This window comes from Apteryx rowi, unplaced genomic scaffold, assembly GCF_003343035.1.
Source record: "Apteryx rowi isolate R43461 unplaced genomic scaffold, aptRow1 scaffold_203, whole genome shotgun sequence".
NCBI classification, from domain to species: domain Eukaryota; kingdom Metazoa; phylum Chordata; class Aves; order Apterygiformes; family Apterygidae; genus Apteryx; species Apteryx rowi.
The window spans coordinates 557,574-701,752 of record NW_020448342.1 but is presented as its reverse complement, the minus strand read 5'-3'; the positions used below and the strand labels follow the sequence as shown (position 1 = coordinate 701,752).

The following is a 144,179-nucleotide window of genomic DNA, read 5'->3' as shown; positions in this document are numbered from 1 at the left end:
ATATGTACACTTTATTATTGTTCGATTACCTTTCATTTATACAAAATAAGTTTGACTCCATTCTTCCATTTTTTTCACCTAGTCTATAACAATATATGAATTCTGTATGCACTTCTGAGTTGCTGTTAACAGCATAATTAACTGTAGGGAATTTTTTAATATTAAAATGGTGAAAGAAAGGATAATAAACATGTTTTCAGAAATGTTTGGAAAGCCTGAATTCTGTGATTAATATCTGTGAGTAGCTGCTTGCCAATTTGTTCCAATTAAAATGTGAAAAAGAAGGTTATTCCTTATAAACAGTACAATTATTATATACACTGCTCCTTTGCTTTTATTAGGTTAAATGAAGCTGGCTTCTTCATTATAGAAACAGTATGTAACAAGGTTGAAGTTGTTACCACATTTTATCTTAAGCAACATGATTCTGTTTTTAAGAAAAGAAAATTAGGATCATGTTTTGTCTTTATTCACATAAAGAAATAAAAAGGAGGACTGTACCAGGTCAAATCAAGGGTCTGTCCAGCCCAGTAGCAAGCAGCAGTCAGTAGATGATGCTTAGGAGTGGGATATTATAGCATAGTGTGGGTCATAGCTTCTGGCAGTCCAGGGGTTAGAGGCTTCCTGAGTTGAGAGTTGCATCAAGGCCCTCATTTTTGATAGCCACTGAGTAACTCAGTTCTGTGAATTTGTCAAATCCCTCTTTGCATCCATTTACACTTAAGGCCTTCACAGTCTCCTGTGCCAATTAGCACTATAATTTTAATTATGTGTTGATTAATGCTGTAAATGTTGATTACACATATGATATGATTAAAGTTCTTCTTTTTGTTTGTTTTTAAACTATTGCCTGATATTTCTAGTGCATGCGCCCTACTCCTGGTATTACGAGAAAGAGTGGGGGAATATTGCATATTCACCTTCAGTACCGCTTATGGTCTTTCTGATATCTATCACCTTTCTCCTGAATTGTTTCTTTTCCTACTGAACCATCTGAGCCAATTTAATTTCTTTGTATGAAAATTGTTCCATGCTTCTGAGCATCCCTGTTGTCCTTTTCTGTGTTTTCCTGCACAACCTCTTGAGATGAGGTGACCATAGCAGTATTTAGGAATCAAGACTTGTGTTACTAGGTGTAGCCAAGGATTTATGCAGTGGCATAATGATGTTCTGTATTTTGCTCTCGGTTCTTTATCAATGGTTCTTCACATGCTATTGTCCTATCTGCTGCAGCAAATGGTTTATCACCTTCATGTCTGATTTCTTTTGGAAGTCTTGAGTTAATTCTGTCTGGTGGTAGCAAGCAGGCCACAGCAAGAGGAGGCTGCATCAGCAGAGTGCCCACCTTCCCCTCCCTTCAGAGAGGTGCCTAATGGAGCCAGCATACCCAGGCTCCCTTGAGGGCCGGGAGCACTCCCCAAATTGAAGTGTCAGTAAAACCTTTTTTAGAACACATCCGTAAAGGGACTGTGCGTCCATATTCATCAGGAAAATGGAAACAGGTGGAAGGAGCCAGAAGAGGAGTAAAAATAGGAAGGTTGAAGGAACCATCATCCCAGGTCTCGAACATTTCAAGGTGATTCTGCTTAGTAATTTGTTCCTGTTTCTTCTGTTGATTTGTTTAGAAATAGGTTTTATGGACAATTTGGATTAGGCAGTTCCATAGATTTATCCGTCATAATTGAAGGGATCAGAGAACCTTCAGGATTTTCTCTGGAGTGAAATAAGGCAAACAATCTATTTTGCTGTTCTGCTGTGGTTTTTGTCTTCCTTTTACACCTCAGTCATGTATCAGTCGTGTATTAGCCCCACTAGCTCTCCATCTAGCTTCCTGCTTCTGAGGTGCTTAAAAATATTTTACTATGAACTTGTTTTTAAAAAGTTGCTCTTCAAAATCTTTTGTGGCTGGCCTTATTTCCGTTTTATATTTAACTTGTCAGAGCTAATATTATTTTCTATTTTTCTTTTTTGGACATGACTTCTGTATTCTGCAGGATATCTTTTTAACTCCTCACCATTTTTTAACCATGTAGGGTTCTTTGTGGGAAGAGGAGAGTGGGTTTTGGTATTTTTAATATTACTGTTGCTATTTTCATTTTTTTCCCCACAAATTTGGGGCCAGGAATCCTGCAGCCTTTCTCATCTCTCTAGCGCTAACCTCTCTTTATTCTTTTGGTTCAGTTAGTTCTAGGACTCTCTCATTCTCTTGTGATGCTTGACCTGAAGGCATACAGTTGACAGACTAAGATACAGTGTACAAAGCCAAAAAAAGAGAACCTAAAAAATCTGGTGAAAATGAAGTTGCACTGAGTTATGGTTCTCTGACAAATAGTCTAGGTAACAGAGGAGTGAAAAATAGTAGCTCATATGCGGATACTAGCCATTTTATGCTTAATTTTAGCACAGAAGGAATTTTTTAAGGTAAATTACTACCTCCTTTAAAAATAGAATACGCAAAGAAAGCTCATATAATAATGTAAAAATGTCATAGGATACCCATTAGCCAGTTCAGGCTAAGAAATACTTGCCATACCTAAATCTTCTGTTTTTCTCCAGTAAATTCTGATATACCTTTCTTTTAAATAATTTCATAGTATACACTGAAGAGTGGGTTATAACTAATTGCATGACATGGTTTATTTGGAATGTATCCTCAAATTTTTGCCATACATGTTTGCCAGCCCTATCAATCATTTCCAACATGAAAGAGACATTGTTTAATTCCTGCCCAGCTGCCTAGATCTCCGTGTTGCTAATTTGAACTATATACAGTGTATGAGCTTACCCTAAGAACTGTGCAATGCAGTATATTGTTTCCTTTTGGCAGTGTTTACAGCTATAAGAGAGGAACTAGTGTAATTTTTGCAAATTGACTTAATATCTGTTTATGATCTCTCATTAGTACCTGCTGCACCCATTTGTACTATAACTTGCTTTTAAACTATATACCATGAGCTGTGGAGAAATGTTAGCTACTGCAGCATGTCAAGATATAATACGGTGTCATGAATCCTCTCTCCTGGGACCATTGGGACAGAGAGAAATGCCTACGAAATTCCAGCCTGTTAAACAGATTTCAGATTTGCTTTGTGGAAATCCCTGTCATGCAATAAAACATGCATTGAATAAACTGTGAGTAAAAATAGCTTTTGTTATGCTTTTGAACTTCTGGCATATCTTACCAAAATATSTAAGGCAAAATGGCTCATTGATTTTAGGGAGATATCCTACTGCTGACCAAGTAGCAATGGCAGAAGTAGTGCTGTCTCACAGACTGCGTTTTTAGCACTGTATTATCCACCATTACTCAGAGCAGATGCTCCTTGATTTATGCCAAAATGCACTAAATTCAAAGCAGTGACATATGAAACAGCTTAACCCACAGCCAATGCAATATACCATGTGGTCTCTGGTTTCTTATTCTTTCAAGACTGTCATTGCACATGAGAATAAAATATTAGGTAATGCTGCTTTAACAACAACAACTGTAATTAAAACCCTATCAGAATGACAATCCATGGAAAATAAATTATGGAGGGGGGGAAGTACAGTTCTTATTCATGCTAAAAATTGCTGTAGGATTAATGCTAGTGTTACTAATAATGTTAATATAGAGAGTAGTCTTTACACAGTTAGTACACACTGGTCAATTTTAATGTAAATTAATTGGCAAGAATTTACTGCCTCTGGTGAAAACTGCACACAATCTAGAGAATATACCTCTGAATGATTTATTTTTCTTCATTCTTCACTTTATGGTTTCAGAAAATATCTGACTTCTTGTTATTTAGAAAAATAATTTCACTCAGCAAATAAAAAGCACTATGTAATACAAATGCTTAAAATAAGTCATTTGGGGGTTGATCCAAAGCCCTTTGAAGTCAATGAAAGGCTGCCATTGACATCAGTAGCTTTTGAATCGGATCCTCTAAGGGATAGATATAATAAAGCTGATGACAGAGAAGAAGGTTAAAGCTAAAAGGTAGATAAAAAGAGATGAAAGGAGGAAAAATTGCTACACTCACTCAGCTTCATACCACTTACAGTGAATCCATCGGGATCTTTAACCATTTAGACTAAATCAGAATTTCTCTTTATCATGATCTATTAAATGATAGGGAGAATATGCAAACTGTCCAAGATTTTCAATGAATTTTGGCTCCTAAATCAGTCTGTGTGACATTCAAAAGTGTTGCACCTCTAGAGGCTGCCATTAGTTTCAGAGACAGTAAGGGCTTCACAGCAACATATATGAGATGCTTAGTATCTTTTAAGGTTGAATCTTGATAATCTCTATTTAGCCAAGAAATTCAATGCTAAAGAACTATAACATGTCAGAACTGCAAAGAAGATTTAAACACCCTTTCAAATCCTATTCTCTTTTTATGGCTAGGTCTCCTCTTCTTCTTTGAAAAAAAAATCCTCCTTCCAAATACAATCATTTAAGCACATTTTGGGGTTCTTTTAGTAGCAACATTTTCTCATCCACTTTCTTTCCTTCYGTAACATCCATTCTTGAGCTCTGTATTTCAAATTTGTATTTTTCACCTGGAACAAGCAGTCTAAGCAAATAGAAGATAAATATTTTAATCACAGCTGGCATTTTTTAATATTAATATGCACTTAGGCAAATACACAGTGGTGGAAGCCATCTCATTAATACCAGGACAATTTTTGTCAAGATAATGTTGAGCCACTATTTTCTAAGTTAGTTGATTATGTGTGCACAGTATGCCCACTTCCTATAACACATGGATACATTTTCTTGAAATACTTGCATAGTCAGGCTAGAAAGTTATATGACCCCTTCCAGCTTTAGTCCAGATCAAATAGGAGGTCCGCCTGGTAGGCCTTTGAATTTATACTCAAAAATTCAGTGTGTGTAGTATTTGTATGGGCAAATACAAGCACCTAGCTTTGAAAATCCGATCCATTTAAACGTTCTTACTTGTGATAACTGTATCAGTTATGAAGCTTTCATTCAGTTCCTAAAGAACTCTTTTCTTTTTCTTAAGTGGTATGCTCTAAATCTCTTTCTATTCAGCCCACAAACAAACAACAGCTTACGTCTTTCCTCATACTTTTTAAAAGTTCTTTTGAAATTTTCAAATTTTCAATACACCCAGCCGTGTTATAAATTGAGTAATCTGAGGTCAAGCTTATATTGAAAGCTCACAATCCAGGCTTTACTTTCATGATTTACTACCTCAAAACTGCCAAAATTTGCTATTGTGTAGAACAAGGACTAGGATTATTTTATGCGATCTGTTGGGAATACATATACATGAAATAAATGAAACGGTCAATATTTTCCTCAAGCAAAGATAAATACCGGTGAAGATTTAGAAAGTAGAAGCATTGGTCTAATTAGAAGTGTACTAGACAACTGGGTAGACTTGTTATCTCTGCATCCTTAGATGCAAAGAAAGCATTTGACAGTGTGCGATTGAAGTATTTCATCTTTTGAAAATTTTATATTTTTATCCAGCCTTTATTAACAGCCAAGGCCCTCAAAGCCAACAGGAAGATTCTCCTTTATTTTCATGGGGCAAGTTCAAGATGAATTAGCTTACATTCACTAAAATTGTCAGTACAGGTCAGGTAATGCCCAGTGATAAATTTGACACAAGTCAAGACCACCACCTTTGCTTGCATAATCACCACAGAATCTCCATGTTTTGTAGGAAGATTTAATCCATCTACAGAGGGAGCTCACATAGGTAAGGAGGAACATAAAATAAAGAGACTAAACACTTCTCTTAATGACAAATCCTGGGCATTTCCTCAAAGGTTTAATGAACTCTCTGGAAGACATTGGTCTATACTAAAGATACAAAATGAAGTAGGCCAAAAAAACTTTTTTTCACTCTGAGATTTGCTCTTATTATAAAAAACTCTTCAACTTGAATGATAAAACTGGTAAAATGGCTATGAATTTTTTAATTTCTTGAATTTTTTTTTCATGGATTTAATTATTGAAGCCATGAATAGCAATGTATATCATATCTTCTGGATGATAAAAATTCTGACACACAAACTCACAAAAAAATGAATAAATAGGATTTTTCATTATATTTCTATAACAAATATACCTGTGTGCATAGAGGTGATCAGTTTCTGTTTGAAACTATACATTCTTAGCAGCTGATACAGGTACATACAAAGGGTGCAGTGAAATTAAGGGAGGAAATCAAATCATATCTGGACTTTTTTTTCTCCTGTGGCATTACCTGTAAGGGCTTCAACAGATTAAAACCTGTTACTATGCTTTTAAAAGACCATTTGGATCAAACATCATGAACTGAATAGTATGGATCTCAAWAAGAAAAAGAGTCTTTAAGGCGAATGTTTAAGGATTTTTGGAACCTTTAAAGTACTGTCATTGCATGATACTGGATATTTTTGTTTCTGTACATTAATAGCTTTGGTTTTCTAATACCAGTCAAATACATAATGCATGGTTAGCATGCTGGGGTTGTACAGTCTACTGTTTACTGCAGTTTTTTGTTGATGTGCATCACTTCCTTTACAGAAGAGACATAATTATATAGAGTTCTTATTATATGTTGGTAACTTTTAGACACCTAAAGACTGGAGATTTAGACAGAGTTAACCTGGACTTTTCAAAATAGCAGTAGCAGATAAACTAAAATTATTGCAGAGTGTCTTAATCATTCACATGACAACTGTTAAATTAGAAATGGTCCAAGTGACAGAAAACCTCTCCGCAAATGTTTAGCAACTTAACTGCCAAAGAATTAGAGAAATGCTTTTTAAAAGCTTTTCCTTGCTATTATATCCAAAACCATGATCTTAAGGTGAAAAATAGTGAGTAAAAGGCTGTTCTTTCAGGGAATCAAACTCTGTGTGCCCAGTCACTGTGGATTTGTAGTCTCAGGACAGCCTGATGTTTTCTGTGGTGGGGGAGAGAGGTGGCACGAGCTGGGAACCCACAGGCAGTGTGACTGTGGTGGGAAGGGGCCAGCAGCACACGCGGGCAGCAGGAGGCATTTGGCTCTGAGGCTTTGCTCACAGCCCAAAACTTGCTGCTGCTTCAGCCAACATGCGCAAAGGGAAGTAGGCTGGGAATGGCGGTGCCAGGGAATGGCTGTTAGGGGTCCTTGAATCAGAGACTCATGTAGCAGGGAAGGGAGCTGGAGAGGTCATCTGGGCCCACCTACTGCTCAGACCCAGCCCAACTAGATCAGGATGCTCGAGGCTGTGGCCAGTCAAGTTTTGACCACTTCCAAGGTTGGAGATCCCACAGCCTCTGTGGGCCCTGTTCCATATTTGACCACCCTCACTAAAAAAAAAAAAATTTTTTGCTTACATTGAGTCAGAATCTCCCATGCTGCCACTTGTGCCTGTTGTCTTTCATCCTGCCACTGGACACCTCTGAGGASAATCTGGTTCCATCTTCAATGCACCTTCCCATTAGGTAATTATAGACAGCARTAAGGTCTCCCCTTCACCTTCCCTACTCATGACTCAACAAATTCAGCTCCCTCGGCCTCTCCTTACACACCAAGTGCTCCAGCCCCCTGATCAGTTTGGTGACCCTCCTCTGGACTTGCTCCAGCGTGTCCATGCCTTTCCTGTGCTGGGGAGCCCCGTCACTGCACTCCAGGTGCAGTCTTACAAGTGAAACCCCACAGCTGAACAGTTATCCAGCATCTCCAGTCCCACTTCTTTCTCCTCCCACACAGATGCAGTAACTCATAAATCTAGGGGTTCAGTTCGGTTGCCTACATATTGGTGCCTTGTGCCACTACAGGTTAGCCAAGCTCAGACCTTAGTGTGTCTGAGATATCTACCAGCCCTGTGCCTATATGATACCAGCTCTCAGGAAACGTAGGCCTTTCTGGAGTGGCAGCTAGAAATCAGCTAGGGTACTCAGAGGCGCTTCAAATGACACTAAAGATCTACGTGTGGGCAGCTAAATCCCTCCTTCAGTGCTTGATTGTACAGAGCTGCTATAGGAGACATTCAGGTGCTGGATGTCTCTTTCAAGGCAAAGGTGATGGCCCAGATAAAGTCATACTGCGGCCACACAGTTTACATAGCGCTTTTAGTTTTGCTTTTTATCAGTCCGTCTATCTGCAATGCTCCTCACATCCGTGTGCTTCAGTATTCATCCATTCTTTATTTATCTGATCACTGTTCCATTCTCCCCTATCACTAACACCAAAATATTATGACTTGGAGCCCTGGGTTACAACTATGCGATATAGCTGTATTTAGGCTGGAATATGTGTGGGGGTATGTTGAGTTTCTCTTCATATCTTTCTGAGACATAAAACTGCCATGTGGGAGCTGAGAAAGGAAATTTGCAGTTAGAGTAATAAGGAGGAAAAGATATTTAATTAATGCTGTAATTCTGCCAATTCAACTGGATTTAAATGCAGACTAGAAATCTAAGATAATAAAGTTCCTAAACCTTGTGTGAAAACTGGCAGCTGGGTAGAGGACAGAAATATTCCCAGTGCCCCTGCAAAGGGGAAGACAGGCCGTACTCAGCCGTAATATGTGCTGTTTGACAACAGCTGGCTGGCCAGTCGCTATGTCAGTAGCTCCAGATCAGGCTGTCTCTGCCTGGAAATGGGGTCAGGAAGAGTGTAGAGAGATGCAACATTGATGAGATGGATGGAGCACTACAGGATAAAGCAGCCTGCTCTTAGAAAACCTGCTTTCATTAATTCTGTTCACTGATAACCATTTTTTTTAAAAACAGCAGTAGCAACCCACCACCAAAGTCATGGTACTAACAATAACATGGGACATCATAATTATTCGTTTTGTCTAAATGCCTTCACCTCTACCCCTTCCCTTTCTTGCCAATTTAGATTGATGTTTTTAAGGGCAGAGCTCGTCTCTGACCGAGTGTTCAGTAGCATCTTAATAGTTGTGAAGGTTCCACGGAATGACAAAAAATGATGTCTACTGTTCAGTGCAGTATGACTGATTTGGAGCCCAAAATAACCCAGATGAGTAGGAGAACTTGATTTGATAGTTGATCCTGAGCTATCAAAACTAGCTCAGCTCCATAGAAATACAGAAGATCAAACTGAATACCCAGTAATGAGACAAATCAGCATGGTATCAACACAGAAGCTGATGGTGGGTGTGAAAACCCACAATTAGTTATCTGCAGTTAAAATGCAAGTGAAACTGCTGCAATGAACTAAGAACGTTTAGCCAACTAAGAACGTTTAGCCACCAGGGAAGTGTTTTTTCATGACAAGGCTCATGCCATTGCTCTGGAAAGCCCTGTGGGCTGCAGTTTCAGGTTTGGTAGTAGGATCCGCCTGATTTTTTTCTGCAAGATTGGCTTGCCAGTCCAGGGTCACGCTGAAACCACGCAGTCTCCTGTGTTGGGGTGGAAATGAGTGACCGGAGAAAGGGGAAGACTTGGCTTTCTATGCCCGCATTGCTGATGAAGACATTTTTGTGAAACTGTGGCTTTAGTTTCTGATATTTGACCATTCTGGATGATTCCGAAGATCATCACCTCTCTAGATGGTTTTGTAATTAGCAGGAAAGTCTCTCAATACCCTAGGGCGGTTATGCAGACTACTGTCAAAGGACAAATAATCTCAAAAGTGTTTTTGCCCAGTCTTTCTAATGTTCAGGAGCAATCTCTTGAACCCAGTGCAACTTAGGGCCAAAGAGACTTTTCCCTTGCCATTTTTCTGTTCCCTCCCCTGGCTTGAGAAAAATCTCTCCGTGGCACACACAATGGAGATATCATACCATGCTTGCTTGGCTTTCTGACAACACCGAAAAAATCCTAGACAGGCACTTCTGTTTTCCTGATCAATGATACTGTACCTCAGAACAGGCTGTGCTGCACTATGAGATGATCTCTGCCATAAAAATGCATGCATAATATATAACACACACACACACACACACACACACACGCACATACATATATCTATATATTCATTTTTATTCTCAGCACAGAGGATGAAATAATTCTGCACCTTGCACATTTTTGTGCTGTTAAGGCACACTGTTGCTTTGCAAGCAAAACAGTAGATCTTTCATTTGCCAGTGACATTCCACAAAGTGCTTATAATTCAGTGTTAGCTTATCAGCTGTCCAATCTCCCACTCCAGGGAATGTGTCAACCATCAAAAGGAGTGGAGGAGGTGTGCTGAATCTTAATGGCTTCTATTTCATCAGACTCACTTTCTTAAGGGCATTTAATCAATGAGGACAAGCAGTAGGCAGATTTTTAAATAAATGTGTCACTTTAGGTTAATCCACAGTACAGTTGAATGTATTTGTTTATGCGATTCCCTGAATATGTTCCACTGCTGCTCAGCTGAATTGATAATCTGTAAATCAAAACATGTTACAAGTAGTTTTAAACTAGCCCTTGAGCAATAATTTCATTTGACCTACTGGTATCTAAACCAGCCAGAAGTTTCAGATCCAAGGGTGTTTAATGTCAATGATGTTTCACATTCAGCAGAGTTGCAAAAAAACATTTGCTTCGGTGAATCACATTGTTTTTCTGGTCATTGTAGGTATATGGAATGCTTTGGTGGATTATTTTTATTTGACTGTGTTTTCTTTTTTAAAAAACAATCTTTTGGGAGAAAGGAAAGCCTAAATGAGAAAGTGAACTGCCTCCCCCCCCCCAAAATCATTGAAATCTTTAAGCCTCCTAGTGTTATTTATTATTATTTAATGGCTAATGCAACTATGTGATAGGACAACATATATAACTAAAAATAATTATTTTTAAAACATGCAAACACAGCTAAAATTGACTGTATATGTACATACATATATATGTGTGTCCGTGTGTGTGTGATAAGCAGTTACTCAATAGTGCTGATTTACTGCATGTTAACTCCCTGCTAATTAAAATGTTCCATCTATTTATCCTTCCTGCTCATACATGAAAAAAAGGTTATCACATAATTTGTGGGGGAGAATGTGTCACGCGTTAGGATATGACAATCATGGTTAGTCTATAGTAAGATGAATTTAAATTAGCCATTGTTGCAATTACACCAACATATCTTGGTGTTCACAGAAAGGAAAACTGATGAACTAGTGGAAAAAAAAAACAGCTAGCCCATCTATACTGGAGATTTGCACCGATGCAGAATATTGGTAAAGTTGCTTTGATTTACACTGATATGAACAAGATGATAATCAAGCCCAGCAGCCAGAATGGATGCTACTTATGTTACTCATCTGCGAGAACATATAAGGCCTGACCGTGTAGTTAAAACCCCCTTGGAGACCTATGGCAGTTTTGCCTGCATAATGACCTCCGAGCCGTACTGTAATAGTGTAGAAATTATTCTGTGTTGTAATAGAAAACTTTACCTACAGCCATTTATGGAGGTGTTTGGTGGAAATACTTTTCAGATCGAAGTGTGTGACATTGCAAAGGACATCTGTGCTTATGAAAGGCTGCTTGTGTTATGTAATATAAATCATTCGAGCATGGGCATCCAACCAGAATATGACTTTCCAGTTCATGTGAGGAGTAATTAGATTGGTGAGAGTGCGTCACACACAGAATAGTGAAATAAAATAAAATAAAATAAAATGCATCAGCAGAGCTCGTATACAAAATCAAGACATAAAGGTTGAGGTTGTGTTACAGGTGCTCTCAGCAATGTTCTTATGATTTTAAGGGTGATTCTCGCATGACCTTAGCCTGCCACAACTGCTCCATTTTCGAGCTTCTCAGCACTAGCATCATAAGTGCACTTGTAAACATACATATAATGGGTACTTTCAAATGGATATTCATGTGCCAATTTGTATCACAATTTCACTCTTCTCCATTCAAGACAAATTAAATTCATTCTTGTGCATCCTACTGGTAATGTACAATTAGCTTCCTGAGACTGCAATCTATATTTTTCTCCTAACTTGCAGGAGGCTTTGAAAACACCAGGTAAAACCTACACCATCCCTTTAAAAAGGATCTTTAAAATGGATCTGAAAGTCACGTAAATCAAACCATTTTATAAACTGTGCCTCAGCCTCTTTAAACATATCTCCATGTTAGCTTTAACATCATTATGTCCCATTGTGATGAAAATGGACTTTCTGTATCCTGTGATAATGAAAATAGCCACTTTATGCAGTTTCTGCCTGCAATTACCCAGGCTTTTCTCAGGCTCTGGAGAAATGTAAGCTAATTGCTTTGGGACTTTTGCTATATTTCCATAAATTCTTTGTTAATTTTTCATGAGAAACTGTTATTGCAGTTGGCCTTAAAGTTCCCATTGTATTCAATAATGTAAAGAAGTCATTATGAAAACATAACCAATTCACTAGTGCCTCCATCAAAGCTACACTCTTTTATCTACATGTATTCTCAGGTGAGACTGAATGACTCATCCAAACCCTTCAATGGCTCTTTTTTATTTTGATACAAGCTTTTCTTCAACTGAGCTTACTCAGAGCAAATTTAAAAGTGGTTCTATGTGGTGCATGACCTTGTCATTATAGGACATGAATTGAGTTTGCTTTATCTGACAGTTGGCTGTGGAATTGCTTTTATACCTACTCATCAAGCCAAAGACAAAGAATTCTGTTTTAAGTGACATGGTAGCAATAAAAATGAGGCACATTTCCAAGGGAACGCTTCACAACTTGTGATGTTATATTTGATTTATTGATTATTTCGAGCTCAAAGTTACAGTTTCTGTAGACTAGAAACAACAATAAAATATTAATCTGAATCCATTTTAGTGCACCTTGTTCAGATATTCAGTAATACAAACCCAAGCTCTGTCCTGATGGGTGTCAGGCACTTCTTACTAGGGCCCTTTTTTCTTTCCTTACACAGCTGAACCTCAATACAATGATGCATGTTTTTCTCTGCAGCATTCGTATAAAATGCGGCAATTATGTACGTTAACTGTTATTAATTACGTAAAACCCCACCAAACAGTAAGAAAGAACTGATTTTGGTTGGGGTTCTGGAGTTACTGCAGATTCCTGAAACAATAGGAGCTCTGTGTCTCTGGCTGCAACTGGGCAAGTGCTTTGTTTAAAAAAATAATATATGAATTAGAAAGCAAGAAATGTCAAAAGCTTGGCTAAAGTTCTGTTATTGACTGTGAAAATATCTGTCACTGTCTTCCTCTGCAAGCTGCAGTGTAAAAGCTTTGCCTGCGTTACAAGGACAAGCTTCTCAATACATAAAGCAGAAGATTTGCATTGATTTTGGTGGCACTGTGCCAGTTTACACTAGCTACAAACCCAGCCCTGATTAGGTCTGTGCTTGAACAAAGGCATCAGAACTGTCCGCTGAAATGCTACTTAAAAAGTGCCTGGGCTATAGCAAACCTGCTTGGCTCTCCCACAGCCCTGAAACACATTAATACAACAGAAATATCTACCCCATTTTAGGAGCTTATTGCATTTTTACAAATTTTCACCATTTAGCCCTTTAGGTTACGATCATAAAACACTGATATTTTTGTAATCAATCAAGTATGTGCCACTGACAACTCGCAAGCAGTTAATAWAATTTGCAGTGCAAAATCTACTTCCACAAGGATTTTCCCTTGCATATTGCAATAGGAAAAAAACCACTTTTATTAAAAAAAGAAAAGAACAAGAAAGATCAGGGTCAAAAATCACCCTGAAAAATCAGGATGAGCCAGTATTTTTCCAGTCAGAGAAAACTGCTTAGTGGTATGATTTATGGAAAGCACAGGTTTTGTTGATATCAATAGTAACCATTATAGGTTAGAAGTGAATCATTTAATGACCTATCTCTCTCTAAGGTCCTCTAGCTTCTGATTGCTGAAAAAAGCAGGGTATCGTAAGCAAACCTCAAAAAGCTCTAAGGTTTGACTCAGAAACATGTCACAAATCCCATTGCTTATCCTAAGCTTTTCTAAAACTCTTTTGTGTGGTAATGAAGCAGAGGATCATTGCATGATTTGACCTCTTTTTCTCTTGTATCTATCATCTGGTCTAAAAATAAAACAAAACCAATACTGCTTGCAATATCTATAAATCATTGACAACTTTCTGACCAAAATTTGGAAACACCCCATGCAAAGATCTTAAATAAATACAATTTAAGCCCTACTTTTTTGATTTCCCACAAAAAAAAAAAAAGAGATAATGCTGGCTTTGGTTTTACACACAAACTGAGTTTTTTTCATATTTATCAGTGATTTCCCTATGCTGGGGACTATTGATTCAAGAACCGTGCCTTTCCCGTGCTTCTTAGGAGCTGCGGTGCTTTACTGTCTGGGGAGCTGACTGAAGTGAATGGGAATATTGGCAGCATATGGCTCTACTCTGGATGTTGGAGGTGGAAGGTTTGCTATACTGGAGGGAGATTTACTCTGTTCTCGTTCTTGCTGCCATGTGCATTGCCAAGCAGCGTACATTCACAGGCTCTCTGAGATGGCAATTTTAACACCACTGCTTTTCTATGATTTGCCACCACTGATGCTAACGGTAATAGGAGGGACAAAGCAGTACGGTAGCTAGTTGGCTACTTTAACTACTGAGACTTTTAACTGTTTGGKTTTTTTTACTGCAGTGATAGCAACAACAGTGAGTTGTGTCAGGGACCTAAAGCTTGTATGTATATGGCTTCAAAAGTGCTTGAACATACTTTATTAATACTTTATCCAGAGCACTGGATCTATATTTTCCCCAAGAGGTAAAAGCCCCCTCTCCACACTGTTTCTCTTCCATAGGAAATTTGGTTTGCTTTGATTAAAAGAGAGAAATGACTGAAAGGTCTGTGCTTCTCCCAGAAGTGTACACCTGTTGGAAGACTAATGGTCTTACAGCTGGTCTGCATTTATTTTCATTGTCTTCCCTCCAACATCTGTGCCAAACAGTACCTTCAGCCCTGTTTGCTGGGAAAAATGCAGGAAGAGAGGGAGGGAGAATAAATGGATCTACTGGCAGGGGATATGAAACATCTAGAGACCAGTCTGCATCATTGTACCCAGGGTCTCTGAATTCACAAGGAACGTGAAAAGTAGGAAAGGCATTTTTGCCTGCAGTTGCTGAGTGGATTTGAGGAGATGGGGTCTTATTTGGGATTGTGCTAAAGGAGGTATTAACTGAGAGGGGTGGAACAGAGATTAGTGGAAGAGGTGCGGGACATGAAATGCTGGACCCTGTGAGATCCAAATAGGAAAAGAGGTATAAACACATGTGCTTGTGCAAATATGTGTGCACAAAGGAGCCAAAAGAAAGGAAGGAAAGAGGAGCTGAAAGGCACAAATGCAGTGAGCACATCCAAGCCTTTTTGCTTTTTGAGTTAAGAGAACAGCAGTAGTCGATGTTTCTTATACAAACAGTGCTTCAGTAACACAGGAGAGCTGACTTTGAACTTCTTGGAACTAATTGAGTGGTTTGGCCGTGCTTGCCTAAGCAAGTCATTCTGCTTTGGCTGTACGTGATAATTGCAACAGGCTTTGCAGCTGGTAGCCCCCATGCTGTTATAGAAAATTTCACTTTGACCAGCTCAGGCCAGCAGGCCAGGTTTATTGTATTTTGAATATGTTCACAAGTTCATACGTATGTTAGGTAATTCCTTCTCCTTTTGTAGCTCTGTCCTAATGGTGTTGCTTTTACATGCCAGTTATTTTCTAGCTTTTAGGTATTTTGTTACTCTGATATTACTGGAACCATAGGGGCAAATGAAATGATTGCATGAGCTAGTGCATGTGGCTTGTTTTTTTTCCCTTTCCTTTGCTACAGTATCTGCTAGCTCAAATAAGTGCAAGGAACAAAGTTCCCCGAACTTTAGGGGAAAAAACATAAACAAGAGCAAACACATACAGTAAAGCTGCCTTGGATTCTTCCAGACCCCTAAGTGCTTAGTTTCAGTCCATCAGGCAATAAATCAAGATTATTTAGAGAACGCATATACAAGGCGTGTGTAAAATCTTCCCTGAATGGTTAGCTGGCTATAAGACTGATCACCAAAAGCAATGCAAAAAGACCTTTCATTCACACAACAGTCATTCTTTCTTGATTGGCTAAGTGTATGGAAAAATCCCTTGACACACGTATAGTACCAATTTCCATGTAAGTGTGTGCAGTCCAGCACTACACACATTCCAACTAGCAGTACAGTGAAGACAATTGGTCATTGAAAGCTATTGGGAAGAGAAGTTTATGTGCTTTAAAAAAAAAAAAAGCAAACTTTTGACTGTTAAAGTCCATTATGCATTATGCAGTTCTTTTTACTTCAATGAAGGATCTCATGGAAAAGCTGTTACAATAACAATGAATAACACATTGCTTTACATGATGCTTCATTTGCGAATTCCCTGTGGCTAGTGCATTTCTTTCCCAAACTGAAAGAAATGAAGTGTCATGTGTATCAGCTTGTTCTTCATTGCTCACATTCCTCTTTGTGTTGACTAGAATTTTTCAGTACAAGGACGCAAGAATGGTGCTTTACTTAAAGATACTGCATTATGTTAAGCAGACAGTATTGTCATTATTTAGCTGCTATGGTAGACTGTGGATGCAGTCCTGTTGATTTTATTAAAGAGGCTGTCAGGATCTATAATTCACACATCATTAACCGCTTCATTAAGACTACAGCAGCTCTGTGAGCCCTAAACTTGTAGCAGTTTCAAGACAATACAAGTAAATGCTCACTGGCTGAGACATGAAGGCATCTCCAGTGACTTGTTCACTGGATAGTTAAAAGGCAGCACTGTTTTTAAGGAAATGCTTTTTTCAAATTATAAGCATAAATGCATAAAACATGTTCACTTACAATTGATTTGATTTAAGTTAAAAGCATTACTTTGCAATGAGGTGTGCACTCTCACATCGTCAATCAGGAAAAAAAGGCAATAACATACCAAAATGTACAGTTATTTAAGTATTTTCATATGCTTTAAGTTTTCTTTACTGCAATATGAAGCAGCTTGCGTGCTGAAACACTGTGAAACAGAACTCTAACAGATATGAACAATGTGAATCATATTTATTTAAGAATTTAGAATTAATGGAGCATTAATTATATAGAAGTAATTTTTATTTTCATGTTATTTACTCAAAATCTTACTATATTTCCATTTTACTATGCTCAGTCCCTTGCACTTGGTTTCCCTTCCTCACTTTCACCAGCCACCTCCTTCCCTCTCTCTCCCTGCTTCTTTTGTTAGAGCTACCAGCTCAGCCATCAACATGTAACACTGGATTTTAARCTGTACTTTGGAACCTGATAGGTTTGAGTGGATTTGAAAAACAKCAAAAAGACTTGTGCTTCCACCCACTACATAGGGCCGACTGTGGAAGCCTTGTGTGTGCGATTGCTGTGCATCTCTTTGGCAGCATTGCCCAGCTCTTCCCCTGCTTTCATGGACCCTTCTTGCCTTCTTCCCTGGCCTTCCTGTTGCATTGATGCAGCCATTGGTGCACCCACAAGGGGAATGGGGCCGGGGAACGGGTTCAATGTCTTGGTGCCGCTGGTTTAGGCTGGCCCTGACATTTCCCCTGGAGGAGCTCCTGTGTCCTCACCTGCTGCCAGGGCACTGCTTGCATTCTGCAAACACACCACTGCCGGCAGGGAAGGACCTTTCCTTCTCTTGCCAGAAATCACAAATTTCCAGCTGTCTCCCCCTTGGGAGCTGCATGTTCAGCTTGCTTGAGCAAAGCCACTAGCTGTCCCTCCCCGTGTCATGGGGCTTGGGGCTCTTGGYTCTATGGGGGTCTCTGCGAAGCTCCTGCCCAGGCACCCTGGAGGCTACCAGTCTCTCCCCACAGCTTCTTCACCCYGTGCTGACCTGGCACCTCAACCACCACCACCCCCGGGGCCCATGCTGCCCGCAGCCTCCAGGAGAGGCACCCGACCCCAGGAGCTGCTGTGGCTCAGGGCCACAATGCCCTGGGGCAGACGCTGGGGATTACGCCTTGCAGGGGGTCACCGCCACCGCTGCACTGAGTCTAGGCATCCTGCAGGGTCTCGAGCAGCATTTCTGGGCCACATATGTGCTCCCCAGCGATGGGAGCCTGACATCCCCAAACCGGGACTGATCAGTTAGGCGGTCCCTAACAGGAAACCTCAGACAAAAAGAGCCAAAATCTAGCTTTCTTTGAAAAAAACAAGCAAATGCTGCACTGACTGCTGGGGAGGGCTGGCAGGCTTTGTGGGAGGCGCAGCCTGGTGCTAGGGTTAGGGTTAGGGTCAAGAGAAGAGAAAGCTGAAAGCTATAGTGAGAGTGGGGCTGCAAAGGGGCCGCCAAAAGAAACTGAGAGCCGCCTTGCAGTCACGCTCCCTGCAGTTTTTTTATGATGTACTTTTTGAACGATGCTGAATAAAATAAATGGCATTGTATTGTATTCGTTGATATTAGCCTAAGAGAACTATGCAAAGCATAATTGATTGATGTTACCCTAAAAGTCCATTTGAATTTTGCTAACTTAATTCATTGCAGCTTTACTGACAATTTGAATAGTGTATTTGTTGCCATAAAGTAAGTCTCAGGGTAAATGTACTGTCAGCAAACATATTGTACCTTTCTTGGAGCCAATATGTGAATATTTCTATTGACATTTTTGTAGGGAAATAAGTCAAATTTCTATTTATAAGAAGTTTTTTTTTTCTTCTTCTTCTCTGCATTTACTTAGAAAGATGTACATATGTACTGAACGATTTCTGCTCAGTCACAGTGGATTCTTTCAAGGTTAAATCCCAAGTCTCCATGGGAATGTCTTATTCTTTCTGTAAGATGTCAATCTTTCTTAGAACATTCTAATCAGGGAAAGAAAATCTTTTACCAACAGCACACTGCTGATATAACTAGTTTTGCTGGGGGAGAGTGATTGCATAATGGTCCCCAGTTATAACATGCTTACAATTTATTGGGATCTCGAGGCTGTAAGCCTGTTGGTAGGGCTGAGATTACTCTTTTTATGCTTTGGTGTGCTAGTGGTTACTGGGAAATAAAATCAGCTACGGTTTTCCAGCCTTTGTCTTCAGACCTGTGCAAATACATGTCAAATAGTATAGGACAAAGTTAGCTTTCGTAAAAGGGGAAGGAATGAGGAACTCTGTATTTTTTCCTGTAATTATCACTGGTGAGTATTTGTGTTCTTAACAGCAAAAGGGCTGGTTACGTTGGGAACTGGCAGATCTTGTACAAACCAGAAGGGTAGTCACTGTGTAAACAGTTAGAGGCCAAGATTTTTCACAGTGACCTTGCACTGACCTCAGCCTTGAGGTAGAAACTTCTTTACTAGAGATAAAACATTAATGCCTTCCTGTCTGTCCAGGACAGATGGCCTATGATATGGCAGTAAATTCAATGTGCCCAAGGCCATTCTCTGGCAATGAGGCCAACCGACACAAAATAGCACAGATCCCTTCCTTTAAACTACCTTTAAACTACCTTATTCTTCAAAACAAGTTGGCCAAATGCAAACTGATAATGGGGAAGGGTCCCAAGGGTCCCACTCCATGCCGGGAAGGGCCCACCCCATGAACTGGCACAGGCCAAAATTGGGCTGAGGCAGCCCTGGCGTGGTGTCAGTGTAGATGGATGGGTCTAGTGCCCAGTAGCAATCCCCAGCTCTCTTTAATTTAATAGTATAGAAATAGCAAGAGTTTTGTGGTTTTTTTCTGGTGCTCTCCGTTCTTTCTAGGAGGTAAATCTAACCATTCCATGTTCATTTCACTCAGAAAACTTGAAAGAAATACGAGTAGGTACCTCTTAAAGGAAGGTCAATAGTTACCACAAAAGTGTCTGAACAAGTCAGGTCATATTCATACATTTTCCCAGCACAACTAGCATATTCCTTTCACAGCTTCATCCTTTCCCTGCAACCTTTTTTTTATTCTCAAGTTAAAGATGAAAAACATACAATTCAGCTCAAATATTCTCAGCTGACCTGAATGGAGGGCTCTGTTGGGTCCTGAGCCAAGATGGCAAGAGAATTGCAGCTATGGTAAATCAATGAGCTGTAAATGCTACAGAAAGTTAGCAAGGCTTAATTAATTAGTCCTGCAAAATACCTTTGCTGACTAACTGAACAAGTGAACAGTAAAATATTTTTCCTAAAAGATCATTTGCAAGAGCTGAAAACATAACAACCCATACTTACCACAAACAAAAACACAAGGAAATGAACATGAGAAAATGTTTGCGACTGATAATTGTAAAAAAAAAAAWWGAAAAATAATCAAAAAACCAGAAAGATTTTTCCAATAAATGCAGATAAAAGCTAAGAGGGAACAGCCCTATCCATTCCATGTAATTCCAGAAACCTGCAAACATAACTGAAAGATATTGTGAAAGCAGCAAGTATATCTGTAACATTCATGTGAGCCCTTCTCCCAGTGACAGGGGATCATCATCATTAGTGCACTAGAGCAAACACAGTCCACACTTAATCCATGCAAAACTAAGAAGTTCCCTCAGGAACATGCAGACATCACCACAATCTTTTTAATCAAAAAAAAAAAAAAAAAAGCTAGATATGTTGGACAGGTCTCAAGAGGAAATGCTAGCTTCCAGAGCTCAAACCTTACCAGTGCTTGAATAATTAATACTAGATGATGGCCTAGATGGCCAGTATTTGGGCTACAAGGACTTGTGGTATGACCCAGCACAGCAGTCCTTAATAGCTTGCCTTTCTGGTATGCAACTTAAATCTCCCTTGCTGAGATTGCTTTCCTTTTCAGCCTATCCACAATAGCCAGGATGAATAAGTTACTTTCCCATTTGGTTGTTACTTTTATACCTTTGAAGACTTGTACCTTTGATCAGACTCTTCTCAAAAGTGACATCCCTCATTTCTGGATATTCTCATTCTCTTTTGGTCTCACTCTAATCGGTCACATCTTGAGGTGTAACGTCCAGAACCAGGCAGAGCACGGAGCCAAGTTCTTCCCATTGCTCAGGAGAGAAGAATCATTACTTCACATGTTGCAGACTATGCTATTTCATATCCCAGCATGCTGGTTGATGTTTTCACAAAAGCGTGACATTGCTGACATTGTTCAGTCTGATCCATGATAAACCCCTACGGAGCTGCTACATAACCAGTACTTGGGTGGTTTATTGTCCTTACCTGCATATCACATTTTGAATTTGTACTGTTTTTCCAGTGCACGTTGCCAATTTGTGAAGATTATTTAGCACTGCAGTACCATCTTTCAATGCACTTCCGGAACGTTGCAGTTTGGTAGAAGCTGTATATTTTTAAGGATATATACTCTATTTTGTTATTCATTAATATACTGAAAATAGTAGATGAGGAGCAGCTGAATGGGAATCCCCTTTCAGTACATACTTCGAGTTTGATAGTGAAGCGTTGATAGCTATTCTCCAAACACTGTCTTCCAATTAGGCTTGTTCCTACTTCACAGCCGTTTAATGGACAACGCATCTTCCTCACTTATATTTGAGAGCATTGTATAATACATAATCAAAGGCAAACTAAAGTCAAGACAGGTGGCATCCATAGCTACTCTCTTACTGTCCTATCATAGAAGGAATCCAGTTGTTTTGCCCCGAGTTGTTCATCTCTTTGTTCTAAGTCATTACAAACAATTTATCATTTTTTTGAGTATCATTCTGTGAGTTTGGAAATAAGCTAACCACCTATCCTGTGCTAACAAGCTGAGCTAACCTTGGATCTCCTATTTTCTCCCCTTTGTGCATATGGGAATATTTATGCAGTGCAACACACAAAATAAATCCAGCTGGTCTTGAAGTTTAGGCAAAGAACCACTTTTTGCACACTTGCATAGACACACCTTAAAACCCAAAGGTTTTTAAATTTTTTGTGATAGGCRGCTGTTTCAAGCTGATGATATCAGCCATAAGCAGTTGTGTCCTCTTTGTCCTTACAGCATGTTTTGCAGATGAATTCTGAACTGTTGTGTCCTAGAAGTCCTAAGTTTGGGAAGAAAACAAWTAAGGGCTGATCAAATCAGCCACTGAAGATGAAATAACTATATTAAAAACTATCAGTACTTAAATAGAAGTCTCCTGTCATTAACACTTTCTCCCATAAGGCCCTTAGCCTTCCCTTTTGGCATTATGTCCTTTTTCTAAGGTAAAACTCACCATTCAAACAGCTCCCCAGCAAAAAAAATTTTAAAAACCCTCTAAGTTCCATCATGAAGTTGAGCTTCAACTACATTATTATTTTAAACAGTGTCCATCAGATACTGACATAAGTTAAACTATTTATTACTAACTGGGCATTAAAATCTCTTACCAAAGTCCTACAACAACTGTACAAGTTATAAAATCCCGTCACTTATGGATTCCTTATGACTGTGTGGAAACTGAAGTCCCAAAGTAGTCTCATTTTCATATTTATCATGTATTTCACATTTATTTTTCATATTTATCATGTATTTATCAGGTATCTCACATTTGTGGTAGATATACTATCTTGGATATTGTTTCAGGTAAAATACTACTTGAGTTCTAGATCTAGGGTAGCCTGCACAAAGTCATAAAAACTGCAATAATCCCTCTGCTGCACATGCTTTATAAAATGCCTGTCTGACACCAGTGTGATAATAGGAGTCCAAAGTATTGCTCAACTGGTACTTCTCCAAAAAAAGCCTTTTTCTCATTTGAACTCTGTATTCACCATTATCTGTTATAACCAACAGCTTAACCATCAGACAACTGGTTATCGATAAAACTTGTCAGTTATTGTACTTGTGAAGCCTGGGATCATGGAAAAACACTATAAAGATATTTGTACACCCCCAACATCAGGTACCAGGCACTGTTGTTTTCTGGGATTTGGCCCAGAACGTCTGACCTGTTTCTGCTGTGTACACCAAATCTGTGTACATGGCCTGGATGCATGTAATACGCAGAACACGCATGCTAAGGAAGGCATCTCTCACATGTGGCATCATGCAAACATGGGCACTTACTTACATACAAGCGAGTCCGAACAGTGTAGTGATCGCTTTCTGTAAGTTGATAGCCTTCGTCTTAAGTTTGTGTCGTCTCTGGGCTTGTTTTTTTTTTTTTTTTTTTTGGGGGGGGGACTAAATATTACTCTGTTGTAGTAAAACCTTGTGTATAGGTAAGTAGATTTTAGAGAAATTAAATTGCCACTGGCTTTAAAAATGTCTTTTCTGTCATGGAAGTAATGTGAGGACAACTAATTCAAGATGATAACATTAATGGAAGTTGATAAAGTGTTTGAGTAGACAGCTGTATGGATTTATCAAGTGAAGCATGCATCTTAAATACATAAGAAAATGATAATCTCACACTGATTAAGGATGTAACATTTCTTTCTATTGAGATGTGTTCTACATCTGTGAGGCTGTAATGTGTCTTGCAAATGGCTTTCACGGTCAGTATTTCACAGACAAATTATATGTTTCTCACTTCTGCATGTTCTGTCACTGGGAGGAGATGCTAGAGAACTTAGGAAGCTCTAAAAAATTTTCACTAGTTTTCTGTCCAAAGCAGCTTCTTCACTGTGAACCAACCTTTTTCAAGGTGCTTCATATATTTTATTTCTCTTCTATTCCATTAGTACGTTCTGACACAGTTAGACAGAGGTGAAGAAACTTCAGCCCTGCGAACACTTGCCACTAGGGACATGCAATCCCTGGCAGGAGCGCTTAATCACATTCCTCAGTCAGGTGTCAAACAGAGCAAAGGCACAAACACACAAGCAAGTTTTGTTTAGAGGACCTCAAAAAAACAGCCAAGTGGCAAATTTGGACATCTGTGCTAGACTGTGGCTGTCCTGTTTTTTCAGTCTAATCTGTCAAGATAACCATTTCCCCATTCTCTTAAACAAACACAGACTTCCTTGTTTAAACACTATAACAGTTCTAACAGAGCGCACAGTTCTTAATCATTCTCTGCCTAAGTACACTAGCAAGAGCCTGAGAAAAGAAGCAAAACATCTTAAATGTAAGCTGCTGATTTTGCTGTGTGCAAAAGAATAGGGCATGCAACCCTCAAATTTTAGATGGACTGTAAAGGGTGCTTGTAAGAAAAAGTGCAGCTTAAAAAGAGATGAGCTCTTTTTTGGCCTCTTAATTAACAAAGCAACTGAATTCAATTTTACTCCAAGAGAATAATTAGGATAATGAATGTGGGGAGGTTCATTTTTCTTTTCCTATAGGGTGTCCCTTCCTACAGATTTCCTCTACTACTCAGATTATCCTAATGTAGCATTAGTAACAGATTTTCCCTGAGTAATAGAATCATAAAATATGGTAAGTGTTGAACAGTAATCTGTAGGTAGTCACTGCATTTAATACTAAAATTTAGAAAGATAGGCCTGCTGCAGAAAGACTATTAAATATAGACAAATAAATAAATCCAATTAAAATCACTGATCTATTTTTGCTGAATATTGACTTTTCTTTTTACTCTCTTCAGTCTTTTTCCCCTCATTTCTTTCCTATTATCTCCAATTCATTCTATTCACTTCTGTATTATTTATCTTTGATTTTTTTTCTTGCTTTACACATTATTCTCTCACCTTTCTCTTCTGTAACTACTTGTTCTTTTTATCTCCGAAAGGAGCATTTCCTTTCTGCTCATTCTTTATTGTTTTTATGCCCAGTACGCTATGTTGACCCCCTTGTTCTCCTTTTCCTATGACCTTCCTCTTTTTTACTTTTGTCTATTTCTTTTCATTGCATTCTATTGTCYCTTTCTTGCTCTCCACCACCACATTCTTCCTTATTTATCCTTTATCCCCAAAGTCTCCTTCTTCTTGCCCTGAATCCTTCCCTTTAGCTGTTTCTCGGTATGGAATTTTCCCATATCTTAGTCTTACRTCTTTTCCTGATCCACCATATGGTGTCTCCTATCCTCTCGTTTCTCATGGGGTCTTTCTTCCTGGCCTGCTCCAGAGGATATTTCTATTGATGCGAATGCTACTTTCCCATCTTGCTCTTTCACCTCTGTGCTTTATTTATATTACAGACCTGGCTAAGTCATACCATGTGCTTGGAAATCAGTCTACCCAAGGTTTGGATCTTGTGATTTCCCGCACAAATGAACCTGATTGTTTTCCACCTGCAGGTTGCCTGGGTGTCCTCCTGGGGTAGGGTTTCTGTGGCAGGAGCCTCCTTCCCCCTGTGGTTGGGGGACTCRGCAAGGTCAGCCCAAAAGCTCCCCTTCACAAAGTTTCCTAGATAGTTTATGCAGACTTCCCAGAGCTCTTCTTTCACGACACTCTGGTCTAAATTGTTTCTCATTGGAAACCACAGTTAAAGAACACACAAGGTCTGCAGAGCAATATTTAAAACACCTTATTCATGGCCAATACAGGAACTACACAGATTCATGCACAAATAAAAACATTTAGATACTGTATCACAACAAGAGTTTATTCTCACCTCTTCAGGGATTCTTCAGGTCCAATCTATGACTGAGGCAGCTATAGTCCTTTTCTCTTCTTTGTTGCTCTCCTAGTTTCCAAGGATGGTTCATTAGTGAAGGAGGGAAAGAGATCAGGTAGCTCTGGAGAACTACCATCTTCAGGAAAAACTTCATTCACCCTTGTCAGGTTACTCATCATTTTTAATATCCTGGTCAGATAGGTCGYACACAGCTCTCAGAGAAAGACTAAGACAACTGGCTCCTATTAGCTTAGTCTAATTGTTCTTAGCAAAAACAGTTAACAAAATATCTCCGTTCATCTTTTACATTCAGGACCAAAAAAACTAGGCATCTGGCTTTGTAACATGAGTGGAATGAAACAATCCCCCAAAAGTGCCATGTACAATGAGTCTGAAATATAGTGTGTTTCAAAAAATGAGATGCAGTCAAAATCTTCAGACCATCATGTTTTCTTTCACAGGACTCCAGTCATGTCTAGACACTGGAAATAGCAGGTCACATACCTGGAAAATGTTTTTTTCCTACTCAAAAGGTGTAGTGGTCTGCTCAGACCAACACTTCAGATTGAGCAAAATAGGCGCTCCAGTGATATAGCTACCCTACCAGTTCATTGCTATATTAATTCCCAAATTAGCATCCAGAAAGAAGTAATAGCTGAAGGTCATATGTAGCTCAGATCTGGAAAGTGCCAGAAGCTGTGTATGGAAGTAGAAGGCATGAAGCCTCGCACACCTAGAAACCAGAACCAAAAGACTGCAAATTCACCTAGAAAGTAACCCAGGACTATTGAGTTGCCAGTTGTAACAATGTGGGACAGGAGGGGAAAAAAGGCCCTGAACTGACTGATAAGAACAAGCAGGACAGAAGAAGCAAATTCTGGTGATGGGATCTGTGACCTAGGGCCTGATTGCCTCCTGAGTTTCCTTAGTCCCATGCACGTGGAGCACAAACTCCYGTTTGCTATAAGTGGGCTCCTTAAAGTGCCAAGTGCAGAACAGCTGGTTGTCCATAATCTGCACCTGAAAACAGTCATTTTAAAGTTTTTGCAGCACTTACACAGAAATTCTTTCTGTTGCTAAGAGTGTGAGTGTTAGTTTTGAATCTGGAACTCATGTAAAGATAGATTTTTAAAGTCTCTAAAATTATTTTGTACTTTGCTGTACTTACAAAGATAACTTTATCTTTAGATCTTCTATAGATGCCATCATCTCAGTATTGTGCAAAATAAGTTGCATCCTTCAAAATAATATGAGGTCTGTTTTGGAAGCTCTGTGGTGGATTTATTATATCTATTCTGTTGAGGTCATACATCAAACCACCACCTCCTTGCCATGCTGAGCCTTCCACTTAGTGTTAGAGAGCTCTGCTGAGGGCATTTATGTTTATACAACATTATGGTGCCTTTCATCAGTTCCAATAAGAAGGCTAACAAATTCATGGGAGGATCATGGATTAGAGACACAATGTTCAGATTTCCTTCTGTAGCTGAATCCTGGCCTACAAGGAGGTCAGCTAAACAATTTCATAATCCGTCAAAGACTCCAACAGTCTGCAATTATTAGTCACCTAGAGGAATTTACAATTTGGGGAAAAGGCTATAGTACCAATGTGACTCCAGATACTAGTGAAGGCTAAGGTTTTAGGGTCAAAGGATTTTCTCACAAAGGGAATATTGTGCTGAAGATTTAAATGTCAGAAGTCTATGTGGGAAAATACGAATGACTATCTCAGGCAATGAAAAACTAAGGTTGTCATAAAACTGGATGCAAAGAGTGTGAGAAAAGGAATTTAGAGGAAAAGGGAGTGGATTCTGCAACCAAGAACAAAAATTAAAATAGAAATATCAGAGGCATCAGAATAGAAGAAGTGGCTACAAAAGGAGAAATCTGAGAATGAATAAATAGGGCTGTAAAAGATCAGATCTGTCAGATATGGTATGTGACTGACTATTTCAAGTTGGTGTCCAGGCTAGAATAAAATTTGGCCTGTCTCACAACATGCAGGCAGGGTGAACCTTCTCAGAAAGGTCTGAATAATTAGAACAGGAGAGCAATTTGCAAGCAAGCAGAGCTAAGAAATATGTACAAGACTGTGGGGAGGTGTAAGCTGAAATATTCCACAAAATATTCAGAAAACGGAATGATTACTAAATCCTGAAAAAAGCAATGCACAGTTTAATGTGGGCTGGCTTGGGTGCATTTTATATATATGCTTATGCCTTGCATTAAATATAAGGTTATGAACAGAGTAAAGTGAAATGCAAGTATAATTAAATGCGAGACAATACCTATCTGTATCCATAACTAAGGTGAAAATAAACACAAATAATGGTAAGGCCAAATATCCAACTTAAAATATTAAAAATCAGAGAATGACAGAATCACAGAAAAGTCTAGGCTGGAAAGGACCACTGGAGATCAGCTGATCCAGTCTTCTGTTGAAATCAGGGCCTTAAATTAGGTTAACTAGGGCCCCATCAAGCCAAGTTTTGAATATTTCTAATGAGGAAGATTCCACCACTTCTCTGGGCAACCTGTTTAATTGTTCTGACAATGAAGAATTTTTTTATTTTATCCAGATGGAATTTCCCCTGAAGCAACTTGTGCCTGTTGCCTCTCATCCTGTCACCATGCAATCCTGTGAGGAAAGCACCTCCATTTTCTCTACAACTACCCTTTAGGTATGGAAAAACTGTGATTAGATCCCTGCAAGCCCTGTCTTCTCAAGGCTGAACAAACCCCTTTTCTTCAACCCTTCTACATATGTCAAGTTCTCCAACCCTCTAATCATTCTGGTGGTCCTCCTCTGCTGGATCCTCTCTTATTTTTCTGTCTCTCTTGAACTGGGGGGGACCAACACTAGATGCAGTATTCCAGGCATGGTCTGACAAGTGCTGGGTAGACTGGGATAACCGCATCCCTCAATCTGCATTGAAGGTGCAGGATTTAATATTTACCTTTCCTAAACCTCGTGCAATTCCTTATAGTTCAATCTTCCAGCCTGTCAATATMTTTCTATACAGTGACTCTTCCCTCCTGCGTATGTACTGCTCCTCCCTGTTTGGTGTCACACACAAATTTGCAGAGGGTGCATTCAGTCTTGTTGTCTGGATCATTTATAAGGATATTGAGCAGTATCACAACTAGTATCGAGCCTGAGGAACTCCACTTGTGACCAGCTGCCATTTCAACTTCGAGCCATTGACCACTACCCTTTTAGCTCAGCAGTTCAGCCAGTTTTCCACATATCCCCTGGTCCATCTATCCAGTCCATATCTACCAGTTTGTCAGCAAGCACATCGTGCRAAACCATGTCAAACACCTTACTAAAATCAATATAAGTGAAATCCACAGCTCTTCCCTCACCCACTGAGCAAGTTGTTTCATCATAGAAAGCAACTGTGTGAGTCAAGCACAATTTGCCATTGGTGAATCTGTGTTGGCTTCTCCCAGTCACCTTCTTGTCCTTCATGTGCCTGAAAACAGCTTATAGGAGGATCTGTACCACAATTTTCACAGTGATTGAAGTGATGCTGGCTGGTTTGTAATCTTCTGGATCTTCTTAATTTTCAGTTTAATGTGATATATATTAGAAAGATACAAAGGAGGTGCCTCCATAATTTGCATATAACACTCAAGGAGAGGTCATACAAAATGGTGTGGTAGAGGTAGATGCTCCTGTAACTTATTTAAACCTTAAAAAGCTCTTTATAGGCTTATTTGGGTCCTACAGCACCCTATAGTGTAGCTCATGAAACAATTACAATATATCCTGTGGAGAACTATGGAAGGGAAAAAAAAGAAAAATCCCATCTAGAAGCTGTAAAGAATGTCTTCAATACCAGGGCAAGGACCGATGATGGTACCTCTCCCCTTTTCCCCGTGACCCGATATGTGTCCATACTGTGTTACCCAGTCAYACACAAATACCGTATCTGAATGTCCTCTGGTGAGGCACTGAGCACCTGCAATATCAGCACCTTCCCTCACACGCCATCCAAGGAGAAAATATGCATATACTTTGGTTTTTTTGTCTGTGTATGTGTTAGGATGTGTGTGTGTTTATTTGTGAAGGCCAGGATGCCTTGACTTACACTTTAAGAGCTTTCTGTTGAGGAGCTGCATCTCTTGTCAGAACACCCTAAAAAAAAAAAATTCTGATGGACCAAAACCCAGAAAGTAAAATGAATATTTGTTTGATAAACTCAATAGATTTGAAACCTGAATGCATTTTTATGGGGTAACATAAAAGAGGTCTTATAAAACAACAAAACTTTACTTTGAATATTTGCTAAGAGAAGAAATAGGTTTTGTAGAGTAATACAACACTGAAGGAACAAAGTTATCGCTAATATATTTTAATGGTAGTATATCTCTGCTTTCACTTTTAGGCATGGTAATTTCATCTTTTACACTGTATAGATAATGGAGATAAAGTCACAGAAAGGCTGCAATTCTTTTTCAAAGGAATGTGAATTTTAGCTATTCAACAGTGAGGTACATTCAAAAGCCATGTTGGCACAATCAATACAGTTTTATGAATACTTAGTTTATTGGTGTCATAAATAATTAATTCAATCCAGGTAGACTCCTTTAAAAAGCAACTTACTAAGCTGTCAACCAATACAGCAACAACATACCAGGAATACTTTTTGCTAAGAGGCATGATTTAAAAAAAGGATTAAYTATAAGATTGAAGATATGATGAACACTTTCTTCTGAACGCTGCAGTTCAATTGCAGTATTGTCTTCACAAAAATTCATGACTAAAATGGGAGACAAACAGAAGATTTTATTTTAAATAATAAAGATTTTAAAAACTGACATACTGTAAGAGATATTTCCCATCTAAAAGAGGTGGTAAATGAATGTATTACTTACTTCACAATGATTTAAATATTGTTCAATAATTAATGCAGTGCTGTGCTAACGTGGCATTATAGAGAAGAACTAATTCAAAGGCAATTAGTAGTATTAGATGAAAGTTTTGCTTTGGGGACTTTTATTATTTAGAAGCTATATTTTATCATTAATTTAAACTAGATAGCTTACATTTAAGGTTACGTGGTGGTGGCTGCCTGCTACTTACTGAATTTGGAAAAGCTGCTTATTCTCAAGCCAGTTGGTCTTACAAGCCAGAGATAGCAAGGCCAGGACAGCCTTGCGCATTCAAGGTATCCCATGGGTGTGCAAACATTTTTAACCCTGCCACCTCCTCACTGTTGTAGCTAAGATATAAAGGAAGAATGCAGCGGCTCGGCTTTGTCTTGCACTTCAGTCCCCGGGAGAGGCAAAGGTTAAGAATGAGGAAAATTAGGCAGACAGCCCTGTGTGGCCCAGAGAAAGACATGCTATTCTGTGGGGGCCAACTCCCCTTACATAAATGGGCGAAAGCCCCATGAATGAGATCATTTTGACTTCCTTTGCTCACATGCTAATGCGGGCTTTCTCTCCTTTAGTTAAAGCAGGTCAGCCATGCACCAAGGTTCAGCGCTGCTTTGTGAAATGTTTCCGAACCCCTGGTGCCTGCGCAGTGACTCAGGTCTGAAGTACGTGACTCAACGGGGCTCTTCCTTGCTCTGCAACGAGTGCGTAAGGCCCAGTGCCCCCCAAGCCCACTTCGCGTTCCCAGTGAGGTCTGAACAGCGAAGACCTCAGCAATCAGCACGCTCGAGAGGAAACAGGGCCAGTGGGGTTTATTTCAGACCACTATTCAGGGGCTTATTAAAATGGCATTTGTGTATGCTCTCCCCTCACTGATAGCAAATTAAATTTTAATGGGGGGCAGTTCTGGCATTTAGGAGTGCCAGTAATCACACACTAGTCACAGTGATAAGATTTCAGACTGCCACTCTTTTTGCTGCTGTTTTGTTCGTTTTCTTTCTTTCTTTTCTTTCTTTCTTTCTTTCTTTTAATCCTTGGATTACTTTGCTCTCAAATTCTTTTACAGTTTGCTCACTGAATTATGTTCACTCCAAAGAAGTGAATCCAGTTTCTTCTGTTCCCACAGTAATCATCAATTCAAGCTAAAGTGAAAGGGTCAAATCCAGAGGCAAAGTAAATGGTGGTGTAAATTTCTCATTAGCAAATCAATGCAAATCAGTGAAATTCAGTGTCATTGAACCAAAGTCAGTCCTGCTTTAAGTGAGAACAACCTCCATCAATTTCTGTGAGAATAGCTTCTTTCTCCTCTGTGTTTGATCCATTGGGCCAAATTACACTTATACCCTTGACATCACTGTGAATTTGAATTAATCATGGGAGGGCACTGTCTCTGGCACTGTGAATGTAAATCTGTATAATTCTTCTGCTGAGAAAGGAAAGGAGCTGAAATAGCAAAAGAAAAGAGTGTGAACAACAAAATAAACTTGGCCTCTTTATCCTTTTTAGCATCCTCTTGAACCTTGCTATTGGTCACACCTTCTAGCTTCACAAAATGCATGCTGCATTAGCAGGTTCATATACACTCAATACAGGCTGGGAGGTGGGAGAAGAAGGGTCTGAAGGGAGGTTGTGGTGCACACGGTGCGAGCCGCATCCCTGCTCCCCAAAGCCCCCCCTCGGCTGGCACTGCCTCAGACTGAGGGATGCTGAAGAGAGGAGACAGAGGCAGGAGCTCTCTGGAGTACAGGCTAAGTATGTGCTGGCCAGCAGTAGGTTAACTTATACGTATTAAAATCCTTTTTAACAAATCAGAAATGGTAATGAAATGTGGACAATCCAGCGCGTCTCCTTGCCCGAAACCTTTAAGATTTCCTTCAACCAACTAAAAAGTTAAACCACAGCTCACGCTCCGCATATGCTGTCTGCTCGCCTTTCCAGAGGCTCACAGCTGCCTCGGCCATGAGGGAGCCTAGTCTGTAACTCACTGCACTGAGGAGACTGGTGCAATTTATTTCTTCTGGCATAAGAAAGGAAAACTGCCACAGCTGTTGGCTGGTACTGGGGTGCACTCAGGACCTATGGGCGACAGCACTTCGCCACTTCTACACCACAAGCTTTGCATATGTTAATGATGCTCCTTAAGCCCCACCAGTTTATTTCAAAAATATCTTTAAATCAGGCTTCTGCAGTTACAGACAAGTTTACAAATTATTTTACTTGTGCCTCTTGAAAATACAACGTGTTATTTAGCTGTTTGAAGCTCCAGAATGTAGTTGTGTGTGTGTGTGTGTGTATATACATACATATATATGTTTGTATGTATGTATACACACACACACACACACACACATATTAAGTATATATAAAACTTTAGAAGTAGACTTAAATACAAATTGTAACATATCAAAAATAAGAAGAATAGAAACGGAAAGAAATATCCTTCACTGTGAAATTAGGTCTAACCATAAGCTTTTTAATGAGCCTTCATTCATGCAAACTTTGCATTAGATCTGTTTTTTTCCTCATTTTCCAAAGACCTCTTTGCAGGTACTATATCATATTACAAAACCACTGTGAGAGACTTAAATCCTTATGAAATGGATGCATTAGTCAGGATAGGTCAGGTCTAGCAGTAATGTTGTCAAAGACAGCTTCTGTTGCTTTTTTATTTATTTTTCACATTGTCCAGATTTGCTTGATGTTGTTTTGCACTTTTAGCACTGTTCGCTCTAAAAACCAGGATGAAGTATTATACCAGAGTCTTATTTTGATCTCTGAAATACTTATGAACAAAGGCATATTCTGAAGTGTAAGCAGTTTGGATGAAATACCATATTCAACACTGGAAATATTTAATGGATCACATACTAGTTGGTACCTTTAGGCAGATCTGATTCTTCGCCACGCACACATACAAGGTTATTAATATATTTTTAAAGCAGATTGTTGGCTTAGCTCTATGTACTTACCCGTGTAAGAGCCTTTATAGAACTCCTATTAAGGCTAGAACAAATCTGTGAAAGAGTCAAAACAGGATGATAACACCTACAGGTGTAAAGACCATTTAACTATATGCCACAGACAGGAAGAGTCATCCACATTTCCAGCAATAGATGTCAAGCTAAATTGGGATGGACCATAATCTCTAGAATTAGCACTGGAGTCTGGGTTGCTGTCATGTATTAGTCTACAGTAAAAGAGAGAGCTTGAAGTCTGTAATAGTGCTTCTCATTTGACACCTACTAAACCTATGTTTTCATATTGGTAGAGAATTACAATAAATTTCAGGCTTATAGATCTGAGTAGACACAGCCTGTGTTCAAATTCTTGGCTCTGAACGTTTTAGATTTCAGATTTGGATCATAATCTAAGTAGACAGTGTCGGATTTGCTGTGGTCAGAGTCTCATGTGAGCTGCCAGTCATATTTCCTATCAAGATAGCAGGAATTTTATGAAAGCAGCTGTTTTGGAGAGATTTTTGCTATACGCCAGCCTGAGCTTCAGCTGATTTGTCTTTATCCACTTCACGGTCATACTCAAACTTTGGAAAGTGTTTTTCAGTGTACTCTTCACAGAATCACAGAATCACAGAATCACTGAGGTTGGAAGGGACCTCTGGAGATCATCTAGTCCAACCCCCCTGCTCAAGCAGGGTCACCTAGAGCACATTGCACAGGATTGCATCCAGGCGCATTTTGAATATCTCCAGAGAAGGAGACTCCACCACCTCTCTGGGCAACCTGTTCCAGTGCTCTGTCACCCTCACAGTGAAAAAGTTTYTCCTCATGTTAAGATGGAAGTGTCTGTGTTTCAGTTTGTGCCCATTGCCTCGCGTCCTGTCGCTGGGCACCACTGAAAAGAGTCTGGCCCCATCCTCTCGACACCCTCCCTTCAGATACTTGTACACGTTGATAAGATCTCCTCTCAGCCTTCTCTTCTCCAAGCTAAACAGGCCAGGTTCTCTCAGCCTTTCCTCATAAGAGAGATGCTCCAGTCCCCTAAGCATCTTTGTGGCCCTTCGCTGGACTTGCTCCAGTAGTGCCACATCCCTCTTGTACTGGGGAGCCCAGAACTGGAYGCAGTACTCCAGATGTGGCCTCACCAGGGCTGAGTAGAGGGGGAGAATCACCTCCCTCGACCTGCTGGCAACACTCTTCCTGATGCAGCCCAGGATACCATTGGTCTTCTTGGCCACAAGGGCACATTGCTGCCTCATGCTTAACTTGGTGTCCACCAGCACTCCCAGGTCCTTCTCAGCAGAGCTGCTTTCCAGCAGGTCAACCCCCAACCTGTACTGCTGCATGGGGTTATTCCTCCCCAGGTGCAGGACCCTGCACTTCCCTTTGTTGAATTTCATGAGGTTCCTCTCTGCCCACCTCTCCAGCCTGTCCAAGTCTCTTTGAATGGCAGCACAGCCCTCTGGTGTATCMRCCACTCCTCCCAGTTTTGTATCRTCAGCAAACTTGCTGAGGGTGCACTCTGTGCCTTCATCCAGGTCATTGATGAAGAAGTTGAACAAGACTGGACCCAGGACTGACCCCTGGGGGACACCGCTAGCTACAGGCCTCCAACTAGACTCTGTGCCACTGATCACAACTCTCTGAGCTCTGCCATTCAGCCAGTTCTCAATCCACCTCACTGTCCACTCATCTAACCCACACTTCCTGAGCTTGTCTATGAGGATGCTATGGGAGACAGTGTCAAAAGCCTTGCTGAAGTCTAGGTAGACAACATCCACTGCTCTCCCCTCATCTACCCAGCCAGTCATTCCATCATAGAAGGCTATCAGATTGGTTAGGCATGATTTCCCCTTGGTGAAGCCATGCTGACTACTCCTGATCACYTTCTTTTCCTCCACATGCGTGGAGATGGCTTCCAGGATGAGCTGCTCCATCACCTTTCCAGGGATGCAGGTGAGGCGGACTGGCCTGTAGTTCCCTGGGTCCTCCTTCTTGCCCTTTTTGAAGACTGGGGTGACATTGGCTTTCTTCCAGTCCTCGGGCACCTCTCCTGTTCTCCATGACCTTTYAAAGATGATGGAGAGTGGCTTAGCAATAATGTCCGCCAGCTCCCTCAGCACTCGTGGGTGCATCCCATCAGGGCCCATGGATTTGTGGGTGTCAAGTTTGCTTAAATGATCTCTAACCCACTCCTCCTCCACCAAGGGAAAGTCTTCCTCTCTCCAGACTTTCTCTCTTGCCTCCAGGGTCTGGGGTTCCTGAGGGCTGGCCTGAGCAGTAAAGACTGAAGCAAAGGCGGCATTCAGTAACTCTGCCTTCTCTGCATCCTTCGTCACCAGGGCACCCACTCCATTCAGCAAAGGGCCCACATTTTCCCTAGTCTTCCTCTTGCTGCTGATGTATTTGAAGAAGCCCTTCTTGTTGTCCTTGACATCTCTAGCCAGATTTAATTCCAAACGGGCCTTAGCCTTCCTCGTCGCATCCCTGCATACTCTGACAACATTCCTATATTCCTCCCAAGTGGCCTGTCCCCCTTTCCACTTTCTGTAGACTTCCTTCTTCTGGTTGAGTTTTGCTCCTTGCTCATCCATGCAGGTCTCCTACCTCCTTTGCTTGACTTCCTACTCATAGGGATGCACCGCTCTTGAGCCTGGAGGAAGTGATGTTTGAATATTAACCAACTCTCTTGAACACTCCTTCCTTCCAGGGCCCTCACCCATGGGATTCCTCCAAGTAGGTCCCTGAAGAGGACAAAGTTTGCTCTCTTCAGATTGACTGAGAGATATTTATCACCAGCAGACTGAAAAGTCTCAGCTCTCCTTCCTGCTTTACTCACTAGTGGACTCATATACATGAAAAAGGCAGAGGAAATTTGTGTGGTATATGCTATCTAACATACCCTCAGACAGGGGAGCGGTCACCCAGCACCATAGGCTGGGCTCTCTTGGCAAGGGAAGACAACTTTCCCGATGTGGAGCTCCATCACTTCTGCCAGGAACCACGCGGACGTCAAGAGCACAGTCTCTGGTGAGTGTAAGAGCCAATAGTTCGAACTACATCAGCATGCAAGCCAGCAGTTAAAACCTCAGCTGGTCTTTGCAGAGCTCATCATACACTCTGATGGATCATGGTATTGGAATTACTTCAGTGGAAGTTAGAGCATCCTGATTTGCTTTAATTTCTACCAGCTTTTGATGGCCCACTCAGGGGTCATTATTCTATTAGGATTGTTCTTCCTAGCCCACACACTCTCTACCCTGATATGTACTGTACATATTACATCATCCAGCTGGTTCTTAAGGAAGCATTAGTCATTGAATTCCAATGAAATTCTTTAGATGTAACCGCCTGTTCTTGAGCAGCCTAATTAAAAAACTTGTTAAGGATTTCTTCCAACTCCATGTGGATAACACTAGCCTTTCCCATTCATTATTAAGAACAAGATTTGAAACATGATGCTGTTGCTGTCAAACCAATGTATCACCTCTTTTTGGCTAGAAGAACTAGGTTTGTTCAGCCTTAAGAAGAGATGGCTGAAGGGAGATTTGATTGCTGTCTACAACCACCTAATTGGAGAATGCAGAAGAATGGAGCCAGGCCCTTCCCAAAGGTGGACATGGGTAGGACAAAAGACAATGGACACAAGTCAGAACACGAGAAATTCCAATTAGGTATAAGGAAAATAATTTTCACCATGCAGGTGGTGAAACTGGAACAGGGCTGGGAGAGGTGTGGGATCTCTGTCCCTGGGGTTATTTGAAACCCAACTGGACACAGTCCTGAGCAATGTCATGTAACCAGACCTGGTTGAGCCCAGGGTTGGACTAGAGACGTCCACAAGTCTCTTCCAGCAGAAATTATTCTGTGGTTCTAAGAACAAAACAAGAAGGTGGATTTAATAAAATGCTGCTGAAGGCACCTGTCTCTCATCTTCCTTACTTCTCTCCTGCAAAGTGTCTGTGTCTCACCTGCTCTATTCCTACCTAGTCTGTATAAAACCACAAAAGAATTCACAGAACTAGATTAAAATGTCAAAGTTCCCATGACTTTGAGCAACTTTACATCTCTTTCATTCTGGTTACTAATACAAAATCCACTTCCAGACCTGGTTTCTATATACAGTTTCTGGCAAGGGAAGTCCTGCCTTGGAAACCTCTTGATGGTCTCTCATGGGATGAACAAGCATGTGGAAAAGAGGGCATCAACCAGATCACCCAACTGATGTTGTCTTCTTCATTTTCCAAAAGGCTTTTGACAAGAGACCTTCAGCAAGTCTTTTAAAGAAACTCACCAGCCATGACATAAAAGAGCATATAGGAAAATAACTGGCTAAAACCTAGGAAGTCAAAGGTAAATGGGCAGTTTTCACAATGGAAAGATGGTTGTGTGTCCCTACAACTATAAAGGATATATTAGGAATAAAAGAGGTTCAGAGAAGGGTGACAAGGATGATTAATAGGTTCCATATAGAAAAAAAAAAAAAAGATTAGGCTGGGAGACTTCAGTGTGGGGAAAAAAAAAGGCTTGAGGTGTTGATGTTAAAGTCTACAGAATCATGAGCGGTATGGGGTAGATGACTAGGAAAGAAATTGTTTGCTGTTTCTTTCAACACAATAACCCAGGGTCACCAAAGAAAGACAACAGGAATTACACTCAGAACAAACAGAGGTTCTTTGTGTGATGGACAGCGGATGTGGGAAGCTCCTTGCCAAAGGACACTCTGAGTACAAGAAGTTTATATTGAATTCAAGGGGAGACTGAACAAGGACTTTGAAAAAGATTATAAATTATTGAATAGAAAAAACACAACAGGGTCAGAAAATCCCCTGGCTGAAAATTGTCAGGAGATGGGAGAGTATTAGCACAGATATGTACCCTATTCTTGCTCTTTTCTAGGCTTGTGGCCACTATTGATGACTGAGCTAGCCAGGATATGGCTGGGTTTGTATTCCTTGACCTCCAAAGAAATTGGCCACCTTGATGATGATTTTGACCTTTCCTTTACCCAGAGCTGAGTCAGTAAATCCCCATGCCGTGTCTCAGTGCAGTCTGGAAACATTCAATATTTACAAGACGCTGTGCTGAGCTCCTGCTGCCGCTGTGCTCCTGCAGCTGCACTGCCACTGGACCTGAGCTGGCTCACCTATGGCCATTAGGTTTTCTCCCTCTTGACTCCCCAGGACTTCTAATTCCCAGGATGGCCAGTGTATGTGTGTCCTCCTGAGCAATGTAAGCACATCCGATTTCAGAATTTTAAATCTTGGCCCTGAAGCTGAATCTTGGCAAACCTGTGATGGTGGGAGGGGGAAAGAGAAGCCACTGGTGACCTCTGCTATGTTGTCTGAACTTTTCTACTCCAAAAGCAACTGGATTTTCAAGAGCATTCAGGCATCTAGACAAGCTCCTTGTGGGCATCTCAAAATCTGCTTTACAAGATCTGCTTTACAACATCTTGCTTTACAACATCTTGCCAGATGCCTAACTACCCTTGACTTCAGCACAATAGTACTTCTGAAAATCCTTAAGACATCTGTCTACATCTTTAGGTGCTTAAATATCTCTAGTGTGCTGACCCTGTGCCCTCCAGAAGTTAAAAATAACTTTGTCTAATTGGAATTCTACTTGACCCAGTGTGGTTTGAGGCCTGCTCCATCTGTATAGGCTGACAGGGCAAATGAAAATATATTAATCTGAAGTGAAGAGCACTTATTGCAGATGGAGTAGGATCCCTTGAGGTATGTGTCTGATTCCAAAGTTATGGACAGGCACAGAAATTTTAATATTAATACTATGTTTTAAATAATAGAGAAGCTGTGAGATTATCAATTTATGGCCTAACAAAATAGGAAGCACACTATTATATGCTAGATTAAAGAAATGCAATCTGTAACTTTTCATGGTTCACTGTTACAGCAATACTATGGTGGTAAATAGTATTAAACAGGAAATTGCTATGTGTTCCCCCCACCCCCAGAATGCAGCAAAAGAGAAAGAAAAGAAGAAGGAAAATCACTGGGACAGGACCCTGTCCTTAAATGTGTTTGTATAGCTTTGAGTTGAGCAGATTGAAATCTTTGGAGGGCAGGATAAAATAAATTAACTAAGAATACTAAATCATGACTCCGAACAAAAGAGCTCAGAAATGCAAAAGACAGAGCAGGAGGGATGTCAGCCAACAGCATTATAATCATTGCGTGYGCGCATGTGCCAGAGATGTAGCTGATCACTAGGTGATCTCGTACATAGGCATATTTAGCTCAGGGTTCCAGTATTTTTTTTCTCTCAGAGAGCAATTTTGTTATTAAACAAACGCAGGCATTTTCATGTTTGGCACATTCAGGATTCATTCCCATCCCTTTGCTCTTTTTTGCTTTGTTTTCTCCATTGCAATGTCAGGAGCTGTAAGCACATTTTTTCAGCTCCTGATTAGGTGGAGAGGTCTTCTTGTCTAATTCAAGGACACATTCGCTCACGGTTTCAAAGCAGATGATTAGCTGTCCCCGGCTTTGCCAAGACAGTGGGAGCTGTATGACTAAATCCTTGTGCAGGTCTTTGAAAATATTCTCTCTTGATAATTAACTGGAGCCGCCGACCTTCCTGATTTCACGTCCTGCCACAGTTTCTGAGCAACGGTGCAATGTGCCACCTACAACACCAGTTAGCCAATGGCCATTATTTTCAGAACTGCACCAAATTATTTTTGTCGTCTGTACTTATTCCATTGCGTTACACTCAATAGCGGTTAACGTCGTAACCGGGCTCTGACCCCGCTGCGCCCCCTTGGCACTTGCTCACCGCGCTGCAGCAGCAGTACAGCTCGCACGATGCACTTTGCACACTGTATGAGGACATCTGCAGGATTGAAGCCTCCTTCACGCTTAAAAGCCCGAGGCATGGAGGGACAAACTTGAGCAGACTGAGATATGACGTTTGAGGGTGTTATTACCCCCAACTGCCCTCCTTGCTCCTTTTTCCAAAATCGGCATGCCTAGGCGAGAAGGGGCCGAGTGGTGCAGTCTCAGGTCTCCACTTGGTGACAGCAGACACAGCTGGTGGTCAGGCACAGGTGCCAGCCCAGCCCTGCACTGCCCCACATGGCCCTTCCTAGGGCACAGGCACATCCAGCCCCAGGGCACGAGTCGCAATGACATCCCAAACCCCCAGAGGTGCAGCCGCCATGGCTCGTCCCTCAGATCCCCAAGGTTGTGGCTCYGAAGAAGAGGGAAATAGGAAGGAAATTCTCCTGCCGTTAGCTCCGTCCTTGGCAGAAGCAGGCGATTTGCAGTATCCTTGAAGGGGCTTTGGATTACAATAACTATTAGCTGAGTGTTTAATGAATAAATTCAAGTGAAAACTGAATGTCTTCAGCAACACAGCAAAGGGCATTTGGTTAGCAGTGCAGATCAGCCTACACCAAAGCTTGGGTTCGGAAGTTTCGGTTCAGCCTTTGAGGCTGTAGCCCTGCTGCAGTCAGGATGCACTCTTGCCTCAGCTGTTTATTTAGCTGAAATGCGTAATACTCTTGTCAGTGCAGTTCGGGTAGGGTATTTCCTTTTTCTCTGTTCCAAGAGAAGTATCATTCTTGAAGAAGAAACAGCTCGTGACTAAGAGTAAATAAGTTATCAAAGCAGCTGTGTCATGGGCAACATGAGCACTCTCCCTTCCCTCACAAAGCAGCTCATTTATTTGGACGGTTAAGCAAGAAAATAGGTGCATGACTTTAGGTGCCCAAGTTTGCAAGTGTTGGCCTGCCTTCCTGAACTGGGTCTTCTTATGCCCTGATTCAATTCCTATCTACCTTTCACAGCAGAGCTGTGGATCCTAAAAATGGACGTTTGCTGTAAAAAAATCACTGCTGCAACTTCAATTATAGTTATCTAAGCTCAGCACTGTGATACAGGTACGGTCTTTGCTTGATATTTCCTAACACTAACTGGACATGTGCACGAAAGGGAAAGAAAGACCCCAGAAAAGAAAGACCTCGCCAACCTCACTTGAACATTAGATTATTCACTTTTCCAACTAATCAATAATCGTTATAATTAAAATTGATAGCTGCAAATAACATGACAGAGTGCTGCTGCCAGAATACTGATTGTGTATTTGGCTTGGAAAGATATGCAGTAGCGTGGAACACTTATTTTCCAATTTGCTTTTAGCTGTGTGCAAATTGCTTTAGCTGTATCCAGCTGATTTAGACCTTGCCTGGAGGTACACTAGATTAATTGGGAGCCACACATTCATTGCTTACAGAATGGACTCTGTAATTGGTGAAATTTGTTAGTGCCAGTTATAAAATAACTATATAGTTCTGCTTTTTTTTGTTGTCCTTTCATTACTCTTTCAGGATAGGGGAAAAAACAATTAGAACCTTTCAGATGATCAAGATTGCTTTTAAGTCTTTATGTAAAACCACCAATGTGACTACAGTCAATATTTTATGCAAGCAAACATTACTGTGAATATGGTATTGATTTTTTTTTCAAAACTGAAAAGCTCTTCAGCATACACAAGAGGGATTTTTTTTTTTTGTCCTTGTTGTGACTGAACTTTAGATAATGAAACCATTATGTTGTTACTACCAGTGGCTTTCAAAAATAACCCTTTGTTCTTTTTTGTATCTTAACTAGCTTATTATTAAACAGTGGGAAAATTCATTGTTGTTTGTTGGCACCTAAAAGCATTAAAAAAAAATCTATGGCCATAGCTTTTCTTAAATCCAGGCTCCTCTTCTGTTTATATATATGTAATAGGGATGTGTAAAGCCTACAGCTAAAAACATAAATATCTCTAGAGTGGACTAATTCAGAGTCATAAATTCTCCTGATTATTGAGGAATTTAGGAGTTAAGAGCCATGACCTAGGCTTATTTCAGTTTCCCTTGTTGTTCATGTCTTTACCTTGAAAACAAACAAACGATAAAACTGTTTTTATAACCTCTGCATCTTACGCATGGTGCAGAGCACGGGGCGAGAAACTGGAGCCTGGAGTAAGTTCACAGCCAGGGGCCGTACTGGGCCCTGAACATGCCCCATTTTTGCGAGGGGCAAAACCACGATGCTCACGGCCGCCCCTCGGTCATTCACAGCTCACAATACTCGCGCGACAAGGCCGTGCCGCCAAGACCCTCGTGCAACTCTCGTTTACAGCTCTTGTGCTCACACCACGTGCATGGCCTTTCCCTCGCACGTAACACTTGAGCCTGTTGACCAGCTGCAATCAAACTAAAGGTCGATACTCTGAAGACTTCTTCTTTAATTTAACAAGTATTGGTAAGCAGGCAGAGGACAGACAGTCTGTTAGTGGCCTCATTTAGGAAAAAATTCCCACTTTACTGAACATCTGAGAGTCCAAACAGGCAAGAAAGCCACTGGAAACTGGTCTTCATTAGCTCCACTGGTCCCAGAACTACTTGTTCTTCTTCAAGTCGATTTAGCTATTAGCCAGCAATTTGCTTTTGATGGTATCGGAAGAGAGGAGTATTTCTACTGCTCATTCAAACTGAGCATCTGACCTTGATGCTATCACTAGGGAATAATGGATAGTAAATATAATAAGAAGCGAGCCTGGGGCAGACACATGATCTAAAAAAGGATGTAAATGAAAGGGAGATGGGAAAGGGGCCTAGATCAGTCACCACCCTTAGCTGCCCTGATACGTGCATAGACTCAAGGAAGAATTAAAGAGCTATGCTGAGCTGTGATGATTGCTCTGTCTCAGGGGACCAAACTCTTACCTAGCTGCAGCAGCACAACTCACCTGAGATTAGTGAGAGGTGCCCTAGCATAAGAGAAAGTGGACTCTGTCCTGCTATTTTTGGTGCTTTCTTTCTATGGTAGTTTCCTCTGCACCTTCTTGGTTCTTTAGAGCAATAACCTGATGGAGACCAACCTTTGGCAGATGAAAAGGGAAAGCGGTCAATTGACCTCAACAGAATCACAGCCATCTCCACAGGCTGAGGATATAGCAAATTCTCTATTAAAGGAAGACAGGGAGCCAGCCAACTTATTTCAAAATAGGAAGATTGTGAATTAGCCCAGCAGATACTTGAGGCAAGGCTCGGTATTAAATTGTAACGTTCCAGGACATGGCATGGGGAGACATACTGTGCCACTGACATTTTAATGGCTTTTTCAGTATGGAGCTCTGCTTAAAAATCAGCACCTTGACGAGGCTCATCACTGCAAACACTGGAACTGATTTAGGACAGATTTGGAGAAAGGTGTGGACAAAAGGAGACTCTAAAAGTCTTGCTCTGGCATGTATATGAAATGCAATGCAATGCAAAAGCAGAACCTTCCCTGCAGTCCTTGTAGTCCTTGACCTGCTTCCTCCCATTGTCTCCAGGGAAACACAGAGCCCCAAAGGAAGGAAATTGGGTCACTTCTASAGCGGCCAACAGAGCTGAGCACTGCTGAACAGGGAGCAGATCAGGGAGAAGCCTCTTCCGCATGAGGAAGCTGCCCATACAGGTGAGCACACATAGTAGAGGCCAGCTCCTGTTAAAGCAAATTGCAAGTCTTGCCCTTTTCAGTGGCCCATATCAGAGGAGGAGAAGAAAAATCGTCCTCTCTCCCCTCCATTTATTTCTAGTGTCACTGAGATAATCCTCAGCCTCTTAAACACAGGTTTATATTATTGAGAAAATGGGGGGAAAAATAAAAAAAAAAGAACATTTTTTCATGGCAGCCTCTTAACCATGCGGGAGGTTCTTCAACCAGAAAACTCTAGGGCTTTTTGTACCACACCTCATTTCCACTATTCTGTACAAATTTGATCTGAACCATATAAAGACAAAACTCCTCTTCCACTTTTCATTCCGCTAGTTTTTTGTCTAGGTTTTTCTCTTTTTTTTTAAGCAAGCATTGTTATACTATTTGTTTTCATGAACATACATTACTCTCAAAGCAATAAATAAGCACTAGTGTAGCATCAGCAAGTCCAAATGGCCGAAATCATGCAATTAAGGTACACTACTATGCCATCCAAAACGCCTTCTGAATGCTGCTGAAATGACCAACTACGAAGCCATGGAAACAGAACTACAGGCACTAGCTTGGTCTACAGGAGTTCATTCATCTATATTAAAAACTGCTTTCAAACTCCTCAAAGCACTTTTGTATAATATTATGGTGAAGAACAACAAGCTTTCCACATGATTAACACTGCCAGGTTGCAAGCAATAATTACCTTTGCTAAATCCTAAAGTTTGCTAATTTGTCGGTCCAGATGAGAAGTTTCAGAGTTGCTACTGAGGTTGAAAGCAATATTTAGCATATGCACCATAAAAATTACTAACAACCACCATGAGGATTTTAATAGGGCCTAGCTTCCCATCACTGCACATGTGTAACTTCAGCTTACGGTAATGGTTTTCGACATGCATCACAGAGCCTTAAAGAAATGGTTAAGAAAGTAAAAAAACACACTGTCTTCAAAAGGCTTTTTCCCTCCCCCCATAATGAAACAGATTCAACTAGTAAACATCGGATAAACCAAAAAGGACATTCCTCGCTCTCAGGGTAAAGCTGAATGCTCACTGGGTCAGTAAAGACAAGGGTAAAATGAGCTGAAAAGCTCCTATATGTCATTAGACATTTTTGTTTTCAAATTTCTGTGAAAAATACAAAATTTTCTAAATCTCATGCTATAAAAAAGGGGTGAAGAAGATAAAGAAGACAGTACAAACCAAGACTTAGGGGTTTTCCACGTTAAATTAAAACGGAAAATTTACTCTGCTACCAACAGTCAAGTGTCTCTTCTGCCTTGTGCAATCCTCTTGTGTTGCTCAGTAAAAGTAACAGTAAGAAAGACCCCCCACAAAAATAAAAACCTTAAAGGAAAGAAAAGACTAAAGCTAAGTGAACCTAGGAAAAATTGACCTGAGCAAAATAACTGCATCAAGGGAAACCATAGCTCATGCTAACACTATAGAGAGAATAGTACTGAAAGCCAAGTAGAGGGCTAAAAYTTGAATAAATGAAGAAAATAGAGCTGCTGTTGTACAACAAAACAGAGCTGGTTCAGTAAGTAATGACTATGTCTGCAATTCACTCTGATACATGGCGATACAGTTTCAAAATGCCTATATGGGCTTAGTTTTGTTCCCAATTTTTGAGGAGCAAGGTGGTTTCAACAGACCTTTTAAAATTGTAATGGCTTTTGTCAATTATCTTCAGCTCCTTGTTAATAATGGCCCTGTTCTAGCTACTCATCAAACATCTTGTGCTATGTCCTGTGAGATGCTAAAAGCATCCATTGCTGTTATTCAGAAGGAACTATAAATATGAATTATGCTGTATAAATCTGAAGCAAGACATGTTCCCTGTCCCAAATACTTCAGGCTGAAGAGAGACAGGATACATTAACACAGCGTAAGATACGGGGGGGGAAAAAAAAAAAGCACAGGTCAAAGGAGGGAGCATGATAAAAGCAGAGAGAGGGAGGTAATCACAGGCTGAGAAAATGACTGCATGCAGAAGATTTGAGCTGTATGAATAAAAAGAAAAGAGTGAGTTTTGATGACACCAAATGGAAGTAAGTTAGGGGGCTTATTAAGTGGGCAAGAGGGGGAGTGAGAAAAGAGAAGGAGAGAGAAATGGGAAAAAGAGAGGGAAAAAGAAGTGAAAGAGCACAAGAGTGCGGCAAGCAAATGCTAGAGTGAGATGCTGGGGCAGAACGATGAGGACAGTAGCTCAGTCAGTAAAAGCAAGAGACCAGACCGTGACTCCGGAAGGAAGCAAGAGCGGGGTTCCCTGCTTGATGCTCTCCCTGGAGGAGAGCGGCTAAGGAGCTCTCTGGTGTCCCTGGTTTAGGGCAGTTTTTTTTTGTCTCTGGCATATGTTAGGATGGATTCAGAGGTTCCCTCACTTGTGTCCTCTAGTGGCTCTTACACAGCCGGGACTTGTCGGAGAAGTGCAACCCTATGCATACACCCAAGCAAGGCACCCGTCAGAAGAAGAGGAGGGCAGCATGGCCCAGAGTTAGCTATGTGAGTCCTTATGTGTTCCCTAACGTCACTGGGGAATCCAAAAATGATAAACTGGAACAATGTCACTCCCTGCCCCCACGTGAAAAACTCTAGTCCAGCTCTGCTAGCCATTCATTTTAGCCAGGTAGACCCCTGTCCTATTTCAGGCTCTGAAGCTACATAATTGCTCTAAAAAACCCTTTTCTCCGTACACATCCATTTTATCCCCACACAAACACCACGGGCAGTAACTCCCTGGCTGGGGTTTTTGGGCCTGTGTGGTGGGCTCCCACTGGCAGACCCTTCGTTCCTTCAGCTGCTTCCCACAGACAGGCTGGAAACATGGAGAAGTAAGTGCACAGGCGAGCCCCAGGTTACCTCTGCAAAAAAACAGCAACATTTGGGTGAAAGACAGGATCAGGGTGAGCGATTGCAGCTGCTGGAAGAGCAGAGCTGGAGAGGTGCCAGCTGGAGAAGACACGAGCCCAGGCCCTGTCTGTGGGCAAGAGCGTTCAGGTGCGGCTGTCCCACGGTACGTGAACTGCCCCCTTCCAGTGACCRGCTCCTGTGGCATTTAGACAGCTCCCAGGTTTGTAAAATTTCCTCCTCCTATTACCGCTCCGATTTGCTCATCCTTTGGAGTCTCACACAGCAGTGAGATGGTTACAGCCACCGCGTGTCAAGGCCCAGATGTGCGGACACCATTCGGCTTTGAGGAGCCAGGGAGTCACGCTCACCGCTGCACAGCCTTCAAGAGGTCAGCACGGCAAGCGTTAAACCAAGAGGAACGCTATAAAGACAGAGGGAAAATAATGCCCTTCAGCAGAGGAAGACAATAAATGGCAATGGCCGTTAGTCCCTCTTACAGACTTCAAGGATATAATAAAGCTATAACATTAATTATCATTTAAACTGCTGCTTACCCCATATCAATCAGAGTAATTCATTCCAGTTACTTAGGACACTCAATCTTAAACCACACTAAATCAAAATCACCAACAGTGTGAATTTATAAGATCTGTTTTGCTGCAGAAGCATTAATGGCCTAGGATGAAAAAAATCGATGGCGCATTTCAATACAAAAGCCATCAGCGCTTTTAATATATAAGTAATAGGGCACTTATTTAATTGTTCAGGAGCTCTGCATTCACAACATCCCCACCCCACAGAAAACACCCCTTCCTTCCCATTTCCGATGAGGCTAATTTGTCGTATGTCAGCGCTGGGAGATTTCTGAATGTGCTCAGAACAAAATGATAAGAGTAAGCCAGAGATGAATAATGTGTAGTAAAAATCAATAAACCTTATTACTAGTCACTAAGGGGACTGATTTTATGTCTATAAAAATAAAACAATTATAGCAATATTAATGGCAGATTCATCATAGTAATATAAAAAGTCCAAGTGTGCTTGTCTGTTGGGAATCTTTAATTCATCCTTCTATATTAAGTATTCACGAGGCAAGAGAAATGGAACCTGCTTCATAAACAACTTCTAACCTCCAGTAATTCATCTTGCCAAGAAAAAAAAGACAGTAAAACTTTAAAACCAATTTTGCTACCCAATGTATATGGAATGTGCAGGAGAGGATAAAAATTAAAGCCTTAAAAACCTGACCAGTAAATCTTTTTTTTTTTTTCATGTCATAATCAGTGCTCTTTCATGTTATTGTGTATTGTGTTTACAGCACTGGAACAAAATAGGTGGCAAGTCTATAAAATTATTTATTTTTTGGTAATACGGTAGGAATGGGACTTTTTCTATCTACACGTCCTCCATTTTTAGGTGCCTATTCATGTTATTGGGACAGTACAGATGAAACAAACAGCCCATAATTTACAGCGCACACAGCTACTCTACAAAAGGCATTAAAGTACTGCTAATACACCCCAAGCTTATTAGGGGCCTTCCTTGAGCCCTCTGAAGTCAAGGGAAGGAGATCGATGGCAGCCATACGGCTTGGTGCCGCGCTGCCACCTCCTGAGCCACAGAGAGCTCCGCCGCAGACACAGGGGGCTCTACTGCCTGCATCGATGGCACCACTCTCAAAGCGGGCCACAGGAAAGCAAGTTGAGACAGACACCAAGAAAGTACAAAAACAACTTTTTTTCTTTATTCTGATTGCCAAATTATTTAAGGCAGGTATAAAAATGAAAGCATTCAATATACATTTTACATAAAATAAACTAGATTACAGCATAAAACAAGTAACCAGGCAATGGCATTAAAGTCTCTCTTCTAAAACTGGATAATTGTAAACATTAAAAAAAAGACTGCAGGACTATTCAAGTAATAGAACAATCACAGATGTCTTCTGGTATGCAGGCTATTGGGTTATTTGCCATTCAAGATTATCAAAAAAGACATTTCATTATTCACAGATGCTCATTATTTCCCCATTTAAAATCTATACATTATGTACAACACAGTTTTTGTGGTACTGGCAACCCCATGCCTTCCAAATGTATATCTTTCACAATACACAATTACAATGAAACAGTGAATACAGTAACATTTTACACTGATGCATCTTAATAGGAGCCACCAAATAGACATCTACATTGTACCAAAGTGTCATCACAGTTAGCCTCTCTGAGGGCTTGTGGGAAATATCAGAAGGGTATGCAAGGTTCAGGCACACTGATACATAACATTATTTATTTACAATTAAAAAGCAAAAAAAAAAGGGGGGGAAGAAAAGAGAAAAGAAACAAACAGCCTTTTGCAGTTAACACTTTCTAAACATGACAAATACATTTCTCCTTTACTGTGTGGTTTGCAACTTAGCAGCAGACCCTGTGTGCGAGCCTGGTTACTGATACAAAAAAAGTAAAGAATATATATATATTTTTATATATATATGTATATATATATATGCATATATATATATATAAAAACAGAAGTCTAATTACAGCAACATTTGTTACTCTGTGATAAAATCTGCAATTTACAAAAATGAAATGACTGGTTTTTGCCTGCCATTAAGGCATTTCAAATTAACACCATGGAACTGATGTCTGTAATAAAGCGCTTCCTCATGTGATCCAGTCACATGACAATGTACATTTCCAAACTCATCATTCTCTGAAAATAGAAAGAAGAATGTTTAAGTATGGTGTTTTTCCTAGCATTTTCTGCATCTCAGAGACGCTGTGAAATGAGACCTGTGCAGTACGCAATCTCAAGCCACAAAGCAAGCAAGTCGCATCCTCTCCCCTCCCCTGCAAAGGTCAACATACGAACGAACGTGTCGGGATTTATCCTCCGACTTCTGAAACCCTGGACTGCATCGGGTCTTTCAGAGCCAGAAACCTCCTTTCCCATTCAAATAATTCAAGCTAGAAGTCTTATGCGGTCACTTGTTTCCAGAAAGACACCAATAACCACGGAACTTTATATCACTATGTAACACACCAAACTCTCTGAGACTTAACATGGAGGTGATGAAAGAGACCCTACTGTTACGGGTGCACTGGGTTTTTCACTTAAAATAGGATGATTATGATACAGAAGGGTGTCTCTCCTGTTGGAGATTGAAGAGTAAATCTTATTCACAACCTAGTAAATAACTAAGAGGCGAATGCGTAAAATTCCTGTGTAACTGAAAAATGATGTAACCTCTAACCAACTCCCTAGCAAACTCTCTGAAAATAAAATCAGCAAACCAGACGGATTTGCAGATTACATAAAAGCATAAGTTTACCTGATAGTAGATGGATCTAAACCAAATATGAAATTTTATCCACTTCTCAAAATCATTTGGATCTTAATTATATTTCATAATCACTTGTTTTTTCTTAATAATAGCTAAAGCTAAAACACATTCTTTGGAAAAACTCAGAAAACAGACTATCTGTTCCCCCTTAATGATCTACATTATAATTAAAGGACACAATTCAAAGACTAAATGTCATCTTAATGAGAATAAAATTACAATTAGCCTCAAAACCCAGCCAACCTTTTCCCCCTCCTTAAAAACTGTGCCTTATAGAACTGCAGCCCTCTAGGCTATAAAAACTGTGATTTGCTTTCTCATCTCTATATAAAGATGTATAATTCAAGATTTACTGAATATTTACCTTCTTTGTGCAGGAAACATACCAGACGCAGATGCCTGAGCAGCCACCTGCTGAGTGGCAACAAGGGCAGCCGAGGTCAATCCTGAAGGAAAGAAGAAACAAAAGAAATGTGGATGCATTTCTGGTTTTAATGGATTTTTGTGTTCAGAGAACGGTAGGAAGAATCCCTAACGCAAACAAATAAAAAAACCCCACCATCAGAAAATGGCTTTTAACACTACACAAAAGGCGAATGTTTCAGGCAGCAGCGCTGAGACAGTTTGCCCAGTATGACCAATATGCCTTCACAGAGTATACTGAATTCTCCTTGATAGGTATTTTACAAGAAAATAAGCATTCCGACTTATTGTATTACTTTCCAAGTACTGAACTGCATGGTGCTAAATGGTTTGTATGAATTCCTGAATAGGAAGCTCAGTAGAAATAATAGGTACTGGGAAACAACAAGAACAAAAAGTCACAGTGAATTACAGAAACGACATGCTAGCTGCTCAGAATACAATACTTTCATAATAACTTATCATTTTTACAGTTTTCCTACTGAACAAGCATAATGCTTCCCATAAGGCATATGGAATCACTGAATTAAACTGAGAAATTTCAAGACTTTTACACAGGAAAAATAGCTGCTGAGGCTCTGAGTGAACGTAATGAATTAATGTCATTTTAGCTACCAATTGTGATAGCATATACTTTGCTGCATGGGAGGAAATCTCCTTTTAATTCAGCTAGAATCCAGGGTTAGAGAAAACCCGTCAAAGACAGGTATAAAACCTAGGGAGAATGAATCATGCCTTACTGTGGTGCCTTTTCCCTGACTGCAACTCTGTGCACTGCATTTGCCGAAATAAAGAGAGCTCTCTTTCCGAAGCTCAAACTGTAACAAACTCAAACCCTTGTGAATGCAATGCCCTGTACATAAAATATGTTCCGTATAAAAAGYTTTTGTCTTTGCTAGACTTCTTCCACTGCTTACCCAACCCTATTTATATAAAAAAGGGTTTGTTTGGTTTGTTTTTTTTATCGCCTTTTACCCAGTTAATGTCAGTTTGCAGTAGGATTCAAAACGTTCAAGTGAACAACAGCCTAACTGGTAAATCTTTATAATGTGCTGACAACCAGTTCTGGAAACAAAACTTGGTATTTCTCAGGCATGAAGCTATTTACTTGAGGTTTTCTTTGCTGTTAGTCCTTGCTGGGAATTTTCAAGCCTTCTGCCTAAAAGTAAAGCCCTTCTGATTTAACAATGGGATCTCTATTCAAAACGATTCATGTACGTATGGCTTGCAATGTCAAGGAAACAACTCTACCAGGCAAGCTAATACCATTACTGCTCACCTTGAAATGGGTCGTATTGACCAGGTATAAGCGGATAACCCATTCCAACGTGTGTGTGATGGTGCGTATGGAGATGCCGCTGGCTGAAAGGAGAATGACGGTCTCGTTCCCTCTCTGCTTCCCGTTCACGCTCAGCTGCAGATTTTTCCACAGGCTGACAATAAAAAGGTGAAAGAAAACTGACGTGAAAATTTTAAAGGGGAGGAAATCGTAGCCAAAGTACACTTGCTAATATTACCTGACAATGACCTTTTAAATTCAGATGATGAATCTGATTCTCCAGTGTATTGGAGATTTGCACTTGTTCTAGTCCGAAGCTAGTGTATCTGGTTATTTCTGGTATTCTGGTTATATATAATCTGGAAGATTTTCAAAGCACAGATCTTCAGGTCACACCCTGTGGCATAAAGCCACCATGCTGACCTTTATTTCTGGGCTCTCTTAAGTCTGGCTGACCTGCCAGTGCCTGAACATCCTCTTTGGGCCGCTGAGAGCTGATGCAAATTAGTCCTCAGCCCTCTTTAATGCACACTAGGGAACAAACCTGCCTGAGCAGCAAGAAAGCCCTTTTTAAAATAGAATCAGAGTCAGTGACTTGCTCAAAATTAAAGCTAGCACCAACTTATCTGAAAGTAAATAAAAGTGTTTGTTCCAACGTGGAAATATTCAGAAGTAGATGCTGGGAATCTGCTGTTCAGAAGACATGGCTTCATGGCAAATCTACTAAGGGGATATTACCGAATCCCACAGCTGAACTTCTTACTTCATTATCTGCTTTCAAACAGGAGCTTCCCATTTAACCACAACAAACTGCCATGCACCAAGAGATATCTCTGAATCTAGGTTTCTATGAGAGTCCTCTTATTTAAGTTAGGAAGACTCTGTGCACAGAACTYCATTATACGTATCACTTCCAACTTATGCCAAGGAAGCATCCAGACTTTAAACTACTTTTACTTTAAGCAGCAGTATAAAGAAGCATCACGCATTCATAGCTTGATGCCAGACTGTGTGTGTGTATTAAAATGATATTCTCTAGCCCTCCCCAAAGGTACTCTTCGGTAACAACAGACGAAGCCTTACCACAGGGGACTTGCTGCGATACTGGTTGGCATGCTGCTGGAGCAAATCCAGTGCTTTGGACTCAGTGGTTGATTTCGCATTGATGCTTGGGCTGGTATTGACTTTCTCCGCCTCTTCTCTCCCTGACATCTTCCCATAAACAGGATAATGAAATCCTGGAGAGAGATAGGCCCCTGCAGGTAAACAATAAATGCCACATCAAGTTACTGTTTTTACATTTTGGTTATATCAAGGTGGGAGGAGGGGATGGTCAGGACAGAGAGTAACATCAGAAAGGGATCATGTGACTATCAAACTGGATCTTTGCTCTTCGATTTTTCGCCTAATTTGCCCTGATGAATGGAGGTTATAAAGAGGGCTGAGCTGATAGCCATTTCAGACATTTATGGGTCCTCTTTAAGTGAAAGGAATAGTAACTATAATGGTTCTGACAGTAAGTGCTTAGAATATTTTTATAGGCAATAAACTATCTGTCAGTCTAACAGCAATAGCAAACTGTCAAGGGTTGAGGAAACTGTAGCTGGGAACTCTGACAGTTCATAAAAGGAACACCTAATGTAAGCTCAAGCAAAACAAATGTCATCTATGAAGCTTCTAATTTACTCCAGCAATGGACAGAAATATTAAAATGCAGGGTTTGCTGCATTTTGAGTGTGTAAATCTTTACCAGTGCACGAGGCAAGTTTCAGAATACATACCAGGATAGCTGTGCATTAGGACAGGAGAGACTGCACGATAGGCTGGATGGTTGGGATCGTACATCTGTGGATAAGGATAAGCATGCAAGTACTGGATGTATGACTGATGCTGACTCATTGGTGAAGAAACTGCCACTCTAGCACCCCGAGAGTCCTTCCAATTTACAGGAGTCTTTCGATCATCGTTTTTTATCTTGCTCTCATCCACTGATTGAGAATCAGAACGCTTGACCTCTTTAGGCTCTTCTTTAATGCTTGCTAATGAGACAGGAAGGTTAGGCAGGGAACTTTCCTTGTTAGGTGTTTTTCTTGGGCTGTCTTCTTTTAGCTTTTTCTCACGATCAAGTTCTTCTGATTTTTGCTGATCAAGGTATTTGGGCTGATAGACATAATGATGCCATGTTCGTGAATCTGGGTCCTAATGCGGAGGAGAAAAAAATTTTGTTCTGAACTTAGATGGTTAAATACGATATTGATATTTCCCATATTTTGATTATATTTGGTTGTATTTTTAATAGCTGTTTTAATAACATATCTGTATTACATAGAGGAGAGGTGCACTTGCTACAGAGCGCCTTGAGCTCAAAGACAAACCAATATTACCATGAAAGAGTAAGAGACTATTATCAAAATGTAATTCAGTTCATCTTATATCCTCTCTCATGCCTTTAACTAGTTCASTCATGAAATACATATGCATTGTATCAAACTTCTGCGACCACACTATACATAAAACATTTTAATTAAAGCCCACTGAGAGATTTTCCCACCAGAGAGCAAAAAATATCTGTGAACCACAAAATTAAAGCTGCCTAATGATATGTCAGAGCACTTAGATTACCTGGAACACTGAACCTGAAAAACTGATCTAGGTGGAAAGATGCTTGTGCTGCCTCTGATATTGCAAACACTGAACAAATCAGTGGAATGCCAGACATTCAGGTGGACTCCTGCAGCTGACAGACGGTCTTATTTTAAGTTTGTAAAATGACACGTGTAAGTATTTACAGGACCAGGACCACAAGGTTTAAGGAACAGGTACAGGATATCATAAATATATTTTTGCATAATATGCTCTCTAGACCGGTTTATAAACATTGTATAGAAGTAGGTAGGTGTGTTCTTTACAAGACTACATAAAATCAGTACTGAACAACAATAGGAAGACTTTTTTTTTGTTTTTTTTTTTAAGTACAAGCTATGCAAGGGCTAATTGTAAACATCATCTCCAACAGATCCACATCATGGCAGATGCAACAGAAACATGAGCACAGAAGTAGACACTTGGACGATCTGGTTCAAATACTCATCTGAATCAGCAGAAATCTCCTCCTCAGGCCCGTACCATCCCACTTCCTTTATAGCTCCCAACTACCGCTCACCTGACCCCACCGCATCTTGAAAGACAGCCTGTTAGGGTGAAGTCTAGGATGCACTGTACACCACAACATGAAAGCGTTCGACATTGAGGCTGCATCTCAGAGCACAGAGAAAGTGACATTACCTCCAACGAAGAAAATCTGACATCTAGGAAGGTCAGTGTGAGCCACTGGATGAAATTCCGGTTCCACTGAAGTCAATGGCAAAACTAACACTGACTTCAATGGAGAGATTATTTCATCCATGGGTAGGCCTGTAGGGGCTTGGGGTGGGTTCAGGGGAGAAGGGGAACTTAACTTTTGAAAAGGTCACCTTGGGTTAAGATAAAGAGCTGAGCTTCAACCCAACTCTTCAAAGAATCAGCTCACCCATCTTTAGTAAATGCCAACTGTCATTTAACAAAAAAAAAAAAACCACTTCAAACTGTGTTTCAAATCTACTTTAAGTCCTCTCACAATGAAAGCTGCTTATTTTGCTTCAAATTTCTCATTTCTGAATGAAGCAAATTGCTTGGAATTTACATCTAAAAGAGAAATCTAATTCTATTTTATTCTTGCATGCAATTTTAAATAGTCTATTCATGTCTTAAGCCTGGATTCTGTCACCACCTTGCTAGATAGTTTTGTTTTTTTTCTTTTCAAACAGCTCAACTGAAAGGCCTGTTGGTTTATTCACTGACTACAGTACTATCCAGCAAGAAAAAAAGGATGGCGGCACTTGTTTAGCTGCGAAGGTAAAAGACCATAACAAAATCAGGGACAAAATCTCACACGATTTAAGAATAAATCAAGACACCTGTGTTCCATTTCCTGTGACCTCACCTGTTTAAATCTTGTGGTCGGATCTACTCCCGTCTGCTTCATGGAGTCCATAACAGATTTCATCTCCACAGCCTCTTTTATGAGCTGGTGGTTTTCCAGTTGTTTGGCTTTGAAACTGTCAGTTTGAAGCTGCTGCTGGTGATTGGAAAGGATCTGYGATTTGCTCGTCTCCTCACCTTTGTTAGGGACTGATGACCCTATTTTAGTGTTATTTTTGCTTGACTCTGGAGTTGAAGGGGCCTTTGAAATAGTAGCAGATGGGATATTCTTCTGCTTATTATCATCCTTTCCTATTTCCTTCAAGGGGGGTTCGTTCTTCCTTTCACAGTCTCTTCCAGTTTGTGCCATTTTCTGTTCTGCTAGTCTCTGGTCCTCGTAGTATTTTTCATACTGCTGTCTGTAAGCAGGGTTGGAGGCCATTAAGGACTTTTGGTCCATATAGAGGCCATAAGCATACTGTCCGTAATAAAGTGACTGGGCAAGTGCAGGGTGTCTCTGTGTTATTACTGACTGATGCTGTGGCTGCAAATTAGAAGAACTGGTTTCACTTTTCTTGGAATCCAATGGTTCGGTCTTCTCTTTCTTTTCAGCCTCTTCCTCGGCCTCTTTTTTGATCTTCAGTCCCTGCGGGGTACTACTGTTCCCAGCTGCTGGGGCACTGACCTGTCCAGAGTGCATGTAACTTGGAGAATAATAAGGATCGTAGCCATGGTAATAGGGAGAATGGGACTCTTTTGCTTGAGCCGATTGTGCCGTGGTTGAGGAATGTCCTTTTACAACACTGTCCTTATTAGAAATAATATCCGAAGGAGAGCTGGCCTTTGACCTCATGCCCTCTGACCGGCTGTCAGAGCCGCCGTCATCAGCCGCATCAGAAATATCGGAGTAAGCAGGGCTGTTGGTTTTAGCAGCYGCGCTGTCCGCACCGTTTTGCGTCAACACGTGCAGCGGCACCATCGAGGACTGTCCATTCACCAGAGCGCTGCACTCCATCCGGGAGGCGCTCCCTATTGACGGGCTGGGTGCGTTGTCCGTGAACGTGTAAACCTTATCGGCTTCAGCCTTAATACTCGCCATCCTGCTCTCTTGCGACTCTGGCAGCCCGTTAGCTAACACTTCATTCTTGTTGAGATGGTCCTTTAAAAAATGGCCAGATAAATCTTTCCCAGACCCTTTTGAATCCTCCAGCTTTCCCAGCTTAGAATCCATCTTCGGGCTTCCAGTCTCTTTGCTTTCTTTGTCCTTTAACTTTCTCTTCTCCTTTTTCTTTTTGTCTTTGAGCGATGTGAGAGCTGGGTTTACAGTGCTTGGCTCTCCCATAATTGTGGGCTTTGGTTGAATAGGTTTTAGCGGAGGGCTCTTTGGTGTAGCCTGAACAACAGTAGTTGTTAGAGAGGGCAGTCCCGGTATTGTCCCTGTTGTGGTGGTTGTAAAGGCCGTAGTAGGTATCGCTATTAATTGGGGAGGAGTCGGTGCTGGCGCTGGGGCAATGGGCCTGGCTGTTTTCAGTTTGGAAAGGTTTTTATCCATTTTGCAATTATTAGCTTTTTTGCCTTTATCTTTATCACCCAAACCTTTCTTGTCTATTAACCCTTCAGCCTCCAGCTTGGGCATTTCAGTCTGCAAATTGCCATCTGCTACCGAGCAATTGTCCAGGGTAGCTGCCATATTAGAAATTACCGGAAGGCTGTTCAATTCACTGTTCAGACCCTTCTTTTTGCCCGAATTCTTGCCAGTTTTGGAACTGATAACTGAACTGGGGCCATTGCTGGTCAGCTCCCTTTTTCCCTTGGGGGTCCCTGGGGTAGTGAYGGAGGAAGGAGATGTCGGTGCTTTTAGCGGATCAAAGCCGGACAAATTTGTGCTTGGCTCACTGCATTCAAGTGCCACATTACTCAGTGCTTCCTCGCAGTCAGAAATTTTGTCTTCGCTGTCAGGCTCAAACTCCAGTTTGTTTTCTGGGTCTAAATGTGCATGAGCCTGGTGGTATCGCAGTCCATTAATGTGCTTGTACTTTTTGTTGCAGTTGGGGTGAGGACAGTCAATCAGCACTGGAGAAGAGCAGCCTTGGTCCAAAAAAGTGGTCTCGGGCTTCCCCTGTGGGGTGGTGGGAGTGCTTCTAGAGTTAGTACGAACACGTTTTCCAGATTTATTGTCCTCTGAACTGGAGTTCAAATCTAGCTCCATTGGAGGCTTATTTTTCCTCTTGTTGGTGGATGAGGGGCTGGCTTTGACGTCATCTACAGTGCAGTTTGGGGGAGTCCTGCGCCCGCTCGAGTTAAGGCTGCCCCTCCTTCCCTTCCCGTTGGCACCACCTCGATTCTTGTTCTGAAGCCCTCTAGACTCTGTAAAACTCGCATCATTTCCAGGTACAGCTGCAGCAGACCTTGCCCGCTTCCCTCTGCCCCGACCTCCTCTCATTTCCAGGTCGCTCGTTGGCGATTCACAAAACCTATATAAACAAGAGCAGATGTCATCAGCAGGAGCTGTGAACTAAACAAATACTGAAACAACACCGCTTTCCGTAACAGAGCCTTCAGCCATGTTAAAGGAAGGATGTGCTTCTTCCAAATGAGAACGTTACAGTCTCAAAGGGAATGTCAGTTAAAAAAAAAAAACACACACAAAAATGGAAAAAAAATCTAATTAGAACAACAGAGAGAAAATGTTTCCTAACTTATAAAAATGTATTTTTAAATTAATTCCCCTTTGATTTAATCCCACACACTTCCCCTCCCCTCTCAAAAACACAAAACAAAAGGAAATAAAAACATTCACCCTAACATCCCCACTTTCCAATGTGGAACAGAGAATTATTCATTTCACTGATGCATGTTTTCAATTACACCCAGTTGTTTTTTTATTAATCTCTGTATAGTTTCTCGACATGGACTAGGGGGGGGAGGGGGGAAGGTGCTGAAAACACAGCAGAGCAAAACCAGACCCAGAATGCTCGCCTACCTGGGAGGGGCCCAGTCATGCTTTGTGCAGTCCAGCAGTGTTCCCACGTAGGTCTTGTTCCTCCATGTAACATTTACCACTAGAACACCTGCCGGTGGGAGAAAAACAAAATATTATCACAGTCAGAACAATAACTAGGGTAGGTTTTTTGTTTTGTTCTTTTTTTTTCCTTCCCCACAAAGCGAGAGCTTTATTCTCATTTGCTTTCAAAAGCTGTGGTCTATACTCTTCCTCTTTTTTGGTTTCAGTGACCTCAAGCTAAAACCCACAGGAAGGAGAGGGAGCAAGAAAGAACATGAGTGTGTGTGTAAATGTGTGTGTATGTGTGGGTGTGTGTGGGTGTAAGAGAGRGTATGTGCCTGTGTGACTGCGAGTGTGGTAATCAAGATACAGCTGACAGAAGGAAATGGTTTTTGCCATGTCTTGCTGTAAAACGGCAACACTCACCTCTTAATTTTGCTATTATTGCACATAATTGCTTTCGTTTGGCAGCCAGCCAGCATAAACTGAGCACCAGTTACAGTGTTTAAATCAGTAGGTGACTGAGAAGAATCTGCTTTGCTTTAAACAATATGATAATGATGCTTCTATTTATTTGAAATTGCATATATCCAAACACACAAAAACACACACATATATGCATTGTAAGTTTTGCTCAGCAGAGAGAGATATGAACATGTATTATCTGCCTTGTCTTTTCCTCCATAGAAAGAGAAGGATTAAATGAGAAACTGCAACTTTACAGTAAAGCTAAGAGGAAACAAAATATAAATATTTAGAAAGAGGGCTACTTCTAAAAAAAAGTATTGTGTCATTTAATTGCTTTTCCATTTAAGACTTCTGTTAAAACGTAAATACATCTGCCCACCTAAGGCAGACTTAGAGTTTTGCTTTATTCAAAACATCTGTCTAAAATGTATACCCGGTAAGGATGTCTTAAATAAAATTAAAAAGGGGGGGAGAGGGTCAGTCAAATTTTTCAGGCTCCCCTCAAATTTGCCTTCACAGAGATAATTTATCACCATGTTTATGGACTAGTCAACATAATTACCCCWTCAATTCATTAACCACTGCAGATAAACACAAGGTAATATCCTTGAGCCAGCTGGAGCTCACACCAAAATAAGAGGTTATCCCACCGAGCCCAAGGAAGGCACGGGGTGCAAAATGGTTCCAGTTATAAGAGGCATTAGACTCTCAACTGCAGCCGCCAGCCTTGTGACTCGCTTTCTTCTCCACTTTCCTTGTTCCAGCTCTAGCTTTTCCACAATGGATATAATAATGGCACGGTGCCAAAATGTTTCCAGCCTGTCACTGGCTCTCTGTTGCCAGTGTGATTTCTAATTTTGCACTAAAACTCTCCCTCTCTGCTGCACCAAGGTAAAGTAAACATGCAACCAGCAGCTTATTTCCTCGGGGGCCTTTTAACAGCAGGGAAGTATTTGAAGTGTTGTTAGCGGAGGTACATGGGAAGAAGGGATTTCCTTGAAAATTCTCAATAGCAGATTTGAAAATTATTCCCCATATGGTTTTAAGTTGCCATTACGATGAGACGTCTGTATGATTTCAGACACTGGGGGTAACACCGTCTAAGGGATAAAACATAAAATAGCCTTCCAGTCAGGGCCAAACCCAGACTTTCGATACGGAAAAGGATTAAGCTAAAATTGATACGTGGGCAATCAAAATTAAGTTTATTTTTATGATCTAGGCCACCTTCGTAGCCTGGAAGAACGCATTTTATTCCTACCCCCTTCAAATGGCAACAGACACCTGAAAAAGCTGGGGGGGGGGGGTGCAGTGTTTTCCCGGTCGCCCGCTCTCCAGCGCTTCGTGTGCGGTGGCAGGGACCCTCCCAGCCGCTGCAACCCGCCACCGCGCAGGGCCCGCCGCGCTCCGTGGGCCGCCCGCGGGTGGGGGTGGGGGCGGGGTGGGCGAGGCGCGCGCAGCGGCGGTTGCCTCGGGCAGGAGCCTCGCGAACAATGCGGGCGCCGCCCGCCCCCCTCCCCTGCCCGGATCCGGGGCCGCTCGGCGCGACGAAGGGCTACACCGCCCGCCCGCCCCGCCGCTCCGCGCCTGCCGCGGAGCCGGCGGAGGCAGCGCTCAGCCCCGCGGGGAGCGGGGCCGCGGCGGCAGCCGTTAGTCACCGCGCCTCTGCGCTGTGGCGGCGGGGGGAGGGGCGACGCCTGACCAGCGGCGCGCGCTCCGCCGCCCCAACGGGCGCAACCGCCCGCGGCCATCCCGTGAGCCGCCGCCGCCCCGGCGTGGCGCGGCACCGAGCGCCCCCGCCGCTAAAGCCAAAGCAGCAGGCAACGTTTGGGGGCTCCGGTACAGTAAGCGATGTATCATTTTTTTCTCGAGTGCTCAGATCATGTCATGTTTTGTAACCCCTAAGCCTACTTACACGTATGGGCAAACACTTAAAAGGATGAAAAGCAAACGCCAGGAGAATCATAGAGGAAACAGCTGTCAGTGGAAATCTGGTTTCCCCAAGCAGCTCCCAGCTAAATGCCCACCTGCCTCTTGTGTGCCAGAGAGACACATTAAAATGGTGTTTCTCTGGTAACCTCGATGCTTTCCTCCCACTTTAATAGCTTGTCAGGCGCGATGCCGTAGTGCTCGCGGTGAAAATGATGGGTATTTTCCACCTCTGAACTCTGCTATGTCACACGGCCCACCTCCCTGCAGCACCGCCGCTGCGCCCTCCTGCTCCGGCACCAGTGCCCGGCCCAGCTCCTCCGAAACCTGCAAGGCACAGAGGGCTTTCCCTCCGCCCGCAAAAGGTTACAGGAGAATTAAGCATGCTTGCCCTTTCCCGCTAACTAGGCCACCTTTATTTTTTTAATCTAATTGTTACATTCTTAAAAATCGTGGTATATTCCTAAATAATTGTCCGTCTTCAACATTTCTTGTCTCTTTCTATGTCCTGTATTTATTTATTAATTTATATAACAGAACCATGGGTAGTCTGTTATCTATTAATAGAACAGAAGGCAAAAGAGAAGGCATAAAGAGTAGGTATAATAAAAAATAACTGAAATCAATAAATATTTCAGTAATTCTTAGAAGACATTCAAATGACCTTCCAGTGTGAGAAAGTCAATACCTCAAAGCAAACATGAATAAGCTCCTCCTTTAAAGTCAGTTACATTTAGCATCTTATTAATTTTGTTGGTCTTAGCTAAGGCCCCGGTATGTAAGTAGGAGGGAAGATTAATCCCCACGCTATGTTAGAATAACTGTGGTAAGGAATAAATTTCCTTTCCCTAATGAACAGCATATTACTCAGCCACAGGTACGATTTCACAGAACAAGCAGTGAAGGGAGCTCATTTAGTCTATTAAAATTATCATAGAAATGGGTCAAAAGAATAGAAGTAACATGGGAGCTAGGACCAACCCCTAAGGAAACATGCAACTGGGAGGCTAATTAGACCAAAGCACTGGAAAGCAAAAAGGGATAGCAGAAAGATGCTATATGCTAGATGCATCTAGGGAAGAGGAAGGACTTGATGCACCCAGTCAGGGTGTACTGTACAGATTTCTCTGATCCAAAATATTTGTCCTTGGCACAAAGCTCAAGTGAGTCTGCTTCGAAACAAGAATCTCTCCAGGGACTTCTTTCCAGGAAGCAGTACACAGGTAATACTGCAGCGGTCTTCAATACATCCCTCAGTAATGCATCCGAATACACAGGGCAGTTAGTCACAGACCCACTAGCCCTTCGCTAATTTGTTCGCAGCCCTCCTCTGTTTGTGTGTGTGCGCGCTGGGACACAGCTCTCCACATACTGGCACATCTATCTTATGAAGTAAGTCACATACCACTTACAGGACCAAACCACACTGAGGCTGTATCAAGCTGCAAGAAATCTCTTTAATGAGGGTGGAGGTGGTGGTGGGGGGTTCCTATTCATTAGACTACATGCCCTGTAATAATCACTTCTTTAGCATTGTCTAAACAGGAGGGAAAATGGGGAGACAGTCTGAGGAACCCACAGGTTTCATACTACCTGAATACAGAAATGCTTTTTCACATGAAAAAAACAAGAGGCTAAACTACTCAAAATAACCACCACTGCAGAATGGGAGAAAAAAAATCAGATGCTTGTAATTCAGTGTATCTAAGGGTATCTGGACTCTAAGAATGCAATTCAGGGAACCTGCCTGAAATCCTAAATTAAAGCCGCCAAGAATAAGAAATCATCTTTCACTATTTCAAAAGTTACTACCCATGCTGGTCATTATTATTGATACAGTAACCAATAAACATATGCTCGAGGATTGTCAAACACAATCTAGCACAGGAAAATGGGGTCACATTACCTAGAAGTTTTACAGTTCAACCACCTACACTAGTCAGTACCTTTTCTGCCCAAATCCGTTATTAGCCAAGACAGGATCACACACAAAAGCCTTAATGTAAGGTGAAGGTGCACACTGGATGTTACCCAGTGGCCACCACTGACACTCCTCTAACATCAAGGGGCACTTCATCAGCCTGTTAGGAGCAAGAAAAAATTCTGTATTTGGATATTTTCTTTCACACTGGATGTACCTTTATAAGCTTCTTCCTTTACTCATCACATTCAGAACTACAATGTAGGAAGCTAGATTCATGGCAAAAAGAAACAAGAATAATGCTGCTCTAACGAGAATAGTTAGAGCAACGTTAGAATGTCATTGGCTATTTACTAGTAATTAAATTTAGAGAATAAAGTATGTCACCACAATTTGGAAATGAAGATATCTAAATTACTTCCAAAGCACTTTAAAGACAAAAACAAAGGTAATTCACAGTGGTTCTGTGTAAGTTATCCTTAAATTATTTCTTAATTCTGTGCTGCAAACAATGTAAGACACTGGTTGTGACATTAACAGAAGACTCAAATTATGAATACTGTCCAATGCCCAACCTTAGGCTCTTAGATGTATAATATTGATCTGTAGGTCTCATATCTGAAACTGCAGATTAGCACTGAGAATCTTTACACGGCTTGTATTCACAGTAAAAAGGAAACAACCCACATTCTTTTAACGTTAGCATAACAAATGCAGATGTACTATTTTGACATAAAAACATCACAGTGACAAGGCATCTTTAGCACTACGCCAGGATACTGTGCACATTAATTACTCTGAAGTAAAAAAGACATGGCATTTTTAGCAGCAACCTCAAGCTTGTAGGGATCTACTCACATCTAACAAGATACACTCTTGCAGATGTTCTCTCATCTAATGCTGAAAAGACCAAAGGATCTAGTCTAAAATAGACACAAAGTTTTTGGCTTTCATGACTCCACTTTCTGCATGGCAATAAACATAAGCCAAGAATTTTTATGCTTTGTATTCAAAACTTTGAAAATGAGGTCATGTGTTTAGGAATCAAATTATCACATTAATAGCTTACATGCAGGCCCCAATTTTTGAAAAAGTTGGCTTTGGAAAATAAACACCTTCAAAGTCCAATATAAGTAGATATTACTCAATTAATTAGACTGGAAAGCCTGACAATGTTTACAGCATAGGCTGCTTTGGTGTTCTGATCACAGCAAATGCTACAAAATTCTGCTTCAGTTAAAGTTGATTATTTTCCCAGGCAACTCAAAAGACCAGTTATCTGAGAGGGTGAATGGGTATGGCTTCATTTTTGTAATGAGAAAAAGGGAGCTCTTCCCTCTTTTCTTAATGGAGAATCCAGCCCAGAATAACTGCAGAATTTTGGCAAAAGCAAATCTGCACACAGGCTTTCTGAATATGTATGCAACTCATTTGTGCAAGATTATCCAGATGATCTTCCAACAGTAGGAATTGTTYGTTTGCTTTTCAGTTATCAAAAACTACTGTTTAAACATCAGTGCAGTCCTGCTTGCACAAAATTCCTATTTGGATAATAGTTCTGCCTATTGCCTTTACTATGCTGAGTGTTATTTTAGACAACTTTTGCTGATGCCAAAGCAAGACCCACCAAATTATACTGTGCTTTGTAGTCATTTTTACAAGATTATTTTTAAAAAGCTTTAATATTACAAGTTCTTGCAGCAATACTCCTGTGGTAGAGCAGGTCTTCAAAGTTGAGATGCAATTCTCAATATTGAGAAGGCATGTTATCATCACTTGACATAACATCAGAGCAAAATCAATTCCTCATATCTTTACGATCAGTGAATCCACAAATTCATTTGCAAGCCAAATTCAATTTGCCTTTTGTGCCAGCCTTGCTAAGTGCAAACAATCCCGACATGCCTGGAATAGCCAAATCGTGGTGCATGCTTCATCTGTGAGTACACCACTATCATAGATTAAACAAACACATCTTATTCTGCATGTGGCACTGTCAACTTTTTAATCCCACACATACCTACTTGACATCTCTGTTCTAACAGTAACTAAAGCATTTCAAGTGCCAAAAGCAGCATGGTGAAAATCCATAACTTTAGGATTATCTCAAGTTTTTTTTACTGCCATTGGTTTCGTAAAGAATGCAGTAACTCTTTTGCCTCACAACATCCACCACAGCCTCATCAAACCCAGATCCACATAAACACCTGCCATCCATCCAGGCATAAAACCCACAGAACAATGTTTACGTCAGACTTGTGATGCAAACGCCCCACTTTCTCCTGATTGCTTCCATCAAGGAGGTAATCTAAAATTAACAGCACACGTTCTATGTATAAAGTCAAGTCTTTGATGAATACTGATCCAGTAGCCACACATTTTGTTTACTACCTTAATCAAACGCTGTGCCTAACATGGCACAAGAACTTAACTGCATCTACAGCAGGTGCACACATAGCAGACATCAAGATCAGCAAGGCTGAGAATGGAATGATTGTCAGGTGGCCAGAAAATGCAAGATTTTTTTTTTTTTTTTAAAGCACCCTACTGCTGGGCTGAATGTTTGAAGAGTCACTTTAACCACATCCTGTAATCAAACCATCTGGAGCACAGATCTGCAATTAGTCATCCTGGACATTGGACTTTATCTGAACAAATACTGTACAGCAATGAAGCTGAGAAGATTGGACAGCATTAAGGAAAAGCAGCATAATGAAATACTGCTGCTACAGTCATAAACCTTTGAGACACTTAGATGTGGTGTTAATTTACTACTTTATGAAAGCACAGTAAGCTTAAAGGTTAGAGGGCTGAAAGGCTAAAAACTGCTAGTTTAGATAATGTTGCCCTGCTGGTGGCTAAAGCAGGTTGACATTACTCGAGCCACATAAATTATAGCCTCTTCAACAGCATAACAAACTCAATTCATATCCATGTGATTTCCAGTGGGTTTTGAATAACACCAGCCTAAATTTGATGGGTACTTTATCCAAATGTCATACCCTTTCTTTCCACTTTAAATGGGAAGTCATCAGCACAAGATATTTAAAGTAGCAACCACCACCTTAACTTGAAAAGTCTGTGTTGTGCCTTTAATGAGATATGAGCAAAACATACATCCCCTGGACTCACACTGCAAACTCCCATTTAGACTCCGAAAAGCAGCAGCAATTACCCAGGGAGGAGGAGTACCTCTTGAACCATTGAGTCAGGCCATCAAGGAGACAACCTTTTCTTCCCACCTCATAATTTTTTTTTTTAAATCTAAATCCATCCCAGAGCATACAGAAGAATAAGCATTGAAATAACCAAAGAAGGCCTGTTTCCCCATGGGCCCATGTGCTTTAATACACAAAAGAACACACAGCCACTTCCATCACTGTCACGTCCCCCGCAGCCTTTGTTCTGAAGCCTGATGAGCTGTATTGATTTGGGAAAATCGTTGAGCTTCCTGGAAAACTAGACTCTAGCTTATTCACCACCATCTATTTCTTTCTCGTGAAGACAGTTGGTCAATATTCAGTTGACTGGTCAGCTACAAGAAGCTCTGGTTTCTTTTCTTTCCCTTGCCTCCCTAGTAACATTATCCTTTTCCAGCTTTAGTATAAAATAAACATTAGGAAGGCTTGTTGCTAGGGGTGATATGAAATGGTAGTGCCTCTGGACAAAGCAGTGACCTAAATGCTAAAGTTAGGTTGGCTCTGGAAGATGGGGCAGCATCTAATCAAAGAGCTACTGTCCCTTTACCAGTTATAATAATAACAACACTATAATGTTTTCAGTATATGTTTCACTTAAAGACAGTCTGCCTAACAAATAAGCAATAAGCAAAATCTAAATGCAAATGGAAAGCTGAAAAAAAAAAAAATGGCCCTAATTAAATACAAGGCTAAATTCTATACTCATTAAAAGAGCAATAAAAGACTCACTGAAAACTGGGAAATAACTCCAGAAAATACACCAGATTGGGTCCCAAATGGCTTGTAGGTTTATCCGCAACTGAATAGTTCTACTAAAATAAGAGCTACTTAGAATGGTGATTTCCAAAACTATGAAGCCACAGTGACCAAAATAGTTTTCTCCTGTCAGATTTATATCAAAATGATTAGTTCTTGGCAGAACTAGGAAAATTTTGGGATAAATTGCTGTTACACCTCCCGAATGTCAGACCACATGTTTGCAGTGTTTACAGGAAAAAAGTGCAATTAATGTTACTATAAACTAACTATAGGTTTCTGACCTCCAGAGTACAACTGAAGATTTGTTTTTATACAAACCGTACCTTTTCTTTGGCCAGAGTAACTGAACCACTTCACTGTTCTACTGAAGCTTGAGAATAGAACTGCAGTCTTATTCTATTTCAGCTGACACTAAAAATGTKAGTTGAAAATCATTTAACATCTGTGCATTCTGAAGAAAACCAAATCTGTTTCAGAAATAAAGTATTTTGTTTCCGGAAGATTTTTTTCTCTTTGACTTCAGTAATCATAACTGTGATTCACATAGCTTGACACCAAAAAAAATGGCACATAGTCTCAAATTTAGATGAGGAAATGCTCTTCTGTAATCCCCTAAATTTCCCACTCCTCGAGGAGTGTTATTTCAGCCCCTACACTGCTGCTCTGTGGAACGCATGGCCACTCTGCTGCCTTCTACCAGAGTGAAAGAAGGGGGGAAAAAAAAAAAAAAACCAACCCACAACCCACTGCCTTTGCTTGTACTCCTAGGACCATATGTCACTTGAGATAAGCAACAGAACACAGGGCTTTTCAACTCATCTGTCACACTTGCTTCCTGCAGTTTATATTAATTACAGGATCTCTTCAGCTAGTTATTTCTCTCCCAAACTCTTTCACCCTGCAAAGCAAGTAAATACAAAAGCAAAACAAGGCTGCAGTGTAGGGAAAAGCACTGTTGTTTAAATATGAGAAGTAAGACCAAAAAGGGAAAACCAAACCCATTTTTTCTCACCCTGACAAGCATTCGGGAGTTCCTTTAATAATTATCTGCCTTCTTCCTATTCTTCATCTTAGACACCAGACCACAGAAGTACTGTTTTCATCAGCAGACTGTTGAGAAACAGCTGCAGAAATAGGGAAGCTGATATATATGTTTATATATGTGTGCGTATCTATCTACCTATCTAAAAAACCCTTAAGAATCTTATACTTTATTTTTCTTCTTAAGGTTAGTATTAGCCCATCTCAACAGAAGTTTGCATCCCAGCTCTGAACTCTGCTACTGTAAGAACAATTCACTGGACGAGTAAAAAACAGATGACAAAAAAAAACCCTATAACCTTTCAAGTGTCTTTGGTGATTAGTCCCCCTGTGCTCTATCTACATCATGATAAAGAGTTGCCAGGTGCAAACAGTGGCACAATTCTTTATCGAACAGCAGAGCAGCTAATGCAACATAAAGGACCAGGAAAGGGAAGAGGGGGAATTTGGGGAAAAGAAAGCAGCATGGATAAAGAAAAAATCCCAAGCCAAAACCATGAAAATGCTTCCCAATCTGTAGACTGCAGATATCAGAATGCAGTACAGCCAGGCAGACAATTCTGCTCAACCTCAAAAAGCTACTGCTGATCCATGTACCTCACTGGGACTGAGAAGCAGAGCCTCTTCTAAATTATGATGCTTTATTTGAAGTCAAAGCATTTATTTGCTTTTGTGCCAGCTTTGGATCCTTTTCATCTCTAGCTGCCAGGCCCAAGAGAGAACACATTCCTATAGCTCTGCTGGCAGCCAGCTGTGGCCTCAGTAAATCATAAAGCCTCCTAACAAGCCATTCTTTACAAAAGCCAACTGCAGTTACTAGACATGATAACTTCTCTATTATTCCACTCACTGGAATTTAAAATAGCAATTTAAAGCGGTGGCTAAAAACACTGAAATCTCCCAAACTGCATTTTACCTGTTTGTTTATGTGTGTGTGTATCTGCATTAAGCTCCATTTATCACATGAAGACTTCATTGTTCTCAGCCTGGGAAAAGTGTAAGTAAACACCTGAGACAGATGCATCTGAGACAAAGGCGGGGGGGGGGGGAACATTTGGGATTTATTTTGCACAACTCCCTCAGGATTTCTTATTACAACTAAAAAGAGGTAATTGCAACCCCCCCCCCCAATTCAGTTTGTGGGGCTTGCAGGGCCACATCTCTTATGCTTGTGAAGGTAAACTCTCTTAAGATCTTAAGACAATGATACCCCACTATGAAATGTCACAGTAAAATACACACAGCTAAAATTTATGAATAGCTGATCACGGGATGTACTTTAGAGTCCTGCGAGCAAATGAAGAGTTCTGTCCCTTCTACCTCTCATTCCCACCCATACACCTGAAATTTATCAGTTAAAAACAGTCTGGTGAGGCCCACCATTCCACTTTCACCTCTGTCTAGGAAAAGCAAATCAAAACCTTACCAGTCTGAGGCCCTCCTTCATGTACAATTCTTAAAATGAGTGCCTCAGTTTAGGATTTGCACTAGCATTGCTGTAAGGTCTTTTGTTGGTACAGTTAACAGATGAAAAACAAAACTCTGCCCGAAACTCTACTTTCTAGATTTCAATACCACAAAACACATATTATGCATTGCCAAGCTCTTAAAAAAAGGACCTAAAAGAATAAAGGTGGCTAAATGCCACATAAATTTTACAGTTCTTATCTGACAGGCTAATTTTTCTCAAAAATAATAGGCAGCAGTGTCCTTCCCATTACAAAATTCTTGTCTTTTAGCAGGGAAAAAGATGCCCAGAACAGTTGCAAGTATTTCAGTAACACACTTAGACACCAGCTCTTTTTTGTAAGCAAGCCTAATGAAGTATGACTAATAATGTTCTCCAGCAGAAGAAAGGTAAAAGGGCCTTTGTTAGCATCTACTGAAGCAAAGCAATCATTTCGCTGGGACCGCACAAAAGTTAGCTACTTACCAGTTGACCAACTTCAATAGGTGTCAGGGTTCTGCAGAGCAGTTCAATGTGGGTTGTTTTTTTTTTCCCTCCTCACTTTTAAGTTACCTCCCAAGTGGGTAAACTAGTAAAATGTCTAGTTAACCAGTTGGCTTTACCCAGCTGTTCATCAATGCCGACACAACGCAAAAGGAAGTTACCGGCAAACCGATTTCCCATTAGTGCTCAAGCACACTTCACGGCAGGCTTCTCTTCTTTTGCTGGTGATTACTTGGACTATTTTCCTGCAAGTCTCCTTTGTGCAGCATGTCCCAATTTCTCCATTTATTAGTAAGAGACAGGCAAGTTTTCCCTGACCTGCTGTGATCCATGCCGCTACTACAGCTTCGCTTGGCTTTTTCATGCACTAGAGCTGATCCACTTCTGACCCTCAGAGGTTTAGAAACAAAACTATTCRGGCACCGAGAGCAGGCCAATGTCGCATAAAAATCTTAAGTTTCCAGCAATCCTGATATTTAGGACTAAAAATTGCCACATTAAGAAACCTAAATTCAAACCTAATCTGAGGTTAAAAATCTCTGCATTTATTTTGGCAATGAAACTTCCCTCAAATGACCAACATAGGCATGCCCTCCCTCATTAAGGTACAACTAACAAGATGACAGAAGTGTATTTCAACACTATTAAACGATTTTCCCACGTTGCTAAAAGCAAAAAGAGGTTGGGCTTTCCGCCATGACTTAATTCTTTCTTTGCTCGGCCAGACAACGCAAAGATAAAGCTTGCTTTTCTCCAGAACCTACACCCAAATTTGCATATAAATTATCGACTGCACTTTGGCCTYGTCCGAAATGCTGGCCCCAGGGGCCGATAAGCTCTGACCCCAGGCAGCACACGCAGCCCTCTCACCAGAGGCAGCGACGTTATTGCTTTGCGCCAAGGACCGCGCAGCGAGAGCCAATCTATCAAGGGCCTCGACAGCTTTTACAGCCTCCCCGTGCTCGGCCCGAGTCAAACTCCGCGGCTCCCAGTGTTGCTGTCATTTGCCCTCTCCCTGCTCCAATGAAGTTCGGGCAAGTCCAAGGCTTCAGCAAGAAAGACTTTTGCAAGCAGCTCCCCGCTTATTGACTGGGACCTGCAGAACAACGGCCCCAAAGCCTTTTCCCCCTAAGTAACACATTCCTAATTGCTAATCGTCATCATGGACCTGCATCAGCCCTCAGACACCTACTTCTAGGAGAGGAAGGTGTAACTGACATGCAAACTGCCAGTCTCATGATCTTTATATACTAAAAAAGACTTCCTGTGGTAACTGTACACACAGCAAGAACTGTAACTGTTCAGTCACACAGAACCGTCAGAAAAATATTGATATTTTTCCATAATACAACTAGTGTATTAGAAAACTAGTGACCAAAACAGATTGTGATTAAAAATATCCCTTGTGGAATCATGCTATGCTAACTGTAGACAAGCGGATATGTTCTTCTTTATTCACTCTGTAACATTTCAAGATCAATATCATGTTGTGCTCAAAATGGAAAAACACTTTCAGACCTGATTCATGATGTCATTATTTCTCCCTAGCATTTTTCTCTGAGGCCTAAAGATCATTTAAATGAAACTTGTACATACCTGACATGGAAGTACACTCACTTGCCAGTGATAATATTAGCCCTTAATTATTATGATTATTTTTAAACAGCTGTATGTCACTCTAGCTGCACATATAAATCTTACTACCACCAACAGGTCATTTACAGTGTCTTAATGTGCTGTTGCCAAATGCACACACACTCTTTTGGGGGTAAGAATTTCACCACTGCTTAGCATGGCTGGATTTTACAGTTGGCAAAGACATCCATTTCTATTTCCTACTTATCAAAGCTAAAACTGGAACAAATAAAAGGAAAGGAGGAAAAAAAAATAAGAACTTGTTTTGGTAGGAATGGAACTCTTCATCAACAAGCAGAAACCAACTACGATAACTCCAGAAATCAATTTCCCTGGATACTGAGGAAACAGAAAGAAGAGAATGGCTCTTTTTTATCATAGCTGTAGCTTTAGATGATTCTGCCATAAAATCTTCAGCCTTTAGGAAAGGATTAGCTCATTTTAAATTATAGAACAGCCCTTGATAGCAGTACGTGAATATTTTTTTACTTTCTTAAACCTGAATATCGGGACTAAGATAGTGAAGGGCATTTCCAATTAAAGCGTTTCACCCGCGTGTTTGTTAGTGCCCTGCCTTCCCAACTGGGCTGGAACGGGTAAGAGATTCAGGGAGCTTTCTGCAGAGGTGCTGGTTGAGAGAACAGCAGTTTCCTYCTGCTAAATCCCCTGATACAGCAGCTTGCCCTTTCAGCTGTCATTCAGTCCAACATGGCTTTTCATACAAAACCAGAGGAGACCAAGTGCAGACTAAAAGCTTGTTTCAAATGACAGATTTCCCTCCCTCTCTGGCTTTCAGCTTCCTGTATTTATGCCCTGAAGAATAAAAAGAACTCATAATTTGTAGTCCATCAAATGTGTTTTCAGATTGTGCCAAAGATGAAGTTTCACAGTTTTTTAGATGGACACCTGAATAAATAGAGCAATAAGAGAAGCACTAAGAAGCACTTCTGGAGTGGAATAATAGAAATTAAAATACAGCAGGTCTTTCAATTTATTTATGTAGCTACTGTGGATGAAACAGTCACACAGTACTTAATAACCCAAGTTCTTCCCCTTACAAATATTCCCTTGTTTCCTTTCTCAAAAATAATAAGAATCAATGCATGCAATATTACATTTCTTGTCCCTACAGGCTAAAATCAATCTTCTTGGACTTTAGTGAGGTCAAGTAGAGAATGAACAGCATAAGAGGCGGCTGAGAAAAACTAGCAAAGCAGTGCAAAAAGGTATGCGCTGCCCCACCCCRCACCGTGCTTGTGGTGCAGGTAAAAAGAGGATTCCTGCTTACAGTACTGTCAATTAGCTATCACTCACAGGCACTGCATTCAGCTTGCAAATTTTTTTAAGGGAAATAAAATCAGAAAATCAATATGGCACGCTATTCTTGTCAAGTTACAAAGCTGAGAAGTAATGCTGCAATATTTAACCTAACCTGTTTTTCATGGGTCCTCTGCAAGGTGAATGATACCCAACTTAGAAAAACGACAGTGATTTTGCTGAGCTTCCCAAAATCAACAGCCATTTTCGTTGAACAAAACCAGAGGCTGCTGAAGCACATTTGTCTTTCGGCTGATATATGTTCACTAAGCGCAGCCCATAACCCACCTACCCACGGCAGCTCCAGACAGTTAGCCTCACCCACAGCTCCTTGCAATTTAACAAACAGTCACATCCAACAAATCTCTTACCAATAGCCTGACAGTAGTTAGACGCTGGGCCCCAAAGAGAAATTTGTCATTGCTTAAATAAATTTTACAGATGTAATAGATAAAGGCAATAAAGAAAACAGGGCTTTTATAAAACAAAGTCGACCAAGCAGAAAGTTGTTGCTCCAGCAAGTGCATCTGTGCGCACAGGCGCACTGGGCCTGTGCGTACCAATGGCATAGAGACAAYGCAGGTTAGGCAGCACGAAACGGCAGCCTGTGCTGCCTTTCAGGAAGCGTAAATTTTATTTGCAGAATGTAAATCTCAAAGCCGTGCTTTTCAATCTGCGTGTGTGATCACCAGAAATTGATTTCAAGGAGATTTGGAAGTATTTAACTTATTGCTCAGAGATGCAAATCCCATCTTGTACAACTGCTATTGTAAAAAGGGAGAAAAACCTGGGTGACATTTCTGGCTTCTGCTTATACGTTTTCATTTTTCAGCTGCTCACAGCTCATTAAACTTTCATTTAAAGTAAGGACTTGTCTATACTGAAGCACACAAATAAAACTATGTATGTTCCACATCTTTTAAGCCAGCTTAAAACTCTTAATGAATAATACAGCTTAAACACAAGATGTTCTTGAAAGCATTTGCCATGATATAACACAAACGTGCTTATGTCCCTCCCTAAATGGGCATGAAAATAGTGTTCAACAGCTTCAGCAAACATGGCAACGGATGCAGTGCTAAAAAGTTTTTGGAAACACACAAAAACATTTCCTGACTTTGGCATGCCTGCTGCATCTCACAGCAGCTTTCTTATAATTTGATACTTCCTTCTTGATACTTCACCATTTAGCACAAAACCAATCAGGTAGGAAAGCTGTTGCCGTTAAATTAAGAAAACCCAAACCACAGATTCTTGCACGTGGTATGTCATGTTCATGCACGACAGTATTAAAAATATCTCTGAAGTGCAGCCTTTCCAACAGAAAACAGATCTAGTCTCGAGCACAGATGAGCTTCCTCTATGTCAATAAACACAAATTGACTGTTTAAAACACAGAGGAAACTGGTTAATTTCTATCTCAATAAAATTTATGAAGCAATAAAAACTTTGTAGTACATGCTGTGTGGTTTGGTTCACTTCCTTGTCACATGAATTCATGAGGAGAATTTTTCCTCTCCCTCCGACGCGTTTTTTCGGCTGCTCAGCCGCACGCTACAGAGCACCTTACGGAGATCAAAAGCCCAGCGAGGCTCATTCTCATGCCCACTCCTCACCCTCAAATTCTCCTAAAGTTTGGCAAGGAACATTTTAATTTCCCATCTTTGCAATGACAATATTTGCGAACTCAGTCTCCACTACAGTGTGAATTGTGCTGAGTAATATAGTCTAACTGAAGAAGGAAAAAAAAAGAAATAGCATGTCTGAATTAGGGTAACTGTCACCAGATCATACTAGTGTGACCCTTTATCCTAGCCATTTAGGATACTAAAGCAGTCAGCCAATTCAAGCTCTTGCAACCCCTGACTAGAATCAATAGGAAAAAGCAAATAGTGTCTGAAACTATATGTCTGCAGGAGCAGGAACAGAAAAAAAATGATAAAGACTTTGTGCATAGTATTTGGTCAGATTAAGTATAACTCTTCCCTCTGTGTTTTATTGTCATTTTTGTTCTCTCTGACCACTTGCAAAAAGCTGCTTTTGACAGGCCACAAAATCAAGGCTTCTGGGAATGTTTTGTTCTCTCTCTGCAAATCCCCTGATGCATTAATTTCCTGACCTTTCTCCTAATATAAAACTACAGCTCGCTCCTTACATGATCATCTTTGTCAGAACAGCTCCCATTCAGACAGCAGCTAATCCACTCCAGCTAATGGTTTCTGTCAGGAAGGAAGCCAGTGAAATGATGCTATCATTAGCCTATACTGAAGCATCTCCGCACCTCATGTGGCGATCCCCTTTCGGCAAATACCAGCATGACAGATCCAACCCCTATCAAATCTAGCTCGCTCAGTCCTAACACGTGCGAACACAGTTCCACTTAGCCAAAGCCATTTTTGTGACCAGGTTACACCACTGGAGACTGTGGGGACTCACTGGGGTGAGTATTTATCCTCTTGTAAGGTGGGAGCCAACCTTGTGGGAAGACTTCTCCCTCGCTCTTGGTCCTCCACATTGCTTGTAGAGCTGTTGGAACTTGCTGACCCACCTGCCTGCCTTATAAAAACGAGTCTCTGTGTTTCAAGGCACGAGAGGTAAAGATGACCATCTTAAACCACAAAAGTCATTGGCAAATAAAATATTGTCTTTTTCTCCTCCCCCTTCCTCCCCTCCATACTTTCTGTGCAATAGTCGCCAACAAATTTAGGGATGCTTGGAGGGCAGGATGGGGTAGAATCACACTGAATCAGGCCGTTTTATCAGGAAAAGCAGAAGGCACCCTGACAGAGGAAAAGGTGCCAATGGGGAAAAGGGCAGACCTCCGTATGTCTCCTCCCATGGGTTCCCACTAATGGACCATGTCTCTARACAGTAGACAACCAAATGCAGTAACAACAGTTGCCGTGACAAGGAGTCTGTAACACTTTGGGAAGGTGTGAAAAGAGTGACAGTTGGCTGCCTTTCGCGATTCCTTGGCACAAGCCTCTCTGCTCACCCAGAAGGCAGCCGAGGCTGTGGCACCATTTCCTCAGTTTCACTATGTGCACAGCTCCTACCAATGATCCTTTGGCTATGTTATTTTAGGTAATTAGATTAAACTGGCTTGGTTTCTCTCTCAGGGTTTCTCTTCTGACAGAGACAGAAAAGAGTACTAGAAACTCAGACCATACATGTAGCATAATGGTCAGGGGACACAAAAATAAGGAGGTTTTTCTGCCTGTTTTGGGAACTTAACAAAAGACTTGTGTCCAGATGTAAAGATTAAAGCAGAAAAAAAGTAGATCTTGTATACAGAAACCACATTTTCTCTTGGAAGACTTTTTTTATTCTGGCTGAATAGCTATTACAAAAGGCATTTTGAGAAAGAAATGTTAAAATGACCAATGAAAACAGCATGGAAGGGGAGGCATCTTGCTTTAGAAGAAATAAAGGTGGAGATGGAGGACTGCAGACTTAATAACCAAGAGTGATGTATTCCTCTTAGTGAAGCTCTGAAACTACCTAGAAAAGATACAGAATACTCACTAAACAGAATAAGTTTGGTTTTTAATGAGTGCCCATGAAGAACGTTTTTAGAGGCAATATGAAATGTTTCTTTCCCTTCACCATATTACAGACAGCCCACATCCAGACACCATCTTTGAAACATCCTTTTTCCCTTTGCAGAGTCCAATGCATTATGCACAATCATCAGAAATGATCTCCTGTAGCAGGAAATCTTTTGGGGACAGGCAGACAGAGAGCTGCTTGGGGAGCTGCGCCAGATTCCAAGGAAGCAGGCTTGGGGACACCGGAGAAGAAGTGCGCCAAAGGAAAGCCACCACCGCAGCTTTTTGTGGACTCTTCCCAGCTCACAGCAACAGTAGGCAGGTGGAAAGCTGCTGCCTTTATCACTTCATTTGTGAGAAGTGTCAGAAGATTGTGAAAACTGAAGAGACGCAGAAGGGAGAAAACTCTTGGGCAAAGGTTCCCTGTTCTGATAAAATGTTGCCAAAACAGACCCATTCTAACTTCTCTTCAGTTTTGCAAACTCATTTTACTTTTTGCTTCTCTCATCCAAAAAGGCCCTTTTTTCCCTCTCTTCTAAAACTGTCCAGTGAATGACATCTAGAGATGTCTGAGAACTAACACCAAAACCTGATTTTAATTCATCACACTGCAAAATTTACCAAAGGTTTAATACAGGCTCTTTACATAGGCATTTTGTTCTCTCTGACAAGGTCCTGAAAGTAAAAAGCACACTCTTGAGAAAAAACAAGTTGCTTCAAACAATGATATATTCATCAACCATTCCTTTCAAGAAGTTTCCATTTTCCTGAAAAGATTTCATATTGTCTTTAATCATGTTTAGACTAGGGAAAAGACACCACTCACAATATTTCAAATGCCTAATGACAGAAGGCAAATCTCCAGAAGCAGATAAGCTTGAAAAACTGGAATGTGGAAATAAAACAYCCTTAAACCAAAAGGCTGCAGGTAATTCTTCCAGTATATAGCCTCCAAGAAAGKCCAGACATGCTTCCATCCAGAATGGCAGCCATGCAGTTTGCCTCAAGTACTTTTAAGTCTCACCAATCAACACCCACTGTTTTACAAATCTGAACACAGCAAAATTTTTTGTCTTCGATATGTCTTTTTTTAGAGGTTAAATATATCCACTTCAAGTACACATGGAAACTGCCTAAAAGGAGCCCTCCTGCCTACAGACATCCATGGAAAGGAGGATCTGTCTGACAGGAGATCAGCAGAAACAGTCAGAATCCAGACAGTAGAACATGGATTTTCTCTCTCTACAGGATGTCTTACTTATATAACTAACAGCCTTGATTTTCAAATTACAAAAATAATTTTGTCATCTAGGTGATTCCACAGGGTCTTTCAAACTATTGCAACAGGATCTCAAATAAAAGGAGTTTAACCTTCTGCAACAGAGAAGGAAAACACTATTCTCAAGGACATCTCTAAAAATTGCCAAATGCTAACAAACTTCCAAAAAAAATCTTTATTCTCTGAATGGAAGACATTCTTAGAAGTAATCAGGACACCTCACTGGACAAATTTAGGGCCCTGAAAGTCAAGACAGCATGCTTCCAAATAGATTTAAGTCAATCTTGGSCTATGCTTCTGAAAGCAAAGGCACTGTACACAGAACCTTCCAAACTGCTTTGGATTTCAGATATTCACAACGAGAGCTGCTGCAGCCATAAAGGATGAATTTGCATCGAGGGAAAACTGCCTTATTTTTCAAACTGTACCATTTCATCTATCCTGTCCAGGGGATGTAGAAGAAACAAGCAAAAGCCAGTTATTGGCTGAGGACCCATCTTCTTCAAGGACTTCTCAATGGGAGATAAATAAAACACCTACACAAAATACTTTTAGAGAAGTGTGGGTTTTTCTCTTGTTGGCCATGAGTAAACTTCCTCTTTCTTTAGAGAATGAATTTGAGACCCAGTTGCTCACTGGGGGAAAGGAAACACAGATAGATAACCAAATGGGTAAAGCCTGCCATCTGACTGAACTACTATATGGCAGATCAACTCAGAAACTCATATGAGAACTTTAAACGTCACCAAACATCAGGGSGAAAAAAAGCAACTTTTAAAAATCTTCGTTAGTTGTACACTGATATAAAAATGACAGATGTCTCACAAGGACAGATGAAAAAAAGACTAGTGATTTCACAGCCCTTTTGGGTTTTCTAAGGTGCAAAGACAGACATTTGTGTCAAGGTTTGCCTACGGGATAGCTAGGTCGTAAACACATCTGCTTAAACTGATGATTCCTATGGTTGTGTCTTCTGAYCCTAAAGATGGTGCAAGTGATGAATGCAGAAAGAACCCAAATGAATGATGAACAGAAGAGAATATTGTTTGGTTACGCTCACTGTTACTCTGTTTCTCTGTCACAATCAGTCATTCATAGGGGAAAATAATGGAGAATTCAGAAAATCCTAAATACTATTCCTGATAGGCAGCAGGACATAATGAGAAAAGAATGAGAAGAATGAAAGGACTAAGAGTGAAATTCTTTTTTTATACAGTGCCAGTTGCTTTACAGATACCATAAATAAAATATACCTGGCTGTATCTTTGAGACCTTGAAGAGAATTTTTTCTTCTCTCCAAGCAAAACTCACCATACAACCAATACCCCTCAAAAGAAACAAATAAATGCTAATAAATATCTACTGCTGGAAAAAAATTGCATTTAAAATAGTTTGAAAAACTAAAGGAAAAGAGTAGCATATCTATCTTACTTTCCAAATTGAAACCAAGAGCTGTTCTTGCAGATGAAAGGTTAGTGTTATTTATGCACCTCACCCAGCATCAATGGTACATTTCTTGGATCTCAATATGCTATACTATGTTTATAACATTGCCTTCCCCCATTCCTCATAAGACAACTTTAAAAGGTTACATTACAGAAAASGGTAGGTTACTGGAGAAGCCTCCTGCAAATTTATGAGAGATCTACTAGCTAGGTATTGGTATGAAAAATGAAGGTTTAAGCCATGCACAGGGGTAGCTTTCCAGTCAGAGTACCTGCACACTCTCCTTTTTTTCTCCACAGCTGTATGGATTCAACAGTTGGTCTCTTCATTACTAGGCTGTCCATAGGAGAGTTGTTCTCTGTCTCATATTCAAATCTCATGGGTCCCTTTGATTAATAGGTGCCTACTAAAATTCATATATAGCTCTCGTTCAGGCAGCATAATTTCCTTTTTACTGCTATTTTTAAGTATTTCTCAAAATGTTGTTTGACTAATTTTAAATCTAAAAAAATTAAAGATGACACACCATGTCCTGCTCTCCTACAAAGTCCCTGTATGACAAGTAAAAAAAACCCCCAAACCAATTATTATAACTATCTTTTTTTTAGATATACAGAAACCTAGGGCAGAGGGGGACCTCAAGAAGTTGTCCAGACTATCGCCCCAGCTTCTGAAGCAGCAACCGTGTCCTTCCTGATAAATGTTTGCCCAGCCTTTCCCCTAACGGCAGGCTCCGCAAGCTCCCAGACATCCTATTCCACAGGCCCATTACCCTTGCTGTTGGAAATGCTTTTCTAGTATCTAACTTAAGTCTTTCTTGCCATGATTCATGACCATGATGTTCTGTCCTTTCTCGCATGGTTATGAAGACCAGACCAACTTGTGACACACCGTGGCCTTCACATCTCACCTGGCTTAATAAAAAACAAAAAACAAAGCAAAAAAATCCCCTAAATCAATTAATTTATTTTCACTGTGTTATTCAATAGCAGGCCCTGTGCAAAAGAGATTGATAAAATTCAGATTATGTAATTTCACACTGAGCATTTCAGTATTGTGGTATCTTTTCTGACCTGTGCTGTCTTTGGACTTCTTCAGACAAGATTTGAGTCTAAATAGGGCTGGGGGCAAAACAGACACTAATTTAATCCTGTGATTAGGAACATAATGCTCTTTACTACTCTATTTCCACCAAACTGTATTTCCAGCATAAATGCATTGTGGCTGACCCAGGCTTTCTGTCATAAACACCTTATATTAGAGCGGCAGCTAACACTCATTTTTCACCAAGTTTTTCAAGGAACGGGTTTGGTGGTTTGTAGGGGAGTTATTTTTAAAGGCCTGAGGCGGAAAGGCTGTTGCGCTGCTTTTTTTGCACTGCTTCGAACAGAAACCTCTTGTGAGGTCTTCTAAAATAACAGTTCAGCAAAAAGTGAGTGCCGAAGCCACTGAGTCAGCCCTTAGATGCCTTTTTTTTCCAAAAATGCAGCTTTCAGTGAATCCATTTTAAATGTTCCTTTCCCCCCCCACTTATTCTTACATAAAAACTTTCCCTCCCAACCCTTTCTCTTTGGAAATTTGGTAACCATAGTTTCTGTATCCTGCTGAGACTTGATATGTAGAGCTGTATTCTACCTGCTATTAAGCTGCTGATAGCAGTGTTTCTGTTGCAATTTATGAGACATGTCAGCTGAAGGCAGAGAGTATTGTACACACTATATTTTCCCAGCTGGATACCTCCGTGAACAGAAAGCAAAAACATGAATACACATGCGCTCGAGGTTTTGGGGGAGGGGAGAAGAGCGACTGCAGGGAGAAAAGGCTGCAGGTTAGATGCGCTGTTGGGTGGTCTAATGCCAGTAGGAAATGAATACATGAATGGCAAGATGCCTCTAAGATTATCAGGCAGCACCGGAGGATCTCAGTGCAGTTGCTGGTGCTGTAGCAGCAATTGGGAGATATCTCCACAGAGTCCTCAGATGCCCCTTTCCCCTGCACAAACTCAATTTTTGCCTTCGGAGAGTTGTAACATTCCTCTGCTGGTTTGTCTGAGCCAGTCCTGAAGGTTTTTGTTTAACGTTTAGCATGAAGACATCTTCATCCTGAATGCGGTTTAGCCATTTTTGCAGTAGTCATATCTGAGGGGCTTTTGTTTTGTCTCTTTTGTTTTTTGGTAGAAAGAGAATCAAGCCACCAAACGCAGGAAATGCAATCATGTCTCAACTTGCTCTGCAAAGCTCTTCCAGATCAGTTTGCTTCCTTTAAAGCTAGCRATATATTTGCTGGCAAAAATATTTTAGCATTTCCTGAATAACAAGGATAGCAGTTTTCATTTTTCTTCATCACACAGACAGCTAAGGTAATGGACCTTACAGGAGAGAGGAGCAGAGTCCAATTCAGCAAGGAGTGAATGGGCATTAAAGGAAGATGCCTGCTCTGCCTTCTGAAAACACCATGGGACTGTAACTTTTTCTACGCTAGAAAGTATTAAGGATTACAGTAGAAAGCATTCACCAACCATTAAAGGCACTGGCTCCCTGGAGATCAGAGTTCTGTGGCCAAGGCTTTTCTCTCCACAGAGCACTGTATTGAGCCAAAAATGTTACAGCAAATAATTTAACAAGTCCCAAAGTTTATGCTTACTTCACAGTCCACACTATATGGAAACATAAGTCACCAGTAAAGAAAAGCCAGATTATTACAACAGCAAAATCATTTATTATGGAACGCATGTTGCTCCAATAGCATATGTGCCTTCCCAAAAGTTAGCAACTCTTGCCACAAGTAACCAGCTTCCAAATTTGCAATTAATCCTTGTTGTTCCCCAAATCACCTCTTCCATTAGAACCACGGAACTGAAAATAATGAAAATCGCAAACCTATTAACGTTAAAATGCTCATAGTCAAACGGAGGATAGAGCCAATTACCATTTAAATAACAACATGAAACTCTTTGAAGGAAAGGCCTTTTGATCTCCAAGATTCAAATGCTGAACAGTGAGAATCGGAGTTCTTTAAATTTCCAGGGAAAAAGCTACAAAAAAAGAACTATGACCCAGGCTGTCAGTCATGTGCTTAAATCCCTAGCATTTTTTACTGTTAAATGTAGCTCTCTTGGAGTGTAATTAGTGGCAATGTCATCATCAATACCACGGTTATTAAATGCTTAAGTAACTCTTTTCTTGCAGTTTGTTCTGGTGTGGAGAGGCAGGGAGTAGGAACGGAGTGAAGGGGAGACACATCAAGGGTAAAATACAGGTTGTCTTTTTCTCCCTTCTCCTTGGGCAACACCAAATTGCAGCTCTCCAAACGGTGATCAAATCACGCTTAGTTGTTAATACAGTTTTTGTCAATCCGAGTGCCTCATTTCATCTCCAAGTCCAAACAATGTAAGGTCAAACTGCATTAAAAAAAATCTCATTCGTGGCCGGATTAAGAGCGCTGCTGCTTTTGAGAGGCAGAGTCAAACGAGAAAACTGAACTGAACTGCAGTTCCAACCTGTGGCTTTTTTTTTTTTTTGCCTTGCTCCAGAAAGCTGTGAAGGAACGACACTTTTGAAAACTGCGGTAGGCTTTGACAGCCTATGGAGCTCGCTGATGTCACATGTCCTAATTGACACAACGCAGGGCCTGCATGGCACATTGCTACAGCCGTTGTTTTACAAGTGCATATTTCACAGGAAACCAACCATTAATTTCCCCAAGACTTACAGGCATACATTTCCAAAAAGGGAGAAAATAAAACTGTTACATATCCATACAAATCAAAATTCACAGAACGGTGGCAGTCAGCCAGCCAAACCACTCCAGGTCTGCTCTCCCATCTGCTTGGCCTGTTAACTATCAGAAAATAAAAGCAAATTGCTTCTTCTGCAACTAATTCTCAGAAGGACTCCTTAAAAAACAAATTCCACAATACAACTTTAATTGCGCAGAACACCTGACGATGATGGAGAAACCTCCCAGCACCCCATGGCGCAGACAACACAGCTCAGCAAGGGGTATGAGAAAAGAAGAGCTCCCTTCTTCCCGTGCTACCAAGGCACCAGGCCAAGGCTGATCAGGAACCAGACCTCTCCTGAGCCCTCTCGCAAACCGAACTCTCCAGTGGATGAGCTCGGCCAATCCATGATGCGTTGGCTGATGCCACCCCTCCCATCTGTCTGCCCCAACCCTTTGCCGGAGGCTCCGGCCCTCGGAGCAGGGACAGCAGAAACAAATGGGTGCCAGGTCCTCTGTCACCACCACCCGTAACGTAACAAGGAACTGATGCTGGCTCATGCCGGCTTGGGAGCTTGCTGGCACTGGGGAGCACACACCATACCTCCTTCTGCCTCTGCTAAACRGGAGGCAACCTCCACAGATGAACAGGCCGAGCAGTTGAGGTCAATAACACCTTCAGCTATTTGTCTGCTGGAGCCCTGACAAGTGATTCTCAGTTTATGGCAGCGTACCATGTCAAAATCATTACTTTTTCTTTTAATCTATAAATTAAAAACCTGTAGTAAAGACTTGCACAGCTTTTGTCTGTCTACCACTGCAATGGTATACAGTAATTAATATACTACAGGTTTCTACTTCACAGATTAAAAAATAATTTGACTAGAAGCACTTTCAACAGCTGCCTATAAATCAGCCCGCTCTGCTTGCAAAGTTCAACTCAGGAGTTATTGTGTCTATTGTGCATCTTAAGGTTCAAAGAAAGATTATTCATGCATTCATTCATAGCCAAGAATGTATCCCAGCAATGAAACTTACCCTTCAAAGCTGACCTAAGCTTAACCACTGCACTGACTAAATAATTTAATTGCTCAATGATATGCTATATCCCTTTTCTGAAGACTGCATTTTTGGTGACTCGAGCTAGGATTATAACCAGTGGTATGTTAATGGCACAGATTCTAAAAACGTAAATGGTTGCTTTCCATAAACATTGCCAAACTGTGAATAAGGGAATAATAGGAATACAAACAGATCTCTGGTACACTGATAGGTTTTTTTTTTTTTAAGTATTTAAAAATTGTAGGGCCATAAAATTAGTTTTGTAGAAGAGAGAGAGACAGAAAATAGATGAAAGCAAAGCTGTTATTTACAGAGAGGTCCTAATAACTGAGTAACGTTGCCAGTGTAAGAGCATTAATTCTGTCACCAACTTTTTGTACCCACCAATTTCTTTTCCTTTCTGCGCTAGGTTTCTGAGCCTCAATCTAATCACAAAAAGCCCAGTGAGCGTTCTCAGAGCGGATGGGAGAGTCAGCAGAGCAACTTCTCCCGGCCTTTCCGAAGCAGCTCTCTGGGGCACTAATTCGGCAAACATTCCAGCCTCTCCTAGCTACACTAAGCCAATGCAATGAGACTGAAGATAAAGGAGAAGGGAAACAATTACATTGTGTGCTACTGCCAAGGATCCAAAGACTCTAAATCTCCTTGAAGCTGAAAACAAATTAGCAGCTTTGCCTGCATCAAGCTGGCTGTCCAAATGGAGGCTGCTTTGCACAACCGCATTACTGACTGTGCTCCTCCAAGATAACGCTGGAGGGATACAAAAACATCTTCTCTAACTTATTTGCTGTCACATTCTTGTCTAGACCAGCAGAACAGTTTGTGGCCCAATCACCCCCTCCAACCTTGGAGCAAAACCAAGAGTGGATTTACTCCTGCCCCTCTCTTCCCAACTTTTTTTTTTTTTTTTTAACCAATCTAATATGCCACTTCCTTGAGCAGAATGAAGATAAGAATAAAGACATTGACTTTGTTTTCTGGTTCTCGTTTCATAGAAACGCACCTTCAGTGGGTAAATCCCAGTCTCTGTGCCACCTGTAATCTTTATCTGAAAGAGAAACTGCCTGTCAGTTCTTGTGGAAAAACTCCAGACTGGTGTCACGAAATAAATGACTAACATGCTGGACAGCTTCATGCCTACTGTCCATTTGAAGGGGCTAGCAGGAAAGGTGTACCACCATTCAAAATGCGATTTAGCTGTGCGGGTGCCTACACCTTCTCTGGTCAGCAGCTTGAAGCACGTACCTCACTGTAACAAAGCAGAGGGTGAGGGCTGCAGAACTGCATGCCTGGGAAAAGGGACAATTCAAAGAAACCAGTCCGAGCAGTTTTCGGGACAAACGGAAAACCTGGGAGAAAGCTCCTAAAGTAAGACACTACGGTTTGTGGTGGAAAATTTGCAAAAGGGCTGCACTGAAAGAAAGTGCCTGCAGTTAGATGAGCGCCTCAGGCTTTCAGACTGCCTTGGCAGAAGCTGGAAGCACCATGGAGGAGTCTCAGGCTTGCACTGGCATTTGCGAGGACAACTCTGCTGCCTCCCCCGCCAGAACTAGGTTTGAATGCGGTCCCAGCTGGTTCTGTTTCTAAAAAGCTCTGACCAGCCAGTTTAATTAGAAACAAACCACGGCGTCACTATGTTTCAAAAGCAAGATGTTCACCCCCCTCTTAACTAGCTCTTGGTTCTTGAGGAAATAGGGCCCATTCAGGGTTTGCACAGAACTGGCCAAGTTCAAAAGCAGCTACTGTCCAGGGGCTAAACTATAAAGCCACTTAAGAGTCATTGTGAACACCCTCTGATGTGCTTATAAATATYAAATTCTTAATTTTTACAAGACTACCAAGTAAGACGTTTTCTTTCCTTTACATAACAATGGAAAATTGAAAAACTTTTTGAAGTGCTTATGGATGATGCCAAAATGCCATTCTGTATTTTAGAATCCATACARCAATAATCTAATTTTACGAAGTAATGAGCATCAGGAGCTTCCACTGACCTTTCTGCAGGTTGTATCATCTCTAAATACAGGTCTCTACCTGGGAATTGTTCCAACCCCGGATTTGTTTCCTCCTTCTCTTTTTTTTAATCGCTTTTAACTCCTGTAGCCAGTGATGGTTTTTACTCTGAAGCTGAGCCAAGTCTCCTGATAGCCAGAGGTCCTTCTGGCAGAACCTGGCTTAGGTGCAGACAACAGGAAACTTGTATTGGCTTCGCTGCCACCAGTAATGGTTTGAGCAAAAATTCTCAGGAAGCAAATATTAATTCATTGCAAAACTTTTTCAGAAATCCCAGAACCTACAGCCATAATTTTCATGACTTTAACAAGATTGCAGAGAATAATCTGAAAAGTACACTTTTTTTTTTTTTTTAATCTGTAACACACATTAGAAGTGATACTCTTCTAAAAGTTGACATCAGTTTACCTCTTCCCTAAGGAAAACAGCTCCTTCAGTGAAACCTGAGACTCTTCTTTCTGTTTCTAAAATCTCACAATTAGAGGGGGGTCACACAGCCTCAGGCTTTAAAGATCCACAAAAGCCAGCTCTATATGAATGCAAGGTTAGGAAGTTTAGGTTCAATCACTGTAGGGGAAAGTAAACAGGCAGTAAAACATAATTAATTGTTTCAATTTACTTAAAGGCAGTTTTAAAGTGACTGGGGGAAAAGAAATCTCTAGATTAACTGAAGATTTATCTGGAACTGCCTCTGCCTGAAACTGTTTCTCTACAACACCTGTTTCAGTGTTATAAGGATCGTGATGCAATTGCCATCTACTGACACTTAACTTCAGGTCCATTTTATTAAAGCAGATTTTTATGTTATTGGTTGAGTCACCTGAGAAAACCAAACAGCCTGACCTAGCTGTTATGGCTATATAGAAACAGCCCTCCCCCGCCCCCCCAAACCAACCAAAATAAAATCCCTTAAATACAGTGAAACATCAGGTAAAGCAAAGCCCTAGTAACCTTCCCAAATAAAAGACTATTTAACAAGTAATTGACATCTATCAAAAAAAATCTGTAGCCTCAGATGATGGGGAAAAGAAGGCTTTTCTTAAATTATTTTTCCAACTAAACCTTTAACAAGGATAATCAATTCTGTCCTTAAAAATGAATTCTTTAACCTTTTATTTCTATAGCTATATCCATTTAAAAATTCTTCAAGATTTAAGTTTGCATCAAGAAAATACAAACAACCGTTAATGTTGATATAAACATTTCTGTCTTAGTTGATACTCCTTTAAAACACAGAATTAAAGGAAAGTCCTCTAAAATGGGCCTTTTTTTCCCCCCAGATGTTATTTTTTCCCATAAATTTGATGGATTTTGGGAATTGATGAACCTTGATTGGGGTTTCCATTGCAACGCTAGCTTTAATAAAACTAGACCTAGTTTTTCAGTCTAAATCAAGAAAGCTATTTCCCTTGAGCTTTTCCTTTTTGATATTCTTTGTTTTCACCCTTGACCTCTACCTTTCCTCTCTCCCTCTTTTAGAGCAAAACTATAACCTGTAATCTTTCAGTCACCCTGAAGGCCAAAGAGCCCTTCACTGTTCAAAATTTTTAAACAGAGGTTTTCCTTGTGCTTTTGGGATTGTCTCTTGTCACCCGTAGTTCCAGACTAGTAGCTAGTTACTACCACATCAGTAATAATTTGAATGAATTATGAATATGCCCTTTGGGGTGAAGAAATGTTAAGTTCCCACTGATTCTAAAATATGAAAAGATGGATATCAAGCCAGACGTTGGTCTTACACAGGCTTGTCAGTCCCAAAACCAAAAGCAGATTTTTGCAATGTAACCCAAAAGGCCAAAAAAAAAAAAAAAAAAAAAACCCAAACAAACAAAAAAACCCCACCCACACCCCCTTTTTATTAAGCTGCTATTAATCTGTATTAGTGAAAACGTGCAGTCCAGCAATAGAGAGAGCCCCTCATTCACCACACTGTACAACGTAAGCAAAATTTATGAGCGTAACAAACTAGAAGACCGTGGCTTGTCCTAACCAGTTAAACTGTATACAAAATTGTCACAGAGTGACTGTGAGAACATCTTTAAGTAAGTGGTTTAATCCTTGAGTCACACCAGTTAGAGATAGCATTGCAACTGTGTTTTCATTCCTTCCTCCCGTGCTATTTATTCAGTAAGAAACCACTTGCACGCATACACACTTTCTTCATTAGCAGGCATCCCTCCTCCCCCTCGCTATCTGCAAACCCGAACACCACATGTTGCAAGTATTTTGTACTGGAATGGTCTCACTTCTAAGCAATCTGCGGCTATTGTGATTTTGCTTTTGAGCAGTAAATGCTCAAAACTGTTGCTTTTCTGAAAGCAGCTCCTTCAGCGTTCATAACCTCACTGCTTGAGCAGGCTCAGTTTCATGTTCAAATAGCTCCAAGCCAATGTTTCCAATCTCAATTACCCGCCTTCCTTTTTCTGTGCACCCTCCCTGCCCCCATATGCTCGTTTGCAAAAGGGATAATTTTCTGTGTGTGTACAAGCAGTGCAGGGAGTCTTCCTCCGCAGCAGTCTGGCAAGATACAGCTTTTTATGGGAGCGTTGTCTGGAATGTGCTAAGTTTTTTTCACTCTCTGCCTTGGGTTATACCAAGATAGTTGCACTCCGTCTTCTCACTGAGCTGTACAAAGTGGCATTTGCCAGTTCCCTTCAGACAAGCTGGCTGTTCCTGCCCTGGCTGAATAGATACTTTGGATATTCTTGGACAGTTATGTCACTCAGCTGTGGCTATGCTCTACTGAGCACTGCATCTGTATCCACAAGGCTGAAGCAACAGGACCAGCACTAGGTGATAAACAAATTATGCCTTGCTCCACACAGTACATATACACAGCCATACAATAAGCAAAGTCATAGAATGAACACTACAGCACGTATATGTTCAGAGAAGAAAGCTGACATTTAAAAATTAAATTTAACATTTAACATAACAGCAGCATCTTTACACGTTTCCTAGGTGCTTTTCTTTCAAGAGTCTGCACAGTCTTAAAAAAAATCTGCTGACCTGAAGGGACAGTGTTGGGAAGGAAGGGGAGAGGAGAAGCAGCAACCTGCCTTCTCTGCTGCATATAAAAAGCCTGGAAAGTAGCAGTGGTTCTGTTTTTTTCCTCCCCTTTTTCAAGTTTTTCCTGTTACAGATCTTCACTACTCTGTGATACCTGGACAAATAACTTCAAACTTAAATTAGTGTTAAAAGGAATGACTAACTGAACATTTCTGGAAAAAGGAGCGCTTTGTTAAAGAATCCAAATTAAATTGGAAGAGGTCAAAATATCCCCTCCTGACATACAACTCTGCCAGCAGGGAACACCCAGGATCTATTTCGCATTTCTCCTTCCCTAAGAAGGTTTCTATGGACATGATTTATCTACTGTTTGCTGTGAGCTAAGAGCCTGGAAAGGTTTGGTTACCATAGCTCAGCTGATTCATGGCAACTCATTAAAGCCACATCAACTCAACCACGTACCTGGGTCATAAGAGTCAGTCCCAAAGGCTTAAAACCACTTTAAGGGGATTCTGTTGATACAGAGGGGTTTGCCTTTAACATTACTATTTGTTTCAGTTGTTTTAGATGAAAACAGTATCAAAGAGACAACAAGTAGTAGTGCAATTTGGAAACTGAAGGCTGGTACGCATAACAGTTCCTTGGCCAGGTCAGAAACGGTTCCCTTTTCGGTTCTCTGAGCACAAACATTTTGCTGCAGTTGTGTCATAGCCGTAAAATACATCAGGATGAAATTCCTGCCATACTGGCTCAGACCAAGCAGTCCACCCAGCCCCCTAGCTTGCCTCTAACAGCAGCCAGCGCTGAATGTTTTGGAGAAAAGTGCAATAAGCACTGCAGGAGCCAGTTACAGGACAAGGTCAGAATTTATATCCCTAGACAAGCACATACACCGAACAGATAAAAGTTAGGCATATCAGTGAAGCGACCGGTAAGGCCCCGCTTACAAAACCTCAGTGCACCTACTGCCAAATCCCTCTCACGGTCCAAATCCTGTAACACCAATCTCAAACTTTTCGCAGACCCTCTGTTTGCATCCAGCAGTACAATCTCCCAAACTCCTTTTGTAAAGGCAGATTTGCCACAAGAGCCCAGCAGAGGTTTCCATGCAAGCCTGTCTCCCCAYTGTGAGACAGGGCCTGTTTCTGCTTTGCTACAAGTTTGTGTGTGGCACATAAGAGGGGTCAGACTCAAAATGCCCTAGGAAATAAAATGAGACAGTTGAGGGCTATAAAGAATTCGGTGCCTTGGGCTTCCTTAAGTCCCTTGACTTACTGGGACTGCTATCTCAAGCAGCAGAAGGAGGAACAATAAAACTTAACATTTAAAAATAGAAAACACGCATATGTCTAGACATTTTCTGAGCAGACTGCATTTTGATACTGACGGATGTTCATACGGGTCAGCAGATGACTCACATGAGTAGCAGAGAGCTGGATTTCAGGTGTTCTCTTAAGGTAGTTGGCCAAAAAGGCCACCTCCTCCGTGAACCACTTCCCTCTACCACAGATGTAAGGAAGCCTCATTTCTGAACTTCTTCAGTGCTTCTCTCCCATAAAAATCCCCACTGCCTTTACAGCTCCGTGCTGGATATGGGAAAAAATACCAAATCGCTGCTCTCCCTGTGCAGCAAGTTAATGTTCTGCATTGCTCAGAAAGGAGAGAAACTAAGTGCGCTGAGCTTGAAAGCTTATCTGTTTTTTCAACTGTATCACTTGGTTTAATAAAGCATATTACCTCTCTCTATAAACCTTGCCTGAACTTAAGACGACAGCATTGATTTAATCATGTTTGTCTGAATTTCTATGGTTTATTGTAAGGTTCTTTGATAAAAGAGATTAGAAAAACAAAAACAATTTTCTCTAATTTCTGCATTTGTTTACTTACGTGTTTGACAGTGCTTTCAACATTACAAGTTTCATTGTTTCATCATGCCTTTGTATTTGTGAAAGTAGGAAAATGTGGTTGTTAAACCACAAAAAATGCTAAGGGGAATCACAGGCAGTCAGACTACTTCTGATTCTTTTAATTCTATACACACATAAACGCCCTTACACACATGTACGAACACATACAGAACTAAAGAGATTTCAAACCGGCTGTATTCTTTTAAAATACTTTTTGCAAAACTAACACCACATAGTCAAAAGCAGAGAGGAATCAAGCTCAGCTCTGTGCAATAGGTATGTTTTCAAAACAATGTCTATGCATACAAAATGCAAACACAGCAGGCGGGGAAATCCATCCATGACAGGTAGCAGCATGCCTCCGTGTAAATTATGTCTCCTCCTTTCCATTGGAAATTTCTGCAAAATAGTGTCAGGACTGATGACAGTACCCATCTGGAAGACCCCAGCACTGATGCCATCAGATTTCTGAGATCTGATATAAAATTACAGCAACCCCCAGATTCCCAGTTCTCACGTTTGACAGCCAGCCTCCAGTTCAAAAGCCAACACGCTAACGCTGGCAAGAGAACTCTTTAAAAATTATAATTCATTTCTCCATTATTTATGGCCAAACAGCAATGGCAAGATGTACCCAAACCGCACAGAGAGGAAGGATGTCAGCGCAGCAACGCGAGAAGGCAAGCGCAGCGTGCTGACAGCTCGCCCTGTGCACAAAGGCAGCAAGGTGACGGATGGCTGTCTCCTCTGCCGTCTTCAAGCAAACAAGGCATCAGCAGAACAAGCGCTCCTCACCACTGCAAGCTGACTCCACTACCAGATGCAGCACCAAAAGCAGGACATGACCCCGGGCAACCGAGTGTGAGAAACAAAACAAAACCAAAAAAACAAGCTCTAAGCAATTTAGAAAGTTGGTTGGTGGTTTCCCCTTTTTCTGGGTCATTTTTATTTCCTCCAGGCAGTAAGAAACAATTACTGCTCTCTTCAAAACTGCTTTCCCAGAAGATAATTACACCATTTAGCAAGTACCTGATTCTAGATTAACCTTATTTCTCAATATAGAAATACAGACTTTTAGCAGTTGTTTCCCAGAAAAAACACAGAGTATCAGAAGAACCAAACAAGAACACGCTCCAGCAACACTACCAAGCTGCTTGATGTAATGGATTTTTACTGTTACTGAATAAGAGTTTATGGTATCAAATATCTGCATCAGCTGCCAGCTTTTGGGTTGACTTGCCGATCAACTATTTCTCATTCCACTACTACAAGGTAGCCTCAATCAGTTTCTTCATTTCTCCCCGCCACCATTAGCACCACTTTGAGTACATACCAAGTCATAGCCAAACAAGGATGTTACGCAGAAGAAAATGCCTCCTGTGCACGCACGTGAAAATTAAGCAGTATACAACTGTGAGCAGTGCAACTGAGAAATGCCCACGTGATAACCAGCCTTCTCAGTTAATTATATTAGTAAAACCACAGCCATGGTTAGTTGCAAAGCCCTGTAACAAAATGTGACAGACTTCAGATGCCAGCTTCCCTCTACACATCTTAAGATTGAAACACTCCGGGAAAAACAGTCTGATTTATTAAATCCACTGATCAAATCAGCTGCATAGATTGGCATGGCATAAATGAGCTGTAGTAGTAATGCTGTCTTTGATCAGCCACAATTTTGTCTGAAACTCAACGCTTTTTTTTTCCCCCCCCTTTGGACTGATTATCTTAAAAACATGAATAACAAAACCAAACACCATCCTTCTTATGACCTTGGAGAACAAACACAACAGAACGCAACAACTTGTTTAACATTCCTAAAAGAAAACCAGTTATTTCAGATCCCCAAAACCTTTGCAACATGAATTCCCAAGTACGCACCTTCTCTTCTGGAGAGCATGGATTAGATTTAGTAATGAGTTCTACATAAACTATCTGATTTTGTCTTCCTCTGCGGACTGCACTGTTCTTATTATAACTCTCATTGCCACATCCTTTCGGTATTTGCATTCCTGTTGCCAGTTACGGCAGYGCACGAAGGCTGCCCAGCACGCACACAGGGCTCATAGCTCCCATATGCTACAGGGTGTGCAGACATCCTCCAAGCATACTCTAATTGCCTCATGATCCATCTCGCAGAAGGGCTAAATGGTTCAAATATTGCAAAACACAGGCTGAGGGCAGCAATTCTCGCAACTAGAACCATTTTACCTTAAAAAAAGCCATCACATATCTAGATAGATAGATATCAGTTTGCATGTGTGTTTTATTAGGCCTTGGAGAGCAGTGGAGGGGGGCGAATACGAATGAAACATATGGGCATCACAAAAGAAACGCATATTTCAGTTGGACATTATGAACAACAAGATGGTTTTAGATCTCAATTACAATGATTTCAGTTAGAGTATTCTGGATTTACACCAATTTAGCAAAGGTCATGTTCTGGCCTAATTAAAGTCAAAATCATAACTGGGGAAAATGAGTATCTGATAATCATCCTTCTGTTAAAGATAAATAAAAGACCCATCTGCACCCTGCTTTCTAAAATTTGGCAGACACGGCTTCATGCAAGCTGCTATATAGCTGCTTTCATGAACATATCAGCAAATCTGAAAACAGCTAAATATATACATGCATGTGTGCTCCAAACGTCAAAACTAAATTAAAATGCAAAATTGATCATTAGGAAGTCATTTTTCATAATACAGAGTGAACTGAGAGCACTGGTTTGGGGGGGGAAGTAGAGTAAAAGTAATGACATTTTCTTCAGTAAAGCAGGGTCTCAAACAGTAACATTTCTTTGAGAGAAAATCATACCTATTATCTTCAGTCTGTTAAACAATCTACACTCTACCTATATCACTAGAGCAGCATTTTAAAATCCCATTTTGTCTATTACTGTAGCCACTCACACCTGTGGCATCACTACATGCTATTTGTAAACAGGCACATTCAAAACCATTTCACTCAAACCTGTCTTCACTGCACCCTCAGTTGTTTCAGAAAATTGTTTAGACAAACTGGGAAAAGGTTAAGGGAGTTAATTTCCATTAAATAACACGAGCTTTTAAACTGGTAGAGTGCTGAGAAAATGCTAACCGGAATGTCATCCTGGCCAGAACGCACTTCTTTAAATACTTCATTGCTGGTGCCAAACCTTTAACAAGGCCGGCTTCTTAAATTCAGTGGGGGTCAGAAGTTTAGTTTATTCAGCAAGAATAACACTATTAACAGCTACTGCTCTTTCATGTCACCACAGTTAACGCCCACACATTCCAGCACTGGTTAATACAGGCCAGTCGAGGAAGATTGGAGCTGCTAAGGGCAGTCATCTCTGCAGGGATATTTTAAAGCAGAATTTATACTGTGCTTTAAAAACAATCTAAAAGGATCAATCTACCTTATGAATCTGCTGTAGACATAGACAGAGARAAAGATGGATGGATGAGAGCATATAAAAGCAAGTAAATCTGACTCTCTATATTGATTTTTGAGAGGACAGTGTAGAGCACTTTGGTGAGGTCTTATATATCACTGGAAAGGACCAAATGCCACTGTGCATATGCCTGAAGGATGTCAGGATTTATCGTGAAGCAATGCACCGCTGTATTCTTTCATTATGTCCTTTCCTAAATAACCTTGTTTTCACGGCTGGGGAAGGTAGACCACTGCAAATTAAATACTCCTCAGTACAAACAAGAGAAAACAATTGCAGGAGGACTCTCGAGCAGCTGTAACTGGAGAAATGCATCACTATTAAACCAAAAATTGCAGAAGCTTAAAGTACACATGCAGTATTTTTAGCATTAATGGGAGAAAGATGGTATTTTAATAATGAGCTTTTGAAAACCAAAATGGAAAAATCTGCATATCACAGCATAAACCTCTTTCTCCTGACTTTGTTCTAAATCGCGGCCAGTCACTGGGGAGCGTTCCCCAAAGTGCCCCAGCATGCCTGCTTGGCCAAACGCCGCCCAAGGATATTCAAGAAGCCAGCCCGGTTTAGCTAGCACTTCTTCACCAGATGGAACGTTTCTCTTTGAACACGCATGTCTTCCTCTTAAAACATGTTTCAAGCAACCAGAATGCAAACAAAATAAACACAACATCAAATACAGTTTTTAAGAGGGCTCTAGGACCTCTGTTATTGTGTAATGGTGACAGTTTTGATCATAGGAGCTGAGTTCCAAAATTATTCAGCTTTGYATGCTTTCACCTAAACTCTTCATATAGCCACTCCCATCCTTATATTCCCCTCATGTTGTACATTTAACTAAGATCCTTCTGTTTAGCATATTTATGCTATTCTGCTAGCTATTTCTTAACACGCTTTTCTCAATATAGTGACAGAAAACAATTCTGTTTTGAATTGGGGTTACCTGGCAGGTCATTTGGAAAATCTGATTGTTTAAATTAAAAGTTGTTGGTTTTTATAGAAGACAAAGCTCACTAGCTTAGCTATAAAGCTGTGGCTGCCATCGCACGCAATGGCATCCCAACAGCTTAGCGAGGCGCCAGTTAGCGTCCAGGTAGATACAGCAAAGTCTCCTCATTAACATATCTAACAGACAAGCCTAATGAAAAAACAATTTACCTTCTTCAGTTTCATGCCACACAATTCCTTCCAAGTTCACGCTGGTCCCAGGCTCACAGGGTCCAAGGCATTCGGGTTCTGTTACTACTCCAACCTCGCAAGTATTTACACCCACTGAACGAGTCCGTACCAAAAGCTGCTCGACTGGTGCTGCAATATTGGATGAAGATGGGGAAAAGTAGGAAGGCAGAATCTGAGGTGTGATACTGCTGGAAATCGGAGGTGGAGGAGCAGGCACTGTAAACAGGGGATCAACCTGAAAACAACAGACAAACTTACTATAATGGTGCTGTGAGAGTTCAAACAAAAGAAAACCCAGTTTGCTTAGACTGCATTTGTGTATGTAGGGATTTGGTGTATTATGGGTGATTTCAGTCTTAGGAGCTCATCTTTTTTTTTTTTTTTTAAACCATCAGCCCAAATGCTTCACATGAAAAATTAAGCACAAAAAAATCTATTATGCTAAACAAGGCAAATTGCTAAGTTTCTACAAGACTTCCCTGTTGTCATAGACTGCTAGCATGAAATAATAATAAAAATTAAAGAAAAGGATTAAAGCCACTTTTTTCTTGGCACTGACAAAGACTGATTTGTGAATGGAAATTAATTTTGCAAACTGGGAACTGCGTTTTCTATTTAGAGAAAAACATTTAGAAAGACAGTACAAAGACATATAAACGTCATTTTTTTTCCTGTGCATCATAGAAAAAATAGCACTTGGAACAATTCTAATATCCATATGCCATCAAACAATCTCTTGTCATCCAATCATTTAAAATACATTAGGATCACCCACCTAACAGCTTACAGATAACGTTTACATCTTTCTACTTGCAATAACAGATGAGGACTTTTACAAGACTCTATCCACTCCATCTAATTTCTACAAATTTCTAAAACATGTATGTGGAAGAACACAACTTGCCAGACAATCAGCCTGTATACAGACAGTTCACATAGCGACATGATCTACATGTGAATTGAAGAAGTTACAGGTCTTGCATGGCTTCCAATATACCCAGGAAGAGATTTTCTGTATACAGGTTTGGTGCTGAAGGTGCTCAGTATTTTACTGTGGCCACAAGGTCCTTTGTCACATGAAAGATTCAATGAGGAATGTTAAATGAGGGGAAGAGCGCATCCACTTAAGTAGCTGGCAACCCTCAGTACCACCTTCTTGTYCCTGCCACTTGGGGAATCCTCTCTCGATTCTTTACATACCAAAACTCATGTTTGTTTGGTCCATTAGATCACAAGTTTCACACCAAGAAATCCTTCTTCAGTCCAAGGGTTTAAAAAAATAAAATAAAATAAAAAGGCACTACCTGCTTTCAAATAGATGATGAAACACCTTTAAGTCTATGCAGCTTTTCATTTTGGGCCCCTGCAAGAAGGCCCAACAGAAAAGACAGGCTGTCTCACAGCACACTGCGACCTAGGRTTCTTTTAAGTGTATCTTAATGTGGCTCAAAGTTAATTTTGCTTTCTTTTAAAGCAAGGTTGGCAAATAGGCAAAGAGAGGAAAGGACTGAAGGGTATATCCTTGGGTCACATACTCTTTGTAACACAGATCAGATCACTTCATCATGTGGCCACTTTTCATAATGAGAAAACGAAATGGAAATCTAGAATCGTAAAGAACTTCCTTAAAATAGCAAATGGCCCTTCTAACTGTGGATCCCTTTTCATTCTTTTTCTTTAAGCATCATTCATACCCTTCTCACCTGTGCACCCAAGCCTAAGGGTGCTAAATATATATATATATATATATATATATATAAAAAGTTCTGTATGATCATTTATTTTCTGTCCTACCTGGCCATAAGCAAACACTAAAATAAATAAATAAAAAGCCTGAATTCTGATTTTGATTACACTAGAAGTGCAGCGAAAAGGAGCTATAATCAGATTCTTACCAAACCTTTTTCTTGCTTTGTTTTTAAATGATGACTAAAACAATTTTTAGGCTAGGAACAGAAAAAAGGCAAAAAAAAAAAAAAGCGCAAAACATGAATGTCAAAGCACCATTAAGACCAAAGGTCTGCTAACGCCAGTGGCACTCTGCTGAGTAAAGCTGAGTTACGGTGGCATAAAAACGATGCAGTCGAGCAATGAATCAGACTTCCTATCTTTCTTCTGCTCCCCACGCCACCACTCCTGCAGGGTTAGGCAGGGCACGTGCAAGGCCACTTTGCGGAGCAGGCAGGTCAAACATCAGCTGAGCCCCAACAGCAGCCGCTTCTTGCAAGATCTCCGGAACGAAGTAAGCCTGACGTATAACCCTGCATGTGCCTAGCGGCAGGGGACACTGGTTTGGTGCCCCACAGTTGCTGGCTGTTGGGGGCCAAGGGGAGGCAAACAGCTAGGCGGCCCTGAGCCCTGTCAGGGCAATGGAGGCAACACGTACCCCCAGCAGAGTTTAGAGGAGCTCTCCGCATATGCTACCTCAGGCCAGAAGAGAGAACGGGCAGCTAAATGGAGCCCAGGTGCCCCAAAAGCTAAGCCGCGTACCTTTACAAAACGAAGCAAGGCTGAAGGAACAGCCTGCTGCAGAGCTTGCATGCTGCTTTGCAAACCTGGGCAAAAACTCGCGGTACCCAGCACTCTGCCATAAAACACGCTCGTCCCAAAGCCAGGGGAAACCAACCAAACACTTGCTGTTATCATGCTAAAACAGCAAACATTTTACCTGACTGTAGACGAAATTGGCAGATGTGGTCTTTCGCTCTGCAAGTATTATAAACAGGGAGGGGGAGCCAAAGAAGAAAGCCCAGCTCTGACAGCATCCCCTGCTAAGTTCTTTGTTACAAATACTTGTACTTAGTTCTGGTTTATTTTGACTTGCTTGTACATGTTCATGTTTTCCACTAAAATCACTCGGAGCAGACAGGGCCAAGAAAGTGGCTATTGCAGCAAAAGGGATCGTTAGGCTGCCAAACCAGAACACTAAGGTTCGGTCACAAAGTAAGTGGACACTTACTGGCGCTAAAGTTCACGTTCGCTGTGCAAGTATGACCTCTCTCGTGAGAATAAATATGCAGAGCTTAAATATCGCTCCAGTTTCCCCTGCTTTAAAATTATCCCATCTTGTTGGATAACCAGACCATTGGCACAGCAAAGCAGTGGCTCTCAGGGATACTGGAGGGACACCGCTGCTTTCCCGCATCCTCCGAAGGGCACTGATGTAAGCAATTAGCAGCCAAGAGAGAGGCAGGAAGGCGGCCATCTCCAGTGGAAAAAAGGCACATAAGTCTAAACATCTGGTGGTGGCAGTCTGTCAAACTGAGGAAAGTTAATGTTAAGAACAGACGCTCTGCAGTTTCTCACTGTTATTTTTGCATGATTATTCCCAGGTGCTGGTGCACGCCAAGCAGTAGCCTGGCTATTTATCACACCAGAGGTTCCAACAGGAGGACGACAAGCTAAACCCAAGCAAGGTTATTTACACAGATACTCTCTTAATGCACATAATCAAAGGGCTCCCAAACTGACGGAAACATTCAAGTGATATTTTCTTCATTCACCCCCTTTCAAGGGCTTTTGAGAGCTGCTTAGTACTGAAGGCTACAAGGCGGGAGTGTTATCCGGGGCAGCACTCCACCGCCGAGGGTTTGATTGCATCAGGCAGCAATGGTTCCCGGCAGTGGAAAGCACGACCAAGGACAGGAAGCGCTCCATGGAGCGCCCCTTGCTCTGGACAGGGCACAGAGGCAATTTGGTGGCTGCATGATGTTAGTCTGTAGGTGGGAGAGAATATGGAAGAGAGAAGACATGTCGCCCCAACCAGGAAGAGGCAGGAAGTCTTTCTAACAAACAGGGATTTCCTGCAGTTACTCAGGCACTTTAATTTACACACTCAAATGAAGTTCTTCTCAGGAAAGCTTATCTTCCCGATGCAATGTAAGCTTTCTAAAGATGCATTTGAAAATTAACATTTTGTGGCCTTGGTAAATGATTTCCTGACAACCAGGGAGGAGTTGGTGGATAATGCTGAGCTCACAGCAGAAGGGACACGGATCTGAGCAGACTTCCTAGGTCAGAGTGCCCGACATCATACTACCGCCATCAGCCATATCCTAGTCCCCTTCTTGCAAGGGTAGAAGAGCTTTAAGTGTTTATGGGACAGTCTCTCACCTACTCTTGTGGAAAACCCCCAGGAATGAAAGAAGAGTGGTAACCCAGAAACCCTCATGACCTTAATTTGCTATGGTACTAATCTGACCAAAAGGGGATTAGTTTTATCATTTTACTCAAAATAACCTCATTTTTCCCAGATACTTAAACAGATGGCTTTTGATCATATTACCAAGTGGATGTACTCTGCATATAGGTATTTCATTCATTTCAACTTTGAAAACTTTCCGAGGGTGCGTATCTGAAGTGTGAAATGTTTTTGCCACAAATCACAAAATGCAAGCTAAATAACTAATAGCTCCCAAACCGCCTGGCAATGTGATGTGAACCAAAGTGTGCAAGCAGGTGTATAACTATAAAAATATATGTAGTTCCACCTTATTAGTGAAAATATTCCTTTGGCAGTGATCTCTGAAGGACAGGAGACAGAGCTACCAGACTAAGACCCAACAGGGTCATACRCTCCTGCAGCGTCACCCAGCACATGGTTTTGAAACGCACACGCCATTTCATCCATGTACCATCATACAGCTCAGACCAAGGCAGAGGAGCAGGTTCAAAGCTTGGGACAGCCCCTTCCAGAAGGGCCCTGCTTTTTAAATTGAGAAAAATAAGCACTGCCAGCGGGAACATCTGTAGAAGGAATGCAGAAAGAAGACTATCCCAAACCTAGTATGGAATATACCTAAAACCAAAATGTAACCATTTGCAAAACTAAGCCCTTCCTTAAGAAAGACTCCAGTGTGAGACAGAAAGGAATGAGAAACCTTCAGCCTTGAAACCAGCATCAACAAGTTCCTTAAAGTTACAAAGCAGTACTTCACAGAATCACTATATCTGAAATGAAAAGCAGGAAATAAAGGAATTCATCTCCACATGGAAGTGCTGCTTTTCTCCAAATTCCTTTACCAAGATTTTAGGGTAAAAGGGAGATTGACTTGTTTTTGTAGAAAGTATGCCCACCCTGTCTTCCCGCACTTCTAAAGAAACAAGGACCCCAGAAGACCTCATTCCAATCTCATTCACAGCACCACAAACCAGAAGTAATGCTAATGAAATCAATAAAACTACTTTGGAAGAAAACAAATGTGGAAGAATGTAACACGGAAAAAATGTCTGTGTCCTTGAAAACCTGTCTGTTTTTCCAGGCATTTCACTGATCCAAGAAAAGATGCCTCTTTTCCTAACGAACCTTGCCCCACAAAGAATTTATACATCTAAAAAACGAAGCTATCCACTCATATTCTACCACGTAATAAAAATGGCTCCTACAAAGAATCTCTCTTTCATCTGAAAAATCTCAATTTAAACTCAATTCAGAACTTTTTTGCATCTAAACTTATCCAAGAAGCCACCCAGGAGCATTTTGCCACCATACTTAACAGAACTGATGTTTAAAAAAAAAAACAAAAAAACCTCATATCAGTTTTGAGATGAGAAGGGTTTAATCACATCCTTGAAATCTTTGGTCATTTTCTAAAGCCATTTTGTTTATTACAAGACATAAAGATATTTAGATGAACTAACTTTCTACATCAAATTAATGGGGGGAAAAAGATCACTGCCATGTTTGGAAAGGAGAAAAGAAACATTACATGATTTGGCTGTAGAAAAGAATTTTGATCACTAGATAGGCAAATCTACAAGTCTTATATTCAACACACAGAAAAGTCAGAGGAACTAAGGAGGTTAGTTTTTGTGATCGTCAGTTCAGTTGACCATAAGAGTTTGAATGTGAAGGAAGGATAAAGGAGATTCAGACTGCCTAAATTTCATCCACATTTTAGACTTAAGATCCTATGCCTGAGAGTAATCCAAAAAATATGCTTTCCAAATGTTGTAGCATGGACAAGAAACCTGAGATGTAATTATGTTCAACTGACTAATACAAGTAGCATCTACTTGGAGATTCCAAGTATTTCCTACTCTTAAAACGGACCTTTCTGCTTCAATCAACTGAGTAGTTAAAAAAAAAAGTCAAACAAAAAGACATTGCAAAAGAAACTGCTGCATTWTTCTTTCAGTAAATCACTCATGTCTGGAATAATTTCAGTATTGTGCATACCTTGTTATTAAGCAAAATCTTCCACTTAGAACTCTTGCAATACTATTAACCTTTTACTGCAAGGAAAAGAGAAAAATTTTCCCCTTGTATTCAAGATCATCTATGCCACTCCAATCAACTGTGCAACCAGCAAACACAGTTCTGCCAACACCCGCTCTGTTGATAATTTCCTATTCCTTTCACATATAGATTTCCAGACCTCCTCAGACATTGTGGGACTATATCAGCAGCAGTTCCATAGATACGGTAATGATAATGCTCTTTAGGACAATAACAACATACAATGATGATCACAATGAGAACTCAAATCTTTCAGCAGGGTCTAATGCAGATACAAAGGTGCTAAACTATTCCGAACATGGACTTTCAAGGGAGATCAATGTAAAACAAGAAAAACAACAGGCAAGGAGAATTCCTTGTTCTCCCTTATATCTTCTATTCTAGCTCAGATGCTTGGGATTTCCCAGAGCCATTCACCCATTTTAGTATGGGAAAGATTAGCATTTGACAGCTGCTGGCGATATCCTTCTGCCAAAGGTTGCATCTGTGAAAAACTGTATGTCAACTCTTAATGTTTGGCAGAGGCCTGGGAGGATGCCCAGATTACCACCTGCAAATTTCTAGTAAAAACATTTCTCCTCTCTCAGCCCAAGAAAATCATATTGATTGGGATAACTCTGCTTGAAAGTCTCTAGAGCACCTTTCTCTACTGAAACTTGGTTTCTCATAGTCAATTCCTCAATTTGCACTTCCAAACTTTTATGTCAGTCACTGCCTGAACCTTTGCTGAGCTTTAAAACAGAATAAACAAGCACTGAAATTCCCTTAAGACCCCTATCCTGTCTAGACAGATTCACAGTATTCCAAGTCAAGAAAGGAATTTCTGTTTGGGTTTAGACAGAATATGGATAAGACAAGCTCCTGTATCAGATGGTGTCTTGCATCTGAATATGGTAAAAACTGAGGCAGAGTCATGTCCTGGTAAGGGATTAGATACTTCTTTACCTAGTTCTGTGACCCTTTGGAAAACTGTAACAACAAAGATTTTAATTTTAAAGATGGCAATCACATCTTTTTTTCCACAAGTTTCTTCTAGACACAACTGCTTGGGGTTCTGAACCTAGATAAAAAGATAAGGTGTTTATATATGGCTATTCCACAGCATTACTAATAATTGATACCTTGAAGTTGCCAATGTTCAGTTCTAACAGGTCTGAGACTTCGACGAGGAATGAAGCTGTACTTGCTGTATCACTTAGCAGGATATTAATTTATCAAGGAAAGTTTTCCCATCCTGAATTGTATATAGGAAGATAATGGATAATTTAATTGTACCACGACTGACTTCCATTTAACTGTTGCATTTCTTCTCAAGTTTTCATTCTCAATGTCCAGGCAAATCACACCACATCCCTCTGACCCCACAGCAGAACTTCTCCATTACCAGCAGACTGCTGTCTGGTGGAAGAGCTGCCTCTTCAGCCACTCTGGAACATGGGGCTATACAGAATCAATATAATTGCGTGAGTCTTCCAGGAACCTGCATTGTATATAACCAGAGTAAAGCAAGACTGCAAGTAAAGCAAAGCTAGGGTATCTTTTAGTCTGGCTTCTTTGCACCTCTCAGCATTTCTGCAAGTCAGTGTCCTATAACTAGATTTTTGCTGCCTTCTACCTATTTGTTGTCTACTCTACTTTGTGAGTTTGAAGTTGCATGCATTATGATTCAGGCCCTTGCTTCCTCAATTTAAGCAGATTTTGGTGAGAGAATCTAATGAACTGTTAATATCTCTTACCGTAGTCTGTCCAAGAACTTCTATAATCCTCAGAAACAGGACGAGCTCCCTTGATGGTTGACATGTACCAAAACCTTTTCTTTGTCTGACCAGATTCTTAGGGAGGACATTTTTTAGCATGTTCTGAAAATTCATGGACCAATATCTTGGACCACGGACCAATATCTATTAGTGTTCATCGACCCCCACATTTCTAATTTAGCTAGCCCTTTGGCTTCTTAGGCAAGACAGACAGATCTGGGGTTAGCATCTTTCAATATACTATTGCTTTAGGTCTCCTACATTAGTCAGCTTCTCTCTTTCTCATATAAATTTACACCATTATCTGCAAGTATTACCAAATGTCCTAACTTTATTTAAAGAACAAGATAGTATTATTGCTATTAAAAACAGGACGTATACATTCACAGTTATTTAGCAAGTCATTAAATGAAACCATTTTTAAATTGCTTTTCAACTTTTTCACTCCGGTAATTCTACTGAAAAGGGAGCTGAATCATTATTTAGCTATCCCTGCAAATGCCTGTGGTTGAAGATCTGCAGTTAACAAAAAATCTTTATTCTCAAATGGAGTTTGGACTTTTTACAATATGTTACAGAATGTCAATTAATTACAACAGTCAAATGTTCCTCTTGAGTGGTGTGCACCTTTGCTCTGGTGTAAAACCAGAGTAGTTCCACTGAAGCATATCTGTGGGCAGAATTTGAATTGCAGTGTTTTTTTTAGCACGGAGAGAGGAAGTCAGCATTTCAAATAATTTTTCAAGAGGCCTTAAAAAAATTCTGAAAATAATCCAAGTACAGTGAAGATTTTGAACAGAAAAATAATCTATATGGAGGAAACTGCTAATAACTGTTCCCTCCAAAATGTTTATTTTTCCCTCTTTCTAAATTGAACATGGTACCAATGCGAAATGTCAGACAGACAGTCCTTAAGAGTGAGACTAAAGGATTAAACTTACAGTATAAGGACAAATACACGAACTGGAGTCAGTAGGGAAGATCTTCCTGAGTTTACTTACCTAACTGCTTCAGTTTTGAGGCAATTCAATTTTGGCAGAGAGGAGAAACCTAGATTTCATGTTCATTTAGTCCTCTTTTATGAAAGGAGCTAGACTATCAGCACCAAATCATCTGATTACAGGCCACTGAACCAGACAGCACATCTTTTCTTCTGTATGGCTTAGAAGTAGGTGACCTTGAGATCTCTGTTCTTGTGTCTCTACCTCAATGACATTAATTCCTATTGATTTTGCCTTAGTACCTAGGGATCCTCATTAGCATGCTGTGTAAGCACCCAAACACAAACACAAGTTCATGTTTGCCAAGTTGCAGCTGGGGCTTATGATTCCTGTTTTGCTGAGAAAGAACAGAGAAATGGAGAGGACACAATTTCACTCAGAAAACCCCAAACACCATAGCTGAAACATCTTGTGTTTCAGTACGTCAGCCTAGCCTTAAACTTCCTCCTTTCTTACACTGTGTCACAGACTATTTTTATAGCCTSACAAAGTGATCAGCACCTGCTGCAAATGAAACTCCCCTTCTGTACAAGCAAGAAGGCAAAAGATATCATTAGTCCAAATATTCCACATTTCACGTGTGATATTCTAGTTACATGCACCTTCTATTCTCTGCTCTGCCCTGACTGTATATATCCTTTTTATTCTAATCACTGCACAATGAGATTAACAACAACAAAAACCAGTTCTTTCTACATTTGGTAGAAATTCAAATATTTTGCCCAACTAAAATAAAAAATAAACCTAACCTAAACTGTCATGAAATCATGAAATGCCTCTGGCAGTTCTATCAAAGCATATAGACATGTACAGACTCTTTGAAGAAATGAAACTGCAGTTTATCAAGTGTGATTTATATGCAACACTGATTTAGCTGGGAGATAACACTGCTGTCTAATCATTAGTAGTCAGACAACAGCCATGTGAACACATCAATTATGGGCCACTGCCAAAAGCCCTTGAGATCCCAGAGATTAACAGCCAATCCTCTGTTTTACAAGTTCACATCAAAAAGAATATTAATAAGAGGAGGGGCAATGTGAAAGCTTGTCAGAGTAATTCAGGCACTAAAACAAGGCATTTTTTTTCCCTTTGCTCTGCCTTGAACTGGTCCATGAAAAAAGTTGGCATCAGCTACAAAGCACAAAGCTGCCAAATTCTCAGAAAATGTTTTTCATTAACATATGGGAAGTTGTAAAGGGCTGCAAAAGCTCTATTGGGTGGATAAAGGCGACAACTTCTATGCATTCCTTTCCTGAATGTATCAATTATACAACCTCAATCATTATTCAAATATTTGGAAATGAACATCCATGCACAGAAGTGTTTGATGGCTTTTCTCTTCCCTCAAAACCAGAGCCATTTACTATTATAAACAAATTAGGCAGCCCTAAAGGCATCCATTTACTCTATCTCGCTAATGACTTTGCAAAACTATAAACTAGGAATACTAACAACTCATCTTCAGGTTCATTTTGGTCTTCCAACTTGTGGGGAAAAAAAAAATCCCACAACTGTGCCTTTCTTACTGACTTTATTCATATCCTGGGTGTCTAAGTAGGGGGTTTACTCTTTGTACATATAAATGAAGGGACACAAGAGAAGAATACACTTCTGAAGGGAGCATTTATTCCTTCCTACAAATGTAAACATGCCCACTGAAATGGAGTTCAAACAGCCAGTTGCTGGCATTTTAAATACAGCAATATTAATTGACATAGTCTTTGTGCTTGGTCCACTCATCAATTAGTCCTGTCTGGACCCTAGTCGAGGGCCTAAAAATAAACTTACAGACTGTCTGTGAACACCCTGGGTTCACTTCAGCCAAGGACATATTTTAGCGTATGTAACACGGAAGAGAGAGAATTTGGTTTGTGGGGTCCTACCAGAGCTCCCTTTGTACAAGCTAGCAATGAACCTCTGAGCAGAGAGGGAAGAAGAAGGAGCCTCTYAGGCTGGGTCTGCTGCCCCAGGTCCTTTAATTTGAAACTTGTACCTTTAGGAACAGCTCCAAAATACATATTCTTTGTCAGATGAGCCAGTTTAAAAGGTTCCCATTCCCCCCCTCTATTTTTCAGGTACTCATTCCCACCTTCAGTTGTTTTTAACTGGACTATTACACATACACAACCTGCTGGAGGATGGCATATTATTAGTCAAATTGACTTAGCTGTGGGGGCCATAATCACGCATGGAAGGACACACAGGCAGGAAACTTTTCAAGCAGCCGATTGATTTTGTAGAACTGTCCCTTCAGGAAACAGCTGCAGCAAAGAGGTGCCAGTCCCAGATTCCAGGTAGCCTTGGCAGGGTTAGTTACCACAGCTTTAACTGCTTCAGGGACACCTATAATGACAATTTTAACTAAGGATACAGTCCTGTATCAGCCCTGGTGTTCATACACCCAAGCAGGCAGGCAACTCACATCTGGTCAAAAAAAGAAAAAAACATGACTGGTTTGGGGTTTTTGGTGGGACTCATCTTGACATGCCAGCCAGGGAGCCAGGGCCCACAGGCAGGCAGGACAGCGACCGCTCACTTTGGGACAGCTTTGTGCAGAGGTGGAGCGCACGCTAAGCGCACGCTTTGCGCTGAAGGCGGTGGAGGACTTGCACGCGACCCATGCTGCTGACACAGCCATGGCCAGAGCAGCTAGTGGCAGAAGCCTGTAACATCTTAAACTAACACAGACATTTTATAACTGAATATTGTGTGCCAGAGTCCTTGGCTAATTTGGATTAACACTTTTTTTTTTTCCTCACAGAGAAAGCAATGCCTAAAAGTACAGCCTCCCGTACACACACTAAGTCCTTAAAAATCTACTACTTTCATCTTAACAGCTGATACAATTTTTTTCCTAGACATGGCTTGGGAATATATCCATTGGTTTAAAGAAAAGGATCTCTCTGATATATATCCAGGGTGGATGTATGCCTCTTACATGTCCAATAAGGTCATCCTGCTGTGACAAACCACCTTCAAAAACCTAGTATTTTTAATTTCAATGTATTTTTTTTTCCTCTCTCTCCCTCTCTATGAGGATTACTGATTTTGATATTCAGCTGCTTAAAAGCTAACCTGGGAAAACATATTTTTCAGGGAGATGTCTTTTAAATCAGTAGCTTACATTTGTAACCAAATTGTAAAATAAGAAAGTAAAGAAAAATCAAACACTGTGAAGCAGATAGTGGCAAAAATGTTATCTTCAAAGTGAAAAGAAGCTAAATTTATTAAGAGGCCATGTTTTTGTTCAGCTGGCTGAGACAGGAAATTCGTCTTCCAAATGTTCTCTAACATTTTTTTCAAATTTGAATGAGCTAATACAAACTTACGCCAAATGTTGAACTTAATGTGTCCAGTGACACAAGTTAAGTTTGACAGGAGTGGCCTTCCAGTATCTAGCAACTTATGAGGAGATACTGTTTATCTATTTTTAGACTGCATTCAAAACAGGGTCAAGATTTTCAAAATTTCCAACTGAAGACATCATCTTCAGAAAGTGCTGAGCACTGTGTACAAAAATCTGGGACTTCTGAGCTGTTGCAAATCAGGCTATTATGGATCTCTTAAATCAACATGGAAAAACTCAGCTCAAGAACGTGAACAATTAATATGGGCCTGGATCAACGAGATCCTATTAGAAAAGTGGAAAGACTTTAACTGACTTGAATGACTTTTAGATTGGCCCTTGCTATGCCCCCTAACTCAGGCTACTAATAAATGCAGGCTGTAGCAGTAAGCAAAAACAAAACCTTTCATAAAGTAAGCGTAGGGGCGGACTTTAATCATTTTGGCGGTGATCCTGTACAAACCTTCTGCAGGCTCTATATGGCACAGCTTTGAAGGAAGCATTGAACTGCTGTAGAGATGACTGCTGTAAAATAAGGGAGTGCATGAAAAGTCTCATAATAATCAGATGGTTGTCTTAATGCAGAGCTCGAGAAGATGCGCAGTGGCACAATCTTTGTTCCAGGCAACACTGGTTACTTTTTAAATTCTCTAATAGAAAGTTGCTGATATACAGGTTTTCAGCACTAAGCGTGTCAGGCTTTAAACACTTATTTGATTTAAGGCAGTGTTAATGACTTAGCCAATCACACAGTTTTATAGTTCTATAATGTACTGTGCTGTAAAAATTAAACCAGTGTTTATTACACCTCTGCTGCCTTTACTTTCCTTCTTATTGCATGGACTCTTAAATGGGCTAAAGCAAATACTGTACTACAATAAAACAAAACGTGCACTGGTTGACAACACTTCTCAATGCATTACACAGTATTTTCGTTCAAAGCCATATACACTACTTTCAGATAGTGAATATAATGATATACTTATTTTTCAATTTTGAGGGAGCTATTCAGCATGAAAATGCAGAAAACATTATCAACACTGAACTACCTTAAAGGGATACTGACAGATTAAAAATGAAGCTACCTTGCTTATATTATTTTAGGTAACTGAAAATAGAAATTGTTAAATTTGCTTGTCATTGTTTTTATTTACTTCTGGAATTTCACTCCTTCTGGACACCAAAGGCAGACCAGTCAATTTTCCTTTTAGAATGCGAAATATGAAAGGTGAAAATACAACTTGGTTTGTATTTTTGCAAAATTATAGGTTTCTGCAAAATCTCTTTGATGTCAACAGCGTATATGTGACAGGTCCTGGTATGTACAGTTAAAAACACATTGGGAATAAAGCTTCCTTTATCACTGAAGTATCATTATGACTAATGGTCAAGCAGACAACACTGAATGAATGCTTCCTGAAGAGCAACGAGGACAGAAAAGAAGATAAGGCACACCTAAAATAACTTCGGAAAAAGCATAAACAGACATCTAAGATACAGAGATGGAGTTGACAGATCTCTAAAAAAGAACTTCACATACACCATACATGTTCTTACATTGCAACCTAGGTTTTCTATAGAGAAGAAAAAATGGCCAAAAGACTCAGATAAATACAAACCTCTTGGATCTTGTATGCATAACATACAGAAAATTCTTTAATCCTACACAGCAAAGAAACAAGTATTTAAGCCACCCCACATTGGATTAGCTTGAGCATCTACTGAAGACTTGCCACTAAGTTTCAATACTATCGATAATTAAAGGGAATCACCAGTTAACTGCATATGCTTTTTTCACAATTAGCTTTGCGGCCTTTAAATTCTGCAAAGTATTTGTTTACTACTCCACAGAAAGAATATACTATTTGCTATTCTACTAAGTTAAAACCGAGTATTAATTCGCATCCCCAAACTGTGTTGAAGAGATTGATGTTAATGTAGGAATGGATACCACCAAATCTTACGGCATAGTATGACTCATTTCTTGGCCATAGTGTAATTAATTTGCTTAGTGGTTCTACAACCTAGAACTGTTGAAATCGTGGATGTATTTCTTTCAGTCTGAATTTAGGCTCTAAAAGCCACTTTTGAGGGAGCTGTTCAGTATGGAAACGTATTGGCAATTTTCAATAAGCCAGTGATCCATCTCAGTTTCATTGTCTCTAAAATAGGGACAGCTTTTTTTCCTCCTCTCTGGGTATTGTGAAGCTTATAGCCAGACTGTGCGCTATATTTAATTAGAGCTTAAAACCCAGAACTGACGCCAGATTTTCAAAATAGCTCACAAAGCAAAACAAGAGGCCAGATGTTCAGAAGAACAAAGCACACTGGGTGCAGGGCTTTCCCTCAGACCCTCGTAACGGCAGAAATAGGTGCTAGACTGTTGAGAATCTTGCCACAGTTGTACGTGTTAACCACATAAAAATGTGGCTTTCAAAAATCATCTTCCTAATGCCTAGAAGTGCTTTGAGATCGTTGGAAGGAGAAGAAAACAAATTAAACACGGAATTACTTAGACCTGAGTCCCCTTTTCCTTCCCATAAAAGGAACCTAGCATTTGGTCTCTTATTTGTTTGGGGGCAAAAAAGAGACCATTTCTTGGCTTGCTTCTTCCTTAGTAGCACAGAGAAAGCTTTGTGGGGTGTGTGTATGTGTGCGTGCAGGCTCTAAATAAAAGTAAGAAAGAGGAATAAAACTGGAGCAGGATGCCAGCGGATAAATCTGACAAATGAAGCTATGTTTCCCTCTCCTACACACAAGCCTTCAGCTCTGTCCCATATGTCACAGCAGCACAACAGAGCAGAATGTATTGGCTTTTTCTGTTACACTCACATTTGCATGAAAAGGAGCAGTCAAACGAAAATTAAGCACTTAAACAGCTTAAAAAGCACTGGTTCAGAATACTGTACTTCAAGAAAACATTCATTGTTATTCAGTGCTTGGCAAATGACATTGCCATCAAATACTAGTAGAAGAACCGTGAAGAATAAATGCTATCTGAAAAAGAGGCTTGTACTTATGCAGTGCTAATGACCATCTAAAAGAGCGATTCTGCATGGTTACATCCTCTTTTAGATTCACAGCTGCAGTTTCACAAGAGCAGCCATACATCATAATCTGCAGCCATTTTAGGCTATCCTTGCGCTTTCAAGAGCAATATGGGCAGTAAAGAACTGCTAATCAGCGAAGTAGAGTTCCCAATCAATAACTAGTTTATTTAACAGAGATGACTGGGGAGGAAGTATTCAAATTTTAATACAGACARCACAGCTCATTGTAACAGCAGGGACAAATAGTGACGAGATCTCTATATTTAGTTTCATTAGAGAGTAAACATTCCCATTATTAGACTGTGATTTCTAATTAAACATAGCACAGACACAGAGCAGCACATAAGCTGTATCTTTAAAGAGGCCAGATAACTGTATTTTAAGACTATCATACTCACATTTTAATTACTGTCAGGAATTTGTTTATTTAATAACATGCTGATCCTATAAACACCACTAATTAACTGGTGTACAGTGCCTTTTCAGAAAGTTAACATCTTGGGAACAAACATCATTTCACCGAACTTTGAAACTGTTTCAGAATCAAAGCTGAGCATATGGACACAAACGCTAACATCCACTAAATTAGTTACAGACTTTGCGGGCAGGCCAAATATAGCCCTTACTTTCTAAACGCGTAAAATTTAGAGCCACACCCATCCCAGCAAAGCATTTTCTCCAATTATGCGCACTTATTCTAGCACAAGTAATATGGAAGCAACTATCGGTCTCGGCACAGCACATATCTGTGGCTTATTAGCGCAGCTCTTTAGATCTTTAATTAGGTTAGACAAAAAGCAAAACAGTCTGGAAGTCCTTTTGCGGTAACGTATCAGGTGAACAAGTACAGTAAATAGCTTTGCCTCTTTTTTCCAGCCAACTAAAGCCCATTTGTCAGGCCAGGTCATTCAAGCTATCTCTCCGGTGCCCAGCGAATGACATCAGTCGTCATTATGGTAACTCCCAAGATATCTTTATGCACAAATTGGGAAGAGGAAGTTCCAGAACAGAGAAATGGGGCCGGTGCCAGTTTCAACCGTCCGGAGTTCAAGCAGAGGTTAACTGTAACCAGGAAAGATGGTGTTTTGCTTTCAGCCCCCAGTTCTAAAGAAAGCAACTGCTGATATTCATCTCTCGTGCTCCTTACGCTCTTCTTGCTGAGATGAAAGCAGCTTGAAATCCAAGTTACTACAAGCATAAGCATCTATATGAAAATGTGGGCATACTGAAGAGAAACTAACTCTTTGGTAATTAGTTACTGCCATATGCTCCTCTCCACTGTGACAACGCGGCTAAGAGGAATGAACGCATACCAAATGCTCATATGGGTATATATTACTTGCTGAGAAGCTAAATTTCAGCTTCACATATCCAGGACTGGCAAAATCACATTAGGGCCATATTATAGCCAGAGAAAGACAAGAAATCCCAGCTTCATAGGTTATGTCCCAACCTCAATGTGACAACACAGCGACTCACCGAACAGACTGCCCTTCCTTCACTGAGAGCTTCTGCTCTCCTGCTGCCTCTCCCCTGCCAGACAGGCGCTTTTGTTATTTCCGCGCCAGGGGATAACCCAGCTAGCTCTTAGCTAGCTAATGTGCGTTACGTTCAGAAGAACAGCAGTGCAACTAGCAGCTTCAAGCCATACCATTTCTGCAACTGGATCATAGCCTGGTGCCCTAAACAACACAGAGTTGCCACACAAGCACAAAATTTATCAATTAAACCAGCTGCACAAGGGATTATATAGTTACCTGTTACCAAAGGTGACCCATACCTATTACCTCAGGTATAGAGGGCCATCAGCAGCCCTAAGGAAGATCCCCAAAAGACTGACCAGCACTCCAGAGAGCCACAAAGTCAAAGCCATTTCCATCTTGCACCAGCTCCAAAGTGCCTTCCAAGCTGAAAAGCGAGTTTTCCAGAATCCGGTGGCAAGTGTCCACAAAATCCCTCCCCTTGCCAAGAAAACAGATGTTGCTCAACCTCCCCCCCACAACAGCTTTCTCTGAAAAATAGGGGAGTGAATTTCCTTCTCATCCAATTAAGTTCCACTCATATGAAGTGACTCACTGCCAGCTCCTACCATTATGCCTCAAAACACTGTCCTTGTTGCTAGCTGGGATATCCTTCCCAGTGACCACCACAGCCCCTGACCACCAGACAGGCAGCCAAGCACCTTCCAACCCTGCTAAAGAGGAGCTCTAGATGGGGGCTTCCAGGGCAGGACAATAAAGGACAGACGCATTTCTGCACTCGGCTCTCATTAACCCACAGGGACGGTGCCTGTCGAAACCTAGTTGGTTCCCCAAATAAAAAGAAAGCCCTAAAAGAGTTGTTTCAGATACGGTGCTTAAACTGGAGACTTCTAAGCATTTTTGCAGTTTCACAACACATCTTCCTATTAATTCGAAATACTTTTTTCTCCTTAGTACCTGGTTGATAAATCCACAGAAACAACAGGGGAACCTGACTGACTACACCAGGGAACTAGAGATCTGATGACATATACAATCTGTCAAATGAACGGGAAGGTCTGGGGGAAAATTTTCTCCCTATACTCCACCTGTTTGACTAATATTGAACACAGCACAAGATAGAAAAAAAAAAAAAGAAAAAAAGAAAAAGGCACTTCAGTACGAGAATACCATGCAAGGAATTAGTATCACATCAAATGCAAGCAAAAGTAAGGATAATCACTAATCTAGCGAAAATAAGRAGAAAGAATTACTCAGAAAAGTGATAGCTTTCACGAAGAAAGCAGGTAATATGATATAATAAAGAAAAAAAAATTGAAGTGCTCAACCCTTTTGAGCTTTTTTTTTTTTTTTTTTAAATAAATTGCTCTATATCAGTCTAAATGCCCCAAACAAACTCAGTACACTTAGCCTGCAGTCATATATCTTGTTATGGCTGCAAGTAAGCCACACCGACTGAGGGTATTGAACCCAGGGTCTCATCATCGATGTGAGACCACTGCCTCCCACTCCAAGTTGTCCGGGTAACCCCGTGTGCAGTCACTTTCCATCCTGGCCAAGTCCAGCACCAGGTTAGAAAAAGCTCACTGCTTAGATCACCTGGACTTGTTTCTTTTCATAGTTTTTTGACAGAAGCAGGCTAAGGAACGGCCCCCCCTGTGGAAAGTAAGGTGGGAAGGGGAAGCAATGAGTACCGATAGTACTCTGGGTAGATGCAGCTGCAACCAGATGTGGGATCACAGCTGGCATTTCTTTTAGAAGCCTCCCAAAATGGCTTCACTTATACCTACAGGCTGAGACACACTTGGGCAATCAGCAACCAAATCTGTCCTGGCATAGATCCATTTACACCCATCTCACAGGTATAGCCTCACTGTACATTAGAAGTCTATGAATACAAAGACTACGGCCAAGACAGATCTGATGACGTTCCTTTGCAAGAGAGCTATGCAGATTCTTTTGTAAGAGAAGTGAGCAAAAATGTGACATTTCATGTCCTGAAATCAAGAAAACAAGATTTAGCATAGTCCATTTCCACACTGGCAAACTGATACAGATACTAAAGAATCATCACAGTGCTGTAACAGGATTTAGCAAGCACAGCCTGGCTTAAACTAAACCAAAGAAACTACTTTTCTCTTCTTGAGGGACTTGTAATGATGCTCTGCTGTCATACCCAATGAATTTATTAATTAAGCTCTGAAGTGGGCTACAGGTATATTTTTAAGCTAAGCTGTGATTTAAAAAGAGAGTCAATTAACCTCAAAACAGCTTACATTTCATCCCTCTTCATAACCTGGTTTCTCAGAGGTTTTACAAATTTAGCAATGACTAAAACAAATTAGCCTAGTTATCTGAAAAAAAATATACTGACTTTCAGTTTCCAGATCAGGTAACCTTCTCTAGGTCAAAACACTGAAAGTACTGCAAGTACGGGAACGAACAACACAGGTGTCACACTCCTCATCCATGGAGCTGGAGTCCATTCACATGAGTAAATGCACTGACCTCTTTGTGCCACAGAAGCAAGATCTGATCCAAAACACCCATGGGCCATACACATGACGGTCCAACAGGACAAGAGAAGAACATATTCTGACCTCTATATTTAAACTTATCAAAGGTTTGCTTCCTGGAAGATACTGAAAATTCGTTAGCAGATTAACCCGCCTTCCTCATCCCACTCCCCCATTCAATTCTGAAAGTAATATTACATTTGCATAGCTTTTCTTGGAAGAATTAAAAGTGGTTAAACATAATTACAAGGCAGAGGAGCTTTTATGCTGCCATAAATATTATCCGCAGCTGTTTTTATCTTAATGAGTTAGAACCATTTCAGCAACTTCCTTTGTTTTTCTCAGAACTTGACCAGCCCTTTGGCTCCCAGTACAAAATGAAACTGAGCTCGTATCAAATTTCACAAAATCCTGAGATGAAATAATTTCTTGGGCTTAAATTGTTCAGTTAGAAGGCAAAATTCCTTTTCAATTTACTGAGGCCCACATTCATGGCAACACTGCTTAATTATCATTTTTGACTCTACCAACAAGACAGAGAAGTTCAATAAGTCTAGCAAGCATTTGGACACAGTACTACTGATAAAGAAAACATATAAACGTTTATGTACTTTATTACATTGATCAGAAAGCTAACAATTATCCTGGGGTGGATTTGACTAATGATAGCTGTCTGAAGCCTTGTCTACATACACAAAGGAATAATTTTGTCTCAAGATTTTCTGAAACTTTGTCAGTTATTTCAATGCTCTCATGTTTACCATGCAGTGTGAAGACCACCCATCTGTGTATCTGTTAGAAGCAGTAACAACAATGAAACCATAAACCTGTAATTAGATGCAAAAAATATGACCATTTTGAGGCTATGCTTTCCAAACCAAAACTCCTCTCCCAGGCTGCTTTTGTAATTCTACCATTTATGTTATACAAGTTCTGAAGCACAATGTGAACAAAATCACAAATACCAGAACATAATGTAAAGTAAAGTTCTTCAAGGGTCACTTAGAACATTGCTTTCAATCACTTAACATATGATGTCAATGCTCTTTTTACCGAATAGATATCAGATAACAGACTGTAGTTTAATGTTCCAGAGGAAATAGCCCTTTCACTGCCAGGGGAAAAAAACAAAGGGAAATATGCATACACAGATATGCATATAATTAGACTGCATACAACAGACCCATTTCTTATATAACTTTCAAGGCCTCATTCTGCTCCTGGAGATTTTAATGTTGCTAATGTTGCTACTCATTTCAAAGCATGCAGAGTCTTCCTCTAGGTGCAATGTGTGAAATGGGCTGGTACTTGGGAATACAACTGCATGCACTTACCACATAGGTCCCTTCCCATTTTCTGGATACAGAAATACAGCAGAAACTAATGTTAAAAAAAAAAGAAAAAGAATATTGAGAAGAATATTGTTCTTATGATGACTACTTAGTAGACTACAGTTTGTAAGAGACGGAGGTTTCTAATGGCACAGGTTCCTGGCAGTGCTCTTGGCAATGTTACTTGTGATGTTCATCTACAAGCAGAGAGGGTAATATTTTATACAGTGGTACTAAATTTCAGTCAAGGCATATTAAAAGAAATCACAAGTAGCATTGCTAAGCTTTTAAAATGCCCCACCTGAAGCTCATTAACGTTTTTACTGTCCCCTTACAATTATACAGCACAAGGTACACTAAAAACTCATCTATTCCTTTACTGGATTTCAAAAGTGAACAATTGTCAAGTTATTCTTTACGTAAACTTGTCCTAGTTAATCAAAGCAATACAAAACTCAATGTCTACTTCACTATAAGGGGACTAAACTGAAAATATATTTTGAAATGACTTCTCATGACCAGACACAACCTGCCAACCTCAGCTACGCCCACTCCTTCCCTCACCCAAAGTTACAATAGCCACTGCAGATGGAAAATGGGGTTTTTATAGTCCTTATTACATAGGCCCAACATATTCTTCAAAAGGTTCATAATCTGATCAAATCAAAGCCAATTTTCACATAAAGGATCATGGCACATTTTTCAAGAAGGCTTTGCCTACCAAGCTATTGGCAGTGGGCATGGGGATGTTTTGTATAAATAAAATACATTGTTCTGAATGGGATTTTTTTCTAATATACTTTTTCTATATTCGTACTTGGCAAATTCTGTTTTGTGGTGGTCATGGTGGGGAAATGAGTAAATGTGTGGGGAGTAAAAAAGTCACAGAAAATTCAGCTTATAACAGTTTTGAAAAGTTGCAAATTACTGAAAAACAGAAGGTTCAAATTAAAAAAAAGCTTAAACAACCTTTAATGTAGAGGTTATAACACTTCTGCTATAATACTTTCTCTCCTTTGATCTTTAAACCAATGACTCATGAAAATGATATCTTTAAATTCACAGGCCACCAGTAAGTGGGTCTTTAAAAAAAATGTTGTACAACAATAAAGTGGGAACCGCAAACTCTTCTTAACCATTTGAACTGTCCGCTAATTAATCAGGATACTGAAACAAAGGCCCATTTACACAACTTGCCATTAAAAGGAAAAAAAAAAAAGATTTTGTGAGAAAGTCAAACTACATTTCAGGAAGACAGGTTCAAAAAAAAAAAAAAAAGTATTATGTTTGCTCAGATTAACAGAAGCATTTCTTCCCCTGCAAAATTCAGGCAAACAAAACAGGGCAGCTCTTCTAGCTGCCAACTGGTGCCCCGTAGCTGGAAGCAGCTCCAGTGGCGAGGTCCGAGGCAGCGCGCAAAGTGCACCCAATGCTTCCCTTCTCCCACCCTTTTTTTCCTCCTAAGGACGTGCGCTTTGCCCAGCAGTCTGCCCTGAAACAATTCCGTTTTTTTCCTTGCCTCCCCTGCTTAAGGAGGGGGTAAAAACAGCAGAACTTGGTCACAAAATATAAAGCCAGACACTCATTTCCTGTACCTTAGTGCCTCATTCTTTCACCTCCTTGTCCATAGGATTTGGCTACCAAATAGGTCTTAATCTGTAAACAAATGATTTGCTCTACAATTAAACCATTCATTTCTTTTTTTTTTTTTCTTTCTGTGGCTGCTTGGCTGCTGTCCAAAGTGGAGGCTCATAGGTTCTTCTATTATTTAGTGCTGGTTAAAATGCAATAAGCTCATTTAGAGTTTATAAAACTATAAGCCATCAACAAAAGCATTTAATGCTTCTCAGAAGTGCTGAGGCTTTTGCCTGAAAAATTAATAATGTGTGGATATGTGTGTGTGTGTCTGTGTGTACATACATGTGTATGTGCGTGTGTTTTTTACATGCTGGCCTGGTTAAACACTTTGGATATCTTTAAGTCAGTTATAGTAAGCTACAAATACATACATTCCACTTGAATTTTAATTGTCTGTGTACTTTCTTCTTAACAGCTGACAATCACAGCAATTGCAATTCACCCTGCCTACAGAGTTGAACCTCAAAGACTTTGATGTTGAATGGAAAAAAAAAAAGCCATGCTGCTGGAGCATTTCACAATGTTTGCAAATATTGTTTCCTCATAAAACGATGCTGTGAATCACAGGAGTCTAGTAGAGTAAGCAAAATCTTTAGAGAAATAAAGACACATTAGGTTTCTCATCTCTGCAGTGAGAGTCATTTATGACCCCAGAGAAAATGAAATATCAAGGTCATATTCCTTTGTCTCTATTTTTACATTTTTGTTCTTGATGGAAAATAAGTTTGAGGGTGCAAACCCAAAGACTGTAAATGTGTGTGTTTTTACCTTTGTTTAGATGTGCATACACAAAGAATATGGGGCCAGCAGGCTACCACCTCAATCTACGATGGGTAAAGATAATGAAACGTTAAAAAAAAACGCTGTCTATAAATAAGTGAATTACTGTAAATGAATAGCTAAATTTACAGGTGCAAATCTCATTTAGAAATGACAGGTACTTAGCAATATCAACTTCAGCAATTCACTTTCAATGAAATTCTGCAAGCCTATTTAAAGTCTATTACGGCTGCTGACATCAATCTGCCAAGCTGCAGAGTGCTAAGCTCTACTAAAGATTTGCACCTATAAATTTAGCTACTGGTATACTTGAATTAAATACACAGCATTTCTCCATATAGGCAATACAGACTTTGAGGTGGAAGGGCACTGAGGTAAAAGGGCGATAAAGTAGAGATGTCATGGAGACTTTGATGCCAGTTTTGCCTGGACAAGAACTGAAGGTTTCAACTCCCACTTGGGTGCAAATTTCAGTCCCTCCTCGGTGCATTAGAGTCTAGGTCTCCACACTTTCCACTCAAAATTTCACTTCTTCCCCAACAAATACCACTGTAAAGGCCATATTTCTAACGCAACTGCTCACTGGAGTATGAACACTACCTGAAAATCCTGCAAACTCCATTCATCTCAAGTACTTGAAAGGTACGCCCACGTGCCCATGCGTATGCACGCATGCACAAGTACAGACACATACAGAGGGACACACATAAATACACTTTCATCGGTTGTATCTATTAACACTCACTAAAGACCGGATGACTCTCAGGCTCCTCCCTCCAAACTAAATGACGGCTTCTCGGGTTGCAGATAATAGGTGGCAGGCAGACAGGTGGCAAAAAAGTATGTTCCTCCTCCTGAAAAACTATAGCCAAAGGTGAAAAAGTATTTGTAGTGCTAACTCCGCAGAACAGAAATGCCTCACATCCTGAATTGATACGGTAATTACAAACAAATTATTCTGACCTTAATTGTAAGTATTGTTCATTTGTAGATTTTATCCATATGCAATGTATTTTCAATAATTACCAATCAGCTGAAAAGTTTTTTTTTTAATTAAATAGTAAGAGACATTTTAAATCTCTGATAAACATTATAATTTGAGGAAAAATGTAAATCTTGGAAGTAATTTGAAAATAGTTGGCAACTTTTCCTCCCAAAGTAACTCCGAAGGCTCAAAAAATAAATATTCAAGAGCATTAATTTGTTTCTAGATGTGTGCGTGCAAGTAAAACAGCAGTCATAATGTGGAAATTTGAGTCACATTTTGCAACTAATTGGAAGCAGATTAGAATTCTGCCTCAGGGGAACATTGTCAAACTAGAAGCTGGAGCAAATGAAGARAGAGGTGAAAGCATCGTGAAGAGCTGACAGATTTACAGTGCTCAAGGCAATAAACGGGTACCAGATGAAAATGAATGTGCTTCACTGTACTGCATGCAGTTCTCAGTCATATCTCAGCAATAACAGCACACAGCCATGAAACTATTATTTTCAGAGAGATGGTGGAGATGGAAAGAGTGAGAATGAAAAAGCTACTATTCAGACTGTGTGCAAAAAAATATAAATCACACAATGACTCAAGTTGTTATAAGAATAATCAAACTGGTAATACTGGGCCCTGTTTTGTAACCTGGCCTCATCTCAAGTAGGGCTTATGGAGACATAATGCAATGATCTACTTCTGTGAGTTGAGAAAGGGCTGCAGACTCACTGTCAGCAAGAGACAAAGCATTAAACTCTTAAGAGAAAAAAAAAATTCAAGCAGATTTTGTTTTTTTAAAGCTAAGAATAACACATAGTCCTGTAGACAGATAAATCAGAGGCAGAAGGAAAAAATTCTTTTTTAAGGGGCGAGTAGGAAAAAGTTGGAGGAGAATATAAAAATGAAAATAAAGTGTAAGGGATAAAGTACCAATGGTGTAATGGAAACAGCTGCTAGCTTTCTCCTTCAGTGTTTGGCATCTGGTGCAGCATCATATGAAAGACTGTTAAAGGAGCTGGACATGGAATGTAAATATAGACAACCAGCCAAATCTCAGCTGCTGTATTTATAAAACAGTAGCGGGGTTTTATATATATATGCACGTGTGTGTATGTGTGTTTGTGCATGCGTGTGTGTGTCTACACACACACAATACATAATCCTATCCTTTAACAGCAACTAGTAACACTAAGTTTATTACATCAAACTACACCTTACTACCGGGTTGAAGGAGGCAGGAACGTGAATTTAGTTTTCTTTAGTAACAGAGGATGCAGAAGAACAACCTTCTTTGTGCTCAACTTACTACAATATTTTTCCCTCAAGTTCCAGAACACAGTGCAATTCAACATATACTGCCTAACATTAAACCCAGGACAGTGAAATTTTATGTTAAATATGTTCAAGACATCCAACATACTCTTGGAGTATTAGAGCCGTGCTTTCAGAACAGGCTAACTAAACAACTCCCTGGACATTTGCTCAATCAGATTTGAAACTTCTAGCCGCAAAACAAAGTCCAATTCAGATACCAGGTCCGTTTTTAATGGAATTTGCTTCTGTTACCTTTTGTTGCAGAGATAGAGACTTTCATTTCCCTCTTCCAAAAAGAATTGGCAAGAACATGAAACCCAGAAATACACAACTACTGCTGTTACTCTGCTGTTATAAGCCTATAATAAAGCACAGATTTGATAGTACTATCCATGTACTGTGGAGAACCACACACAAATAAACAGTTCTCCATGAAGAATGAAAACCCAAAGACCAAACCCTTCCAATTCAAACATTATTGTTGCTTTTAACATGAGCCATCCGCAAAAAATCAGCCAAGGAGGTGACAGGAAATCCAAAAATAATTTGGTCTGGCCCTATGCACCATGAGAACGGAGGTTACAAGTCCCATTTGACTCTTCCTACCAGTTGAGGGAACGGAAGCAGTGAAAACTATAAAATCTAAGCTATGTAACAAACACCTGTGGCGCTACAGAGACACATTTCCATCATAGTTCAGCACAGTATCACTGAAATTCATCAATGAAGGTGGCACATGACCAGGGTGAATTTATGTCGGGGGCGGAGGGGGGGGCCTTAACAAAACCTCTGAATTAAGTCAATGGCTAATGTGAAAGCCTAAAAGTGTGCAAAATCAAACTGTCTAGTGTGCCCAGTTAAAGAGGCCAGACGTGCCTCAAAATTTCCTGGGAAACTGAGCCTAAACTTGGGCGCTTTCTTTCATCAGAAGGATGAAAGAAAGTGACTTCTAGGAGTTTACAAAAGTGTGACCAATTGGAGCTTAGTCTTCTGTTGCTAATTGAAGCATTAAAAAAAAAAAAGAGAGCCCATTTCTGAGGGCAAACTACAAACATATACTTTTTTATAATCCATTGCCACATGATAAAAAACAGAATCAAGCTGACTGGTAGAAACTTGACTGGCAACCAAAGACCAAGCTATTATTTCAAACTGTCATGGGAAAGCAATAAAATTGCTACCAGGTCTCCTCATGTTACTCTTCAATAAAAATAAGCCATCAGGGAAATAAGAGGAAAAGAAAACACATCAAAACCTCTAAAGTTCCTTTAAGTAAAAGTATACTTTTGTGGCATAATGCCATCTGCTTCCTGGTTAACATGACAAGATAATTCAACAACATGAATATCAGTGTTTTATAAATACCAAGCAAACACAATCAATATATTTTAGTTTGCTCTTTTAACTGTAAAAACTGCATTCACACACCACTATTGGCATATGTTTGAAACACCCCCATAAGCACATTTTTCTTTTGGTACTAGTTGACAATGGATATTCCCAGGGGACAGAAATACCTAAGCCAAGCTGGGTTTGTGGCCAGGAATAATATTTAGGCTGTGAAGACTTAAAAACTGAGAGGGGAAGATGGGAGAAGATAAAGGAAACAAATTTTCAGTATTCATTTTTTCTGAAGACTGGTAAGCCATAATGGTCGAGGAAGATTTATCCGGAAGGACAATTCAAGACAGCATGGTAGACCAACAACTTATTTACTTCAAAATTTACTAAGACAAAGAGCTTCAATTTTAAATTCACACTGGCTTTGACCTGAATAGCCTCACTGGATGTTACAGATAGATGCTGGAAAAGCTGTCCCCTTTGTTTTGAGACTTAGCAGTATTTGCCTGCTTACAGGAAATGCAGACATTCATATTACCAAACATCTCTCCCTAAAATGCATCATTTTTACTCACACTGTTGGCTTAAGATTTCAGTAAATGTAATCAAACACCACAGATACACATGAGATGGAAAACCTACACAGACACTCACCAATCCTATTTCACTGCATGCAACTCACACTACTCACTTGCTCAAACTGTTTAATCAAATTTAAATGGTCCTGTATGTAAGCATATATTTTATGTACTTGTACATGTACATGCACACACAGGAACATCAGAGAAAAACTATCTATTCCCACCCCCTTGAATTTTCTTTCAGCTTTTTCAAAAAAGGAAAAAATTACAAAGAACTTGCTTGTCAGTCAAGTCCTTCTGAACAGTTTTACAACCCTTCATTCAAATGTAAAGGCTTTGTTCCAATTGCCAAGACCATTGAGTCAGAATTAAAAGAGAAAAACGCAACACAGAATGCCTATTGAAACCTTGGCTACAGCACAGCGAAAAGTTATAGTCTGATCTTCATATTTGCCCAAATGGCTACTCATAGCCTGCAGTAGATTACGGTTTTAATTTCATGAATGTAACCAAAAAATCCTGCAATTTAAAATCTCATTCTAAGAAAATCCCTCAAGTCCTGTTATGAAAACTGGTAATTATCTTTATTCACATTCTCTTATTTCAAACATATTTTTAAGCAAATTAAAAAATGATAGCTTGTATTATTACTCAATTAGGTTAAACACTACCCCACAAAAGAGCTTCACTGGGCTGAAACACTCTGGTGTGAAAAAGGAAAAAAAAGTTTGCCAAACTGAAAAAAGAATGAAGAAATATAAATAACCATTCCTAATTTTTAGAAAGTTATTTGAATTTTGTAATTACACTATCATCAGAAAGTTTCAAGGGCCACCATTTCGCTATCTTACACCCAACAGGTAATATTACGTACAGACAACAACAACAAAAAAAGCAATGTCAATATAATTGCTGTGATTATTAACAAACAAAACTTCCTTGACATGTACACATACTAAAACCAACACAAGATTTTAGCAAAACTAGGGACAGCCCTCCAACTGAAGACACTGCATCCACAGATCCACTGGTGCGACACCATCCGAGGTTTCAGAGGGTGTATAGCTATTACAAGAAATAGAGCACAGTTCAGAAGCCAGATAATCTCTCCAAACTGTGGGGGAAATACAATGACATATCAGAGTGTATGTTATGACATTACATAAGTGCAATGTAAGACTGGTATAGTGCTAAGCGTATTAAGTGAAGAATAACCTGGGTGTTGGACCATCTTTCTGTGTCCAACAAGAAGTATTCTAGCACAGAGCAAGGCAGACTCTAAAGCTAGATTATATTCAGGCATCCCAACTGTATAGCATGGAAAAAATCTGGAATATGTAGCTGACATACAATTCAAACTATATAAATGAGCGGTATAACTGAGAAGCACAGAACATTCAGTAATGACATCCAGAAAGTCAATATACACTGCTGCCTAAGTAGGCGGAAGTGATCTAACTTTTTTTCAAGGGTGTGTCACGGAAATCCAAACTATATAACTATCTTTATCAAAACTAGAAGTGAAGGCGGTATTTCTGATAGTAGAAATGTTAGCATTTCCAAGACCGTATTCTTGATAACACTTGTAAAATGTGCTCAGATATGACATATGCCAGTAACATCGTGCAAAACTTTGTAAAAACACAGCACATAACTGAAAAGAAAGCTTCAATAAGACCACTATAACAAAGACTATGGCTGGAGGGGTAAACATGCATGTATGGTCTGTCAAGACACCACTGATATTGCAGGCATTTTGAAGGAAGCTCTAATGCTAAATATCTTTGGCCTAGGCCTCCCAACTGCGTTTCTTTATGTTCTCTCTTCAGACTAGTCTTCTGATCTAGTGTTTCACAGACCATGTTCTGTGACCTTTAATCTCTGTGGTTCCTGGATACATGAGCCATCTTAGTGGCTTCAGAGGGGAAAAAAAGGCACTAGGATATAATTTTGTGCTTAATATTAACCCCATGCTTGACATTATTTCAAGGACATCTCAGATCACCTGCTCTGCTACCTCCCTCCCTGGCTTTTAACAAGCAGAGACATACAAGTGTCCTCCAGTCTAACTCTCAACTGGACCAGAGTCTTGAAACAACCTGGATAACAAATGAAGGCAGTAGGACGTACACAAGCCTTCTGAGATCTGGCAGCTCCCCATAGAAACCACAGCAAGCTGAGAGCATAAGAAAACCCATACCACTGGGAGCAGCCAACCCTCGGGCTTGCTGGCATGGAATACACTCACAGACTTTCTGGACACGGCAAGCAAAGTGCTAATAGGGAGAAACAGAAGCAGAGCTGCAAAGCCCTGTACCGTGTCTGGTTTTTAGTTTGTAATGGGTACCATCATGTCCCACTGCCCCCTCAACAGTCTTATGTAAGGAAGCATAATTTTCTACCTTTTTTTTTTAATCCACCTGTTTTACAAAGCAAGCACAGGACAAATCCTGCTCTCACTGAAGTAAACAGCCTACTTGTACAAATGCTAATCCCATGGCTAACACAGACCAAAGGGAGGGGAACACGGCATTGAACATCCAAAGGATGTGTTCAATTAATGGGAAGCAGGCCACAGAATCTCCCATAAATGTCAGTATTAGGCAGTCTAGAGTTGACACCTTTTTAAAACTAGATCACACATTTCTTATGCAAAAAAAAAAACCCACAAGTTTTAGCATGCAAGAGAAACTTCACATTGCAGACTTATGATTTAAGTTGTTGATAAAACAGCTTTCCAATTATCAAGGCCCTCGTAGGAGAAGCAGGAATGCATTGTGTGTTAATGATCACAACCAGGGGTCCAAGCTTTACTCTTTTGTCAGAACTAGAGCAGATCCTCCCCGCAGCTTCACCATTAACATGTCTGTTTCCTGTCAGACCACTCAGAGATAATGTCATTTATCTCAGGGCGGCACAAGACCAGTCATTAGCTTCAATAAAAGACCTCAAACAAAGGCCGGATGGCGTTTTATCCAGGGCTTATAGGCTGCAGCCAAGAATCTCACTGCCTAACAGTTCAGAACTTAAGTTACCTTTAAAAGAATAATTTTTCAGCTATCAACAATTCTAGAACACTTCTCTGAAGAGCAGAAAAGTTGCTGCATGGAAAACTTTAGTCAATGCTTTTATCATATACAATTAGGTGACTGATAAGAGCTTGCTAAAGTTATCCTTTGAGAGTCTTTTTTTTTCTCCTTTCTTTCTTTCTTACACCTCTCAGGGAAAAATTGACAGAATAATTCAGGTTCTAGCTAAATAGTAAGATCTTTGAAGAACTGACCCTTATTGTGTTTGCCTGCAGAAGGTGATTCACTATAATAAATTCTTCGATGACCGATCTTCTGGAAATCTCTTTAAATGAAAGTGGAACCGGTTATATGTATGTATGAACATGTGTTTTCACAGCCTCTCCTGTATTATTGCATTTCAGAAAGCTTCTATAAAGTGCCAGGTGAACTTTTTTAAATAATGATAATAATAATAAAAAAGAACAAGAGTCAAAAAGTATGAGCAAATCGCAGCTATTCAATTCCTGGTTTTATGTTGAAAACTAAGAACAGATGGTACTTTCCATGTTACTTGAATCTGGTTATTGAACACCTCTGTGGTTATGGGAGATTTTGCTTAGCACTTTTAACATACATTTCATTTATTGGACTATAAATGCTACTTTGGAAAAACAAGTCTTTATATAACTGTAATTAAAACAATCTTGCAGCAAAGCCCTTTAACACAGAGAACATGCTTAACCTCATGACATCTGGACAATCAATCCTTTCCTTTTTACTGGGTATTTACGAAGTTATTAAAATTGCAAAATTACCGATGCCCAAAGTGAAGTATTTCCCCAGGAGTTGTGAAAGCGCTTATCAGCGGCAATCCTCGGCTGTATGAATGTTGGGGACCAGCCCCCACGGTGTCGCGCTAACTCCCGCTTTGCCCAGGAATTCAATGGCAGCTCTCGGTCAAACATATTCGCAGAGGTCAGCACGGTTCATGCCAAAAGCTTTCCTCGGCCAAAGGGCAACCCCTCTTCACCCCGCTCCAAAAGCTCGGTCACACTACTAGACAACACTACAGAACTTTAAGAACCTTGAGCTGCGCTTATTGTTAGACACCCATAGTTATCAATGTTTTTAACAGTTAAATCCCTTATGTAGCTTTCAAAACAGTTTGCTGTCAAACAACAATAGACTTTGTTCTTTAATTACAGCAAGTGACCCCCGTGGCCTTTTATTTCACAGTGAATAAATTACACCCAAGACCAGCGAGAAAAGTACATGAAAAGCATATCTCCATAGCATCATTAATCACAGCATGCACTTAAATGATTTACATCAATAGGTAAAATGCACACAGAATTTCCTGATGAAGTGTAAAACACCCTCAATCCTGCTATAAAACATTAAGAATGAAATAAGCAATACCAGCCAACATGTGAATTTATTGAAGACAACTTTCAGATGTGAAACGCAATCTTAATGAAAAAACAATAAACTAATACAAAAGAAATAAATTCCATCCTGGAATATTACTAGACTGATTCATTTCAAAACTGCAACCAGAGTTTTTACAGCTCTGACTCTGGCTTCAGCCTTCTGTATTATTTCCACTTAAACACACAGATTTTTATGTGCCAAATATAACCTTCCCATATCTCAGAGTCAAGTGAGTCCTTAAATCCCAAACTCTTCCTGTAACACACAAACCAAAACTGTGTAGATAATCTGAACACTTTTCAAAGTAACAGCTGTTAAAATTACAAAAGCATAGCAAAAAAAGATGAAGAATTCATGCTGATAAACCCTCAGTCAACTGTGCTGAAAAAAGTGTTTATGAGGAATGGAGAATGGAGACAGGTTTTAACACCAAAAATCTTAGGAGTGGTTAGCGTACCTGTCAAAGCTACTTATTCAGACATGTCACTGGTGGCTTAACCACAAAATGGGCTGCTCGAATATAGCTCAAACATCTTAGAATTACAGCATACTTTGACTTTATCCACATATTAGGGGAGTGGCAACTTTTACAACATACTTGCGGTTTCTGCATAAAAGAGCCAGCAGAATACAGTCATTGATTTAATTAAGCTTCATAAGATCCAATTTATCATGTTTTACGCGACTTTCTGCAGCAAAGAAACAGAATAAATAGACCAAAAATAGACATTGAAGCATGCTGTGAAAATTAAACAGTGACTACAACTCTTGGGAATCTGCTCCAAGCTTTTCACAAATAGTAAACAAATGCAATATTATATTCCACACCACATACAAAAACCCCTCTGATTTTGAATTGGTAGGCATTAACTCACTTGTATCTAGCAAGAAAGCATACAACTTCATGAGACATGTCTTTCATGAACATTAAGACAACTGGAAATTAAAACATGCAGGCCTGAAAATTATATATTCATCTAGACACAAAGGTGCTTTGTGCAAGCATTGCACATCTAGTGTGTAAACAGTCAAAACAAGAACACTTTAATGAACCTAAAATCCTTAAAAAATATATAACGATTATTAAACATTAGGAGGGAAAAGCCAAAACAACAAGCATAAAACATTTAAGTTACACTAATACTACCACAGGCAGGGTTTAAATTTGCAACTATTGTCAGCAACGAGCTTTATTATTATCGTATGGCTAGAAAGGAACATGCTTTAGGAAGAGAAACGCTACCAGATGTTATTGAAGACAGCAAGCAAGCACACCATTGTGCCAGACAATGGCCAACACTGCACGACTCTAATGGGCGAAGCCTATATTAAAGTCACTGTGTGCCAACAGCAGTGGCTGTTACTGGAAATGCAAGCTCCAAACCGCCCATAGAAGCAACAACTACAACACAAAGCGCACTCCCGGCTCTGTTACTCCATACATGTTTGCTCTTAATTTACATATGAGCCGATTTACATTGCACGTACGATTACTCGCATGTGTATGAATTCTTCATACAATTTCCTGTGTGACTAGAGAGTGAAAAGAACACAAACACTGGAGAAACCACACCACTCTCTAATCTCTGTTGCCATGACAGCAGCCTTTGAGATACTGAAATGTTCAGATTGCCAGCTAAACAAAATTGTTGAATGTGAACATTTGGCTGAAAGATTAAAAGGCTAAGGGGGTTGCAAAAGGGCAGTACCTCCCACATTCCAGGCAGCCACTGAATCCAATCAAATGGCTCTGACTCTTTAACCACAACCATTGTGAAGACCGGATTAGGGCAATTTATCTAGACAGTTAAAGCAGATTAGAGAACTGCAATTTGAAGACTATTGGCAACAAAAGTAAATGCCTACCGTACTAAGTTAATAAAGAGACCGTGGGATTTTAGGACACCTTTCCACAGCGAGCACAACTTTCAAAAATCAAAGCGCAAACATATACCTATGAATTAAAGCAATTTGTGTTTTTTTTTTCCTCATCTGCATTTAGAAAATGTCACAGGGCTCATTCAAATTCATCTGTAGATATGCTATCTTAAAAGCAATACTACGCATACAATATGAAATTTAGTTTGCTCCTTGCCTTGAACACAAGCCCTTGAAATTATCTTCGTTTTCTTAACGAATATTTGATGTCACAAACACCCAAATCTAATTCTTAAAAGTTTACTGAAAAATTACACAACCTTCAACATCACTGAAAAATAAAAAGCCAGTAACAGGTCATAAAAAGGCATAACTCTTCCCTGAGACCTTCAGCCCTCCCAGCCACTTGCAAACCACTCCGTACAGTTGACAACAACCCGAAAGTTTTCCCATCACTGAACATTCACGCAGGGAAGTTGTAAAAGCAGGCAATTTAAGACCGACAGCAGACAATCAAGTCACAATCTAACACCCTGACATTGCTCATTAGGAGGTGGGTAGTTTTTGCTTTCCTTTCCAGGTAGACTAGGTTCTCTTGGTGTAACAACCTGTAGAATTCATCTGCCTCGTAGTCCCGGACCAACACTAGCCCCCAAGATCCCAGAGAAGCAGCCTCCTGCCCTTTGGACCCAACGATTCCTGCTGACACCAGAAGCTGCCTGAATGAGCGGTAACAAAAGGCAAACTCTCCCTCCGCCCTTCCCTAAGAACACGAGGCCATTTACTCTTCCAGAAAGCATCCTTCACACGTTAATAGAAAGCAAGAAAAGCACACAACACCCCCATTTGATTTCTTTCATACATTTCAGCCACTCGGCAAACAAGTAGTTCACATCCAAGAACCCACAGGGCTCAGATAAGAAAGCTCCCCAGACAGGAGACAAACTGTTCTGCAAGCTGTTTTGCACACATAGCTCAGTACAAGGTGCATTCCCCTCCTCCCAGCCTCCTCCTTCCAGGAGGACTAGAGGCACCGCCTGTCTGCTGGCTCACTCCTTCCCCTTGTCCACACCAGCTTTTGGGGCCTCGGGGCTGCTGTACCACCACAAGAGCCCCCGGTACGACAAGCATCCCGCATCTCTGCCAAGGGGAGTGGTGGAGCCCAGGTCTCTGCTGATGCCTCTCCTCTCCCAGGCACAATCCGGACTCCAAAGCAGGGGTCAGGGAGAAGGGAGGGAGAGTCCCTTTACAGCCTGGGAGAAGAACGGCCGCGAATATCTGCCAGTGTCATAGGAAGGGGTCAGTACATGTAACTCCAAGACCTGCTACTGGTGGTGCCTGAGCTACACAACCCCCTAGGCAAACACACAAACCTGCAGCCTGACAACACGTGCCATCCCACTGGTACCAACACCGCTGCTCACTGCTAAAACCAGAGACAACTCAGTCAGGGTCATCTTGGGGTTTTGTCCTTTTGGGTGAATGCAATCAAAAGAGGCAGACAACACAAAACAGAAATGTTCTCCAGGTCTGGGGACGGGGAGAGAAAATCAAAAGGAAAAGCAGCACACTCAAAACGTGGTGTCTTCTGCCTAAGGACAGGAATTTTTGGTTTAGAAGAACAGATGCATGTCACATACACAACAGAGATAACAACAGGAGCCAAGCACACAGTTGTGGGAAGTTTATCATAGACACAGGGAGACACAGAAGAGARGTGGTGGAGAGGAGCTTGTCCTACCTTTTCTGTTTTCAATTTCTTGATTCGCCTGTGGCTCTCCTCCTCCTCCTCTTCCTTCTTTACCAAAATAGAGTTCCCCATTAACCCTGAATCCGGGGTACTTTTGCTCACCTCCCCCATGGCGGAGGAGGCGCAGTGGAAGGGGCTGCTGCTCCCACCACCRCCTCCCTTGGCCCCGTAGCCATACAGGTGCCCAGGGGGAGCTTGGCTGCTGCCACCCCCACTGCCGTTGGGGTGGCCCTGCTGCAGGTCATGCTGCTTGTCCTTCCTGGATTTCCCCGCATCCTTATCCCGCTTGGAGCCTCTGCTGCCCTGGTTTTTACCTGGTTTCTCCTCTTTGTTTTTCCCACAAGAGGCAATAGTGTTGTTGCTGCTGGTGTTGTTATTATTGCCATTTGGGTTACTGCTCACACTTTGACCCAGTGCTGAATTCATGCCAGTTGCCTCTCCAGGGCGCCCTTGGACTTCCTGCCTCTTGCCAGCACTGCTGATCTCAGGAATCCCATACAAGGCAGCAGAAGGCAGAGATTTATTAGCATCCTTAGAAGTTTTACTCCTTTTCACTTTTGATTTGCTAGTCTCTTTGTGAGAGGAATTCCCCTGGGGAGCAGAAGGCTGAACAGAAGCAAATTTTAGGCCATCAGCTAAGGCTGAGGTAGCATTAGCCCCACTGGAAGCCAGACCCCCACAATCCTTGGAGCTGCTGTTGCTGCTGCTGCTGGTATTCGTGGAATTATTCATCTCAAATTTCTGTCTGTCCTTTTCCAAATCGGCGTCCAAATCGATTATTAAATTCCCAACCCCGATTTCCCAATCATCGCCACTGTCATAAGTATCAACCGCGTTTGGATCCACACCTTTTCCTGCAGTGGAAGTGTTCACTGACATCCTGAAGATGAGATCTCTAGAATAAAAATCCGATGAACTTTCCTTTGGAGATGTGGGGACATTCGTTTATCTCCGATGGGCTTTTTAAAATGTAACTCTTCTTGTCTTCCTCCCCCAGGTATGTTTAGGTTTATACCCTGCAGTCCACGTCCACCTTTTCCTGTGAGGAGGGGAAAAGTCGAATATTTCTTGTCTGGGTGTTACCAGAATATAATACGATTAATAAAAAGGGAGAAGGCAGAGGGAGCGAAATCATTCAATATTTCCATGGGTTGGTTTGTTTTTAAGTTTGTTAAACCGGAGGCAAAGCCTGTGATGCTTTTATAGTGAGCATCTTGAATCTAGTTGTATCCCAACATCCACGATCTCTCTTAAAAAGTCATGTCCAAAAAAAGAAAAAAAAACACAAAAATTTAACTACATGATTTAAATCCACAAAGCTCAGGAAATACAGACTTAGGACTCGTGCCTAGCAGTTGGAGCACATGTTGTAATCTAACCCCCTGGACCACCACCTAGGCACAAAAGGGAGAAAAGGAAGGACACAGATTCACTCTTCAGTGCATTCCATGGATTTTGTGGCTTTAAACCAGACCCTTGAAGTTTTGTGACTTTCCTGTATTATCTTTACCTCTTTCTACTTAAATCTTTTTTTTTTTTTTTTGAAGGGGGGAAGGGAAGAACAGAGAGAAGTGGGAAACCTAATTTTCCTTGACACAATACAGCTTCTATTAAAAAAAAGCAACCTACATATACAAATGTTTACTGAAAATTATTAAATTCCACAAGTAAAAAAAAAAGAAATAAAAATAAAGTCTTCTTTCTTTTAAAAACACACTCAAGATAACAGTTCTACAAGCAGTTCTAATGTACTCCTAGGTCACACAATTGTTATGTCTGTTAAATATAGTATTACTGACTGTACAGGAAACTGATTAAGACATACACTTTAAGTGATCTGCACCAAGGTGGCCTCAGCGACCGCAAATGAGTGTATGTTTGACAAAGCTTAGTTAAAACGATTTTTAAAGGGATCTCTCCCTTTTACAGTCGACTGCTGAAATATTTATACATATATGCATATTGCTTACCTTTAATCCTTTATAATTTTTTTAATTAAACCAGCAAATCAAAATGCTGTTCCCACTCGTCTCAGCAACAACTCTGTGCTTCATTTTACTTAAAGAGCAAGTGATCAAGAAGTAGAAAGCAAGTAACATCTCAGCCAGTATAAACCGCTCAATAACATATCTCCCCCTACTTTGGCACACAGATCAGAAGTCCTTTTTTGTTTGTTTTGTTTTTCCTCCTTGCTTAAAAAAAAAATGCTGCTCCTCACAACTTTACAAGCTGGTAGGTCACATCTCACATTCAGAACAGAAGCATCGGGGACCAGATTTTTGTTTGCTTTCCTGAATAAGCACCGAGAGGTAATAATAATCACAGTAATCTTAAAAATGTTTTCCCAACTTCACACTCCGTCTTCAGTCCTGGACCTCGGAGCCATCCTGATCAGTAAGTAATGATCCCATGAAACAAACCTACAGGCGTCCGGGTGTTACAAGACAGAATGTGCTAACATCGGGATAAATTAGTGAAAGGGAGGAAGGAAAAAAAGAAGAAGAAAGGACTGAAAATCTGGGCTGGATTCCGCCTGTTAGTTGGGAAGTGGCATTTTTTTCGCCCGTCCTGACAGATCTGATTTCTTGAACTAACTTGAGGGGAAACGGAGGGGGAGGGAGGCCGAGGAAGAGGAGGAGGAGCGGGAGGGGGGAACCACTGATCTGATAAACCGGTTAGCAAAACATTTTGTGGGAGTGGAGGAAGGAGAGCGTGCTCTCAAATGAAGTAAATTTTCCCAAGGATAGGATGGGGGGGGGGGGTGTTCAAAATAAACGTTAAAAAAAAAAATCCAAACCGCACAGACCACAGTTCCAAATTGCTGCCTAGAAAAAAAAATATAAAAAAAATAAAACGGGAGCTTGGGCTAATCAGTCATGTGGTAAGTAATTCAGCAATTAGAGGCCAAAGAGATAAAACAGACGACCTTTTTTCAGGACGGATCGCTCCCCCTCCCCCCCACCCTTATTGTCTCAGCAAACCTCGCAATCTATTTCTTTTCTCCCCCTCTTCGTCCACCAGCCCTCTTTCTTCCCCCCCCTTCCCCCCCCAGACGGACTCGGAGCTTTAGCTTAGTATTTTTAATTAGCCGGCGTTGGGAAGCTAAAAGCCGTAATGAATTGCCGGTGCGGGGGGGGGGGAGGGGCGGCCGCGCCGGCAACCGCCAACCCCCGAGGAGCGGCGGTTCCGTTACAGTTCAGGCCTCTCGCGTCACGTGAGGCTCACGGGCTCAATTGGTTGTCGTAAGAACAAAAATGGGTGACAAGCGTATCAAGCAAATACTGATCTGGTCTTTAAAAACACACACACACACACGTCCCGTAAGGTGTGTGTCTCTCTCTCCCCCTGGCCATCCCCCCCGCCGCTGGCACCGCTACCAGTTACAGAGGTGAAGCGTTTTCCTCAGCCAAGGGGATCCCTCAAGTTGGGGGGGGGGGGCTGAATACCATGGCAAAAGCATATGTTTCAGCGAAACACCTTATAAACCTTTCCTTGACTTATCTGCAATTTGTAGTAGTTCAGAGAGAGGAGACGGGGGGGTAGGGAGGGTTCGGAAGTGACTTCGAGGTTTTCACGTCCTCTCGGCTGAAGGAGGTGGCTCGCTGTTTGATAGCCCCCAGCCAGCCGCCGTGATGGTGTCTGCTGGGGGCTTGTTTGGTGGGAGATGTCGGCAGGAAACGCTCAAGGCACCAGGAACAAACGGGCGATGCCACCCCCCGGCTTCAGCCTTACATTTCTGGCATTACCATATGACAGGAGAAATACCTCCTGTGCCACCGGGATCCGTCTGAACCCCACCACTCCTATTAACAAGTTACTTGCTCTTGAGGGGTGGGGGGGAGGATGCAGACTGGTCTGTAACTGTGTCACTTTTATTTTCCCCTCTTGGTTAGTTAAAACCCCCAAAAGGCACTATGCTTTAACGCCCCCCGAGTGCACTGTCAAGTATGATTTGTGTGACTACAGTGCTTTCACCCTCTTATTTCCCTCAAATAACTCATCCTCCTGCTTGTGGGATTTTCTTCCTTTAAACCCCCCCAAAAACCCTAGTTTTTTCAACGCCCAGAACTCGTTAACACTCCCCTTTGCATGAAAAAAAAAAAACCCTCTAAGTGCTATAGACACACCAAGCAACCGTACTTACGATCTGTATTGGATCGAGTTGACCTTTTCCTTCTAACTGCATTGAGTGTGTTTTTGTTGCAGCCGCTTTTTATTTTTGGAAAAAAAAAATCTAATGTCTTCAACAGATTTATTGTGTGTGGAAGAAGAGAGCACCAGATACCATGAACCTTCCTTTCTTAAAACAAAATCAAAACAACAACAAAAAAAAACAAAAAAACCCACCAAAATCAGAGTCCCCCTGCACACACACATGTACACACACACACACACACTACACAACAAGCTGCCTTTACGGCACCAGCGAGCGGCAGCGGCCGGGAGCGGAGGAGGGGGAGCGGGAGCCGGCTCGGGCTCGGTACCTGAAAGGGACTTTTCTTTGTTCCCAATGCCCTTCCCCACGCGGCCAATCAGAGGCCAGCTTTTATGAAACCGGGCTCTCTGATTGGCCCGCCGCTCCTTCTGCCTGCCGGCGGGGTTGAGAGACAGAAACACGCACGCACACGCACACGCACACACAGCCCCGCGTTTTGCAACCGTCCGACTACCCCCAGTGCTACAGTAGGCAGCCTCCTGCTGCAGCGAGATACAAATCATGTTTCCCATTTCAATTACGGCATTATCCTACATAGTGCTTAGAAGAGAGAAAGGAGGAAAAAAAGGTGGAGAGTAGCTCTGCCAAGACTCACATGTTGGGAGGAAGACTCCTTCATTTAATTTTAATTTAATTTCAGGGCAGTTTTCGAAGCGATGATGAATGATTTTTCTGTGCCGGTTTCAAAGAGGCAATTTAGAGTCTCACTCATAATTTTTAAATGCCCCCTCATTCAAAATTATAACAGCTTGAACCCAGCGAGAGAGGGCTGGTAAWACACATGTGCGATTATTTTCGTGCTTAGCGAAGGAAAAAAGCAAACTGTCTAAAGGAGGGGGCTGAAGGGAGGTTCAGCGGAAGGCAGCCTCCCCACCTCTGCTCTGAGGGACACCGAGGTACTGCCGTGTGCTCACATCAGCCCTGTTTCTCAGGTTCACGCTGCTTCCCTCCTCACGTATTTTATTTCATGATCATTTTTACAATATGGCTTAAGTTAGGCAGGTCGGGTTTTATTCTTTTTTTTTCCCCCGAAGGAGGGGGAGCAGAAAATAACCCTTTTGTTTTCAGGCTCCTGATTTACTGCTGCAAGCACTGAACTGTGAATGCAGGCGACCATATAACTACCACGTGAACATCCTTTCACAGGAATTAGTAACACAAATCTTCCCTATCGGGCTTTGTGTAGCTCGAAAATATCCCCCTTAATCATTCCTTTTGTTTAGGTTGGGAGCCATTACGCTGCACAACTGCAAATTGCGCTTAACCCTTTGCGCGCCGCGGAGGGGGGCCGGGGGCCACGTGTGCGCGCCGCCGCCGCCCGGGACACGTGGGGCGGGGACCGGCCCCGGCCCCGGCCCCGGCGGTGCCACCCGGGACACGGCGGGGAGCGGGGACCTGCCCCTGCCTCGCGCCGGCCGCTGGTGCCCGCGCGCGGCCCCCTTCAACGGCCTTAACGGCCGCGCCCGCGGGCAGGCCGCGGGCTCSACCCCCTTTATTTTTCATACGGAGGGATGGCTTGCGCCCTTTCCTTTTCTTTTAATCTCGCTCTCAATGATCTCCCTGCGAAAATCGATAGGGGATGTTTCTCTCGCCAAATGCGAGTGTTGCTCGGGTCGTGGTTTCCGGAGAGAAGTTGAAGTGCGGCGTTTGCAATGTCCCGCGCGCACATGACAGTGTGACAAAATGCGCCTTTGGATTTCATCCAGCTGAGCAAATTATGGGCATTAGCGTCCCCGCATTACACACTTTCCATCAAAGGGGTGATTAGCAGAGGACGCACCGAGGAGGGAAACCACCTAAACCTGCTTGCTGCAGGGGCACCAGGGAAAACGACACAGTTCTTTTTTTTKGGGGGGGGAGGCTGCCTGTGGTGCCCTGCCTCGCCGCCCCCCACAGCCAAAGGGCCCTCGGGAGGCACCCGCTGCCCCTGGCGCCCGGCTAAGGGTCGCCCCTGCCCCAGAGCAATGGCTGTGGGGCGGCCATGGGAGACTTGGAAATCGCCCGGAGGAAACCACGTCTCCTGGTGTAAAAGCACTTCCCCTTGGGGGGCTGATAACAAAGGGCTTATTAGCACCGATGAGTCCACTGCCAGACAGACCCTCGATCACGTTACATTTTCCAGCGATTTCGAAAGGAAAGCAAACACAGGTAGCATATGGGACTGCGGGAGAAGCTTGCTGGCCTGGCCTACGTGAAGGCCTGGGCGTGAGACCAGCCCGCGTCAGGGCCCTGCACGGGCTCGTTCACGGGGGGAGCAGGGTCCGCGGTGGCCCCGGCCCCGCTGCGCAGAGAGGTGGCACTGACCCCTGTATGGGGGGTGGCTGCTTGCACCCAGGCATTTGCCACCCGTGGGGAACAAGCATGCACAATTTTACAAGGTACCAAAACTCGCAGACTCACCAGGATAACTCTAAGGTGATGTTGCTGGGTGGTTAGTGAGGATTTTTAAGATCAGCAACACCAAGCTTATGTTTTATGCTACTTAGTCGCCAATCGCTGTTGCTGGKTTTTTTTTTCCTTTTTTTTTTTACAGTATGTATTTTTCAGATTTAGGTAATAGCCCTGATCTCTCAAAATCGACCTCTGTTTAGACACGTTTTACTTTGGGCTGCTTCTCGCCTGCAAAATTACAGTCATTTTCACGTTATTATACAGTGAGTAGGAGACAGATTGTATTTAGCATTGGGTGGGGGAAGGGTTATTATGGGAAGCAATCTGCTACGGTCAGCACATAATTTCAGCCCAAAGAAAATTGCTTCTGAATAGCTGGTCTGTTAACTAGCCAAGGAACAGTCACTGGGAGAGACTACAAAAATGCCTCTGCTTTATCTGAATTACACCATCCTTTTAATTCCTCAAAGCAATGGTCAATGAAAGAGCCATTTTTGCAACCGCAACTGCCAATTCCTGGGTAAAATATCTTCACGCACTTTCTTAGATCATGATACTCAGAAGTGTGCCGCCCCTCTCCCTTCTGGCTTTTGCATATGTCTATACAGCAAAAGAGGCTGTCCAATGTACTACACTGATTATCAAAGAGGGGCTTTTATTTATCTATTTCTGAAGCAGAAATTACAGCAAGCCCACTCACAGGCCTGAGGGTGCATCTGCAGCAGTCACCTCCCATAAGCAGCTGTAAAAAGACCACTTAACTCATACCCTCTTGTCAGGGTGGAAATGTCCTTCTTTCGAAAAGAAGCCAACGCCCCTTGTATGATTTAGTGGCTTTTTCGCCTTCATTAATTTCTGCCTGCTCGCCAAATTAAATTACAACTTCGTGCTCCTGTACGTTTTACAAGACAGACAGAAGGCCAATAAATTAGTGATGTTTGTCTAAAATAGGAAATCCCTTTCTAATTAATGCAGCTGCAGACCGCTAGTAATCTCAAAGAAAACCTCAGGCTTTTTATTTTCTTTTATCTTGCCAGACACATGCATCATATATGCTAACAAAAATTACCAGCAAACGTCTATTTTTAGCAAAAGGAACGTAAGGCTCTTATCTTACAATCCCGGACGGTTTAAAAAAACCATTTGTTACGAGCAAACGCTCCTTTTTCCTCCTCCCAGAACAGCTTGGCAACAGGATAAATCAGTGCAATCGGTCGGAGAGCATTTAGCACGAAACGGAGAAGCAGAAAGTCGCTTGCCCGCTGCCCGCCGCGCCGCGCCGCGCCGCGCCTCTCCCCGCGCCTCTCCGCGCCTGCGGCCGGGGCCGGGCCGCAGCAGCCAATCACCACGAGGGAAATGTGCTTTCCCGCCTCCTCATTGGCTGAGCCTCGCCGCGGGGTTCGGCTCCGCGCCGGGCCCGCTCGTGCCCCGGCGGGTGCTTGGTGCTCCCGCCGCCCCCGGCACCTGTGTCCTTGGGCAACGCAGGGGCAAGTCAGTGCGTCCTGGCGGGCGCCTTTTGGAAGGGCTGCTGCTTATTCTTCCTCGTGTCCCGCGGAAAAGACCAACTTTAAAATCAGTGGTGTTAAATGTATTCGTGTTTGAAAGTGCCAGATAGTCTTACCATCATTTGCAGCTGGGTCTTAATTACCTTTCCTCGGGAGCTCTCTTCCGATTGCACCCTTTGTTCCTGAATTTCATGTTGGGGGAGTGGAGTTGCACGTATGTGCTGGCAATCGCAATATTAAATATGGCATGTCCACGGTGATTAAACCAGCATTCTTTTTTCTTTAACTTTGCACTAAAGATAGAACAAAAATCTACTTCTTTTGAGGATTTATTTGCCAGGTTAATTTGCTAAACAGAGAATGACATTTCTCTTGTATATAACTTTTTTTTTTTTTTTGCAGATACAAGGTTGCTCGCAGTAGTTTTGAAAGCAGTACATTGGAAACTATTATATTGATCCCAAGATTTGTATTAGTAAATCATTACAACTACCCAAATTTATCATAGCCTATCCTGCAATCTCATGATCAAACTTTTAATTGATGTGAGCAAACATTACTGGCTCTGCAGATTAGCTGTGGTTCATTTATTATGGCTCTGCAGACTGCCGATGATCCACAGACTGGACTGTGGGAACTGGTGTTACAAACATACAGACGAGTCATTATACACTTGGCAAATACTTATGTTAGATACTATTTTTTTTTTTTTTTTGAAAGAGGCAATGCTAACAATGTTTTCTTCTTTAGAGCAGTCCACAGACTCTTTTACATCCATCTGCATACTCACAAGGACTCTCAGTTGGATAGCTAATCTAAAGGTCAGTATCTCTGATGGTTCAGCACACGGATATATGTTATATATGGAAACAAAGTACCACTGTGGTGTTTACAGAAGAGCAACAAAAATGACTGGGCAACTAGAGGGGATGATTTATGAAAGACTGTTTGTGTGTGTGTTTGTGTGTGTATTTGGAGACAGGGAGAGAGTGCAAAAGGTAGACAGGACACAACCTGTCTTTCCAAGAGCAAGGAGGATAAAAACAAGAAAAAAGAGTTTAAGATAAAAAAAAAATCCTAACAGTGCTAATCAGTGAAATAAATAATGTCCCAAAGGAAGTTGTTAAGTCCCATTGCTTGGGACTTTAAAACTAGGCTGGAAAAAGCATTAAAAATGTACTATGGGGAATGAGTCTATTTTGGCATTGGAATGAACTGAATGACCTAGTAGGTCTTTCCCATCTCTTAACTTAGCAGCTCTGTGAAATCCTGCTGTAGAATTTGAACTACAAACCTTTGACCCAGACAGGGGTATAGCCTTCAGTTTGTTATATAGACACTCAATTTCTGCTCAAGTAATTTGAACAACAGATTATTTATTTATGTAGTGTGTTGTGTAAACATTCACATAATACTAAAAAACTGTATTTCTTCCTTAATAGATTGTGTGTGATGAGAAACAGGCGATATATATTAAAATCTGTTACAGCCTTTTGTCATAGCCTTAATATTCTATTACACAATGTATTTTTTTACAGCTTCTTTCATACAAGCTAGCATAATGTTTCACAGTCAATTTTAATTTATAATACAAATGATGGATGAAAGTACAGTATTTTATCCGGCAGTATCCACATTATAGCAGTGCTAAGGTGAAAAATGTACAAAAGGCCAGTGGCTGGGTGCCATACTTCAGGTTTTCAGAGAGAACAAATGAGAATGAGGAAATGAAACTGAGGTTTAGGGAATAGGATTAGATTGTTTTATTAGAGAGAAGGCTAGGAGTCATAGGCCAGGGAGAGAGAAGATGAGTCTTGAAATGGAATTTGCAGAGAAGTAGTCAATTAGGCATAAGGTGTCTGTGGTGGAAGCTGAGGTGAGAGGTATTTGTTGTCCAAAGTAAAAAGGAGAGAGACTAGGCAGAGGTCTGATGCTGGATGGGCAGCTGGAATGAGCCAGAGATAAGATCAGATAGTATATTAGGAGTGAGGTAATGGTGACGAAGAGGTAGAGTGTGTACTGGCTGGTGAAATGAGGAATGCATCCATGAAAGTTTCTGCGGCCAAGGTTAGGAGGAATGAGGAAACATGCTGCTACATTTTCGACAGAAAGACCCTTGAAGAGGCACGACACTGAAAACTCACCACAGAAGTTATCAGAATGTGTTTGGGAGTTGGCAACAGTAGATTTAAAGACTGAAAAGGTGTGGAAGGAGAAAGGAAATGCTTTAGGACAAGATGAATGCCTGAGATCTTGATAACTGAGGTGAGAGACATAGTAATAAATGAAGTACAAGGGCCACTGGAGCTACAACTGAAGGGAATATCCCTAAGCAGTGCTGTATGGGTGCCAGAGCAGGCAACTGTGGCTTCTGGGTTTGCTGACTGTCCTCGCTCCGCCATTGTTTCCTTTGCTGTGGTGGGGCAGGAAGAGAGATACAAAGAGACCCATGTACCCTCAAGGGTACAAGAAGGGACCTTCTGGAAAAGCAATATGTGGACACAGAGGTCAGACAGTAGAAGAAAAAGGAGAGAGGGACTTGAGACCAAGAGAGGGAGATGGAGAAAGAAGACAGTGTAAATACAGAAGTGGAAGAATGTGCTCATTAGTGCAGAGGGTGGGGACTTGGGGCTTTTTCCTCAGCTGTCTTGAGGTTATTATGTGACCTCAGGAAGGTCATGGTACCTGTCTCTGTGACTCAGTCATCTTGCCTTGAAAAGGAACAAAACTAATGCAGGTAGATAAAGACTTCCTTAATTCCTCAGCCAAAAATAACACAGCTACATTTTTTAGCAAAAAGGGAGCCTGAATCAGAAGAGGCATTACTCACTTTCTAGGCTTATGTTCACTGTGGAACTACCCTAAACATTGCAGAACTACATTGATGATATTTGAGAAGAAGGCCCATCCAGCCTTTAGTTATTATTTGTGGAGATATGATTGTGAAAGTTTAATTTTAAGAGAGAAGCAGCCAGATAAATAGAGGAGAAAATGAGAGGAGAAAATTCAAAGGTGTGCCTTGATTTCAAAGTCCGGTGGTAAGGAATACCTCGTCATGAAAGAAATGGAACACTGTGAGAATTTCCCACAAAAGGAAATAAAGCATCCACAAACACAAAAAAAGTTACCCAACATTCAAAAAGGCATTAATGATGTCTTACCCTGTCAATCTGTGGCATGTGTACATCTTGCCGGCAGGCTTGTTACGCTCCTTGGTGTAATGTCTAGGACTTGTAGCACAGCAGAGGCTGTGAAATATAGCTGGTGTTTCCAGACATAACCGTAAGAAAAACAAATAACAAACACCATCACTGGCTGATCATTCTTCTTACTAGCAAAGAAAGATATGCTTGTAGCTATCCCAAGTGCATTACTTATGTCTCTGTTTTAAAATAGCGGCATGCACTGGAGCTGCCACTGTTCATGTGGGACTCAAAGAACAGCTGATCTGTCTAGGAAGCTGCTGAGCCTCTGCACAGTCCGGCCTTTCAAATCTGCAGGTCTTCTCTTCTCACCACTTCTGCTTCCTCGGCCCTAATTTGGTGTAACAGTGATTACTTAACTTACAGGGTGCTTTGAAAGCTGTGTTTGTAAGGCACGTTGAGATCAAGTGTAATGTGATTAAGAACATCTGCATTAGCTTTACAATCGCGGATAGTAAATAACTACTATAAAAGCAGACCTTTGGTGCCTGCAACTGCTCTCTTCTATGGGCCTAAAGCAAAGGATTGGCCTACAGTCCAAAGAATCACCCACAGCCCTCAGCTATATCTACTTTTGTGTAAAGACTTTCTATGCTTTCAGACTCTTTAAGGGGGGATGAGTGCAGACTTTTTGCCTTGTTCCCTGAACAGCCAGGGGAATGAAAAAGCGGCCTGACGCACAGGTACMCATCCCCAACATCCTCTGAGCCCAGAGGGCCTCTGAATGCACCTCCTAATTCTGGTTAAAGAAGTCTGACTCATTAGGAGATGCCCAGAGATCCCTGTGGAGCCTGAGGTGGTCTGTGGTGTCCTGCAACCAGAAATGCTACGTTTTCAGCTGTCTTCTAATAGAAATACCAGAAAAAGAACCTGAAAGAAATTCCATGAGGATCATTCCTCCATTGCTTCACCAGAGTGCATTCCAGCTCCTATTCATCAAGAACGCCTAACAGAAGATCTCCAGATGGTGCTTAAATGACACAGATACTTATGAATTATACCATACTCCTGACTATGGAATAGTGTTCTGCAGAGTACATATTCCCCCTTCCCTTTCTCTCCCAGATTTGAAATTTAGGAACAAATATCTGTATAAAAATCTTGCTTTCTAATTTTACACTTCTATAATTTTAAGTGCTCAAATATAATGCCCTCAGAATTAAAACATGTTAAAATTTTGCCTTGAGCAAAGTTTTATAGCTTTTAAACAGGGTTGTTGGTTTTTATTTTTAATGGTGATATTAAAAGACACCTTTAACTATGCTGATATTAGTAAGAAGTACTAAAATACACTGTTTTAATTTGGAGAAATGAGTTTGTGTGAACTATGTGTAGCCATAAATCTTTTTATCTAGYGCTCTGTATTTTGCTGGTTAAAAGCATTCTTGTGAGGTCAAATGAAAGTTTGTGATCAAATACAGATGAACTTTCTCTTGTAAAGCTGTTCAAAATGCTGAATTAGTTCTGAAATATAATCTGTTAGCATATTATTAATGAAAACATTTAAGCACTGAGATCAAGGCTTTTTAGAAAAAAAGTGCACTTTTCCAGGAAAATATTGGGTGCCTACACTTCTTATGTGTTCTGTACTAAAACCAGGTTATAATTTGTCTTTTCCAGAGAAAATACCATTGGCAAGAATGCATGGCAAATGCAGCAAATAAGTGGGCAATGGCTTTTTCCTCATTCCTGAGGACTAGGTGTGAGAAATGTGCTGATGTTGAGCACGACACATCACATCAGCAGTTCCACAGGCTTTGAGGTGAGGAAGGATGGCAGCACCTGGCCCTAAAGCAGAAAATCTGAAGCCCTGCGTATTATCTACCCAATATTTTTACATGTTCACACATTTCAAACTGATCAGAAAATTCCAAGGGTACGTTCCTGTACTCACGCATAATGTAACAACAATTCAGACTGCAGATAATTATTCCTAAACTCAGTTCTCCAGAAGGTATTTATAGAAAGAGCTTTGAGGAGAATGTGATTGTGTTCCTTTTATTTCTACCTATTTTAGCCTTATTAAAAGGAGAAACTATGCATCTGAAAAGAAAAACATGAAGAGGAGACCCCAATGCCAT

The 144,179-nt window shown here is 41.0% G+C and overlaps 1 protein-coding gene across 3 annotated transcripts; it reads right to left on the bottom strand.

Moving 5' to 3' along the window:
* Window positions 1–48,244: 48,244 nt before the first annotated feature.
* ZNF608 (zinc finger protein 608) lies at window positions 48,245–135,068 on the bottom strand. Of its 3 annotated transcripts, none has more exons than XM_026063933.1 (9): window positions 134,928–135,068; window positions 95,334–95,589; window positions 58,514–58,601; window positions 55,553–58,004; window positions 53,352–53,769; window positions 52,654–52,826; window positions 51,571–51,724; window positions 50,255–50,314; window positions 48,245–49,237 (listed from the first exon to the last, which is right to left on the bottom strand). In XM_026063933.1, the coding sequence occupies exons 1-9, from the start codon at window positions 134,967–134,969 to the stop codon at window positions 49,101–49,103; spliced, it is 3,780 nt and encodes a 1,259-aa protein (XP_025919718.1). In that variant the 5' UTR covers window positions 134,970–135,068; the 3' UTR covers window positions 48,245–49,100. The 3 variants fall into 3 exon arrangements, with proteins under 3 accessions (XP_025919718.1, XP_025919716.1, XP_025919717.1); XM_026063931.1 differs by lacking the exons at window positions 95,334–95,589; window positions 134,928–135,068 and adding exons at window positions 68,769–68,838; window positions 69,786–69,954 and having other exon boundaries at window positions 50,233–50,314; XM_026063932.1 differs by lacking the exons at window positions 95,334–95,589; window positions 134,928–135,068 and adding an exon at window positions 69,786–69,954 and having other exon boundaries at window positions 50,233–50,314.
* Between the last annotated feature and the right edge of the window lie 9,111 nt (window positions 135,069–144,179).